Source organism: Vulpes vulpes, chromosome 3 (assembly GCF_048418805.1).
Source record: "Vulpes vulpes isolate BD-2025 chromosome 3, VulVul3, whole genome shotgun sequence".
In the NCBI taxonomy this organism is placed as follows: Eukaryota; Metazoa; Chordata; class Mammalia; order Carnivora; family Canidae; genus Vulpes; species Vulpes vulpes.
This window is the reverse complement of record NC_132782.1, coordinates 83144363-83280968: the sequence shown is the minus strand read 5'-3', so window position 1 is coordinate 83280968 and position 136606 is coordinate 83144363. Positions and strand designations below refer to the sequence as shown.

The 136606-nt window shown below is 52.1% G+C and overlaps 11 protein-coding genes and 1 long non-coding RNA gene across 21 annotated transcripts; 6 read left to right on the top strand and 6 right to left on the bottom strand.

The window, feature by feature from the left end:
- The first annotated feature begins 5783 nt into the window (after window positions 1-5783).
- On the top strand, window positions 5784-6680 carry LOC112935777 (large ribosomal subunit protein eL8). The gene has a single exon (XM_072752966.1). It carries the CDS (start codon window positions 5805-5807, stop codon window positions 6603-6605), a length of 801 nt encoding a protein of 266 aa, XP_072609067.1. The 5' UTR covers window positions 5784-5804; the 3' UTR covers window positions 6606-6680.
- A 14008-nt stretch (window positions 6681-20688) lies between these two features.
- TRIM56 (tripartite motif containing 56) lies at window positions 20689-28918 on the top strand. 2 transcript variants are annotated; one of them, XM_026019675.2, is made up of 3 exons: window positions 20689-21015; window positions 21889-22021; window positions 22133-28918. In XM_026019675.2, the coding sequence occupies exon 3, from the start codon at window positions 22134-22136 to the stop codon at window positions 24447-24449; it is 2316 nt and encodes a 771-aa protein (XP_025875460.1). In that variant the 5' UTR covers window positions 20689-21015; window positions 21889-22021; window position 22133; the 3' UTR covers window positions 24450-28918. The 2 variants fall into 2 exon arrangements, with proteins under 2 accessions (XP_025875460.1, XP_025875459.1); XM_026019674.2 differs by having other exon boundaries at window positions 20719-21030.
- Window positions 28919-46631: 17713 nt separating this feature from the next.
- Window positions 46632-54211, top strand: SERPINE1 (serpin family E member 1). Of its 2 annotated transcripts, none has more exons than XM_026019695.2 (9): window positions 46632-46777; window positions 47593-47864; window positions 48514-48747; window positions 49303-49497; window positions 50092-50290; window positions 51248-51348; window positions 51466-51552; window positions 52087-52170; window positions 52509-54211. In XM_026019695.2, the coding sequence occupies exons 2-9, from the start codon at window positions 47594-47596 to the stop codon at window positions 52544-52546; spliced, it is 1209 nt and encodes a 402-aa protein (XP_025875480.2). In that variant the 5' UTR covers window positions 46632-46777; window position 47593; the 3' UTR covers window positions 52547-54211. The 2 variants fall into 2 exon arrangements, with proteins under 2 accessions (XP_025875480.2, XP_072609070.1); XM_072752969.1 differs by having other exon boundaries at window positions 46680-46777; window positions 47556-47864; window positions 52509-52652.
- Window positions 54212-62274: 8063 nt separating this feature from the next.
- AP1S1 (adaptor related protein complex 1 subunit sigma 1) lies at window positions 62275-68259 on the top strand. The gene is made up of 5 exons (XM_026019598.2): window positions 62275-62381; window positions 64150-64328; window positions 64977-65085; window positions 66098-66235; window positions 67496-68259. Exons 1-5 carry the CDS (start codon window positions 62379-62381, stop codon window positions 67541-67543), a joined length of 477 nt encoding a protein of 158 aa, XP_025875383.1. The 5' UTR covers window positions 62275-62378; the 3' UTR covers window positions 67544-68259.
- Window positions 68260-69167: 908 nt separating this feature from the next.
- VGF (VGF nerve growth factor inducible) lies at window positions 69168-72259 on the bottom strand. 2 transcript variants are annotated; one of them, XM_072752967.1, is made up of 2 exons: window positions 72064-72259; window positions 69168-71560 (listed from the first exon to the last, which is right to left on the bottom strand). In XM_072752967.1, exon 2 carries the CDS (start codon window positions 71538-71540, stop codon window positions 69681-69683), a length of 1860 nt encoding a protein of 619 aa, XP_072609068.1. In that variant the 5' UTR covers window positions 71541-71560; window positions 72064-72259; the 3' UTR covers window positions 69168-69680. The 2 variants fall into 2 exon arrangements, with proteins under 2 accessions (XP_072609068.1, XP_025875435.2); XM_026019650.2 differs by lacking the exon at window positions 72064-72259 and adding an exon at window positions 71687-71821.
- Window positions 72260-78599: 6340 nt separating this feature from the next.
- NAT16 (N-acetyltransferase 16 (putative)) lies at window positions 78600-80604 on the bottom strand. Its single transcript, XM_072751276.1, is given in 5 exon segments — window positions 78600-79238; window positions 79241-79323; window positions 79325-79461; window positions 80261-80429; window positions 80489-80604. Coding segments are annotated over 5 exon segments (747 nt in total). The 3' UTR covers window positions 78600-78996.
- Window positions 80605-93085: 12481 nt separating this feature from the next.
- On the bottom strand, window positions 93086-99989 carry MOGAT3 (monoacylglycerol O-acyltransferase 3). Its single transcript, XM_026019663.2, has 8 exons — window positions 98538-99989; window positions 97347-97472; window positions 96957-97064; window positions 96800-96870; window positions 96315-96519; window positions 95835-96009; window positions 94259-94461; window positions 93086-94166 (listed from the first exon to the last, which is right to left on the bottom strand). Exons 2-8 carry the CDS (start codon window positions 97417-97419, stop codon window positions 94012-94014), a joined length of 990 nt encoding a protein of 329 aa, XP_025875448.1. The 5' UTR covers window positions 97420-97472; window positions 98538-99989; the 3' UTR covers window positions 93086-94011.
- A 1271-nt stretch (window positions 99990-101260) lies between these two features.
- Window positions 101261-109385, bottom strand: PLOD3 (procollagen-lysine,2-oxoglutarate 5-dioxygenase 3). 5 transcript variants are annotated; one of them, XR_003238208.2, is made up of 19 exons: window positions 108386-109385; window positions 107921-108012; window positions 107647-107783; window positions 107371-107534; window positions 107099-107211; window positions 106894-106957; window positions 106483-106580; window positions 106165-106266; window positions 105852-105977; window positions 105541-105662; window positions 105138-105242; window positions 104917-105042; window positions 104461-104602; window positions 104266-104379; window positions 103994-104062; window positions 103109-103213; window positions 102435-102597; window positions 102030-102155; window positions 101261-101699 (listed from the first exon to the last, which is right to left on the bottom strand). XR_003238208.2 is itself a non-coding variant. In XM_026019532.2 (19 exons), exons 1-19 carry the CDS (start codon window positions 108495-108497, stop codon window positions 101544-101546), a joined length of 2220 nt encoding a protein of 739 aa, XP_025875317.1. In that variant the 5' UTR covers window positions 108498-109385; the 3' UTR covers window positions 101261-101543. The 5 variants fall into 5 exon arrangements, 3 of the variants coding, with proteins under 3 accessions (XP_025875317.1, XP_072609063.1, XP_025875316.1); XR_012000526.1 differs by having other exon boundaries at window positions 102522-102597; XM_026019532.2 differs by having other exon boundaries at window positions 102435-102581.
- A 70-nt stretch (window positions 109386-109455) lies between these two features.
- Window positions 109456-114455, top strand: ZNHIT1 (zinc finger HIT-type containing 1). Of its 2 annotated transcripts, XM_026019533.2 has the most exons (5): window positions 109457-109554; window positions 112744-112914; window positions 113715-113794; window positions 113927-114096; window positions 114200-114455. In XM_026019533.2, exons 1-5 carry the CDS (start codon window positions 109533-109535, stop codon window positions 114219-114221), a joined length of 465 nt encoding a protein of 154 aa, XP_025875318.1. In that variant the 5' UTR covers window positions 109457-109532; the 3' UTR covers window positions 114222-114455. The 2 variants fall into 2 exon arrangements, with proteins under 2 accessions (XP_072609066.1, XP_025875318.1); XM_072752965.1 differs by lacking the exon at window positions 113927-114096 and having other exon boundaries at window positions 109456-109554.
- A 5305-nt stretch (window positions 114456-119760) lies between these two features.
- CLDN15 (claudin 15) lies at window positions 119761-124902 on the bottom strand. Of its 2 annotated transcripts, none has more exons than XM_026019666.2 (5): window positions 124686-124902; window positions 121830-121994; window positions 120775-120856; window positions 120566-120682; window positions 119761-120177 (listed from the first exon to the last, which is right to left on the bottom strand). In XM_026019666.2, the coding sequence occupies exons 1-5, from the start codon at window positions 124900-124902 to the stop codon at window positions 120057-120059; spliced, it is 702 nt and encodes a 233-aa protein (XP_025875451.2). In that variant the 3' UTR covers window positions 119761-120056. The 2 variants fall into 2 exon arrangements, with proteins under 2 accessions (XP_025875451.2, XP_072609065.1); XM_072752964.1 differs by having other exon boundaries at window positions 121830-121925.
- Window positions 121224-124718, top strand: LOC112935770 (uncharacterized). Its single transcript, XR_012000527.1, has 4 exons — window positions 121224-121328; window positions 121910-121989; window positions 123235-123471; window positions 124642-124718. It is a non-coding gene; the product is annotated as an uncharacterized lncRNA (long non-coding RNA).
- A 2190-nt stretch (window positions 124903-127092) lies between the features above and the next one.
- On the bottom strand, window positions 127093-133990 carry FIS1 (fission, mitochondrial 1). Its single transcript, XM_026019629.2, has 6 exons — window positions 133505-133990; window positions 130771-131184; window positions 129743-129875; window positions 128264-128340; window positions 127715-127820; window positions 127093-127398 (listed from the first exon to the last, which is right to left on the bottom strand). Exons 2-6 carry the CDS (start codon window positions 130813-130815, stop codon window positions 127301-127303), a joined length of 459 nt encoding a protein of 152 aa, XP_025875414.1. The 5' UTR covers window positions 130816-131184; window positions 133505-133990; the 3' UTR covers window positions 127093-127300.
- Window positions 133991-136606: the final 2616 nt, after the last annotated feature.

The following is a 136606-nucleotide window of genomic DNA, read 5'->3' as shown; positions in this document are numbered from 1 at the left end:
ATCATTCACCATGACTAAGTGGGATTTATCCCTGGGATACAAGGCTGGTTCAACACTCATAAAACAATCAATGTGATGGATCACATCAACAAGAGAAAAAAACAAGAACCATATGATCCAGTCAATAGATGCAGAGAAAGCATTTGACAAAATACAGCATCCATTCCTGATCAAAACTCTTCAGAGTGTAGGGATAGAGGGAACGTTCCTCAGCATCTTAAAAGCCATCTACGAAAAGCCCACAGCAAATATCATTCTCAATGGGGAAGCACTGGGAGCCTTTCCCCTAAGATCAGGAACACAATAGAGATGCCCACTCTCACCACTGCTATTCAACATAGTACTAGAAGTCCTAGCCTCAACAATCAGGCAATGAAAAGAAATAAAAGGCATTCAAATTGGCAAAGAATAAGTCAAACTCTCCCTCTTTGCAGATGACATGATACTGTATGTAGAAAACCCAGAAGACTCTACCCCAAGATTGCTAGAACTCATACAACAGTTTGACAGTGTGGCAGGATACAAAATCAATGCCCAGAAATCAATGGCATTTCTATACAGTAACAATGAGACTGAAAAGAGAAATTAAGGAGTCAATCCCATTTACAATTGCACCCAAAAGCATAAGATACCTAGGAATAAACCTAACCAAAGAGGTAAAGGATCTATACCCTAAAAACTACATAACACTTCTGAAAGAAATTGAGGAAGACACAAAGAGATGGAAAAATATTCCATGCTCATAGATTGGAAGAATTAATATTGTGAAAATGTCAATGCCATCCAGGGCAATTTACACATTTAATGCAATCCCTATCAAAATACCCTGGACTTTCTCCAGAGATTTGGAACAAATAACCTTAAGATTTGTGCGGAATCAGAAAAGACCCTGAATAGCCAGGGGAATTTTAAAGAAGAAAACCATATCTGGGGGCATCACAATGCCAGATTTCAGGTTGTACTACAAAGCTGTGGTCATCAAGACAGTGTGGTACTGGCACAAAGACAGACACATAGATCAATCGAACAGAATAGAGAACCCAGAAATGGGCCCTCAACTTTATGGTCAACTAATATTCGACAAAGCAGGAAAGCCTATCCACTGGAAAAAGGACAGTCTCTTCAATAAATGGTGCTGGGAAAATTGGACAGCCATGCGCAGAAGAATGAAACTAGACCATTCTCTTACACCATACACAAAGATAAACTAAAAATGGATGAAAAATCTAAATGTGAGACAAGATTCCATCAAAATCCTAGAGGAGAACACAGGCAACACCCTTTTTGAACTTGGCCACAGTAACTTCTTGCAAGATACATCCATGAAGGCAAGGGAAACAAAAGCAAAAATGAACTATTGGGACTTAATCAAGATAAAAAGCTTCTGCACAGCAAAATAAACAGTCAACAAAACTCAAAGACAACCTACAGAATGGGAGAAGATATTTGCAAATGATGTATCAGATAAAGGGCTAGTATCCAAGATCTATAAAGAACTTATTAAACTCAACAGCAAAGAAACAAACAATCCAATCATGAAATGGGTAAAAGACATGAACAGAAATTCACCGAGGAAGACACAGACATGGCCAACAAGCACATGAGAAAATGCTTCGCATCACTTGCCATCAGGGAAATACAAATCAAAACCACAATGAGAAACCACCTCACACCAGTGAGAATGGGGAAAACTAACAAGGCAGGAAACAACAAATGTTGGAGAGGATGCGGAGAAAGGGGAACCCTCTTGCACTGTTGGTGGGAATGTGAACTGGTGCAGCCACTCTGGAAAACTGTGTGGAGGTTCCTCAAAGAGTTAAAAATAGACCTGCCCTAGGACCCAGCAATTGCACTGCTGTGGATTTACCCCAAAGATACAGATGCAATGAAACGCCGGGACACCTGCACCCGATGTTTCTAGCAGCAATGTCCACAATAGCCAAACTGTGTAAGGAGCCTCGGTGTCCATCAAGAGATGAGTGGATAAAGAAGATGTGGTCCATATATACAAGGGAATATTACTCAGCCATTAGAAACGACAAATACCAACCATTTGCTTCAACGTGGATGGAACTGGAGGGTATCATGCTGAGTGAAGTAAGTCAATTGGAGAAGGACAAACATTATATGGTCTCATTCATTCGGGGAATATAAAAAATAGTGAAAGGGATTATAGGGGATAGGAGAGAAAATGAGTGGATAAAATCAGAGAGGGAGACAGAACATGAGAGACTCCAAACTCTGGGAAATGAACAAGGGGTGGTGGAAAGGGAGGTGGGCGGGGGGATGGGGTGACTGGGTGACAGGTACTGAGGGGGCACTTGACAGGATGAGCACTGGGTGTTATGCCATATGTTGGTAAATTGAACTCAATAAGAAAAATAATTTAAAAAAAGAAACAAAACAGAAGATCAATGGGGAAGAGAGAAAAAATAAAACAAGGCAAAATCAGAGAGGGAGACAAACCATAAGAGACCCTTAATCGTAGGAAACAAAACTGCTGGAGGGGAGGATGTGGGGTGTCGGGGTTACTGGGTGATGAACACTGAGGAGGGTATATAATGTTATGAACACTGGGTGTTATATAAGACTAATAAATCACTGACCTTTACCTCTGAAATCAATAATACATTATATGTTCATTAATTGAATTTAAATAAAATTTAGAAAACAAATAAAATGTTGTGTGCCACAAAAATAACCAAATTTCCTTGTCAATTCCACTATAACAAGCTCTCATCAGATCTTTAGTAGTAGGTATTTTTTGTCTTTTGCCATTTAGAGATAGTTATTGTTTTACTCAGGTGCTTTTGCAACAATGTTCCTCCTAAAGTGCGTCATGTACAAGGAGAGTCATAAAAAGGACAAGTTTATGTCCTTAAGTCTATGTCCTTAGTCTTAAGTACAAGTTTATGATAACTTTAAGATAATAAAACTGAACTGGATAAGAATAGCTACTGGAAAAAATTGGATTCAAGCAAAACATTAATCACATGGAACTGAATGAACTAGGGAGGATAACTGTATGACTTTCTGTTTGAAACATTGCTTGTTTTTGGATGTTGTGTTTTCTAATATATAAGAAACCTTTTCTTAAGCTATCTATGACCTACAGCAATTTAGTCAAGTATACCTTTCTAACAAAGATGAAATATTTGCCTTCTTTCCCTGTTCAATTCCTCCAGAATTCAGAAAATCTTGAGTATTCTTTTCATAGCAATATAATTAGTTATTTGCATAAGTTCAATAAAAACTTGTTCTCCTTGACAGGACACAACTGGAGACATTGGCTATATTGCCAAGGCTTTGACTGGAATGTGTTATTGGAGAGAGATGTGTATAGACTCATATATGACCAGATAGCTTTCAGGAACTGCTTGGAAAGATCAGCCTAGTATCTTGCTTATAGGGTTCCCAGTGACCTTACCAGGTGAGTAAAGAAAGTCACTCCCTAGCAGGTCCACAAATAACTCAGGATATTTGGGGGGACCTCAAGAAGAGTGGAATTGACCCAAACTATAGTATTACAGGTAAAATCTAATAGTGAGTCCTTGGCTTAGCTTCCTGTCCTCAGAGGCTTTTAAGAGTTTGATCTGAGATATCTTATGACAATTTCCAGCAAAGTAGTCTTAAAGAGTTTATAGGTCAATCACTACTCTTGCTGCACTTAGGTAAATAAACAATCAGGCCAAGTTTAATGCAAACAAGCTAGCTTTGCTGTGATTATCCATGGTAAAACAAAGAATGGGGCTAATTATAGAAAGAAAAATTATGCTTGCACTTTTGTAGAGTGTAGATTTTAATCTTGTTGTCTTTGAGGTTTTACAATATACCTGTAAACTGGACTGGATTCTGAATTCTTCTGGTTCTCAAACATCTTGCTATGACTCTCCAAACTAATATTTCCAGTTTTTCCTCACCCTTCTGATTTGGGATCAATTAAAAGAAGGGCTGTCCTTGAATCTCCTTGAAAGGGACTAGAGGAGGTCTTCCTCACTGCCCAGATGGCAGCCAGGCTTTAGGGACCCAAGGTTTGGCTACACATCTCACAGCCAAAGAAGGCTCCTCCTGACACCTGGTCCTATACAGATGCTGGAGAGCCTCTGAATCAAATGACTAGGAAGAGAAGTAGCTGACATCAATGTGGAGTTTCCATCAAAGATGCCAGATCAAGACTTGTTACTTTAACTAAACATAAAACCCTTTCATCTTTTCTTTGTTTCCTTTACTCTGCATTGGCCTGATAACTATGTAGTAGTTATCAAACTACATCCCAGACAAATAAAATTTATCTGTTAGTTAGCTTTTTCTTTTAAGATTTTATTTATTTATTCATGAGAGACACAGAGAGGGGGAGGGGCAGAGACCCAGGCAGAGGGAGAAGCAGGCTCCATGCAGGGAGCCTGATGTGAGACTCAATCCTGGGTCCCAGGATTACGCCCTGGGCTGAAGGCAGGCGCTAAACCGCTGAGCCACCCAGGGATCCCCTGTTAGTTAGCTTTTGCTCTTAAAGTTATTCACCGTAACCAGAAACCACAGTCACCATCATGCAGAGCCATTGGAATCTGCCAAACTTCCTTTGTAACTTAGTGCACCATCAATGTCTGTGAATGCCCCATATGCGCTCTCAAATATAGATAGTTTCTACTTCTTGGCATAAAGATAATCTCAAATACATTAATATGTATAACAAATTGTCATTGGATCATGTTTAACAATGGTTTATTCAAACATTCCATTTCAGGTTTAGGCTGAAGATAGGTATTTTCTTAGGAGAAAGATATGAAAGAGGAACTGAGAACTCAAAAACCAAAAAAGACTTTAAGGCAGAAAGCATTATAATATAAAGTCTTAGTTGATGTTAGCATGTGATATCATAACAATGGTAAAAATGATCAGTTGACTGGAAATATATAATAATTCTAAATGAGTATAGATTTAATATAGCTTAAAACATAAATCAACTGACAGAAATATGAAAAGGAATGGACAGTTTCATAGCCTTAGCGAGATATTTATAAGAGCATGTGTTGGTGATTAATATCTCAGACAGATAAAACCATTGCATGAAGAATATAGAGGAGTTGAACAGAACAGTTATAAGCTTGTTGTAATGGACATAAAATAAAATTCTGGTCCCAGAAATTTAAAGAACATACATACAGTTTTCTCAAACACACATGAGGCATTTATAAAACCTATGACACACTAGCACATCCTTGCAAATATCAAAGAGAGGCAAGAATGAAAGCAGGAGGCTAGTGAGGAGGTTATTGCAGCAATTCAGGCAGGAAGTAGGGAGAAGAGGCTGGATTCAGGGTAAACTTTGAAGGTAAAGCTGACAAAGTTTGCTAATGGACTGGATGCACAATGCAACAGAAAAAGAAGAATCAAGATGGTGACTATACTTAACAATACTGTGTCATATATTTGAAAGTGGCTAAGAGAATAAATCTGGAAAGTTCTTATCACAAGAAAAAAATTGTAGCTATGTAAAGTGATGGATATTAACTAAGCCTATTGTGATAATCATTTCACAATATATACATGTATCAAATCATTATGTTGTACATTATCAGAAATAAGACCCAGGCCCAAAATGAAGTCTAAGCCCCATGGCACCAAATCAAGACTTAATTATTAAACAGTTTTGGTTGTCACAGAAATAGGACCTTAAACCAGTCATTCAGGAATCACCTGATCAGCACCAGTTAGGTCATCTGCCTGATAGACCCCTGCCATCTACTAAAGGAAAGTAACCTTGAAATAGCCAACCAGCTTTCTCTCCTCTCCGGCAAGCCAAGATGCCGAAAGGGAAGAAGGCGAAGGGGAAGAAGGTGGCCCCGGCCCCTGCCGTGGTGAAGAAGCAGGAGGCCAAGAAGGTGGTCAACCCCCTGTTCGAGAAGAGGCCTAAGAACTTCGGCATCGGACAGGACATCCAGCCCAAGAGGGACCTCACCCGCTTTGTCAAGTGGCCGCGCTACATCCGGCTGCAGCGCCAGAGGGCCATCCTGTATAAACGTCTCAAGGTGCCTCCCGCCATTAACCAGTTCACCCAGGCCTTGGACCGCCAAACAGCTACACAACTGCTTAAGCTGGCGCACAAGTACAGACCAGAGACTAAGCAAGAGAAGAAGCAGAGGCTGTTGGCCCGGGCCGAGAAGAAAGCTGCGGGCAAAGGGGATGTCCCCACTAAGAGGCCGCCTGTCCTTCGAGCTGGGGTTAACACTGTCACCACCTTGGTGGAAAACAAGAAGGCTCAGCTGGTAGTGATAGCCCATGATGTGGATCCCATTGAGCTGGTTGTCTTCCTGCCTGCCCTGTGTCGTAAGATGGGGGTTCCTTACTGCATTATCAAGGGGAAGGCCAGGCTGGGGCGTCTGGTCCACAGGAAGACCTGCACCACTGTCGCCTTCACACAGGTTAACTCGGAAGACAAGGGAGCTCTGGCTAAGCTGGTAGAAGCCATCAGGACCAATTACAATGACAGATATGATGAGATCCGCCGCCACTGGGGAGGCAACGTCCTGGGTCCGAAGTCAGTGGCTCGCATCGCCAAGCTGGAAAAAGCAAAGGCTAAAGAACTGGCCACCAAGCTGGGCTGAGTGGACGCTGTTGAACTTTCTGTACATAAAAGTAATAAAAGGTTCTCTTAAAAAAAAAAAAAAAAAAAAAAGAAATAGCCAACCATGTTTTTTAAAAGATTTTATTTATTTATTCATGAGAGTCAGAGAGAGGAACAGAGACATAGGCAGAGGGAGAAGCAGGCTCCCCGTAGCGAGCCCAATATGGGATTTGATCCCAGGACCCCAGATCACTACCTGAGCCAAATGTAGATGCTTAACCACTGAGCCACCCAGGTGCCCCAGTCAACCTACTTTTCTGCCCTAATATAACTTCCTTGTTCCCACCCTCTTCTGGCTATAAAAATCCTTCATTTTGTTTTATACGCTAGACTGGATGCTGCCCAATGCATAAGTCATAGAACAAAGTCAATAAAATCCTTGAAATCTACTCAGTTGAATTCTTTTTTTGAGGGGAGGGGCAGAGGGAGAAGGAGAGAGAGAATCTTAATGAGGTTCTAGACCCAGCATGGCGCACTCAAGGGGCTCAAATCATGACTCTGTGATTGTGACCAGAACCGAAGTCAGACACTTAAACAATTGAGCCACCTGGGCACCCCTGAATTTTGTTTTTTAGCAACACCTAAAATTAATACAATGTTTTATCTCAATTGTATCTCAATTTAAAAAATAAAAAGAATAAGAAAAGGAAAGGAAAAAGGAATCAAAGATGATTGCAAGGTGCTTGGCCTCAACAACTAGAAGACAGAATTCTATTACAGAGATGGAGATGCCTGGGATGGAGGCAGCAGGCTGGGATGGGGGAGCATGTCAAGAACTGAGTCTTTGACTTACAAGTGGAATGTCCAGGGGAACAATCAGGCATGAGTCTGGAAGTGAGGAGAAAGGGTGGATCTAGGGATGAGATTTGGAAATCACCATCCTATCAAGGATATAAGATCATTTGGAGCCATGGAACTGGGTGAAATTACCTCGGGAAGGAGTGTGGACAGAGCAGAGGTCTCAATGCACTCTGATGGTTAGGATCCAGAAAGATAGGAGAACCCAGGGAAGACGTAGGCAGGGAGATAGGAAGAGAACCGGGAGAGCTAGGAGACCAAGCTGCCAAGAGGAAAGAGTTTCAGGGAGAGGTTGATCTCCTCTGCCAAATCCTCCTCCAAATGAGAGGAGCACCAATAAGGTGCAGGTCAACTCGGTGACCTTGGCCAGAACAGCTTCCAGGGGGTGTTGGGAACAAAAGCCTGATTGTAGTCAGTTCAAGAGAAAAAGGAAAACAAAGCAGAGAATGATAGGGCATATGAGGTCAGGCAGAGGACTGTTTTTCTTTTGTTTTAAGACAGGAAATATGCTAAAGAAGGATCTAGGAAAAAAAAAAAATAAAGAAGGATCTAGGGGAGAGAGGAATAGGTGATTTTGCAGGACAGAAGCAAATACAGAAGAAAAGTCCTTGAGTAGGTGGTAGGGAGTGAACCGCAGCAGGGGAGGGCTGAGCCATATTGAAGCCAGAGGCCAAAGGAAAAATCAGTAATTCTGATTTAGTCCTTACTTAAAAATTGGATATTGGGATCCCTGGGTGGCTCAGCGGTTTGGCACCTGCTTTTGGCCCAGGGCCTGATCCTGGAGACCCGGGATCGAGTCCCATTTCGGGCTTCCTGCATGGAGCCTGCTTCTCCCTCTGCCTGTGTCTCTGCCTCTCTCTGTGTCTCTCATGAATAAATAAAATCTTTATTAAAATTTTTTAAAAAAATAAAAATAGGATATTTTGCTCATTATGGATTTTTTGCATTGATTTTTTAAAATTTATTTATTCATGAGAGACACAGAGAGAGGCAGATACATAGGCAGAGGGAGAAGCAGGCTCCATGCAGGGAGCCCAATGTGGGACTCTATCCCAGAACCCCGGGATCACGACCTGAGCCATAGGCAGATGCTCAACCACTGAGCTACTCAAGTGCCCCTGACTTTTATTTTAAATATTGCATTAAAATATCATTTATGTCTATTACTGTGGGGTTGTTTTGGTGCTTTTTAGATTTTGCACCTGAAGCCCTGTAGAGGGGAATCTTTGGGAGAGATTCCTAGGGATTCCTCCCTAGTACAAGAGGGAAGTGGAGTGGGGGCGGGTGTATCTGAATAGAGGGCACAGGGCCTCTTATGATTGGCAGGAGCAGCCTGCAGGCTGACAGGCATCCCCCAAAGCCCAGAAACAAGGATAGGTGGTTTGTGTGGGCTGCTTGGTGATGGATCACAACAGACTAGACAGTTAGATTCAGCGGGGACAGAGCTCCCTCTGGTGGGCCTGGGTGGCAATGACAGCTCAGAGCGGATGGTGCTGGTGGGTCTGGGGTGTGCAGGGGCGCGGCTAACCGGGAAGCGGGCAGAGAAAGAGAAGCTCTGGAGCAGACCAGAGTGGTCAGAGAAGAAGGCTAGGCCTGTGTTAAAGGAGTGCATTTTGAAAAGGGAGTGACCCACGGTGTCAAATGTCGCGGGGGACACATTTAATGCTGGCCAGGTTATTTGTACAGGTGCTGCAAAGGGTGTAAATCAACACACGTAAACCTCTTAAGGCATACAATATTTTCCAAACTAAGATGAAAGAATTACCTTCTGTGTGGAAATGTTCCAAAGGAGTTAATGCTTGAATTTTTATTTTTATATTTGTAAAAGATTTTATTTATTTAGGGACACCTGGGCTCAGTGGTTGAGCATCTCTCATAGACTCTAGGCGGAGGGAGAAGCAGGCTCCCTCTAGGGAGCGCGATGTGGGACTCAATCCCCGGACCCTGGATCACGCCCTGAGCCACCAAGGCGTCCCAAGGCTTGGATCTTTAAAAGCCTCTATTACTGTTCTTCTATCCTGAGTGTAGAACCAAGGCCAAGAAACGCCTTTCATGAAATTTCACCTGCTGTGCCTGTAAGTCAATTGAAATCTTATCTCAGGGATATTCCTGACCTTTTTAAGTTTCTAACTATTAAGAAGTGACCTTCCTTACCACTGTGAGGCTGAGACCTTAAAAAATAATAAACAAAATGTCAGAAAGGTTAGGGGTTGTAAAAGGTAAAAAGAAAAGAAAAAGAAGGGATTGCTGAAGGTACATTTGTGATGACAGTTGCCCCTCAAAAAGATACTTGTCTTTTTGAAGAGGAAGAAGAAGAAGAAGAAGAAGAAGAAGAAGAAGAAGAAGAAGAAGAAGAAGAAGAAGAAGAAGCTAGTGTCAACCCTGAGTTGCAAGGCAGGTGTTTCTGTCACTGGGCATCTGATCATGGGGTCTTTGGCATTGGGCCACAAGGGCTGACCAGGGACAGGATGGATTTTTGAGTGACTCGAAGTGAACCAACTTTGGTTCCTATAACCCTGACTGAATTCCAGCTTCATGCCGACAACAAATATCAGGACTGAGTTTGCCAGCTCTAATATCTAGAAGGTGAGCTGGAAGTTGGACACCAGTCTCATGGTGACAGCCAGAGGAGGGAATGATTTCTTTGCAGCAGGAGCTATGTCTCAGTCATGCTTCTCATCAGATGTGAACACATCCAGCCTGAAGGGTTTATGATAGTCACAGGCTTAAGCAGACATCAAACCCACATTGTCTGCTCTGCTGGATGGCAGAAGCACCAAAACCAGGACCGCAGGCAGGGTCTAGCACTATAATTTTGCTTTTAAGTGAATGTTACACAATAATTTCATTTTAAACTGTTTAGCGGCATCACTACCTTTAGAATTTAATGTTTCTTTTTTTTAAAAAAAGATTTTATTTATTTATTTGAGAGAGTGAATGCGCCAGAGAGAGCATGAGCAGGGAAGAGAGACAGAGGGGGAGAGAGAAGCAGACTCTCTGCTGAGGAGGGAGCCCAACTCAGGGCTCCATCCGAGGACCCTGGGATCATGACCTGAGCTAAAGGCAGATGCTTAGCTGATTGAACCACCCAGGCACCACTTTAATGGTTCTTTTTAATGATACTTGTCTGGGATCTAAGTATTGCTGAGGATCCCGTGATACCAGCATGTTGGTTTCCTCCAGGAAACTGAGGCAGCCCAGCACAATATAAAAGTGGAGGGAGACATAAGGATAGCTGAACCCCAAACATGCTCCCCAGCCTACACTCTGGGAATTTGGCAGAAGGTGGAAGCCTTACGGGGTCCAGGTACGTGAGCACAACCTCTGCCCAAATCACTGACTGACCGGCAACTAAACTCTGCAGACACCAGGAGATCCCAAAGTTAGACTAGAATAAATGAGAACAGAAGAACCAGAGTAGAGATACCAATGACCACACACATCTGGGAGTCCAGTTTATGTCTTATGTTAAGTTGCTAAGCAACAGCAGCATCAGCAACAACCCTCAGCATCAAATGCTCCAAGATGCACAAAGAAATAGGAAAGTGTGACCCATACTCAGGAGAAAAGAGTAGGCAACAGAAACCAATTCTGCGTGGGCCCAGATGTGGCATTTAGCAGACACTTCAAAGCAGCTATTATGAATATTTGCAAAGAATTCAAGGGATTGCACTGATGAGAGTGAGTCAAAAAATAGAAAATCTCAGCAGGGAAACAGAAACTACTTAAAAAAAAAAAAAGAACCAGATGAAAATTCTATGGTTAAAAAGTAAAATAACTGGAATGAAAATTTCATTAGAAGCATTCAACAGCCAATTTGAGACGGCAGAAGCAAGAATCTGTCAATTCAAAGACAAGGGGATTAAAATTATCCAATCCAAAGAATAGAGAGGAAAAAGATTGAAGAAAAATGTACAGAGCCTCAGAGCCTGAGGAACAATGACAAGTGTACTAACATATGTGTAACAAGGAACCCAGGAGGAGAAGCGATCATTTAACTCTCATTTTTATATTCCAATAAGTTGTTAGCTCTTGCTGTTTAACAAAAACAATAACAAAAATATTCCCGCATATTTTGGGGGCACCTGACTAGCTCAGTCGGTGGAGTATGTGACTCTTGATCTCCAGGTCATGAGTTAGATCCCATGTTGAGTGTAGAGATTATTTAAAAATAAAATCTTAAAAAAAATCCTGTATATCTTGTTAAGAGAAGTTCAATGGTTTTTGTCCTTGTAAAATCAAAGACAAATTTAAAACTTTTTTCTATGTAGCTGTATTACACATATGGCAATGTCTTTAAGTAGTGACAAATTAGTTTTATTTATTTATTTTTGGTAAAAAATGTCTATTTACTTATTTATTTTTATTTTTTTAAAGATTTTATTTCTTTATTCATGAGAAAGAGAGAGAGAGAGAGAGAGAGAGGCAGAGACACAGGCAGTCAGGCAGTGAGAAAAGCAGGCCCCATGCAGAGAGCCTGATGTGGGACTTGATCCTGGGTCTCCAGGATCATGCCCTGGGCCAAAGGCAGGTGCTAAACCACTCAGGCACCCAGGGATCCCTACTTATTTATTTTTAAAATTCCAGTATAATTGGGATGCCTGGGTGGCTCAGTTGGTTAAACCTCTGACTTCAGCTCAGGTCATGATTTGGGGGTCCTGGGATCGAGCGCCAAGTTGGGCTCCATGCTCAGCTGGGAGTCTGCTTCTTCCTTTCCATCTGCCTTCCGCCTGTCCATGCTCTCTCTCTCTCTCTCTCTCAAATAAATAAATTAAAATTAAAAAAAAATTTTCAGTATAATTGACGTACAAGGTTATACTGGTTTCAGGTGTACAATATAGTGATTCAACAGTTCTATACATTACTCAGTGCTGATCAGGATACATGTACTCTTAATCCCCTTCACTTATTTAACCCATCCCCCAATCTACCTACCCTTTGGTAACCACCAGTTTGTTCTCTATATTTCAGATGCTGGGGTTTTTTGGTGGTTTGTCTCTTTTTCCCTTTGTTCATTTGTTTTGTTTCTTAAATTCAACATATGGGAGTGTTTGTCTTTCTCTGACATATCTCACTTAGAATTATACTCTCTACATGCATTCATCTTGCAAATGGCAAAATCCCATTCATTTTTTATAGCTGAGTAATATTCCAGTGTGTGTGTGTGTGTGTGTGTGTGTGTGTGTATCATAGTACTAAATTACTTTTAAAGGATCTGAGGTAGTTTTCTCTTCAAGTCAATTATATTGTTGTTTAAATCAATTTCTTATTAAGTTTTTTAAACTAAAACAAAAATAAAGACAAAGAAGAACATTTCACAATGATAACAAGAAGACACAAAACTTATGAATGTATAGGTATCTAATAACAGAGCCCCCAAATTCATAAAGCAAAACTGACAGAACTGAATAGACAATTTAACCACTAAAGTTTGAGATTTCGATACTCTGTCATAAATTATCAAAACAACTAAACAGAAAATAAATAAGAATATAGAAGACTTGAACAACACTATCAGCCAATTTGATCTAACAAATATATACACACAACACTCCACCCAGCAACAGAAGAGCATCTGTTCTTTTCAAGCATGCATGAAACATTTTCTGAGATAAACTGCATGCTAGGCCATAAATCAAGTCTGAGTAAATTTAAAAGGGTTAAAATCATACAAAGCATTTTCTCTAACAACAGAATTAAATTAGTAATCTACAAGAGGAAGAAATCTGGGAATTTCCAAATATTTGGAAATTAAACAATGCACTTCTAACTAACGGCAGGTCAGAGAAGATATCACAAGGGAAATGAGAAAATATCTGGAATTAGGTGAAAAGACAAATACAAATATCAAAATTGATAAGATACAGAAAGTGGTGTACTGGAGCCAGCTGGCAGCTCCAGTTGTGCATGTCCCTCCCCAATTGCGTGTTCAGTGGCCTCACACTGATAGCCTGAAATCAATCATGGTGGGAGTATTTTTTTTAAGATTATATTTATTTATTTGAGAGAGACAGAGCATAAGCAAAGGGAGGGGCAGAGGGAGAGGAAAAAGCAGACTCCCAGCAAAGCAGGGAGCCTCACTTGGGGCTTGATCCCAGGACCCTGAAAGCAAGATCTGAGTTAAAGGCAGAGCTTAACCAACTGAGCCTCCCAGGTGCCCCCTCTGGTGAATGCAAGAGAAATTGGCAAATGATGTAAAATAAGGCTCCCCCACCCATCCCCCACCTGGACCTAGTCATTAAACATTTACTAGAATACCCACTAATTGCAGCAGCTAAGGCAATGCTTAAAGGGGAATGTATAGCTTTAAATATGTATGTTAAAAAAAAGAAAAAAAAGACAGAAGCACCTGGGTGGCTCAGTTGGTTAACTGCCTTTGGCTCTGGTCATGATTCCAGGATTCTGGGATTGAGCCCCATGTTGGGCTCCGTGCTCAGTGGGGAATCTGCTTTTCTCTCTGTCTCTCCCTTGGCTTGTGCTCTCTCTCTCTCTCTCTCGCTCTCTCTCTCTCTCTCTCTCAAATAAATAAATTTTTTAAAATAAAATAAATAATAAATAAATAAATAAGACAGCTCTAAGAGTAATAATGTAAGTTTCCATCTCAAGAAGCTGGAAAAAGAAGAGCACATCAAACCCAAACTAAGTAGAAGAAAATAAATAATAAAAATCAGAGTGGAATCAATGAAATAGAACACAGAAAAGCAATAGAGAAAAATCAACGAGACAAAAATTGGTTCTTTGAGAACATCAACAAATAGCAAGACTGACCAAGAACAGACCAAGGTCTGTTACTACAGACCCTAAATAATCAAAAGCATTATAGAGGTCATTATGAAAAGTTTTATGTAAACAAATTAGGCAACATAGATGAAATGAACAAATTCCTATTAACACACCAATTACCATAACTGTCTCTATTAAGAAAATCTGAATTGACCAATAGCCTGGAAAAAAAAATGAGTGAATAATTTTAAAACCTTCCCACACAGAAAAGTCGAGGCCTAACATTGCTTCACTGAAGAATCTATCAAACTTTCAGGGAAAAAATAATACCAATTCTATACAAACCCTTTCAGTAAACAGGAGAAAAGAACACTTCCCAACCTTTTATAAGGTTCATATTACCCTGATATCAAAGCCAGACAAAGACATGACAAGAAAATAAAATAATAAACCAATATGACTCATGAACTCACTTTTTTGTCTTTATTGATTTATTTTTAGTAATCTCTACACACAATGTGGGACTTGAACTCATGACCCGCGATCAAGAGTTTCATGTTCTGACTGAGCCAGCCAGGTGTGCCTGGACACAAAAATTTTTAACAAAAAAAATTTTTTTGAAGATTTTATTTATTTATTCATGAGAGACCCAGAGACAGGCAGAGACATAGGCAGAGGGAAACTGCCTGGGACTCAGTGGGACTCAGTCCCAGGACTCCAGGATCACACCCTGAGCCAAAGGCAGCTGCTCAACCACTGAGTCACCCAGGTGTCCCAACAGAATATTGTCAAAGTGTACCCAACAACACATAAACAGGATTATACACTATGACTAAATGGAGTTTATTCTAGGAATGCCACGTTGCTTGAACTCTAAAAATAATATATCACATTAATAGAACAAAGGAAAAATGCATGATTTTCTCAACTGATGCAGAAAAAGAATTTGAAAAATTCAATTCTCATTATGATTTTTAAAAGCTTCAAGACTCTCAACAAAGCAGGAATAGAGGGGATTTCCTCAATCTGATAAAAGACATCTGCCAAAAACATACAGCTAACATCATACCTAATGATGAAAGACTGACTGCGTTTCCCCTATGACCAAGAACAAGACAAGAACATCTGCTCTTACCACTATTATTCAACATTTTTTGTGGATGCCAGCCAGTACAAAAAGGAAAGAAAAATATTAAAGGTATACGGATTACTTTTAAAGAAATGGATCCTTGGAAGAAATTAAACTGTCTTTATTCATAAATTGCATGGCCTTGTACATAGAATATCCTAAGGAACTGATGAAAAGAAGAAAAAAATCTATTAGAACTAATAAGTGAATTTAGCAAGGCCATAGATCCTAGATCAAAATATAAAAATCAGTTATAGTTCCATAAACTAGCAATAAACAAAAATGAGATTTTTCTCTCTCTCTTCCTCTGCCCCTCCTCCCCTCCCCTCTGTCTCTCTCCCTCTCTAATAATAATAATAATAATAATAATAATAATAATAATAATATTCTAATTAAAAAACTGGCAAAAGATGGGGAATCCCTGGGTGGCTCAGCGGTTTAGCACCTGCCTTCGGCCCAGGGCGTGACCCTGGAGTCCCCGGATCGAGTCCCACGTCGGGCTCCTTGCATGGAGCCTGCTTCTCCCTCTGCCTGCCTATGTCTCTGCCTCTCTTTCTCTCTCTCTCTCTCTCTCTCTGCGTTTCTCAGAAATAAGTAAATAAAATCTTTTTTAAAAATTGGCAAAAGAACAGACATTTCACAGAAGATGATATATGGATGGTTAAATCAGCATGTGAAAAGATAGTCAACGTCATTAGCCATTAGGAAAATGCAAATTAAAACCATGATGAGATGTCACACCTATTAGAACTAAAACAAAGAAATCTGACAAAACTAAATGCTGGTGATGATGTAGAAAAACTGAATCTCTCATACATTCCTGATGAGAAGGTAAAATGGTACAATCACTCTGGAAAATCCTGGGGCCGTTTCTTTTAAAATTAAACCAATGCTTATCACACAACTGAGAAGTCTTACTTCTAAGCCTCTATCCCAGAGACTTGAAAACTTAAACACAAAACCAGTAGAGAAATTATTATAGTAGCTATATTTGTAGTAGCACAAACTGGAAACAATTTGAATGTGTTCCAAGAGGAGAATGGATACACAAACTGAGGAGTTCCCAAACAATGTAATATTATCCTGTAAGAAAAGGAATGAACCACTGACATGTATATAATAACTTGGGTGGATCTCCAAAGGTTTCAAGCTTTATGACTTTATTTATGTAACATTCCTGAAATGGCAAAATTATAGAGGTGGGCAACAGCTCACTGGCTGGCTGCCAGGAGTTAGGGATGGGGGAAGGGAGTTTCTTTGTGTTGATGGGGTAGTTCTGCATGTTGATTATGGTGGTGATTACATGCATCTGCACTTTTAATAAAGCTGCATAGAACTATACACGACACATACACACACAGTGAAAAATGAATAAAGTCTACAATCTAGTTAACAATTTGGTCCCAAAGTCAATTTCCTTATTTTTATATTGTACCGTATATGATTGTGTTGGTAATGAGTAACGATATGCATTTGTCAAAACTCACAGAACCATATACTTAAATAGGTGATTTTAACTGTGTGTAAATTCTACCTCAGAATGCTAATTTTAAAATATAAAATAAATTGTACATTCACCGAAAAAGAGAGGAAGGGAGGAAGGGAGGGAGGGAGGAAAAGGTGAAGGAAGGAAGGGAAGAAGAAACAGCTACTTGGGAGTAAACAGAAACCACCCAAAGTAAAGGAAACACACACACACACACACACACACCACATTCATGTCCTCAGAAAGGGAGTATTATTTTTGTATTATTACAAAAAAATTATAATAAAAATAGGATACTCATTAATTAAAACTGTGACAGCAAAATAAAATAAAATAAAATAAAATAAAATAAAACTGTGACAGCAGATTTGAAAAACACAATAGTTAGAGGCTTAAGTTGCAGAAATCTTCCAGAAAGTAGTACAAAAAGACAGAAATGAAAAATGGAAGAAAACACAAAATTGGAGGACCCATCTGGGAGGTCCTGCATCTGAATAGCGGAAGTTCCAGAGAGGGAAATGGAGGAGAAATCGGAGAAACCAAGGGCAGAGAATCCTCAACAACACAGGAGAATTTCCCAGACCTGAAGGAAAATGTGCTTTGAGACCGAAAGAGCCCAATAAATGCTCAGCATGACACTACTTGCTGCTAAATGCAGAATACTGGGGACAAAGAGAAGATTCTAAAAGCTTCCAAGATGACTGGCTCCTGAAAGCTCATTGTTAAATTTTAGGAATTTTGCAGCCAGTTGTTAAATGATTGGGAGCATGAAATCAGCCCTACTGGGAATATTTACACCATTATTTACATCATGGAAACTGCTAAGAGGGAAAGCTGGCTTAACAGCATATTGCTAAACAGTTAAGTACATTACAGCATATAATTTATGCAGCTGTTAACAGTAATAACTATGAAGAATGTACAGAAACACCAAAAATGTTGAGGCACCTGAGTGGCTCAGTCGGTTAAGTGTTAGACTCTCAATTTCAGCTCAGGTCATGATCTCACAGTCCTGGGATTGAACCCCAAATTGTAGGTTTCCAAGCTCGGCGGCGGGGAGTCTGCTTAAGACTCTCTCTCTCTCTCCCTCTGCCCCTATCCCTCTCTAAAATAAATAAGTAAATAGCAAAAAAATCCCACAGAAAATGTTGACATAACATTGTTAGGTAAGTAAACAAAAAGTATAAGCACGCTATAAATATAATTACAGTAAAATATATTCATAGGAACAGAGACCAAAGGAAATAAACACAGGAAAAAAGTTATTTTGTTACAATGATGATAGGAGTGTTTTAAAGTTTACATGATCCTTATTATTGATATAAATTAAGATTAAACATGTTTGCTCAGCTCACCCTCCCCAAGTACCTACATCACAAATCTCAAACTTTCTTAATGAAAATCCTATAAATGGTGACTCACTGCTTTAAGGCTTTCTAGGATTCTAGACAGGTAATTTTATTTTTTTAAAGATTTTATTTATTTATTCCTGAGAGACACACAGAGAGAGAGAGAGAGAGAGAGGTGGGGGGGGCAGAGACACAGGCAGAGGGAGAAGTAGGCTCCATGCAGGGACCCCGATGTGGGACTCAATCCCGGGTCTCCAGGATCAGACCCTGGGCGGAAGGCAGGTGCTAAACCGCTGAGCCATCCGGGCTGCCCTAGGCAGGTAATTTTAAATTTTGTTCTGCCTCCCCAGCCCCATCTCCTACCACTTCCCTCCAGCCTCTTGCTCTCCAGTCCTATCAGACCAACTGCCACCGTGAAAGGCCTTCCTTCCCCCCCGGGGTTATCTTGAGGAACCCCCAGCATCCAGGGAGAATCTGCACACCCCACTCTCATGTGTGTCTCTGTGGTAATGCTTATCATTATGCTGGAGGTGAGTTATGCCTTTGCTTAGGAGTCTGTTCTCTGCGGAAGAAACTGTCTTCTTGGAGCCCGGCTGTACACCGTAGGTGCTGTAAGCAATTATTCAGGGTTTGGGGAGGCAGGGTAGGAGGCTGTTGTAATGCCACCTCTTCCATGAAGCCCTCCTGATTCCCACACTACCACCACCCTTCTGGGAGAAACCACTCTCCCTCTCTCATATTGGCATGGCACTTGATGTGACCTTGGGTGATGGACTTACTCTCTCCGTAACTTAGCTTCCTCATCTGTAAAGCGGAGGCAATAACCGTACCTATGTCAGCAGATTATCATGATGATTAAACCAGGTTGTGGGGACCGCTGGCTCAGGGGTTGAGCATCTGCCTTGGGCTCAGGTCATGATCCCGGCGTCCTGGGATCGAGTTCCACATCGGGCTCCCTGCAGGGAGCCTGCCTCTCCCTCTGCTTATGTCTCTGCCTCTTTCTCTGTGTCTCACATGAATAAATAAAGAAAATATTTTAAAAATTAAAAAAGAAATAAATAAACCAGGTTGTGTTTTCAACACCCGTGCCATGCTCACAGTAAATACCCAATAAAAAGAAGCCACTGAGATGATGATTTTGACATTTGCCTTGCTCTCTCATATTGCGATATGTAAAAATTCTCACCTCTCCTATTAGATTGAAAACTCTTGAGTGGGGAACATATCCTGTTTATCTCTGTATGGTCCACAGTGCACGGCAAGCGGTCTGGCCACAGTAGACGTCTGACGGATTGTTCCTGGTGTTCATAAAGAAGCACACACAGAGGCCATACACACATGCAGGTGTGTGCATATGCTTGTAGACACACATGTACTGATATGTCCATCTGTTGGCTAGACTGGCTGGTCTGCAGCAGTTGACCACCTCCGTCTTCTGGAAGTGGGGCTCCTGCAATCTTCTCTCTCTTAGGGTTCCCACCTGCTTCTCTGGCCACTACTTCTCACCTTCCTTCACGCCCCCACCCCCACCCTGGCTTGCCCTGAAATGTCTGGTCCCCATGGTGCCGTCTCAGCCCTGCTCTTCTCGCTCTGGGATGCACTATTGCAGGACTTCATAAAAACCACAGAAGAGTATAGAAAGGTCACAAGCCTCGGTGTCCTCAGCCTTACCCTCCCTTCTGACCTCCAGACCTCAAAGCCTGCCTCCTTCCTTCACCTTCCTTCCCCAGCACCTGTCACCAGCGCCGGGGCTTCGTTGCCTTCAACAATAGCGGCCTTATAAGGATCCCATCCTCCACCCTCTTCTCTGTCCTATGGCCACCATCTCGGCTCCAGATCCTTCCACGTTTTACCTGGACCCTGCTGCCAGAATGAGCTTTCCTTGGGTCAATGTCCTGCTGAAATTCTGCCACTGTGAACAGAGGGAGGTACACACTGATAGACAACATAATACATCAATGGTCGTTTCTTAACTGTAGAATCTAAGTGGTACGTATATGAGTGTTTGTGGCAATTCCTTCAACATTTTCTGTGCTTTAAATTTTTCATAAGATATGGGGGGAAATATCCTTCAATGGTTTCTTTTGACTTTTTGGATAAAACACAGACTCCATCACGGAGAATAGAAGATCCTCTATGATCTGGCCACTGCCTCCCTCCATAACCTCACCTGATGCCGCTCACATGTCCCCTTCCCCGTAAACCATCCCAAATTACTTGGAGCCACTGGGAAGAGTTGAGGGTATTTCATTCCTCCGTACCCACGGGCTTGCTGTGCTCGATTCCCAGAATGTTCTTCCCTGTGTTCTTCCCAAAATCCTACGTGCCCTTCAAGCTCAACTCAAGTGATGCTTCTTCCAGGAAGCCTTCGCTGACTGCTCAGCTCCAAAGCTCCTCATCTGGTTCCCATGCCTCTGTCCTGGCTCTGCAAAAGTCTGTGGCACGAAGGCCATACCTAGGACTGAATTTACAGCTATGCTGCCTCACTGGAGACCTGGTCCTAGGACTGGGCTCTAGTTACTGCTTCTGTATCACGGAGGATCTCTAATTTCTCCCCTCAGAGGACTCGTCCTCAGGCAGTTCCTCTGCGTGTGCCACAAATACACTTAGCTGGCTGAGCTGGATCCAGAGGCTAGACGGGGCAGGCCCACCTGGGGAGGCCCATCCAGCCCCCCGGGCCTGCAGGAGGAGCCTGGCGGCCAGGGTAAAGGCCCCCCTCCTGAGGAAGAGATCCTGGCTGGGGTAGGGAAGAAGGCGGGGCCTGAAGCCGTGCAAGTCGGTGTCCCGGGCTGGGGACGGAAGTTGCAGAAGTACCATTAGTTTCAGTTTTGTTTCTCCCTCAGGCACCCAGCCACAGCAGCGTCCTGGCCTGGGGGGCTCCCCACTCCCCATCCTGGAGCCCAAGGTCAGCTCAGGCCCGGTAAGGAGGGCCGGGAGGGCAGAGGAAGGAGGAGCTGAGCTGGAGGGAATGGGGGGAAGGGAGCGGGAGGAAGAGGAAGGGGGAGGGGAGGGGCCCGGAAGGCGGGAGGAGAAGGGAGGGGGTGCGGCACACCCCAGATCGCCCTACTCTGGAACCAGAGGCCTGATGCTTACCTGGGAGATCCCCTTTGTCCCTCTGTTGGCCTCTTTTCCCGGCCCCCACTCCCCAGAAGTTTGGGGGACACTCCCTCACCGCAGTCTCCTCCTGGGGGATTTTTCCACTGTGCTGGCATCTGGGGAGTCACGGACCCACACAGCTCCCCCTTCCAGAGGCTTCTAGGAAAGCAGAAGCCCCTTGCAGGAGGCAGGCAGAAAGGCCTCTAGCAGATGAGGCACAGGCTCTGGTGGCCCCGAGGTTTAGCAGCTAGAAGGACAGCAGGACAGCCCTTCCCCATAGCCTGCCTTCCTTCTGCTTTAGAACCCCTACCAAGGAAGTCCAGCAGGAAGGAGGGCCCCCACCAGGTGCTGCTTCCAGGGTCTAGTGTATGTGGGATGCAGGAACTGGGCCCCCGTATCCTGCTCCAGCTTCCCGCTGGACCCTCCCCTGTGTCCTCTCTGCCAGCCCCAGCTCCCCACTGGACCCTCCCCTGTGTCCGCTCTGCCTGCCCCAGCTCCCCCCTGGACCCTACCCTGTGTCCTCTCTACCTGCCCCCACCCCAGCACCTGCCCCTAGCAGTACCTCAGGACCACTCACACAGGGCTAGCATCACACTAGCTATAGGCCTGTCACCCTGGGGTGCTAATCATTTCACTCTTAACTCCCTAAGGCTGGACTTCTTGGTCTTATCATTTCTCACAGCCCTAGGCACAAGGCAAGCAGTGTTTGCTTTTGCACTTTTGTTGAATGTATGTACGGAGCGGGGGAGCTCCCTAGCTCAAGAGCAAGTGGCCACAAGCTCTGCCAGATCAGAAGAAGATTCCTGGCCATTCAGGTGAGACCCCAGAACCTGGTGGGGCTTGAGGATGGGGGGAGAGGCAGGCTGGCAGGCTGGAGATACTGTGGAGGTACCCTCTGCCCTCTGACCCTGACCCCTCGCTTGCAGCATGGTTTCCCAGGGATCCTCGCCCTCCCTACTGGAAGCCCTGAGCAGCGATTTCCTGGCCTGTAAAATATGTCTGGAGCAGCTTCGGGCACCCAAAACGTTGCCCTGCCTGCACACCTACTGCCAGGACTGCCTGGCCCAGCTGGCCGAGGGCGGCCACCTCCGATGCCCCGAGTGCCGGGAGACAGTGCCTGTGCCACCAGCAGGCGTGGCCGCCTTCAAGACCAACTTCTTTGTCAACGGGCTGCTGGATTTGGTGAGGGCCCGGGCTGGTGGAGACTTGCGCGCGGGGAAGCCAGCCTGTGCACTGTGTCCCCTAATGGGGGGGGCCGGCACAGGAGGGCCAGCCACGGCCCGGTGCCTGGACTGTGCGGATGACCTGTGCCAGGCCTGTGCTGATGGGCACCGCTGCACCCGGCAGACCCACACCCACCGGGTGGTGGACCTGGTGGGCTACCGGGCAGGCTGGTACGACGAGGAGGCCCGGGAGCGCCAGGCGGCCCAGTGTCCCCAGCACCCCGGGGAGGCTCTGCGCTTCCTGTGCCAGCCCTGCTCTCAGCTGCTGTGCCGCGAGTGCCGCCTGGACCCCCACTTGGACCACCCCTGCCTCCCACTGGCTGAGGCTGTGCGCGCCCGGAGGCCAGGCCTGGAGGAGCTGCTGGCAGGTGTGGACAACAACCTGGCTGAGCTCGAGTCCGCCCGGATGGTGGAAAAGGAAGCCTTGGCCCGTCTGCGGGAGCAAGCGGCTAAGGTGGGGACACAGGTGGAGGAGGTGGCTGAGGGGGTCCTCCGGGCCCTCCTGGCCCAGAAGCAGGAGGTGCTGGGGCAGCTACGGGCCCATGTGGAGGCTGCCGAGGAGGCTGCTCGGGAGAGACTGGGGGAGCTGGAGAGCCGGGAGCAAGTGGCCAGGGCTGCGGCTGCCTTCGCCCGTCGGGTGCTCAGCCTGGGCCGCGAGGCTGAGATACTCTCGCTGGAAGGGGCGATTGCCCAGAGGCTCCGGCAGCTGCAGGGTTGTCCCTGGATGCCTGGGTCAGCCCCCTGCCTGCTGCCCCAGCTGGAGCTCCATCCTGGGCTCCTGGACAAGAACTGCCGCCTGCTACGGCTCTCCTTTGAGGAGCAGCAGCCCCAGAAAGACAGTGGGAAGGATGAAGCTGAAAGCCAGGGAGGGGATGAAACTCAGAGCTGGAGAGAGGATGGAGCCAAGTCAGAGAGACAAGGTGCAGTCCAGCCCCAGAGCAGGGATGGAGCTTATGCCCCAAAGGAGAACAGAGCCCAGACACCCCAGGAAGATGGAGCCCAGACCCCAAAGGAGGACAGAGCCAAGACACCCCAGGAAGATGGAGCCCAGACCCCAAAAGAGGGCAGAGCCCAGACACCCCTAGAAGATGAAGGAGCCCAGACCCCAAGGGGTGGCAGATCCAACAAAAAGAGGAAGTTCAAAGGCAGGCTCAAGTCAATTTCCCGGGAGCCCAGCCCAGCACCCGGGCTGAACTTGGAGGGCTCTGGCCTCCTCCCCAGGCCCATTTTTTCCTGCAGCTTCCCCACACGGATGCCTGGAGACAAGCGGTCTCCTCGGATCACAGGGCTCTGTCCCTTTGGCCCCCGGGAGATCCTGGTGGCCGATGAGCAGAACAGGGCACTGAAGCGCTTCTCCCTCAGCGGTGACTACAGGGGCGCGGTACCCGTCCCTGAGGGCTGCTCCCCGTGCAGCGTGGCCGCCCTGCAGGGGGCAGTGGCCTTCTCGGCTGGTGCAAGGCTCTACCTCATCAGCCCTGATGGCGAAGTGCAGTGGCGCCGGGCCCTGAGCCTCTCCCAGGCCAGCCACGCTGTGGCTGCGATGCCAAGTGGGGACCGGGTGGCCGTCAGCGTGTCAGGCCACGTGGAGGTGTACAACATGGAAGGCAGCCTGGCCACCCGGTTTATCCCGGGGGGCAAGGCTAACAGGGGCCTGCGGGCACTGGTGTTCCTGACCACCAGCCCTCAGGGCAACTTTGTTGGCTCCGACTGGCAGCAGAATAGTGTGGTGGTCTGTGATGGGCTGGGCCAGGTGATTGGGGAGTACCGGGGGCCAGGCCTGCACGGCTGCCAGCCAGGCTCTGTGTCTGTAGATAAGAAAGGCTACATCTTTCTGACCCTTCGCGAGGTCAACAAGGTGGTGATCCTAGATCCTAAGGGGTCACTGCTGGGCGACTTCCTGACAGCTTATCACGGCCTGGAAAAGCCCAGAGTGACCACCATGGTGGACGGCAGGCATCTGGTCGTGTCTCTCAGTAACGGGACCATCCATGTCTTTCGGGTCCGCTCTCCTGATAGTTAAAGGGCTAGGACTGGGGAGGGTCTGGGGGAGGGGTGGGGGCTGTAGGGAGGGACGAGGGAGGCAAGGCTGCCATGGGATGTGGTGGCTGAGGGCATTTCCCGGAGGGCAGGGGCTGGCAACCTTTCAATGTGAAGTGCCAAACTGCCAACCCCTCTTCGGTGTGCAGGGATGGGACCAAGGGCCGTGGTATGACCACGGCTCTCAGAAACGGGAGGAGGGTGCCAGGGGCTACCTAGGCCTCCTGCTTTTTATGGGTGACTGTCTGCCTCTGCTGATGCCCTTATAGATTAGGTTTCTGAAATTCGTAACCCTGTGCCAATTTGCGTTCTTCGAAACCATTCCCCAATGCAGTGGCTCAGGGAGGGTTGGTAGAAGGAATCCTCTAAGCCAAGCAGGGCTCAGGGTATGTCAGGTGTGTGCCTTCTGGAAGAGAGTTGAGAACCCAGCTTCCCCTCAGGGGCACGCCAAGTCATAAGAGGCATAGGATTTTGAAATGGCTGCAGCCAGGAAGTAGAGGCTCCTCTGGTCATGGTGTCCCCCAGTGAAGGACAGAAAATCTGGCCTTCGTTTGGCTGAACTGAAGGGTGACGGGATTTGCCCTCAGGTAGGCTGTTATTGCTGAGGGAAATAACCTAGTCCTAGCCCCGAGGGCTAGGTGTGGGGCCATGGGGCCAAACCAGCTGGAAAACCTGAGAAGTCAGTAGTGGGTCTGGGCCGGGAGGAGGAATGAAATCTACAGGGAAGGATTCCGTTGGAGGTGAGCTGTGACCACTGGTCTCTTGCATGGGCAGTGACAGAGCCAGAACCGAGGTGGACATGTTGAGCCAGGGGCTGTCTTGAGACGACCAAAGGGAATTTAATGTAGGGATTGTGAATGATGGAATGTTCATGGGAACCAGAGGGATTTTGGACAAGTCCAGAGGGAAAGCGCAGGGCATTAGGAGTGGGGAGAAGAAGCCCCTTTTCTGGAGAGGTCATTGCTCATTCATTGAAGCAATAGGGAAAATCATCAATGTCAAGCAGATAAATTCAATTATATAAGAACTTCAGACATTTGCACAGCAAAGAATACTGAAAGATGAAAGGAAAACCAGTTAAGGGGAGGAAGCTATGTAGAATTGGTCCGAATAAGGACCATGAGCCTCTAGTAGAAGCAGTGACCAAGAGATCTACTTGGTTTAGAAGACCAAACAGGCTGGCCCCCGGGAGGTAACTCACACAGGCCAGCGTTAGGAAACAATCAAATAAAGTCAACCCCTTGCATCCATCAGAAATACATTTTAAAAATATGTCGTGGAGAAATAGACTCCCGACACCAGGGAGTCATGCTTTTTTGGAGAGCAGTTTGGCAATACTTGACAAAGGTAGAAAGAAATGACTGTAAGACTAAGTTATCTCACTTTGGGGAATACATTCTGGGAAAATAATTCAAAAGAAAGAAAGTATTTGCACAGAGATATTTGTGGCCACCTCTATATCACAGTCATCAATTGGAAACTGCTTGGCTGTGGGGGACAGCCGAGTAGATTGTGGTCTATTAAGACGATGAGCTATTGCCTTCACATATGACAACTATGAGAACTATTTTGAAAAATATGATGCTATGTGATGCAATCACAGCAAAAAAAAAGAGAGAAAGGGAGAGAGAGAATTTGGAATGATGATCACATAATGATAGCAACAAGGTAAAAGTATTTCTGAATAGTTATCGAGTGGAAATAGGTTCAACATTTGTAAATAGTGATTTGGGAGACTGGGTTCTGGTCTTTTCGTGCTGTTACTCATATATACACATTCCTACTCCAGTTATTATTGACCATTACATAACATATATGCTTGAATATTTGCATCAAAAAAATAAACCTCTATAAATTATATTCGAGAATAGCTATTGGATTTGCAAATGAATGTGTCAGTTAGCACAAATGAGACTGTCCGGTTGAAGGAGAGGCAGGAGTTGGGGGAGAATCCCAACTGGCCAGGGCCCCGCAGGGAAGAAGAGCCTGTCTGGTGAATGACCATGAAACCTGCCCTGGGGACGTATGCAGAGGTCACAGAGTCCTCTGGGGTGATCAGACCATTGTGGAGTGTCCACAAGGCAGGGGAAGGTCTTGCTGAGCTCACCAACTAATTCAGACCAATTGGAAGCCAAGTGGTGTTTCTACGGAACCAATTTTGTAGGGTGAGTTGTACGGGGATGGGGATGGGGACAATGTTTTCTCTTCTTTGCAGCTCTACTTGCAGAGAGCACAGCAATGGCTCATAGTAGGTGCTCAATGAACATTTGTGAAATGAATTAATGCCTAGAAAAAGGACACTTCAGATGTCTCAGCCCCAGCCGACCAAGTTGTCTAAAATCTTGGCTGGTGGTAAATCTCTGGTAGGGGGCACTGTGGACACAGTCCACCTAAACTTCCCAGGGGGTGGCCCAGCTCTGGGTCACACAAGAGATGAGATTGGGGTGCCTTGCTTGTGTGTGAAGGGGGACCTGGTGGGTCATAGGCTCTGGGGGATCATATACCTTCTAGAGCTGCAGGGACCACATGACTTTCCTGGAAGCTGTAGGAATCCTGGGAAGGTGGGCATTGGAAGAATGATGAAAGTACTAACTTTTCCTCATTAAGGGACAGGGGTAGGAAGGCACAACACACTGACAAAATGTGAGGGAAGGGAAATGCAGCATTGAGCATAATTTGGGGGCAAAACTGTAACCATGACCTAGGACCACTCAGCACCACGAGAAAGTTCTTGGTTAAACTACAGATGTTTGAAACCAGGAACATCCTGAAAGATACAGCACCTACCCCATACATACACACACACACACACACACACACACACACACACACACACACACACACCCTGCATTGGACTCTGACCATTAACTTGATCAATCATCCCATTTCGTGTCTGGAACTTTCGAGGTTGTGGATATACCGGTGAAAGAAGCATGTGGTTTGGGTAGAGAGAGAGGGGAGTAGAAAACTTCTCCCATAGTCTTTGTGTCTCATAAAGGGAAGGGAATGAGACAGCAGAGACCTGGCTTGAGTGCCGGCTTCTCTATGAAATAGCTGTGTGATCTGGGCTAGCTTCCTAACTTCTCTGAACCTCAGTTGGTATAGCAGTAAAATGAGGATCACATTAGGCACCACACCCACCTCACAGGGTTGTTTGTGAGTCCTGGGTGAGGAGCACAGGGAAGTGCTTTGTGTACCATACGGCTTAAATCTGAGGTATGGGTTAGGAGCAAGCTCAGCCAACCCATACTGACCTAACTTAGACTCTTCTAACACGGAAGCCTTGTGGGGATGTTATGTGAACGTATTGTGAGGTCAAAGCCCAAGAAGGTCCAGGTAGAGTTATGACCTGTTTTTCCTTTGGAGGAGGTGTTTTGTTTTGCTTTGTAGCAGCTATTTGAAAAAGCCATATGTAAGACACAGCAGTAACTATAGGAGCAGAAGGGACCAATGGCTCGCTTGCTAAGAGTGCTGTTCCTAAAAACCAGCAGAGAACCAGACTGCCAACAAAGGACTGATAACCGTAGGCTCTTAGGAAAAGTTCAAAATGGCAGGCGTGGCCCAATCTTTTGATAGTTTAGAGGTAATATAATTTGGGTGGGGCTAGCTCTCCTGCCATCGTAATCTTATTATTGCTGTATCTATAAAGCCATGTCATTCTTATACATGCTATAGAGATAGAATTCCAGAGGGGCGGAGGTCTGAGAGGGAAGGCAGAAATCTTCCGAGGACATTGGTGCGGCCAGTGATCTGGGCTGGGCAGGATTCAATAGGTGGGTGCCAAGAGCAGGTGTTGGACCATCTCTCCGTGGCAGGGCAGCTGACGATCGCAGATACCCTGCAAATGAAGTGGAGATTGAACAGGTCTGCCTCGGGGGTGGGCTGGGGAGGGTAGCGGTTTGGGACTAGCCGGGGCAGAGGGCTGCCGGAGCGCACTCGAGAAGACGATCGAGCCGGAGAAAGATCAAGTTCAGTGGCAGGCTTAGGAAAATAGGTGATTTGACTCAAACTAGCAGAACCAGCCTGCCCAACTGGTTCTCAAATATAGTTTAATTAAATGGATCAGGATAGGAGCAAAAATAGGTTTTTCTGGGGACCATGGATGCCTTTTACAGGAGTGGAGTAGGTACAGTGGGGTCGGGCAGGACCTCACCTGAAGCCCCAGGTGAGGAACCTTCAGGACCAGGTAGAGAAGGGCCTATATATAAGGAGGTGATTAGGAAGGGGTTTTGGGAACATAACCTGACTTGTCTTGGGAGAAAGTTTGAACTGGTTGGCTTGGCAGCCAAGAGAGATGAGGCTGAAAACAGAATCGGGACCTCAGTACCCATGGTGTCAGCCCAGTGAATTTTTCTTAGTTGCTGTGGGCCGAAGGATCTGCGCGGTAAGCTTTCCTTCCTTTGTATACTTCATATCATTCTTCTATTTCTTAATAAATTGGAAAATCATGAACCTTTTCTTAGATGGATTCATGACTATGGGGAACTGTCAACACCAAAGCTCAGAGAGCAAAGGGCACCAGATGTCATGACCACCCCTGCTGTAGCTCCAAAGATGCCAACACACAGCCCTTGGAGGACACTGTAGGAGCGGAGTGACTGGCACAGACACTACATGTGCCCTCCCCAGTCCCTCCACTCCCACTTATAGACAGAGGGGGCCTCTGGGCAGAGATGTGAATCTTCCACCTTGGCGGAAGCCAGCAGGTGACCTGGTTCTGTAAGACTGCATGTGGGCACAGTCATGTGGGGTACAATTGCATGAAGGTGTTGGGGGTTGGGGGAGGCAGGCCAGAGGCCCCAGTCAGGGTGCCTGTGCCCACCACTGGTCTCCGCTTGTTTTTTGGTTTGAAGGAACCAAACAAGGATCTGTGGGCACCTTCCAGCATGCACAGTGGGCCCTGCAGGGCTGGGAGGTATCAGGGTTCTAGGAAGATCTGCCTGCTAACCAACCCTGCCCGCTCTGACTAGTCTCCAGAACCCCTCAAGGAGCTCCTGCAAACACACACACACCACCACCACCACCACCACCACCACCTCACCCCCCGCCACTGGCTGTGCTGAGCCAGAGGGGAAGGAGCTCAGGTGTTGTTTCTAACTCACACAACCTCTGGCTTCCTTGTCCAACACAGAATCGCAGTTACTGAGAGCCTGCCTACCTGTGCTTCCTACCCCTCGGCTTCCAGAAGCCTCCACCTACAAAGTAGGAATCATTAACATGATTTGACAGAGAGGGACACCAAGGTGGTGAGGCTTGCTCGTGATAAGTAGATTTAAATTCTGACCCCAGCCAACTCTGAATCCCGAGACTGAGTCGCTCTTCCTCTGTTCATCAGTGACAGCTGAATGGAAAGAGATCGGAGGTTCTTTCCTAAGCTCACAGACCAGGTCCTTGTCCCTATAATAAGTCTGGAATCTAGACACAGGAAGGGAAACTCAGAGATACTTCTGACCATCCCACTGTCTAGCGCTCACTGGTGGGGGCGGGGTGGGAGGCGGGTGGGGGCTTGGTGAGCAAAATGGAGAAGAAAAGACAGCGGAGGAGAGAATGTTTTGAGTGGCTTGGTGGGGAAGCAGGGGGTGGGGGGTCAGGGCCCACCACTGCTGCGGTGACAGCCTGAATAAGAATTCCACAATTCATCATCGGATGACTCAGCCGGGCTTTGGACCGGCGCCTCTGTGAACCCTGGGGAGCATGACTCAGCAGCGGAGGGGGCCGGGCGCAGGAGACACAGCCAGCCGTGGTCCATGTGAGCGGTAACTGCGGGCAGAACGGCCTGTTCCCAGCTCCAGACCCCAAGGCGGAGCATCTGCCTCTGTGGTCAGACGCACACGGCCTGGGGTTCCTGGCCATGTGGCCAAACCTCCTCCCTCAGATCTGGGTCTCTCCTCCTCTGTGGTTGAGAAGGCAGCCCCAGAGACAGTGGGGCTGCTCCTTTCCCCCTCAGCCTTGGGGTCTGCAGCAGGGTGCCATGGCCACAGACTCTAGGGGCCTCTCTCCCCTTCACTGCGTGGCCAGGGTGAGGCCAGCCTCCTTATAAGGGCTTCACTGTAGGGTCGGGGAGGTGGGCACATGTCATGGGCTGGGCACACTACTGGGCAGATGGTCACAGCATCCCTCCTCTACTGCTGAGGGCAAGGGAATGGGGCTCTCTGGTTGATTTTGTTCAAAGGTCTCAGAAAATGTCTCTTCCCCCTCAGACATAAAGAATTGTCTCCCCTTAACACTAAGATAGGGACAGTCCATCAATACCAGCAGAAAACAGCCACCGAATCCGGGGGAGGGAGAGACACAGAGGTTGTAGGTCATCATGCAGGGCACACAGATCTGCTTGTCCCCGCCAGTGACCCCAGTCATTTTCTCACCTAGATTATTCACACACAGTCCCCTCCTCCCCAGAACAAGAACTTCTCATTCACATGGAGCATCCCACAATCAGGTGTTCTGTAAATATTTGTTGGCTGAAAGAACAAATGAGTGAATTCGTGCTAAAACCTAGTCAGCAGAGGGAGGAACAGGCTACTCCATGGCCTGGGCAGGCCCTGGGGCAAAAGGGGTTTATCCCTCCTCCTTAGAAAGGAGGCATGAATAAGAGTGAAGTTATCCAAAAACTGTAATCCCACTCTGCTGTCCCTCCCACCCCAGTCCTTCAAACTTCCACTTCTACTATTTTATTTAATTATTTGTCCTGTTTATGTATTGTTTACCATTTTCTTCTTCTCCAGTTGCCACCCTGGGAAGGATACATGCCCCAGAAGGACAGGGCTTTTTGCCTGGTTTGTGCACTGATCTATCCTATACCCATAGAATAATGCCTGGGATATAGTAGATAATGAATGAATGAATGAATGAATGAATGAATGATATCCATTGAGCATTTCCTCTGAGCCAGGCCCCTTCCTACCTGCTTTGCACTTTACATGTATTATCTCATTTAGTGCCCTCAACGGCTCTAGAAGGTAACTATTACTATCATCCCTGGTTTAAAGATGAGGAAGGTGAAGTTGGAGATTATGCACCAAGAACAAGATCTCCGGGATCTGGGCAAGGGGCTGGGCAGAGGCCAAGGCCAGCTGTGGTCTGTCTGGGGCCAGCTCTCCATCACTCCCCCAGGAGGCGCTGTTCACGAGGCCTTCCAGGGAAGCCACATCCTGCTCATCCAACCCTTCTGGTCGATGTTGTTCTTTATCACTCTTCCTACCAACTTCCCACATCAACCCATCCCACCCCCAAAAGATATTTCTGCCCTGAAATGCAGCTCTCCAGCTTCCAGACTTTTCCTGGTAGAACCACAGAGACTTTGAGGGCAGAGAAGGGGACTAGGGAGCCCAGGCCCAGCTCTTGTCCTCAGGGCCCTGCACAGCTGGGGCAGGGCTATTCTGTGGCCCACTCCCTAACACCTCCTTTCCTGCTGTGCCCCAGACTATGTGCGGGACTGAGCCCCAAGCTGAAGGAAGGCAGAACTGCCTCCCTCCCAGATCACTTTTCTGTGGGTTTCCTACTTCTGGGAACTCAGCTAGAACTCAGGGACCCCCTGCCTATGCCAGGGCACCAGCACTCCCAGACACGGTCTCCTCATCCAGGCGGCTCTGCAGAGCGCCAGGCAGGGGGAACTGAGTCCATCACCCCCTGCTTTACCCCCCAGTCCCCTTCTCTGCCTCCAAGGCTCTGTGGTTCTCCCGCCAGGAAGACTCTGGGAGCTGAGGAGATGCTGTGCTTCAAGGAAGAGATATCTTTTGGGGGTAGGACTGAGTCATGTGGGAAGTTGGTAGGAAGAGTGATAAAGAAAACCATCAACCAAAAGGAATGGAGGAACTGGGGTGGGCTTCCCTGGAAGGCCTCCTGGGCAGCACCTCCCCGGGGGAGGGATGGAGAGCTGGCTGTATGCAGGACACAGCTGGTGCTGGCCTCCGCCCAGCCCCTTGCTCCCAAGTGATCTCTGGAGAAAAGAATGGAGGCCCAGGAACTTCAGGAATGGAGAGAAGCCTGCAGAGCCCTGAGGGCACACACATCCCTGCTCAGGGAGACATAGCGCCTCTGTCTCTATCTAAGGGCTCAGGGAGGCAGCCAGAGAGGAAAGGAAGGAGGCTGGGATGTCTAAGCAACATCTGGAAGTGGGTCGTCAGAGGAGGCGGAAGCCGGATTGGAGGTTGCCAGGGAGAATCTGAGTCCACATGTTGGAGAAGCTGTACCACACCTCCCATATGGGTTTCTGGATGTGGCTGGACCCAAGCATCCTCACTGGTGTTTGTATGAGAGAGGGGGTATATCTCTGTGGTCTTGTAAACATGTGGGGGGAGGCATGTTGGTAGGGTGTTCCCGGGCAGGGCGCCATGCCAGCTTGCGCCTCATCAAAGAATCAAGACTGGAATTTCCCTGAAGCTCATTTCCTATCATTTAATCCTCAGTCGAGTACCACAGCTGCCAAGTCTGCCCACCACTCCAGGACAAGTGCTGGGGAGCAGGGCAAGGAGCAGAGGCACTCCTGGGGGAGTGCCTCCGTGCCCTGCCCACCTCTCTATCCAGCAGCCCCCTCTCCTACCACAGAAGGTTATATGCCTTCCCTCTGGGGTCCCTCCTCCTTTCCTCCAAGAAAGGGATTCAGGATGAGGAGGGATTCAGGATGAGGAGAGCCACATTTTTTTCCAGCTCCATCATTCATTAATGAGTGACCCCTGAATAGGTTTTCTTTCTTTCTTTCTTTCTTTCTTTCTTTCTTTCTTTCTTTCTTTCTTTTTCTTTCTTTCTTTCTTTCTTTTCTTTCTTTCTTTCTTTCTTTCTTTCTTTCTTCTTTCTTTCTTTCTTCTTTCTTTTCTTTCTTTCTTTCTTTCTTTCTTTCTTTCTTCTTTCAGATTCCATTCATTCATTTGAGAGAGTGTGTGTGAAAGCGAGCAAACATGGGGGTGGGTAGGGAAGGACAGAGGGGAAAGGAGAAGCAGACTCCCCATTGAGCAGGGAGCCCAGCTACAACTTGACTTAGGGCTCAATCCCAGGACTGGGATATCATGACCTGAGTCGAAGGCAGACACTTAATCAGCTGAGCCATCAGCATCCCCCCACCCCGCATAGGTTTCTTAACCTCTCTGGACCCTGTTTCCTTGTCTGTATAATGGAGGCAGTGAGATATCCTGTGGGGCCCCCAAATGAAGAAATCAAAACCACAATGAGATACCACCTCACACCAGTGAGAATGGTGAAAATTAACAAGACAGGAAACAACAAATGTTGGAGAGGATGTGGAGAAAGGGGAACCTTCCTCTTGCACTGTTGGTGGGAATGTGAACTGGTACAGCCACTCTGGAAAACTGTGTGGGGGTTCCTCAAAGAGTTAAAAATAGAACTGCCCTACAACGCAGCAATTGCACTGCTGGGGATTTACCCCAAAGATACAGATGCAGTGAAACGGCAGGACACATGCACCCCAATGTTTATAGCAGCAGTGTCCACAATAGCCAAACTGTGGAAGGAGCCTCGGTGTCCATCGAAAGATGAATGGATAAAGAAGATGTGGTCTATGTATACAATGGAATATTCCTCAGCCATTAGAAACGACAAATACCCACCATTTGCTTCAACGTGGATGGAACTGGAGGGTATTATGCTGAGTGAAGTAAGTCAATCAGAGAAGGACAAACATTATATGGTCTCATTCATTTGGGGAATATAAAAAATAGTGAAAGGGAATAAAGGGGAAAGGAGAGAAAATGAGTGGGAAATATCAGTGAGGGAGACAGAACATGAGAGACTCCTAACTCTGGGAAACGAACAAGGGGTGGTGGAAGGGGAGGTTGGTGAGGGGTTGGGGTGACTGGGTGATGGGCACTGAGGGGGGCACTTGACGGGATGAGCACTGGGTGTTATGCTATATGTTGGCAAATTGAACTCAAATAAAAAAATATACAAAAGAAAGAAAGAAAGAAAGAAAGAAAGAAAGAAAGAAAGAAAGAAAGAAAGAAAGAAAGGAGAATGTAGATGCACCAGCCAGTGCCTGGCACACAGGAGATGTCCAGTCAGAAGTCATCATTCCAAAAAAAAAAAAAAAAGAGGTCATCATTGCTTCCTCCTCTCACCCCTTGGGACCATGTGCCTTTTCCTCACACCTTCTGAGGACAGAGACCCAGGCTGAGCTGTTTACCTCCCACTCCATGCACAAATCAGTCAGTCCACCATACAGAAGGCATTTCCTGGGCCCTGCCTCTAAGGGACTGATGCAAACAGCAAGTGCAAACATGTCGAGGGAAGATATGGCCAGTTGTGGAAAGCGGCAGGTCACCCAAATGAAGTGACTTTACTGTGCACTTTCATCACAGCCCCACCTGGCTCCCTACTAACGTTTTGCACACCATAGACAAACCTATCTCGGGGTCAACTGACAGCAACTGGACCCACAAAGAGTAGGGCTGGCAACCAAATGCCAACTTGTTAATTTGCTGACAGAGCCACGATCCCCAGGCACCTGGACACACCTCTTCGGGTGGCTTCAGAATCGAATGGCTGAGTATGGGATCAGAACGAGGCCAGGGCATTGGATGGTTTCAATGGTTGGATGATATAGGCCAAGGCATCCATACCACCTCAGGACAACCCAGTCCCACGACCTGACCCCTGAGGTTTTCAGGACAGGGCACTCACTGTCTGGCACAGCCTAAGACCCAGACCCCAGGTGGGTCTCCTGGAAGCTCCATTCATAATGAGGCGGGGACTCTCCCCTCTCTGTTGGCATCTTTCCCCAGGCAGAAGACAACATGGTTAGGTCCCTAAAATGCATTTGCAATCTTATCTGTCCTTCTGAGATTTCACCCAGGTCTCCTTAATTGAATTTGGGATATTTACAGACAGACAGTCTCCTAGGTAATTTCTACAGAGGGCTAATATCCTCTCCTAAACTGTGTTTCTTCCTAATTGAATTTTCAGAAGGCAATGTTAACTTCAAGGTACTTGGCTGTCAGGCCTGAGGTCCTGCCCACGTGGGGTGGTATGAAGGCACAGAGGAAAGCGAACACCCAGACAGTTCCTACCTCTAAATGGCACGTAGCCTGGCATAGAAAACAAATCAGCACGTGTGGTACACTTGAACAACCATCCAGTCCTGAGTGGTGTGGCTGACCACGTGGGTCTGATCACAAGAGTGCTCAAGTTCACAGGAGAGATAGCTTAGGGTAGCCTGGAGGAAGCTAGAAGGGCTTTGGAGAAAAGGTAGGATCCAAGGCCCCTTGGGAGGCTCTGGGATGGGCTGATTTACATAAGAACAGCAGGGGAGATGGGTGGGAAAACCGGAAGTCAGGAGGCAGAGAAGAGGAGACACTTAAGGAAGAACATTCTGTCCCCATCAGGAATGCCTTCCTACTTTCCCTCTTTCACCCATTGTTTCTGCTGATACAGGAGTTGGGTTTGTGGAGAAGCCCAGGAAGCTTAGGGAGGCCCTGCGACGAACACAGACCAAGCAGGTGCCCAGCACTCCAGCCCCACTGCCACCCCGGCCACACCACACACACACACACACACACACACACACACCCGCTCAGGCTCAGCCACAGAGCTAGTGTCCACCAGCAGCAAAGCCCTGTCACAGAGGCAGGGCAGGGAGCCTCTGCCCCAGACCAGAAGTGACAGCCTTGCGCCTTCCACCTGCTGCACTGACTCTGTGCCTGATTCAGCCGGGAAACCAGCCCAGAGTACCGGACACAACAGCACCTCTTCCCCTTACCTACAGTCCCTTGGGGTTTGCAGAAGTGACAACAGGAAGTTCCGAGTTGGGGGCTTTCCATCTGGGATCAGTGGCTGCCTCCCACCTCAGCACATTTCCCTGAGTGAGCCACTGCTACAGAGTGCGTGGGATGCCACTTCCTGAAAGGATAAACCCTTGAGGATGTAGGTCCCCCAAGCCTGTCCTAAGGGTGTAGGTCTACTTGATACATCCAGAGCAGAATGGGCCTGTCAGCAGCAATCAGCTCAGAATAAGAAGCACCCCCACACTCAATTTCCTCGACCCCAAAGCTCTCCTGTTGGTCTCTCTATAATTTCACTGGTGTCCCCTCTGAAGGGAACCTTGGAAATAAGACAATTGCCCTTCTGCTTCTCTAGACCACTTGATCCTTTGACAGAGCCAGCCAGGGCAGGGCAGAAGGCTCAGGAGGAGGGTGAGGTCCCCACCTGCAGGGTACCTGCACCCCACCCCCAGCTCCTACCGACCCTGGCATGACCCACACAAGTCGTCTGGGTCTGGGGCCAGCCCTATTGGGTGGTGAGTTGGCAGGCTGGGCTGCACTCTGGGAAAGAGGGAGTGTGCCTGAGGGAGCCAGTTGTCGGTCCAGGCTGTGAATAACGGGGGCCTCATCACCACCTGGAGCTGCAGGGGCAGGAGTACCAGCACCAGGGCTGACTAAGAAGAAAGCAGGTCAGGGCGGGTGCATGACGGGCAGGGAGCAGGGAGGCTCCACCAGGCACCTACACCCAGGGCAAATCCCCTGACCTGCTCTTGGTGCTCTTCCTTCCCATACTCTTCTCCCCACTCGACTCTGCTTCCACAGACTGACACGTCCTCCCCATCCTCTCCACCATGCCCCTCTGCCTTGTCCCAAAGGTCAGGTCTCCAGACCCTTTGTTGCCTGCCCCAGGCCACAGACATTCCTTGGCTGGATGCCTGGGCTCATGTGTCACTCAAGAGGCATTTGGCACGCTCTTCCTTGGAACTCCTTGTCTTTATAATTGCCTTTTTCTCCAGAACTGGGCCCTCAGTCCTTCCAGGGCCAGAGCCCAGTCTCCAGCCCCAGACCCTTTACATGTTCCATGGGCAGAAAGGGCAATAAAAGCAGCTCTCTGCCAAAGCTTGCAGATGGCAGTTATGATAATGACCATCTTGCAGATCCAGCTCATGGGCTGGCTCTCACAGGGGCTTTCCTGAGCATTCTGTGTGTCACTCTTCTAAGGCACTCGAGGCCCATCCTGGCTTCTCTGGCTCTGAAGGTTAAGACAGTCCCTCCATGCTGTGGACCAGCTTTTCATCTCCTCTCTGCCTGCTCCACCCATCTCAAAGTCTGGCGCGAAGTCCGAGGTCAACAGAGTAAACAGCCCACAAACATGACTGGGACCGGGAAAGTTCTGAGTAGATGGGTCAAAGGGCAGGGTGGCATGTCTCCCTCCACAGCCCCTTCCAGAGGCTACGGCTGCCTGTCACCATGCAACGCAGGTCAAGGCCTCGGGGAAGACTGTCAGGTAGATTCTTTCTAGTGCGTTGAGGTCCCCACCTCTCAAAGCCACCAGGGGCCCCAAAGGTCTGAAATTGCACACCACTTGCTGGGGTGGTCTTAGATTATACTCAGTCTCTGGGTGGAGCCAGTAAAGACGAAACCAAACCAAACCAGCATCCCCAGGATTCTGATTCAAGATTCAAATAATCAGAGGTGGGCCTGGCTCTCAGAACTTTCAAATGTTCCTGGGTAAGCCTTGGGTAAAGCTGGGACAGAGAGCCACTGGACTGAGACACAGAATGTCACAATTTCCAAGCAAGTATGGCCAGGTAGAGTGGGAAATCATTGTGGCTTGAGCTGGAACCAGTTCCTTGCTCAGCAACTGCTCTGGGGGGCAGGAAGAAGTCAGCGGTGGGAAGGGGAACCCTGAGGCATAGTGAGGGAGGAACCTGGGCCTATGCTGGGTCAGGGGTTGGGGGTGAGGGCAACAGGTATGCAGGGGCAGCCAAGGCAATGAAAAAAAGAAGGGAGGCTAGTTAAGAGCTGGGGGTGCTGGAGCCAGTTCTTCTCATTAGCTGAGTGATCTTGAGTAAGAGATCCAACTCTCCTGTGAGTCTCCTCTGTCCCTGAAACTCTAAAGAAAAGGCATGCAGACCCCAGCATCCTCGGAATGAATGGAACTGCAGATCAAAAACTACCTGAATAGATCAAAAGGGACAGCCACGAATCCACCTGTCTGAGTTTTCAGACACTCAGCATTCTCCTTCCTCCAGCCTCACCAGCATGGGAGGCTGGGATGCATCTTGGGGGTTCTGTGGTCCTCTTGGGTTGTCTTTTTCTGGCTCTTCCAGATAGAAGCTTCTTCTAGGCTCTGAAAGAGGAAGGAACCTTGCCCTCTGGCCCTGCACACAGTGGGAGACCTGGCCTGGCCTCCTGTATCCCAAACGGAGCTCTCACAGGCTCTGACCTCCGCAAATCCTGCTCTAGAACCTAGAGTTATCTTACTTGGTTTCCAGCAGCTGACTGGCCATTTGGGGCTGGGGCTATCCCAGCCTTCGCATAGCTGGGCTTCTCTGCCAAGTGCCCCTTCAGTTCTGCCTTTGGCCCCCCTTTGATCCTCCTAACCTTGGCAGGAGATCCTGTCCCCTCCACCTATCCTGCCACAGATGACTGCCTTAGAAGGCCAGAAAAGGTACAGGGGACCATTTCTCCCAGTTGTCCCAAAGCAGGTCCCAGATCTCTAGCTTTCTACACCAGCATCCATACCTGGAAGACAGTTCATGTTGGGGCTTCCCCAGGCTGGAAGTTGTTTACCTGCTCAGGGCAGGAAGGCCCTATCCCCTTCCTTGCCCCCTTGTTCTCTGGAGTGTGACTCTGTCTCCCATGTATTGTTTTCTTTCCGGTGGAATTTTGCTCTTGAGGACTCAGTGTTCTGTGTTACTACTCCTGCTGCCACCACCGCCAGTCCTCACATCCTGGTTTCCTCCTGTCCAGACAGTGCTGGCCACTGGCCAGGACCTCAATCATTCGTGGTGAGGACAGGGGTCGAGAACAGCAAAGGGGTTAGCAGGAAGTGGGAAGTTGACATTCCTCCTTGGTCAGGGTCTTGGGCCTCTACTGTGGGGCCTGCGGTATGTCCACTGTGGGTGGCGGGTCCACTGTGGGTGGGCGAGCCCTCCCTTGCGGTGGGCAGTGTGAACCCAAGGAGCATGGGGTGGATACATGAGGAGGTTTCACACAGATGCCCCCCCTCCGCTCCCCAACAATGTGGGACTTTGAAATCCCCAATCGGTTTCTTCTTAGATTGGTGCAAGACCTCCCTGCTCTAAGGAAGTCAAGGGGACCGAATCCACAGGCCAAGGCTAAGGCCACAGGGCAGGGGGTGGAAGGTGGAGGTGATAGGCAAGACTGCCCAACCTGTGCCAACTCCCTTGCCCACAGCACTTCCTGTGGGGTTGCACAAGGTCAGGAGAAGGGGCAGATATGGGTATGGGTAACTCATGCCTCCTCTTTCCTGCCCTAGACTTTGGCCCATAAGGCGGCTCCAGGGAAGAGCCCAGGTCCGATTCCTGGGGTGTTAAATGCACCCCAGGTCAGTCTCTCTGCCAGCCCCAGAGCCCTTGTCAAGCCTGAACCACTTCACCTTGCCACCTTGGCCCCCCTCACCCCCACAGCCATGGCTCCTTCCCCCAGCACCCCCAACCCCAAGACAGAGCTACAATGTGAATAGGTTACTCATTCTACCTGTATTGGCCTTTACCCCCAGTACTGCTACTTCCTGACACACTTGGGAGGGGGGATGCACAGCAAGGCCCCCCAGATAAAGGACCCAGGAGGAGGGCATATTCTAATTCTGGGTCCTGGATGAGGAGGGACAGCAGGCGCTGCCAACCTTGAGCACCTGCTTCAGATCCAAGTTCTTAACATGGTGACAGTGCTTTCATCAGACACTCATAGGAAACCTGGTCCTCTCCTGCCAGAGCCAGACATGGGCCTGACCCCTTGGTGGACCCTCCTTGCCCAGGGCGGGGCTTGTCCAGTCACACTTGCTGAGCTGCTGGGGTTCCTTACCTGAGGGCCTGATTAGCTGACCCCCTGTAACACAGGAGTCCCAGTCTCCCCTTGGGAATCAAAGGGCCCAAGAGAGGACACAAGAGAGAAAGAGAGAGAAAAATTAAGAATACACATTTTTTTCCATTTGTTTTTTGAACCCAATGCAGGGCTCAAACTCATGACCCTGAGATCAAGACCTGAGCTAAGATCAAGAGTCGATACCTTCTGTAGAGAGAGAAAGCATCTCTTTCCGAGCCTCGGTGTCCATCTTAGGAAGATGGAGGCCCTAGGAGGAAGAGTGATAACCAGAGCCAGGACTGTCTGGTTGCCCTGATGACCATCAGGGAATCCTGTGTTGAAAGTGAGCACACTGCACTCATCCTCCCTGACCCTGTTGCAAATCCTGGGAAGGTTATGGGAAGGCTTCTGGGCCCTTGTATATCCAAGCATGCCAGAAGCTCTAATGCATTATTGCTCAGGGAGCCAGCTGCTCACCAAGTAGCCCAGGGTGACTCAGATGGAAAGACATGCCGAGAGAGCCTGCTTCCATATGGCAAGGAAGTGAGGGAGAAGGAATGATCAGTGACTCGAGAGGCCCCTGACTCTCCAGTGGCAAATTCCATCTGTGCTACATCACCCAGGCTGCTCCATCCCCGGCACCTCTGCCACCCACAGATCCCCCACTGACCCAGGGTCACTGTCTCTCTGGGCATTTGTTCAGTAAAATAGTGGTGTCCAGAGCCAGGAACCAGACTAGAATGAGAACATCTATTTCAAGGAGCTAGAAGGTGGGTACAGAAAGAGCAGAGGCCTGCAACAGTAGGGAGCCTCCTAGAGAGAGCAAGAGACAAGAAGCCTCAGGCAGAAGAGAAAAAATTGCTCCCTGGAGATGAAAGCGTGGAGAGAGGAGGATGGACACATTTTCTTCCCTTTCCCAAAGTGGCTCTGTGCCTCCCGGGCCCACCCCATCCATACAGACCTCCCTGCTTCTCTTCCAAGACCACACTGCCTCTCCCTCATAACCCAGCACCAGTCCCTCTGCCTCTAGGGAGCCTTCCCCCCACATTCGAGCCTGCGCCCTGACAGCCTGGCTCACAACCTGGCACACAGATGGTTTTATGCTTTAATCTAATTATCACGAGAATATTAGTCTTCTGCCCCAGGAAGTGTGTACGTTCCTTCAGGGATGGAGAAGTGTATATTCCTCTAAATCACACCAACAGGCCACCTGGGTGGCTCCATTTGTTAAGCATCTGCCTTCAGCTCAGGTCATGATCCCAGGGTCCTGGGATCGAGCCCCACATTGGGCTCCCTGCTCATCAGGAAACCTGCTTTGCCCTTCCCCTCTGCTGCTCCCCTCACTCATGCTCTCTCTCATTCTCCCTCACTCTTTCTTTCTCAAATAAATAAATAGGGACTCCTGGATGGCTCAGTGGCTAAGCTCTGCTTTCAGCCCAGCGCATGATCCTGGAGTTCAGGGATCAAGTCCCACATCGGGCTCCCTGCATGTAGCCTACTTCTCCCTCTATGTCTCTGCCTCTCTCTCTCTCTCTCTCTCTCTCTCTCTCTCTCTGTGTGTGTGTGTCTCTCATGAATAAATAAATAAAATCTTAAATAAATAAAATCTTTAAAAAAAAATAAATCACACCAGCAAGCATTCACCATCAATAAATATTGGGCTGTCTTAGAGAAGCCAAGATTCACACAACAGCCACAGTAAAATAAAACAGGATGTGTCTAGAGAAAGTTACAAAGGGAGTTTCAGGAATTTAGAGAACGAGGAACAAGTTCTGGTAAAGATGAAAGAAGTGAATCAGAGTTGGACAATCCACATACGTGAGTAAAGAGAAATGGAAGGGGGCCCTGGGGTATCCCTGGGGTGCCCCACAGGCTTGTGATGCCTTGTTCTGGCTGACACCAGCAGACTGTGGTCACAGCTACTCCAAAAATTGCACACCCCACCATTCCCTGATCATCAGACTTCCCCTTGTGGCCCCACTGAGCCCCATTCATTCCCTCTGCCTCTTTTCCCCTACCTGGGGGCGTGGGGGTCTTGGTGCTCATTGAATAGTGACATTAGGAGAGAGCCCCCAAGGGGATACTGCCCCTCATGCTCCCCAGGACATAAACATACATGAGACATGGCGACAGTTCAGTAAATGTGATAAGTTCAGACGTGACTGTGAGACAGGGGAAGTGTGTGCAACGGGTGAAGCATAGGGGGACTCCACAAGAGATAGGGGACGTGGGTGGCAGAGAAGGGGCCAAGAGGGCCAGGACTAGAAGAGTAGATCAAGCTCAGTTTGGTTTTTATGTTACTAAAACAAACTCCCTTCCTTCCCAGGGCACGCTCGAGTGATCAGGACAAGTGTCAAATGTCAGGTATGTCAGTGAGGTCCACACGTGATTCCACAGTCGAGAGAGCAATCTGTTCCTAAGATCTAAACTCTATAAAATCAGCCAGGGGAGTCCATCAGGCCTAGGGGTGCAGAAGTGTAAAGATCTGGCCTGGAGTGGATGAGACGGGCTGGCAGCCATTCTCAGGTAACCAGTGCCCCGGGCTCTGGGCATTTGATGCCAACAACCGCCCTTGGGTCAGAGGAAGTGAACAAGAACATCTACGTGTATCAAAATTAACAGCTCGAGCCCTCTGGGTTCCTGTGCTGGCCAGCCAAGAGTGGCTGCCACTTAGTGAGAGCCTAGAACATGCCATGCACTTGCAGACAGGATTTCATTGGATCCCGACAACCTCGAAAGGTGGGCATCATTGTCAACCTCTCTGTAAGTTGTCATCTACAGACCTGTCTACAGACAAGAAAACTAAGGTACCGATGGTTAAGTTTTGCCTAAAGACACATAACCAGCAAAGATGTCAGATCTGTGGCCACATGGGTCTGCCTGCTGCAGTGACTGCTCTTCTCCCCCTTGGGACTAAATGGTTCTCAGGTGCTCCCCTGCTCTGAAATGCTAGGCTACAATTGTAGGGGGAAAAAAGCAGCCTTGGACAAGCAGGGCCAGGGTAGGAAATGAACTGGGGCTGCCTCTCTGCCTTCTTCAGGCCGCAGGTTGGTAGGAGTTTAAGGAAAGACAACTAGCAGTGGCCAGAGAAGGGAGAGGGGGTCATGGAGGCAGAGGAGAGGACATCCAGCATGGCACCAGTGTGAGGAGGGACCCCGGACAAGCCAAGGTGGCCTGTGTCCGTCGGGGTCCCAGGGTCATGATCTTAAATGAGGGGAGCCAAGGAGACAGGGCACTCACTCCAGCTCATGAGTGGAGAGGGACAGAGCCAGGCAGCCCAAACACAGGCTATTTTTAGTATTGTGTTGTTTGGAGGACAACCAGGCCAGAAATAGTGCTGTGAGTTAGTAGGACCCTGTCCTGCTCCCACCCCCGGCTCTCCCAGTGAAATCACCAGGAATGAGGAGATAGGCTCCAACATTCCAGGGAGCCTGTGTAAGGGATAGGGGGCAGCGCTTTCCTCCCCACAGGGAGACTTGGAGCAGAGCGTTTGACTGTAAAAGGGCTTCTGCAAGAGGAGAAGCCAGAGAGGGGGACTGAGTCAGAGAGAGCGGAAGGGAGAGAGGGAAAGTGGGAGACATCTCCCATGGATGAGACCGAGGCTAGGGGTGTACACCCGTTGACCAAGGGTTGGACAGGAAAGTCACTAAGAGGGAGTCCCCGAGAGAGAGAGAAAGGGAAAGTGAAAAAGCCAGTGGGCGGTGGTGTTGGGAGAGCAAAGTACAAGCAAAGGGGAAGAGAGGAGAGCTGGCCAGAGGGCAGCCAGAAGGCAGGAGGTGAAGGGTTTGCTGGGGAAGACCCGCTGCCCTGAGGCCAGAAGCGAACCAGGGCTGCTGGGGCCTGTGGGCGTGGGTGGGGTAGGGGCCAGTCATGGAAAGTGTGAGTCTGGTCTAATCATGAACCACCTGTTGGTGGACAGACAGCCGGCAACATCTTTCCCAATTGGCTGGAACTGAAACTTCCCCAGAAAATCCATACTCTTGTAACTCACCCTCTTATCTCTGACCCTCTGGGAATCAGAGATGGAGCAGTTTCAAAAGCAGGGACTTTTCTCTTTCTGTTTGGCCCCTTACAAAGGAGCCACAGCTTGAGCTAGGTGATACGGCTTGGGCTTCAGGAAAAGGAGGGAAACAGATGGCCCCTTGAGTCAGGATGGATTCTGAGAAGTGGGTTGTGTGGAAGTCCTCCGGGGGGCAGCGGGCGATCGGGCTGCACTGTGATGTGTGGAAGGTCTCCAGAGGCCAGACAGGGTAGAAGCAAGACCTTCCTGCCCAGAGGAGTGACGGGGACCGCGGTCAAGTATGGGTTTAGATCATCTAGTGGCTGTAGCTCTTTGGAGAGTCAAAGGAAGAGTCAGAAACTCCAGCATGGGACCCAGTTACATTGGGCCTTGCCTCTGTTTCTAATTCACACCCACCAGGTATCCATGAGTTCCCTCCAGTTTGGGAAAAACTCTTTATCAAGTCAGCCCTTTGTGTTTCCAACGTAAATCATGTTGCCGCTTGGCCCAGCAGGACATAGAGTTGCTCCCTTCCATGCCTGGGAACAGAGTGTCTTTTCTGGAATGGCATCAGGATCATCCATCAGGTCCAGGAGTAGGGATGGTACTGGTCACTGCCCTGGCAGGACCCAGACTCTGCACAGCAGGGGCTTTTACAGCTAAGGTTGGCAGGACAAGGGACAATAGCCCCCGCTATGGCCATTGGAAGAAAGGAAGGAGGCTCCGCTGAAGTGGCTGGAGAGGATGGGCAGTGGGGTGCCTCCAGGGACCCCCTTCCAGCCACCTCTCCACCCATTGCTCTTCTAGCTTGGGGCTTCACACTTCTGACCCTGACAACCACGTCCCCGTCCCACTCAAGCCCCCGGGTGGAGGGCAGGGCACTGGGAGCATTTCCGAGGGTAAGGGATGGGTTGAGGGCTGCACTTCTGTCTTCTCTCCTTGAGAGAGATCAGGGGTAACCACCTCCTCATGCTTAACCACTCTCTCAGGGACTCCAAGCCAGACCAGCACACGAAAAGGACATAAACAAGAAGTTACATGGGAACGGTCCTGTACTGGTGGGTGATCCTAACTTTCCAACCGAGGTTTGTCCTGCTTTCCCTGCCACCCCATCCCCACCTGACTCCCAGGGGCAACGGAGAAAACAAACGGAGGTGGAGGCAGAGTAAAAGTGGGAAAAGCCGTCCAGCTGTGGTTGCCCTTGGCATCTGCTTACTGAAAAAATCCAAAACAAATATCCCGATGCTTCCACCCACTTAAACTTCCTGTGATTCTGCTATCGGCTGTCTCTGTGGATACTCCCAACTGAACCCCACCACCTGCACAAAGCAAGACAGTGTGTGGACTGGCAGGTCAAAAGGCATCATCTCCCCACCCAGCCACCCCTCTGCCCCTGACAGCCTGGGCATGTGGCCTGACTCCGCCAAGGCCCCAGTCCCACACACCAGCTTCTGGCCAATTCCCACTCTCTTTAGAATCATTCAGTCACTCCTCCACCTCCAAGCCCCATGTCCTAGAGGCACACCCCACAAACCCGCCACGGATCGACTCTCTCACCCGCTGCTCCAGCCCTAGGTGTGTCTGCGTCTCGAGGGAAGGATAAAAGGTGTAATTCTCTCCCCAGGAGCTGCTCACAGCTACTAGAAATGAAACACATTCCTTGCCAGGGCTTCACCCCGTTAACCCCTGGGCCCTTTCATCCCCCATCACCCCACCCAGCACACTCAAAACCCCTCCAAACACAGCTGTTGGCACAAAAGAGAGCCCCGGGGGCGCCACGAGAGTCTGGACACGTGGGAGAGTCAGCTGTGTATCATCGACGGGCTGGCGGCACTCAGCAGGGAAGAGGGAAAAAACGGAAAGGAGTCCTCTGTGTGCTCATGTCCTAGACAGTCAAAACCCAGACAATCACATGGCACGCTCCATGCCCTCTGGCTGCTGGGATGAGGCCAGGAGGAGGGAGGGGTGTTTCTTCTAGGCTGGCCGGCTCATACAGACTGGATAAAAATTCACAGCTTCTTTGGTCACTATGTGGCAACCCATTTCTCCCAAAGAAAAGGAAGAAGTGTACACTGTTTCTCCTCAGCTGAGCACTGGGGAAGGTAATCCCCAGCACTGGGTGTTGGGGGCCATCTGGCACTGCCAGGGCTCAAGTTGGCAGATCATCCAAAAAGAGAGGGTAGCAAGTCCAGGGAGACCCTTGGGCCAAGGCAAGCAGGGTTTGCTCAATTGTTCCTGACCCCTCTCACACATGTACACACACAGAGCAGCACGCACACATGTCTCAGCAAGTTTGGCAGAGGGAGGTGCGGAGGGGGCCTGGCCAGGCTTCCAGAGCCAGAAAGTGGGTGGAGCTGAACCATGAGTTCATCTATTTCCTGCCCACTTTTGTATAAAGGGAGGTAGCAGGCTCCCTAGGAACACAGCTGCGGCTGGCTTTGGGGCGGAGAGGACTATCAAGAGAGCCACACCCCCTCTGGGAAACAGAACTGCCACAGTCAGCGGCAGCAGGACAGACCGCCAGTCACAAGGCACCTTTGAGACCTTCAGGTAAGAAAAAAAGAAAACCCTCTGTGGCCCTCCCTCGGGTTAAGGCAAAAGAACACCCCTCCGTGAAATGTCCTCCGTCCATGATCCCCATTTTAACTTCTCTCTCCCTGCTGGAGACCTGCAGCCCTGAGTCCATGGAAGGGGGCCAGGCCCCACAACAATCCCACCACTCAGAAACAAGGGCCTGGGGCCTCCATCCTTGTCCATCAGGACACTCCAGCCACCTCTGGAAAGGGGCTTTTCATGCCTGCCAACTTGAATGAGTTCATGGTTGTGAAAGCATTAGAAGGGAATTAACAGCATTGGGGCACCTGGGTGGCTCAGTCGGTTAAGCTTCTACCTTTGGCTCAGGTCCTGATCTCAAGGTCCTGGGATTGAGCGCGCCTCATCAGGTTCCCTGCTCAGCGGGGAATCTGCTTCTCCCTCTGCCCCTCCCACTGCTTGTGCTCTCTCTCTCTGTCAAATAAATAAATAAAATCTTTTTAAAAAAGAGAATTAACAGCATTATGCAAGTCAACGGTCTTGTTATAATTTAGCCTTTTGGGCCCCCTAGGAGAGAAGGGAGAGACTGCAGGGAACTGCCAGGGGTTTGGGAGAGTTCTGCAGGTAGAACTGCACCTAAGACTCCCTGGGGCTGAGACGGAGGGGAAAGGCTCAGAATCAGCGCCCTTCTGTGTTTATTAAGGACTCCTGCCCTTCTGTTCACTTATCACCTGCCCATGGCAAACACAGCCATGGCTGAGGGGCCATCTCCCCTCCCCATCCTTCGGTCTTCCAGAACTTTCCCCCACTGGATCCTTTCCTGCTTGCTCTAGGATGCAGATGTCTCCAGTCTCTGCCTGCCTTGCCCTGGGCCTGGCCCTTGTCTTTGGTGAAGCATCAGCCTCCTATTCCTACCAAACTCGGGCAGCAGGACTGGCCACAGACTTCGGAGTGAAGGTGTTTCAGGAGGTGGCACGGGCCTCCAAGGACCGCAACATGGTTTTCTCTCCCTATGGGGTGGCCTCAGTCCTGGCCATGTTGCAGCTGACAACAGCAGGAGAGACTCGTCGGCAGATCCAAGAGGCCATGCAATTCCAGATTGATGGTGAGAAATAAGTCAGAGTGGGGAGGGAGGGCAGGCACTCATCCCATCTTCTCGGGACAGGGGCATAACCAACCAGAAGCAGAGGGAAGGCCAGCTGAACTGAGCCACCTCCTGTGGTGGCATGTCATAGGGACCGCCCACCTTTCCAGCATACCCTGCATGTCATACTGTCATCAGTATGAAGTGTACAGGCCTGGGGATGTGATGTAAAACAGATCTGTCTTTATTGTCCACTTATTAACTGCGGGACCTTAATGCACCTGGACCCGTTTTGTCATCTGCAAAATGGGGACAATAAAATTACCTACCACACACAGGTGCTGTAATGCTTAAATAGAATTATGCATGTGAAGTACTTCTCATTGCTATTATTCTGATAAGAAAAAATTTAGGGCTCATAACTTAGAAGCAGAGAAAAAATATTCTAACCCATCAAAGGGTTAGGACCTGAGATTTTGGAGGAAAAGAGGGAGATGCAGAAAAGATTAAGGTTTGGAAGGAAATCTCTCTCTAGGGACCCCCTCAAGGGAGGGGAACAGATGAGCCCCATCCCATAGGGGCAGGATTGGGCCTCTCATAGGGGAAGTTGGCCCAACTGGGGGCCCTGAGCTCAACATAAGCTAATGTGTCCTTTCTGCCCTGGGCACAGAGAAGGGCATGGCCCCTGCCCTCCGCCAACTATATAAGGAACTCATGGGGCCGTGGAACAAGGATGAGATCAGCACTGCCGATGCCATCTTCGTCCAGCGGGATCTGAAGCTGGTTCACGGCTTCATGCCCCACTTCTTCAGGCTGTTCCAGACCACAGTCAAACAGGTGGACTTTTCAGAGGTGGAGAGAGCCAGGTTCATCGTCAACGACTGGGTGAAGAGACACACAAAAGGTGAGCAGGCAGGGAGAGGAAGCCAGTCCCAGGGGCCTACTGAGGAAGGATCTGGAAACAAATCCCTGGTATGCCAATCTCTCCCTGTCAGCATGCTCTCCTCTGTAGATAGGTCAGGCGCTTTAAGAATCAGAGCATCTTTGTGTTCATAAGTAGGCCCTCTCGCAAACTATCTCTTAGGGCAGCCCTAGAAAGTGCTGTGAGATGTCATAAGAATGGTACAGCTGTGAGAAACGTACACAGCTCTTCCAGACTGCAGCTTAGGGAGCAAAGGCAGGGAAAACTCAAAGTAAGGGAAGATTTAAGTCTCTGTGTCTGATCCCAGACAGGATCCCAGGGCCAGAGCATGTGCCGAGTGGGAGTCTTCCCGAGACTCCTCCTAGAAAGATTTAACCGGTTGCACACAGCTAGACTGGCTCACTTATACCCCCAGTCTGCCTCCTGACTGGATCCCCTCAAAGACACACATCCAATCTGAGGACTGAAGGGAAACATCTAAAAGGATTAAAAAATATCTAGCCCCTTTACCCCCCAGCTCACCTGGCTTTCTCATAGGCATGATTGGAAACTTACTGGGCAGAGGGGCCGTGGACCAGCTGACGCGTCTGATGCTGGTAAATGCCCTCTACTTCAACGGCCAGTGGAAGACGCCCTTCCCAGAGTCAGGCACCCACCACCGCCTCTTCCACAAATCTGACGGTAGCACTGTCTCTGTGCCCATGATGGCTCAGACCAACAAGTTCAACTACAGTAAGTTCAAGACTTCTTCCAAAAGTCCCACAACTACTGCACCCCATCCCCTCGGGTATTCCCCTCTCAGGGAGGAGAAGCCTTTGAATGTAGCCCAGCTTTGCCAGAGCCTCCCCAGACAGGAGCTACTGGGATGACAGGAGCAGCAGAAAGTAGCTTCATCTCATGCAAGCCAAAGCTGACATCCAGAAAGTCCCTCCAGCCTACATATGGCCAGATGACCTCTGTCTCTGGTCCCCAAGTGTTTCTAGTGTAAATATGGGGGCCTCACAAGTGCAACTGGGGGGCGGGGGAAGGCTAGTGTGGAAATTGAGATGAAGAGGAAAGGATCAGAATGAATTCCTGGCTGCGTATGAGGGCGGGGAAGTAAAGGCAGAGAAGGCCATGAGGAGACAGAGTAACCAGGAGACACTGAATTGGCAGAAGAGAAGGGAAATAGGGATAAAACCACTGACTAGGGGAGCCGGCAAACCAGGGTACAAAGTTGGCTTCCAGAAAGAGTGGAGGAGACAGAATTAGTTGGAAACTTATTGGTGGGTGCAAATTAAAGAGACCTGAAGCCATTTTCAGGATGCCAATCTGGTGTCTTCGCAGCCGAGTTTTCTACCCCCAGTGGCCATTACTATGACATCCTGGAATTGCCCTACCATGGGGACACTCTCAGCATGTTCATCGCTGCTCCCTATGAAAAAGAGGTGCCTCTCTCTGCCCTCACCAACATCCTGGATGCCCAGCTCATCAGCCAGTGGAAAGGGAATATGACCAGGCAGCTCCGCCTCCTGGTTCTGCCTAAGTAAGCCACCCCTTGCTCTTGCCACACCTGCCAATGCCCTAATTGCCTCTATCTGTCTCCTCCCCTCTCCCAGGCTTCCCTGAAAGGACCACCCCTAGGTTGAGTTTCCCAAATGTGACATTTGCAGAACAGGGACATGTGTGGGAAGCTGATGGGAAACACTCCAGCCTGGGTTTGATTAAGATTCCTCCCATCATCCCTCCTCCTGCTTCCACTGGAGGGCAGCGGGGAGTTTTGCTAGACCATGCCCCAACACTCACCACCCTCAGACTACCTGGCAAGAGCCAGCCAAAGAGCCAGAGAAATGATGGAGGTGGGGGGATAGATAGCCCTTGGAAAGACACCCCCCCACCCCCATCTGCCCAAGTCAACATCCAAACAATGAAGACAAAAGGAGCCCGAGCAGTTTCTAGCTGGCTTCCAACAAAGTAGATTTTAAAAATCCTTCTGCAGAAGCACAGAGGGTGGAGAAGGCTGAGGCTGGGTCATTCCAGAATTATAGGGAAGCCTCCCACCACACTTACCCCAAATTTCCCGATGCTGTAATGCCAGGCTTGGGGAAAGAGAATTTAGTTGGTGAGCCTGTGCTCTTGCACTCCCCTCCCCCCCAACACCCATCCTTAGATCCCTAGAAAGCGAAACCCAAGGTCATAAGAGCCCAGATGATGGGAAGCAGAGGGAGCCCAAAGCTTCTCTGCTGGAGTCATTTTCAGATTCAGCTCCCAGAAACATGATCTAGAGACCAGGTTCCAGGGGGCAGGGAGATGACAGAGAATGTTCATTTATATTAGACCTTACACAGATTTGAAACAACTAGCCTCCCTCCTCCACTTTCATATCAGTCCTCACCCTGTGGGCTACCAGCCAGCTGGGAGGGGGATATGTGGTCAGGGACTGGGGGAGGCGAGGCAGCTGGGCGATGGCCTGAGCTAGAGCCTTTCCTGCTCCTGTTCACAGGTTCTCCCTGGAGACCGAAGTCAACCTGCGGAGGCCCCTGGAGAATTTGGGCATGACCGACATGTTTAGGCCAAACCTGGCGGACTTCTCAAGTCTTTCAAGTAAGAGATTTTTCTTTCACTTTCCTACACTGGTGGACTGTGGGGCCCCTGAGAAACCAAAGGAGTGTGTCTCCGAGAACCCCAGCTGATCTACCCTCGGATCCACTCCTGTTTCAGATCAAGAGGTGCTGTATGTGTCGCGGGCACTGCAAAAAGTAAAGATTGAAGTGAATGAGAGTGGCACAGTGGCGTCCTCCTCTACTGGTGAGTCTGGCCCAGGTGTTCTCAGTCTCAGTCCAGGACTTCCAGGAGGGGCCCACATCTGGGATGACTCCCGCGGCTCTGCTTTACCGGGCTCTCCCCTCTGTGCCGAGGGCAGCACCCTGACCCCACCAGTGTCTCTTAGCCTAGAAGGTGGGCCCACTAGGCCTGGGAGCCCAGCCCCTCACTCGACGGCTCCTGAGGTCCCCTCAAGGTGAAAAGGCCCCTCCAAAGGAAGCCTGACTTCTCACAGTGGCTAGTCAGCTTAAGGAGCTTACTTACTCTGAGACGCTCTAGAAGGGTTTACATAAATGGCTATTTGTGAAGAGCGGGTAGGTCTGTACAAAATTCCTGGAGGAAGGCAGGCCTCAGAGGACTTCCCTCAACTGTTCAGGTGCTTGGTCAGGAGAACCACCAAGCTTCCTAGCGACCCTCCAGAGCTGCCATCGGAAAGCTGATGTCAGTAGATCTCTCATGATCGACCCAGGCACCAGGGCCCGGTCCCTCTATTCTAGATCATTGTTCCTTCTCTCTTAGCCATTATCGTCTCAGCCCGAATGGCCCCGGAGGAGATCATCATGGACAGACCCTTCCTTTTTGTGGTGCGGCACAACCCCACAGGTGAGCCGGGGCTGCGATGCTCCACTGTCCCCTCCTTGGCCCTGTCTTCTCGCCTCAGGCACCAGTCTAGACACCAGTGTAGACACTACCTCCCCCGACCCCAAGAGAACTCCAGACAGAGAATCCTGAACTCTGCTCCACCTCTTCCATTCAAGGATGATGCTCTGTCACAAACAGAGCACCGTGCCAGGACCCCAGCCCTAGCTTAATCACTACAGCAGCTGTGACTCCCAACAGCCCACTCAAGCTCTCACATCTCAGCTCATCCATAAACATGGGGCTGGGTGAGCCATGCTGTTTCTTCCCACTCTCATCTCTCATGATTCTTCCATCCTCAGGAACAGTCCTTTTCATGGGCCAAGTGATGGAACCCTGACCATGAGAAGAGCAGCCTTCATCTGGGACAACACTGGAGATGTATCCGAGAAGAAGGAGCAACAAAGAGAACATTTTTTATTTTAATTAATTTTTCTGGAGAAAAAGAAGGCATTTGCCTTTTAAAGGAAAAAAAAAGGTAAATCTTTTGAATCTGCCTCCCAGACCTCAGCCTCTCCCAGGAGCAGGGAAGAGGACTTTGCCATAAACCTCCCTGTGGAGCCCCCAGGAGAGACCTCCGGAGCTCAGCTGGGTCTCCACGCCAGACCGTAAAACTCATACAACCACTTGTGCAGCTGCTTCTGCCTATTGCTCTGCCCATTCGGGTCTTCAGACTTGGACCCCACTGAGACCCTGGCAGGATGGCACCACAAGGCTTCTGGGAGCTTTTGTGTGCTTGGTAGAAACTATTTGCGTTCCGGTCACGTTGCTGTCACTTTTGCACTGTCTGCCACTGCTGAGGAGGCTGGCGGCCAGCCAAAGAAGGCCAGTGGAAGAGGCACCCTTTCCTTTCGAGGTCTGCACTGCCCCGGCTCAAGAGGTCCTGCAGACTGGCAATGCACCTGCCCACCCTGGTGCAGAGATGCACCCTGACCTGGTCGTCTCCCTCCCCAGAAACAGTGTGCATATATTATTTTGGAGTGTAGGTGACTTGTTTACTCATAGGAGCAGGTTTCTGCTTCCCACTAACTTTATTTTGTAGGAATGGAGGAAGAAAAGTAAGGTGTGTGCCTGGTTCTTGGCTCTAATCTCCTGATGGGGAAGGTGGGATGCCAAGGGTGTGCTTGAGTATTTATCACATCCTTGTCCTTGTGTGCTTGTTAGAGAGAAAGAGGGCTACCAAGAAAAACGTATTATATGAATTTGCTTGTACTGTTCCTTGGTGGTCTGCATCTTGCATCTCAGGGTCTGGCCACTAGACTGGCTACCCCTCTGGGCGGCCAGCGTAGTGGGGCCCACACTGCCACCTTGTGGCTTCCCAAGCCCCATGGCTCCTGTCTCTTCCTTGCTCTTCCACTGGATGGCTAAGACCCCCACCAAGATTATTTAACTTTAGGGACCAAAAGGATGTGGTGGGTCAGGGAGACTACAGCGAGGACACAGTGGTTTCAAAATTTTCCAATATATTTAGGAACAGGAGAGCAAGGGGCTGCGCGACCTAGCAGGACAGAACTTTCCCCAATTACAGGGTGATTCACAGCCGCATTGGTGACTCACTTGGATGTGTCATTTCCGGCTGCTGTGTGCGAGCAGTGGACACGTGAGAGAGGGGGAGAGAGACTGAGAAAGAGAGGAAAATGAGAGAGACCATGAGTTCCGACTTAACTACCCTAGCTAGATAATCCTTCTGAACGCCAACAAGCTAGGGGGCATGGCATAAAGACCGATTTATTGAAGAATTACACATAGATGTCGAATGAATGAATGTAATCCAAATAGGACCCTAATAATGCCCCCCTCCCCGTGCTTTTCAGTGAAAAAAATATTTGTTCGTTTGTTTCTCATAATGCACTGGACAGTAACAGCCACACATAGTACCCATAGGGATACCCAAAATGTGGGGTCCAACATTCTTGAAGTTGTGTTGAATCATATGCTTTTTCACTTTTGATATATAAACAAGTAAAATATTATTTAAAAATAATAAAATAAATAAATAAAAATATCTTCCAGAGAGTCCCTTGTCTTTACTGTCCACATTTCGCTCAGTACAAAATCAGAACCCCATCAGCTCAGAGACATCTCCAGTAAGGGGGAATCTTTGTGAAACATGTACCCACAAACCCAAAGCATGAAGACCCGCCACAGGCAAGTTCACAGGGCTGGCCACTGGGCCTCTGCAAGAAGGCCCAGGGGACATGTTGTGTAGGGTGTAGTTCTCCCCTTGGGTCCCCCAAACACCTTCCACCTGCCCTGACGCCTGCTTGTGCACACTGTCCCTGTGGAGTCCATCTCTGCTCCTGCCATTTGTTTCCCAACCAAATACCACCCACCCTGCTCCCCACTTCTCAAAGCCCAAACCAAGTCGGCTTCTTCAACCTCGCGTTCCCCATGGGTCCAGTCCACACCATCACTCTCTAGTTGGCATTTACCAAGATTTCTTCTTCCTGGTGTATAACAGTGCTCGTATTCATGTGTGCTCTTTGAGTGTGGGTTACCCTCACCATCCCCGTGTACAGATCAGGTTCCTTTGAAAACAAGGCTCTTTTGTTATATAGACTCTTAATATCCTCCTTAAAAACGACATCCTGAAAAGTCTTTTATTCTCTTCCTCTAGTCTCCTGAAGGCTCTTGTCAGAGGACATACCTTCCCCAATTATTTTCCATTCTATCTTCAAAAAAGTCACCTTTTAAACTGGAAAAAAAAAAAAAAACCCAAGAACTAGCTGTCAAAATTGTATGCTGTCCAGCTCCAGAATCCTAAAGATAGGATTGATAGATCCAGCCTCCTGGAAAGCTAGGTCATCTCTTTTTTTAAAAAAAAAAAATTCTTTATTTATTTTAAGGAATCTCTATGCCTAACATGGGGCTCAAACTCATGAACTCATGATCAAGAGTTGGATGCTCTTCCGACTGACCCAGCCAGGTGTCCCTAAGTCTTGTCTTAATAGGAATTAATTACCATCTGGGAACTCTTGGTCAAAATGCTGTCTGAGTGTTATTAGGTAGTGAGCTCTCCATCACCGGAAGTGTTCTTGGTGGCGTTGCTTCCACAGTCAGGCTATACTTTTTGAAGTATCTATTTTAGCCCGTATTGATTGATTGATTGATTGATTGATTGATTTTTACTTATTTATTCATAAGAGACACAGAGAGAGAGCCAGAGACAGGCAGAGGGAGAAGCAGGCTCCCTGTGGGGAACCTGGTGCAGGACTCGATTCCAGGTCCCCAGGATCACGAACTGAGCCAAAGGCAGACGCTCAACCACTGAGCCACCCAGGTGCCCCTTTAATTCAAATTTAATTTTAAATATGAGGTGACTTGTTTAAGTGATAACCGAACACATGCTTATAATAAGTTATTCAGTTTGAAAGGTAAAAGTGGTCACTTAATTGGTCCACAGTTTCTTCAGTGTTTAGAACTTCAATAAGCGGGATCAAGCCCCACGTCAGGCTCCCTGCATGGAGCTGCTTCTCTCTCTGCCTGTGTCTCTGCCTCTCTCTCTCTCTGTCTCTCATGAATAAATAAATAAAATCTTTTTAAAAAGAACTTCAATAAGCATTTATATGCATATTTAAAATATTCTGCACGTTCACACAAATTAGGCAATTTCATATATATATATATGCATATATATATATATATATATAATGCATACACACACACACAGTGCTCTGTAGCTTGCTTTATTTACCTAATGATGCATCCAACGCACCTGCCCCTCGTTCTCTGTACCAGTTGCATCTATAGATGCACTCTAATTCCTTAACCACCACTGATGGATTTTGGTGGTTTCATGGCTTTTTTGTTGTTGTTACCAACAATGCTGAGACGGACATTCTTGCATGTTTATCCCAGTGCACGTGGGCTCCTGTATCCATGGGGTAACTTCTAGCAGCAGGGCTAAGGAGCTATCAAGAATCTCAATCCTGCAGTCATGTGACTCTAATAATATAGACATTTTCAAAAGGCACAAAACAGTCAAAAGTGATCATTCTGCCTGGTTAGAATCATACCTCTTCCCAAGCTTAAATAAGGCTTCACAACTTTTCTAAATAAGCCCTCTGCTATGAATAAAGATAGATTTTAGGCCTCTAACTAAAAGAACCTTCACATTATAATTTTCTCTAATTGTGTTAAGCTTCCTTGGAGCAAGTTTAAATTATGAGGTAAATCCAGAAAGGGCGTTCATTCACCTACTCGCTCCCCAGCCATTCAACATTTGCTAAAGGCAATCTCCCTGACTCTGTCATTCCTGTTTCATTCCCTGGGGACAGTTAGGGACCCTTTGGGGGTACCTCCAACATAGTGCACTAAGTTGTTCAAAAGGGATGCAGTTGTTTGGCATCTTCTCCTTATGGATTCCTCTCTTTGGATTCATCAGGCTTTCTCTTCTCCCTTGAGGGTCCATATAGTTAGAAAGCCCTCAAAACCCAATAAAACCTGGAAGGAAGGTCTTCCTCTTCCCTTAGAAAGCCAATGGATTAACTCTGCTGGAATTAAAATGTAAACTCAGGAAGGGAGGAAGGGAGGAAGGGAGGAAGGAAGGAAGGAAGGAAGGAAGGAAGGAAGGAAGGAAGGAAGGAAATGTGGGAAGGATAGGGGTAGGGAGAAGGATGGAGGAAGTGGGTAAGGATGGGAGTTAAGTGGTAGAAGGATAAGGGGAAGGGCAGAGAAGGATAAGGGACCAGAATGCATAGCCCACTGAAGCTACTTCGAACTTTAGAAAGGTGCTCTCAACTTCAGTGAGTGTGTCCTCTTTCGTTTTCAATTCTCTGGCAAGCTCTGTGGGACCAAGATAGAATTAGAACTCACCACAGAACCAGAGAAAGGGGCCCTTAGAAGCCACTTGGCCTGCTTCTAGCTGACTCAGAGCAGAAATGCCCACACCAGACACGGCCTGATCCAGTTCACAAGATCACTGAGATTTGTAGCCAAAGCTTCAGCTGGTGCTAAAGTATTCCTCTTCCTGTGCAATCATTCCTTCTTCTTGTACAGATCTCCCTTTGGGCTCATAGTGGATAGCTGGAGTCATGAGAGCAACGGCTTAAGAATTCAGGGGTACAGGGACCCAGAGAGATCTTCTGTTCTCCTTACACCCTGAAAAATATGACCAATTCCAGGCACTGGGCTAGTTGGTGAGAATATATCCCTCTGTAACAGATTTGCTTAGAAACTGAAAGAGTCTCAAAAAGCAGAACAGGTTAGCCCAATTCAACAGTGTATAGTTCAAAAGACCATCCATACATGCTGAGAAGTCTCAGAAGAGAAGGGTTCATCAGAAGGCCTCACCCCCGCAGAGAAAGAGTTTGCTCTGGGAAGTGCCCTATTTAACTGTGCCCTCTGCTTTTCTCAGATATTTTGGGGACAGAGATGATGATACAACTTCACAGGACAAAGCCTGCCCTGCCTGGCTTCACCCGGTGCCCCCCCTCCTCACCCTTCCAGATCTCGCCTCCTCCAACTCTTTAGAAATGAAAAACCAACAAGATCTACTTCCAGCCATCATTACTGCACATTTCTTATAAACCTCACACAGTGGAATTATTTATCTGCCCACGCGTGGGCAATGAGTATGACTCATTCTGTAAATCCCTCCATGGTAAAAATATTCCATCAGAATGAAGCTTGTCAAGGAGACACCATCTGTTTTCCAAGCCACTTTTTTTTTTTTTAGGTGGCTCCTCATGTAAGTTTCGTTGTAATAGTACCAAATACTTATGTAGAGATGAGGAACCAGGCAGAGAGGGGTTGAGAAACTTGTTACTGTTGTTGTTGTTGTTGTTATTATCATTATTATTATTATTACTATTATTACCAAACAGCCCAGGTGCCCCTGTGCTCCTTGTTACACTGTGCTTCCCCTCTGTGTGACATTTGTGAACACAGGTGTCCCTGCCCCCACGTGCCAGCCACCAGCCCATCCTTACACCTCTGCCTTCAGCCTGCACGCCTACCACCACATAGCCTTTTCCTTTATTCCCTAGCCACCAGATGTCGCTTTGATTCCAGTGGAAAGCTTTTCTTGAAGCAAAGCAGCTGTACCCTCAGCCAAAATCTTGCCAAGTTTGAACCCCATACAATTTAACAAGTATTTATTTAAAAGCTTAACTTGATCCCAGATGCTGCGAAGCCCTCTTAAAAGGCACAAGTGATCTTTCTCACTATCAAGTACCTAGGGAGACTAGATGCCAAAAAGCTGAAATGTTATGTGAGTCACTGCAAAAGACGGTGGAGGGGAGCATGGTCAAAATGATCGCCAAGGTCTACACTAGAGTGTCAGGCTCATCAGGAGTGGGTGCTTGCTGGAAACTTCCAGGTTGGATAAGGTGGATTTGGGTCTGTAGGGCAGGAATGGTAGGGCATTTCAGAAAACAGTGTGAACAAAATGACAAAGGAATAATATTGGCAAGTCATGTTCAAGGCACACACCTGAGAAGGAAGTCCCAAGTCACCAGGTTGGCCTTCAGAGCCAGTCAACTCTCCCCCGCTTCCAAACACCCTCTCCTGATCTGGTTAGGCACATCTGGCCCATGTCTCTTGAGTCAGCCTTGCTTTCTTGTTTATCCTTCATGTCCCAGGATTATAGTCTGCAAGCCTAGGAAAAGGCGGTGACACTGACTACAATGGGAAACCAAGAGAGGGGATGGTTTCAGGGGAAGGTGAAGGAAACAACTCAATGAAGTTTAAGAGGACAATGGAATTTTCAAACAGGGGACCCAGTGTACACTTGTTGAACCAATGTTGGATATCTCCGGCTGTATGTTAGGCACGTGCCAGGCACAGCAGAAACAGCAAAAGAAGACAGTTGATCCTCTAGTAGAAATAATAGATACCGAACATGCTACCACTATTTGCAATATTAGAATACAGCATATTCTGTATTAGAAGATTTAAATATCTAGATTTGATAATCATGGATACCAATCATATCCATGATAATCCATGGATTATTAGTCATGGATCCATGACTAATCAACAAGCAATCTACTGAAGGATGCTGTGAAGAAATAAAAGACAAACAAGATACCATCCCTGGAAGGAGCTTCCAATCCAGTGGAAGAAACAAGGCGACTTACACGCACAGCCGGCAGACAAGATGGCATGCTTACCGAGTTTACCACTCAGGGCTTTTGAAAAGAGAAACCAACTCTAGCTAAGGGAAGCACCAAAGGAAACTGGGGAGCTTGGGGAATTGCCAGGAGGGCCAGAGAACCAGAGGGAGGTCTTGGCCTAGATACCACACCCCAAAATCACATCAGTGCCCCCACCCTAACTTTCAATGGGCACAGGACATTGCCATTGGTACTGCTGCATCGGTACCCTAAATTTTGATCCTCTGGCCCTCTGCCAGAGTCTTACCTCCCCCTCATCACCTCATTCCTTCCCAGACCAAAGTCTGGGCAGATGCACGGACTGGCAGACATGCCAATGTTGTGGACACAATGAAGGCTGCAAAAGCGAATGTCAGGAAACTTCACATGCTTCCCTGGGAGGTTGTCCTATCTCCCCTTAGACTCTTAAGGTGGGATTCCTGAACCCTAGAAGGAGGGGTTAAAGCCTGGGAGGTAAAAGAGAATAGCAAATACCTACCACGGAAGGTATTCTAACTATCCAGACTATTAGGAACAGCACATGGTAAGGTCTCAATTGTTCAGTTAAAAAACAAAACAAAATAAACATGGCTACTAATGACATAATCAGGGAACTATGAACTACTTAAAAAATGTGCAAAAAATAGGTGCAGAGGCATGTGGGTGGCTCAGTTGGTTAAGTGTCTGGCTCTTGATTTTGGCTCTGGTCATGATCTCAGGGTCTTGGGATGGGACCCTTTTTAAAAAAAATGGATGCAAAGAGCATCACAAGAGGGAGAAACACAGACCGTAAAATCATAGGGATGAAAGGTTTCAGGCCATCCCTCCAACCACTGCAGGAACCACTGCTACAACCAGATAAGAAATGGCCCGGGGAGGTTTCAGCATGGTTTGTAGGGTGACAATACAGATGCCATCTGCACCTATAAAAGTGAATCTCCCCTCTAACCCTCCAGACTTATCTTTGACTCTTCCTTCTCATTTACTTAGATGAGTTATCAACGTCAGTTGATTGGCCCATTACAGGCATCTCTCCAACTTGTCCCTCTCCATTTCATCTTTGTGCCTAGATTCCCAAAGATGATCTTCCTGCCTTCCATTTATCCTTTCAAATTGTCCCCTCATTGCTATAAGATTAACTTTCTTAAAACTGCTCTCATCAAGTTATTCACCAGCTCCTGCAACCGTAATGACTCCCAACTGCCCTGTGCCTGAACTCTGAACTCCTCCTCTGCAGACACAAGCCAAGTGGGATCCACTAACTCAGAGATTCGCTACATTCATCAGTTGCTAACAGTGAAGAGATCTGGTCCACGGACTTCAAACTAGTATGAACCACTTGAAGTCTAGGACTCCACATGAGCAAAACCTGCATTTCTAACAATTCTCTCATGAATCTTCTCTTTTCTGCAGCGAGGCATACCACGTTGAGACAAGGAATTCTAGAAAGTATCAGCTTTCCAAGGAGTGTAGGAGTTCACATCTCTAGAGCTTCCAAATTTCCATGCGCTGTTGCTCAGCTCTCTGCTTTAGGTCTCTGCCTCACGGCTCATTACTTCCTTACCTACAAGCTCCTCTCCCCTCCCGTAGCACATCTCTTTTCATCCCTTTTGCCTTCTGCCCCTTCTACATACCTCCTTTCCTTCTTTTCACTCAGTAATGATTTATCCTTCCTAGCTCCAACAGCGGGCTCTATTGATCTTATTCTTGACCTAAAAAAAGAAAAATACCAAGATAGTTCAGCCAACCTCTAAGTCACCAGCAAGCTGAAGGTATAGACAGAGGAGAAAGGAGACTGATGAAGAAAAAAGAAAAAGTAGAAGTAAGAAGCTGAGAAAGGGAGAAAGTGAACAGCGATATCATCGAGTGTTGACTATCCAGGATACTTTCTATACATCCTCAAAACAGCCCTGCAAGGCAGATATGGCCATCCTCAGTTTTCTAATAAGGAAACTGAGAGCTAAATGACTCACCTGAGGCCAAGCATCTATTAAGGGTCAGAGGCCACACTGCATCCCAGGCAAATTAGGCCCCCTGTCTTGCAAGGATAGCATATTACTTCAATACTTAAGAGTAAGAAAAAAAATACTATAAAATGGAGACAAGGTGAGGCCTTACCAACAATTCCTTCAAGTGCTACTCAAAAGCAATACCGTCATTTTCAACATGAAAAAATGGAAGATTTTCTCTTATCTCGACGTGCCAACCACTTTACTTGACCGCGAGGAAACACACACACGCGCACAGGCGTGCGTGCTCACATGTGCACGAAAAGTCCATGTTGCAATTCACAGCCTCATTTTTACACTTGTGTCCAGGTGACACCTGCCTCTTTTCAGTTTCGACCGGTGCTACCGGAACATCTCAAAGAGACTCTTTTCGGCTCATGCGTGCTCCTCCCCACCTTTTCCTCTCATCACTTTCATGTCAGCCCCTCCTTTTCTTTTCTTTCCCATCTCCTTCATTACCTACACATTTCTCTTACATCAGGCGAGTGCCGCATCTAGCAGGTTCTCAGTGCGTATCTATCTATTTTGGACTCCATACTTATGTCACGTCAGCCTCCCCCACCCCCCATCACCACCACGCTTTGTCTAGTCCTCCTCAAGTCAGGGCTCTCTCCCCACATCCAGTTCCCACTCTGAGCCCTTTCCATCGCCCCCGCCCTCCATCAGTCTTCCCTACTGCCTCATAAACTCCAATGGTCGTCCCCTCCACCTCTCATTCCTTTTCCCGCCTTTTTCCCCCCAAGGTTCCGAAGCGCGAGGACCTCATTGTCCTCCTCCCCCATCCTCCAACCTGCCCACCAGACGGCCTTGTTACCATGACGACAGAGCTACTCAAAGCTGAAGTCGAGGACCTGGTTGCCATGGCTTCCGCTTCTCCGCCTCCAGCCCCGCCCGCGCGCCCCGGAGCGCTGGCGCCTGCGCAGTACGCCCCTCGAAGGGCCTCCGAGCCGGGGCGGGATGGGGCGGGGCTTCAGGCAAGAGGGAGGGAAGGAGGAGAAAGGAGAAGAAAGGGAGTGGAGCTGGCGCGTACGGTGGCCGAAGAGGGTCGCGCCGAGCCGGAGGCTGCAGGATGGTAGGCTGTGCGGAGAGGGAGGGGAGGGGGAACCGAGGGGCGTGGGCTGCACCTGCGGGGGTCCTCGGGGGCCGCCCTCTCTTCCTCCGGTCCTCGGAGGCCCCACTTACCCGGGCGGGTGGGCCAGCCGGCCTCGGAAGGAACAGCAGCTGGAAATGGCTTTAGGGAGAAGGGGCGGGGAGGAGGCGCATTTGTGGGGCGAGAGGGGGCTGACTAGGGGCGGCGGGACCGTCCCGAGCCTGGGGGAGCGCGCGGGTGGCGGTCCGAGGGGTCCCGACCACTCACTCCCGCAGGGAAGTCCGCCCGAGGAAGAGGGGCGCCGGGGCCTGCCGGCGGAGGGGGCGGCGGGGTTGGCGGGTCACAAGACCCTCTGTTCGGGTGCAGCCCAGAGCAGAGGCTGTGTGGGAGGGGAGAGTTTCCGCGTCCGAGGAGTGGACGTCCTGCCTCGGTTTATCGCCCTGCTCGTCCACAGGCTGAGGTGAGGTGGGAAAGCCAAATGGACTCGAGGTCTTGCTCTCCAGGACCCAGGCTTCGGATCCCCAGACCCCGTGCTCTTGGCTCTCCGTCCCCCGCCCCATTCTCTTTCCGGAGCCCAGGCCTTCCGTCTTCCTGCTGGCTTCCCGCTTCCCCGCCCCCCAGTCTCAGACACGCAGGGCTCCCAAGCGCCCCTCTGTTGCCCTCCCGTCACGCTAGCAGCGTGTCCCCTTCCCCACCACCCCAAACCCTTGATTTCTGATCTAGCCTCCTAAGCAAGTACTGTGTCAGACACCCACGGATTCCAGCCCTGGTAATGTCCAGGGAGGAGCTAACTCCAGGATGTAGCCTGGACCCCCTGGAACTGAAAGCTGGGGGTGCACGGGGTAGTGACGGCTCTGCACTCCTCCCCACTCTACTCAGCGTGCAGTTTGTTTCACAAAGCTTCGGGAACCACCCTGGGTGATGGTGTCCTTAACCAAGGAACTGAAAGAGAAATTGGTCACCTGGTATCTGAAGAGGAGTGGGGGCATAGCAAGAGGCACCCTAGAAGGAAAAAAAGAGAGGACTGTCAGTGGCCAGAGGCCTGGATGGCTGAGGAGAGAAGAGGGTGGAATCTACCCCTGGGCATATGACTAGCACTGGAGGGCAGTGTACTGGGGATATCCACAAGGGTGTATGGCCAGGATGGGGTGGAGAATTGAAGTAGCTTCTGGAGAGACAAAACCCTTCATTTCGGCATGGTGGTGGATAGAAAGAAGGACCACAGAAGAAAGCAGACATCTCTTTGACTTCATCTATGAGCTGCTTGTCACTGTACTGGGCATTTGACTGACCTTTGGAAGGCAGAGGTAGGAAACAAGAGATGAAGGCATGATAATAGTGACACCTATTGTGTTCCAATGCCTACCACGTGACAGGCACAATTGCATATATCAACTCATTTAATCCCTCCAAACAGGTAGGTACTTATATTACATCCATCATACAGACCAGGAAAATGAGGCCCTGAGAGGTAAAATAATTGCCCAAGGCAAATTTCTCAACTCCTGGAGCCAGGAGGATTTGAACCCAAATGACAGACTCCAAAGCTCAAACATGCCCCCAGAAGTAAAGGCACCTGCTGGTGGGGATACCCAGAGTTGACCAGCAAGGGCTGATTTTTGAAGCCAGTGGGAGCCGTGAATGGACAGGGGTTAGCTGCACTTGTAGGACGCATGTATGACTGTGTTTATGGAGTAAACAAAACCAGGGAACAGAATCTCTGACCCTCAGCTCTGCCCCTGCCCCCTAGATGCGATTCATGCTGCTGTTCAGCCGGCAGGGAAAGCTGCGGCTGCAGAAATGGTACCTGGCCACATCAGACAAGGAGCGAAAGAAAATGGTCCGGGAGCTTATGCAGGTTGTTCTGGCTCGCAAGCCCAAGATGTGCAGCTTCTTGGAGTGGAGGGATCTCAAAGTCGTCTATAAGAGGTGATTTGCCGCCTACTTTCACAGCTATCTGGATCCTGCTTGGTGGGGGTCTGGCAGTGGTTCAGATGGCTGAGAAATAAGGTCAGGGAGAACAGGGAGCTAAGGACATCTGGAGGTCAGTGATGGACTCCAGCTTCCTTCAATTTCCAAACTTACCTTGAAGAAATTCTTTGTTTTGCTCCCCGTTTGTTTTGCTCATGCCTGACACCTACTTTACGCACATACCTCTGTCACCAAGGCCCTATCCTGTCCATCGTACGTGTCCCTTGCAGCCTCATTCAACAGTGATAGATCCTGCACCACCTTTCCCCAAACACGCACACGCACACGCACGCACACACAGACACACTCTGTCCAGTTCCTTCTCTGAGCAGGTGGATTACTTGGCTCAGGTTTTTGCTGAGTCAAACTGAACAGGTCAGAGAGCAAAAGGGAAAGAGCTTGTGTGTTAGCCTCCGTTTGTGAGAGTCACCAAGAGACAGAGTGAGTTGTTACTATTTGCATACCCTGGGGCCACCCCGCCTATGTCCAATGGACACCAGACCCTGCGCTGGGAATGAGGAATGGGAGGTTTGGGTGCAAGAAGCCTGGATCCTGAAGCAGGTGCAGCAGCCCCTCCAGCTACTCCACGTGTGCCCCTGTCCTCAGATATGCCAGCCTCTACTTCTGCTGTGCCATTGAGGGCCAAGACAATGAGCTCATCACGCTGGAGCTGATCCACCGGTATGTGGAGCTCCTGGACAAATACTTCGGCAGTGTAAGTTTCCCCACCCACCCTGTTCGTACCCAGCAGTCCCCTCTTTCTACCAAACCCCGGGACCCTTCTAGTCTCTGCCTGGAAGATTTAGAAGAGGCAAAGTTGGAGTAGTGAGAACAGTAATTAATTCCCCTCTTTAAACCATAAGCCTATTAGCCATATCCCTTAATCAGCCCAGGGGAGGGGTGTGCACCAGAATCAGTCCTTCTAGAGCTCAGCTCAGAAGTCTCAAAAGGACGAAGACCACATTCAGATTTTATCACTGGCTCCTGACTTGACTTTGCATTGGAATATTCTGGAGTGTTGGGGGTTTTTCTTGGTTTTTGTTTTTTAATCAGTGACACCTGGGTCCCATGCCCAGCAATTCTGGGTTAACTGAACTGGGGTATAGCCTGGGCATTGATAGTCAGCTCAGATCTTAGATGGGGAAGAGTAATAACTCCATCACATATACCCCACTTAACAGTTTACAAAGTGCTTTCAGGTTCTTGTGTCTGCTCCTCGTTTAATACTGTGAGTAGGTGTTGTTATCTCAATTTTCAGATGAGAAAACAAACTCAGAAAAATGAAACGACATGTCCATCTAGCTGCGTAGTGGCAGAGCCCTGCTTGGAACTCAAGTCTTTCTGCCCATGATCTAGAATCTCTTCCTTCCCTGCGCTGTAGTGCCCAGGGAGAGAGGCTAGCCTGGCCCCTATGGGAACAGTGTCACAGATTTTGGGGGGAAAAGCAGCAGGAACCACAGTCAAGGGTAGATTAGGGCAAGTAATATTTCATGTTCACAGAGAAAAAGGCAAGAGGAGAGAAGGAAAAGTCAAGGTACTAAGGCCTAGGGATTGGTGGTGGTGGCGGAGGGAGGGGGTTGATCATAGACCTGGGGCAAGAGCAGGAGGTGGGAGAAGTTGTCAAGAAGAACGGGGAGCCATGATAAGGAAAGAGGCAGGCGGCTAGGGTGCAGGTGGGATGCAAATGCCCCTTGACACTCAACTCTGCCTTCTCTCTGTCCTCCCAGGTGTGCGAGCTGGACATCATCTTCAACTTTGAGAAGGCCTATTTCATCCTGGATGAGTTCCTGATGGGGGGTGATGTCCAGGACACCTCCAAGAAGAGTGTGCTGAAGGCCATTGAGCAGGCTGACCTGCTGCAGGAGGTACGGGCCCAGGACAGTGAGGAGGAGGAAGCATACCCTCCCTTCCCTGGACACCTTGCCTGCCATCCATGGCTGCCCCCTTCCAGCCGCCAAGGGGGCCCCCCTCCCTGTGGTGTCCCGCCCCCACGGCGCCCAGTTGGCCAGCTTGCCCTCAAGCACTGACTGCTCAGCATGGGAGGTCCTGGTGGCAGGTAGCCCGCCTGTGCCAGCTCTCCCTCCTTCCCCCAAGACCCAGGGTGTTCATCCCAGCCAAATCCCCTGTGTCCCATCCTTCTCTGGGCATTTAGGACTGCTCAGGGAATTGGAGAGGGGCACTTGAGAGATAATTTTTTTTTCCCTGGTGTCTCCCCCACCCCCTTTTTAAACACACAAGGACACGTACACTCAAAAGCCTCTGCTCCACAGAAGCAAAGGGCTGCGGGGGTTTGGGGGTTGGGGTTGAGGGTGCCTGGCTGTTGGTTCTCCCGCTATCCGACACCCCCGCCCTCACCCCATTACTGCCTGCCCCCTCTCTGCTGTGCCACTGCTGAGACTTGGTGCAGGGAGATGAGTCACCGGAATCTGCAATGACAAGCAAGCTGGCCTGAGCTGGCTCTGAGGAGGGGGAGAGATGGGGGCTCATCTCTGCAGAAGGAGAAAGGGCAGAATTGAACTTGCCACTTCACTGGTCCAACTTCCCCTTCACACACACACACACACACACACATACACATGCACACACACACAGTGCCTGGCACATACACCTACCCCTGTTACTAGAGCTCTGCTCAGACCCTAATGACTCATTTCTCTGCAGTATGGTTCACTTTCCCTCAGGGATTTGATGCCAATTTATTACTCCCTGCCCCCACTCTGAATACAAGGACCTGGCCATCTGGCACCTGGCACCCCCAATCTACAGAAAGCAGGCTTCCCACCCCTCAGCCCCAGCTTCATTCCCTTTCCCCCTCAGAGACCAAGAATTAGCCCCCTGCTCCCCAAGCTTCTGGTTTTAGGTTTTCTGGGTGGTGGTGGACTCAACCAGAACCCCCTCCTTACCACAGTTGGCTCTAGAGGGTAGTCCCTGGAGACTGGGCAGCTCCCCTGAAGGGTCCCTAACTGTTCTAGCCTTGAGCTCACTTTGGCTTTTCTCTCCCCTCCGTGTCTCTCTGTACTACCTCCCCCCCCCCCCCCCCCCACTCGTGTGACTGTCGTTGTCTTGCCCACATTCCTTGTCTGCCTGTCCTGGTGTCTCTGCGTCACTCTCTGTCCCTGCCTCAGGAGGATGAGTCGCCTCGCAGTGTGCTGGAGGAGATGGGTCTGGCATAGCCCCACCCCCCGCCTGGGCCTCGTGGAGCTGTGGGGAGCTGGTGGAGAGGCAGGGCACGAGTGCCCCTTTTCTTGGTGGGACCCAGCTGCCCCTCCTCTGCTGCCTCACCTTCTTTCAGAGTGAGCTGTGGGCTTGGGACCCTCAAACATTCCTTCCCTCCACCTGTATCTCCTCTTTCCCCTCTCCCCAATGAAGGTTTTAGGAGGTAGGAAAATGTGACCAAAATGGGGGTGCTATTTGGCTTTCATTCCCTGCCTTTGAAGAACTAATGTTACCTAAAACTTGTTCCCCTCCCTTCTAACTGTAAATATATAAATACGTCAGGTTAAAGGGAAAAGGTTTTCAGGGCTCTTCTCTTCTCCCTTACCCCATAACCTACCTCCACCCTGCCCCAGTAGCCAGCCAGGGCAGCTTCTCTGCCTGGGGTGCAGGTGGGGGGGATTTCTGAGTACTGAGAGTCCTCATCTACCCTTTTCGTCCTCGGTCCTCGGCCGCAGTGGGGACTCTGTCCAGTGCCAGGGGAGGAACAACATGGTTAATTTTTTTCTAACCTTGCCACTTGAGGGAAGTGAGGGTTGGGGGAAGGGCAGGCTTTATGGGAGACTGTTCCTCCTTCACTCCATGTTCTGGGTGAGGCAGGAGCTAAGGGGTGGGGTGTGGGAAGCGTCTGACTTTATTTCCTTTCTTCTGAAATAAAAGGAAAAGCATTTCTGGACTTTGCCTGCTTAGGTTCTGTGAAGGAAGGAAAGGACTCATGGGATCAGCACTCATGGGAACACTGCCCATTTACCTCCTCCGAAATAGGATTGCCAGAGTTAGAGAAACACACACAACACACACACGCACACACACATATAGAGGACACCTCATTCAATTAGAATAATAATGAATATTTTTAGGATAAGGGTATCCTATACAAATAGATTCCTTGTTTATCAAAAGTGAAAATTTAACTGAGCTTCCTGTAATTTATTTGGCACCCCTATTCCAAAAGGATTTGTCAGCTCATGGCCTCTCTTGAACATGGTACCTCCAGCTACCCAGCTGCCTTCGGCCAGGGTGGAACAGCTCCTGGGGACATGGTTTCACTCCTGGGAGGTTTCTTTGTGGAAGAGTTCATTCAACTGGTTTAGTTGTATTTGGAGAGAGAAACCAGGGGTTCAAGGGCATATCCAACCCTGTACGTTTACCAAAGTGTTTAGAAGTGGTGAAAAGCGGGGCGCCTCTGTGGCTGGAGGTTCCTCCTCCCTGTTGTAAAGTGCCCAGGACCAGGGGGTATAGGGGGCAGTTAAGGGAGGTGACAGGATGAGGTGGGACAGGGACTGTGAGGAGCCACCAGTACTAAGTGGCTGGAGGATCATGGATAGAACAGCTTTCTAAGTGCCCTGGAGCTGCCCCTCTCTGGGAACCAATGACTACTTCCACCACCTCCAAGCTAGAAGTGGAATTTAGGCTTTCTTAATAGGTACAGGCCATACTCTGCTCTGAAATACGGTTGAAAGTGGTTCCACCACCCTCGCTTTTGAACAGAAGGAGTTGGTTGTTGTGGCTGGCGCTTCCCTCACCGCCCCTTGGGAAGGACCACGGAGGCCCAAGGGGACGGGTGAATAACGGAGAACAAAGTCCTAATAAAATAGTCACTTTTATTTCTTAGCAAAACTATTTCCTCCGTGAGGGGTATTTACAACAGAGAAGGGAAAGAATAGGTAAATTCACAGCGATCTGGAGAGGGCGGAGAGGCTCCTGGGAGGCCCAAAGGGCGGGAGACAGACACTTCTTCACACAATTAACTGGAACAGCTTTTTCCGGTTTCGGACGGGGACGTCCCTAGAGGGACTAGGTAGGGACAGAGGCCCGTAGTGGGGGAGGGAATTCGCTCAAACCACCCGCCCGTCTGGGGTGGCCCTGGGGGCCTCCTCGAGGGAGTTTGGGGAGTTCGGGCTTCGAATCCAGGAAGCGGTCTGACGGGTCCCAGAGCAGCCCGGGGGCGGGGCGACCCAAGGGCGGGGGCGGGGCCGGGAGGAGGCCGGGGGCGGGGCTGGGGGAAGCATGCAAACATCGAGAGGGGAGGGGCGTAACACGGAGGGGGGTGGCAGCTCGCGCTGCAGCGGCGCGCGGGGGCGGGACCGGGGCAGGTCACGGGCGCCGGAGCAGCACGTGCTCGATATAATTCTCCAGCTCCTCCTGCTCCTGCATCCGGCGCTCCTCCGCCTCCGCCTCCGCCTCCTCCTGCGCACGCCGCGCCTGGGCCTCCCGGCCTGGATAGTGATGCGAAGGCGGCAGGGCGTGGTGGTAGTGGCGGCGGCGCGAGGTGGCGGGCGGCTGCAGTGTCCGCGGCCGGATGTAGTTGGGAAAAGGGTGGTAGGGCCCGGGGGGAAACAGCTCGTCCTCCTGGCGATCCCAGGGTGGGAGCACCTCGTTCCAGTCGGGCAGCTCCTCTCGGCCGGGGGCGGGGGCAGGGGGCGGGGGCTGCGGGGAACGGGCGTGGGTGGGGGCGGGGGCGGCCCGGGGGTGCGGCACGGGCTCGGGAGGGGCGTTCTTCTTCCGCTTCCGCTTCTCCTCCACCTCCTCGATGATGCTGACCACGTCGTCTGCGGGCAGGTGGAGTTTGGTGGACAGCTCGATGAGGCTGTCGATGGTCTGAGGGTCCATCTCTTCGTCGTCGTCCTCCTCCTCCCCGCCCTCCTCTGCCCCCTCAGCCTCCTTACGACGGTGGCCGGGCATCTCTTCCTGGGAGCGCTTGTCCTCGGCTCCGGCTTCTCCGTCCTCCTCCTCTGCGAACAGCAGCGCGTTCTGCCGCGCCCTCTCCGCCTCCTCCGCCTCTGCCTCCGCCTCCGCCGCCTCCTCATCCTCTTCCCCCACCCTCTCCGCCCCGCCGCGTCGCTCCTGCTCCGCCTCCGCATCCTCCCTCACGCTCTCTCGCTCCTCCTCCTTCTCCTGCAGCCCCCGACCCCCAAGGCCGCGCTGCCGGGCCCCGCCCTGCAGCAAATACTGGAGCAGCAGGTCGGAGGCGAGGTCCGCCAGCCGCTCTTCCTGCGCCGCGGCCTGCCGTGTGGCCTCCGCCTGCCGCCGCCCGGCCTCTACCTGCGCCAGCCCTTGCTGTAGAAGGCGTTCCCCCGCTTCAGAGCCGCCCAGGAGTGAGCTCTCCGGACGGCGCGCCTTGGGGAAAGGGGCGCCCAGGCTTTGGTACGCCTTGGAGAGGGGTGCCAGTGCCTCACCTAGATGTGTTTTGGGGGAAGACACTCCTTCCCCCAACTGGTGGGCTTCAGGAAGGGGCCCACTCTCGGGCATACGCGCCTGGAACTGCGGGGGAGCTGGGGGTGGCAGGGGCGCGCGCTCCGGGACGCGCGCCTGGAACTCTCCCCAGGAAGCGCGCCACACTCGCTCCGGCCCGGGGCTCTCCAGGTTGACTCGGGTCAGCGTGTGCGTGCGAGTTTCCGTCTCTGCTGCCGCTGTCTCTTGCTGGCGCTTGGCGCTGCTCGGACTGAAATCTCGCAGTTCCTGGAGCAGGGAAGCTAGCGCCTCGAGCTCCTCGGAAGGGTCGCCAGCCTCGGGACCGTTCTCCTGAGTCTGAGGGCGAGGCGGGGCCACAGGTGCCCGGGTCTCTGGCGCCGGGAGGCTGTGGGTCTGGCTGCGCACCGTCTCAGTCAGCAGAGCTTCTGCTGCTTCTTCCTTTGGCCCCTGCTGGGAGCCACCGGGCGCGGGAGGCGAGGCGGGGCGGTCAAGTGCCTGCAGCAGCACCGCGGCCAGCGCCCGGGGATCCACGCCCTGGAAAAGCTCTCCCTCATCCTGAGGCTCAGAATTTCGAGCCGTTCGGACCTCTGGGGCGCTAACATCCTTCGGCCCCGGCACTGAGTCCCCAGCTACCGGCTCTTTATGTTCAGAGCTGAGGGGAGGTGGCTGCGCCTCAGGGTGCCCCGGGGGCGCTGCTCCCAACCCCTTGATCAGTAGAAGGAAGCAGAAGAGGGTGGAAGCCGGCAACCTGAGCGATTTCATGACCAAAGGACTGCCGGAGACTGAAAAATAGAAGGGACCAAAGAAAGAGAGGGTTTCTGTAAGAATTTTCCGCTCTCTGATTCTATATCCCCTTCCCCCACCTTTAATCAGGAAATCCAGGGCTTCCCTCATCCCCCTAACCTTACCCAGAAGAGGGACGTTTAGGAGCAAAGGAGGAAGATGTTGTGCCGCTCTCTGGAGTCGTGTAAACGGGAAAACGTCCGCAACCCGCGCTCCCCCCAGTGCCTCCTCGCCCCCTTGCCTAAGCCATCTCACTGCCAGCGCCCACGTACTAAGCAGCTAAGATAAGGGGGGGAAATCTCTGCTCCCTCCCCACAGGACTCCCCGGATGGTGCGTGGGCGACTTCAGCAGCAAGAGAAAAGCGGCGACTCCCCCATTTACCAGGGACCCTTACCGGGGGCTCCCCGCTGTGTTTTTAACACCCCCATCCGGGAGGAGAGAGAACCCTCCCTCACGCCCACGGCTGCCGAGGGTTTGAGGGATGGACAGCGGAGTATTTACCAGCTGGTGTCACGATGCGGGAGGTGGAGAAGAGGGTCGGGGCAGGGTGGGGACAGGGGAAGATCGGGACGCGTCCGCCTCGGCTCCGAGCAGTGGCTGGGATAGGAGCGACGGTCGAGTTCTGGCGTCCAGTGGGTTGGGCTCAGCTGGGTCCGCGCGGCTCTGGGCGACTCGCTCGCTCCGGCTTCAGCACGCTGGACAGCGCCCGCGCCGCTGCCGCCTTATAAAGGGGAGAGCGCAGGGTCACGTGGGCTTGCCCCGCCCCATTGACGTCAATGTTCATTCATGGGGAAGCGGGCGGGCGCCTCGAGGTGGGGGGCAGCCCGGTGATTGGAGAATGTGTTCCTCTCCCGGCCCGCGCCTGCGCGCCGGGAGCCTCGGCTGGAGGGGCGTGCGCTAGCCGAGCACCGGGGAAATGAATGAATGAATGAATGAATGAAATCGCTGAGGCGGGCGGGGCAGGGGGCTATGAATGAATGAAGGAGGGACGAGGAGAAAAGGATGAATGAATGAATGGGAGAGTGAATGGAAGGGTGGATGCAGAGACGTTGCAAGGCGGGAGGGTGGGTTACAGAGCAACTTGCAGCTGCGGGAGCCCGCGTCGCTGAGCCGAATATGATGGGGGCACTCCCAGAGTCTGACTGGGCATCAGTAGGAGATCCATACTGGGGAGGGGGAGGATAAGGATTCCAAAGCCGAGGAAGGGGCTGGACTCCCCATTCCCCGACCGCACGCACGGTCCATGGGGAACACACCCAAGGACGGCGTGAACCCGAGAGAGGAGGGACTGATCTGCGCGCCTGCGGGCGCTGTTCGCGGACCTGCGGTGCGGGGTTCCGGCCCTGGGCCGGGGCAGATGGGTGAATCTTGCGGTTTTGGTAATCCCGTTGGAAAGGGTCCGAGTCGGAAGAAAGGGGAAAGGCTGAGGATGTGTATGCCTCTATGTCGTGTCTGTTCACAGTCGGTGCGTGTTTGGAGAAAAAGGTGTGTCTGTCCTTCTGTCCAGCTCACTGTAGCTTATGTTGGTGCCCCGGCTTGCTCCTTGTCAGCCCACCTCTCTGCACCCTCCTCCTGCTTCTTTCCCTCCCTCTGCTTCCCCCCAAAGGACGTTTGGAGGGCGAGAGCAGACCAGGTGGGGAGGGGGTTGCGCAGGTTGGGGGGGGTGACTCAACTCCAGCTCTCTCCACTGCTTAAAGGGAAGGTTTGAACGCGTTGCGGAGGGGTGGGGGTGGGTGTGCAGCGTCAGAGATAGCCCCTCTCTACCACCAGACCCCTTGTCCGTATCTCCTGCCAGAGGCGTTGGGGTTGGGGGCTTGGACAGCTGGGGGGGGGGCGATGACGCACAGATTGCGCAAAGAGAATCCATCAGCGAGCCGGGTCCAGTGAAGGGAGACCAGCCCGTGGGCGGGGGTGGGGGGGAGGACGGAAATGGGGAGGGGTCAGGGGAGCAGCCACTGCAGGAATGAAGGGGAGGAGGGAGGCTGGAGGGGGCTGCGGTGCAGGCAGAGAGCTGTGCGGGGGCGTGGGCAGGGAAAGGGGGGAGTGACAATGACACATGCCAGACACACAAGAACTGCGGACACAGGGGTGCCTGTGGGCACACGCAGGGCACCCGCACCCTAAGATTCTGGAAACCGAGATAAGGGCTGTCTGTCAGGGGTGCAGGGACTCTTTCAGAACCAGTCCTCAACCCCCTCCTCATCACTTCCTAGCACTGACCCTCCTTTGCTCTCTTTCTCTCGCGCGCGCTCTCTCTCTCTCTGTCACACACACACACACACACACACACACACTCACTCACTCACTCACGTGCTTTCCCTCTATAGCCAGCAGTGGCTTCTCGGTTCCATCAGTGGCTCGACTTTCCCAGAAGAAAGCCCATCAGCTCTGCAGGGAAAGAGGTGGGGAGGAGTAGAGAGAGAGGAAAGAGAAGAGATGGGAGCAGGAGAGGGAGGGAGGAAGGAAGAAATCTGGAACAGGTAGAAGGAACAGGCTAAAGGAGGAGGAAAAAAACAACAACAACAACAACACAGCACTGAGAATCAAGGTGACTGTGGAAATAGCAAAGAAAGCAGAGAGAGGAGGGGGCAGCCGACCCCAAGGCTGTGCCTCTCCCGGCACCTTCAACACGCACACAACTATCTAGGACCACTCCTTAACCTGGGGGCTCCTCTCATTCCTCTTTCTCCTCCTCTTCTTTTCCCCTTTATCTTCCCAGCTTGGTTACAGTGAGCAGTAGGATGGGGAGGGGGTCACGTTACCTTCCCGAGGAGGATGAATCAGAGAGATGGCTCAGACATCTGGAGGGGGGAAGGGAAGCCATCCAAGAGAGAAGGAAGAGAGGAGGGAAAGAGCCAAGGGGGGCAGACTGAGAGGCTGATGGGGTTCACAACTAAGTGTGAGATGAAGGGAGACAGGCACCTGGAAAAACGGTTTGTGTTCCTGTAGGCTTTTGTACATGCATGAGCACCTATGTGTGCATGTACATATATATGCATGTGCGTGTGTGCACATGTGCAGAGTTCAATGAAACATATGGGGGGGAGAAAGGGAACTGGAAGACCAAGTGTGTATTTAATCAGATAGATTGGATGGGCATGATAGTGTTCCACTTTAAATATAAAATCTTCTCTTGCAATCTGTGTGGCCATGTTTTTGCCTATTTCCAGATGTCTTTGTATGAGTGTCTGGGGTTTCCGGTACTTCTGAGTGTCTATATACCTGTGTGGTTGGGAGACTTTGAGTGCATCCAGTCTGGGAATCTGCTGATGTCTGAAAAATGAGCCTGGCTTTATGTGTCAATAGTGTGTGTGTACGTGTGGGTGTGTGTGTGTACACACATGTGTCTTTGTGCATTTCTCTGGATCCTTCCATGCTTTTTGATTTATGTTAGAAGTTATGTGCATGTCTCCATGTCTTTGATCTTGGCTGCCCCTCCCCCACATTCACTATCTCTAGATTGCTGTGCAGTAAAGCCACTCATCTGCAGCCCCCAAGTTCCAGTCCTTGCCCCCCTGTTTTCAGAGTGTTCCTCCTTCCATCCTTCCCCAACTCTTCACCCCTTGCTTCCTCCTCTCAGCCCAGAAGCTCAGGGGAGCTTCTCAGATGCTGACATCCCAAGAATCTCAGTCAGCATGGAGTGGGGGACGGGGGCAGCAAGATGGATCCCGAGGCACTCAGGGCAATAGCCTTGGTGATTCCACAATCTGGGTCATGTCCGCATGGACTCTGAATCTCTGAGTCTGTTTCTGCCTCACTTTATCTCAGTTCCCTACCTGGGTCTGCTCATTCACACACACCCCACCTCCCAGAGATGTGCTGTGCCCTTCATACCCTGCTGCCTCTAGGGGTTTCTGGAACTGGGGACAGTTGCCTGGAATTGGTAGGGGAGGGAGATGGCAGGAAAGATAAAGAATGGAGAGCCAGTGCTAGTAAAGGCAATGCTGAGATGGAGACCTGGAGGGGATGCCTGATGTTTGCTTTGAGTTATTTGTATAAATCTTTCTCTCTGTCTTTGTTTCTGAATCTCTCATACTCTCCAAGAGGGCAGCAGGAAAAGATGGGGTCCAGTGGAGTAGTGATCCAAACTGAAGATTTGGAAAGCCAGGGGAGGGGGGGAGAAAGAGCATTGTCTTTTCCCTGAGAAGCTTTGGAAGAGAAAAAGAGGGCAGGGACTTGGGGACCCCGCAGCTCACCGTCCCCCCATCTTTCCCTTCCCCCCACCGGTGACTCACCTCTGCAGCCTTTCATTGCGTCAGCCATTGGGGGACAGGCAGGGAGGGGGGCACTTTATGAGAGGGGCAGGGGTCTCCACTTTGACCTGAAAGAAGGTACTGAAGGTCCCCCTGAAAATGGCCCAATTAAAAAGCGTCATTGCCCTATTGCCTGCCCAGCCCAATTCAGTAGAGTGGGGAGGGGACTGAGAGGGGCTGGGGGCCACTGATGGGTCTGGGAATGATAAGTAATAATAAGAGGGCACTCACCCTGATTTTCAGTTCCGGGGTCCCATTCTCTCTTGCCCCCACCCACTCCTGAGTGGGGGATGGGAGACCCAGCAAGCCGGGGGAGGGCAAAGCCGCAGAGATGCAGAGATGAGTCACCAAGAGAATGAGAGAGAGAGAGAAAGAGACAGAGATGAGATGAGGGGAGACACAGAGATAGTTTCTGGAGAGATTGAGAAGGAAAACACACACGCCATGAAGGTGATAGCCACAAACTAACCAGAGAAAGCAAATTATGTACTTTCATAATCCTGAACCAGCCTCCTCCAGACCCACCTGTCACACACAAACATACTATTATTCAGAGTTACACTGATATTCTGAGACACACCCACTTACACAAACACAATATCACACCTAGCCTGGCAGTGTCATTCGGACACATGCTGAAGATGTGACCAGGGTAATGGAGATTTGCGTTGAGAGCCCTCGTTCCTTTCACATGGGATGGTGGGAGGGGGTAAAAACCCTGAGGGAATGTGACTTCAAAAATCCAAGATGCGGTTTCAGGGACTCAAAGGCTACGCCTTGCACACACGACGATACACAGTTGTCCTACCTCCCCATCCACACATACAGAGTAACATATCAAGCAACGTCCTCATCAAAAAGCCCCTTGGAGTACCTGATTCTGGGGTACACCAGGCACGTTGTCCCGAATACATCCCACCCGGACACCCTGGGACTCGTACACACATGTACAGAAACGCAGACACACAAAGACGCCCATGGACACACTCACACGGACGGTAACCACCTTGCGCTGCCTCGCCTGCGTCCGTGAGTCCTGGCGCCCCCGCGTGTTACTTTTCGGAATCGCAGTCTCCGGCGCTCCGGAGCTTGGCTCCGGGGGCGGGGGGGGGGGGGGGCGGTGCCCATGCTTCCTCCACCTCCTCCCTCTTCTGCGCGGTGCCCACCCAGGAATCCGGAAAGCGGGCGCGCTGGCTGAGAAAGCCCGAGAGCTGGGAGTTAGACGCCTGGATTGTGGGGCTGGGGGAGGCCGGTCCTGGATGCCAAGGGCAACTTGGGAGAGAAGCCCATAGAATTTGGGTAGCCCCAGGCTCCCAGGTGCAGTGGAAAGCGAGACCCAGGCTTGTCAGGGCGCCGCGCAGCTGCCCGCCTCGCTTCTGAGCAACTGCTTCTTTCTGCCGCCTGGCTGGGGTGGGGGTGGGGGCGCGCAGCGGCCAGCAGCCCTCTCCAGCTCCAGGAAGTCATTAGCCCCATTGCCACAGGGCTTAGAGATCCTCTCTAATACAGGCTGCTGGGGGAGGGGGGGAGGATAATGCGTCTCATCCCTCCCCCACTGAGAAGTGAAACAGACACAGAGGGTGGGCTAAGGGTCCGTTTTATTGCAATACAGCCTCGGTTGAAGTGACAGGGAGGGTGGCAGCATGGCCAGGCGCCGAAGGCAGCCAAGCAAGGCAGTGCAGCACAGCAGCAAAACCGGAACTGGGGGAAGTGATGAAGCAGCCGCGGGCCTCTTTGCCCACCTTCTTTCACCTCCAGATGCCCTGCTCTGCCCGTGTCTTCAATTCCATCCCCAGCGCCCCCTGTGCTTGCTGTCAACAAATCCCCACCAATTGTGCATCACCCAACAAGAAGTCCAAGCACTCATGGTCACAGAGTGGGGATCTGAGGCATGCCCGGGGCTTGGGACACCTGAATTCTAGTCCCTGCCAGGCTCCCAGCTACTTTGAATGACTTGGGAGTCACTTTGATCTTTGTGAGCCTCTGTGTCCTCCCTCGGTGGTAAATGTGAGGATCCAGTGTAGGAGACAGCGCTGTGCAATTGCAGCTGTTACTACTTGCATTCAAATAGAAAACTGCCAAAGTCCAAGAAGCATAAAGGAACCAGAGAAAGGGAGGCACGTCCAAAAATATCTGGAGGTGGGGGTTCCAGTGGCGCTAGAAGGCAGCCTGGTTAGAACTGGAAGACAGCCCCATACTGGGCTGTGGGACCTGCCCACCTCACACCAAACTCTCCAGCCCGACCTCCCTGGTCCATGGCCTGGTTCAGGCCACTGGTTGGGGGCATGGGAAGGGGGCTTTAAAATAGCAACAGGAGGGATCCCTGGGTGGCGCAGCGGTTTGGCGCCTGCCTTTGGCCCACGGCGCGATCCTGGAGATCCGGGATCAAATCCCACGTCGGGCTCCCGGTGCATGGAGCCTGCTTCTCCCTCTGCCTGTGTCTCTGCCTCTCTCTCTCACTGTGTTCCTATCATAAATAAATAAAAATTTAAAAAAAAATAAAATAAAATAGCAACAGGGAACAAAGTTGGAGGAAACCCGTCCGAGGGAGCAGGCTTGGAAAAATGCGTTAGGGGAAGGTCAACAGGACATTATAATTCTAGTTCATTTACAGGTGCTCTCTCTCCCTATTGCACACAGGGCGGATGATGAAGGGGTCATGGGGAAGAGGAATGGAGAAGCAGACAAATGGGCCATGAGGAGCTAAGTGTCTGGGAGGTCCAGGGAGGAGGATAGGAGCACAGAAAGAAGGAGGGAGAGGATGCAGAGGCACGGGAGTCTGAGAGGGAGGCAAGGAGCGGAATGCAGAGCAAGCTCTGAGAGCTTGAGAAGGGAGGGAGGAAGAAAAGTAATACGTGTTGGGCAGCTGGGTGTAGCACATCCCTCTGCCCCCTTTCGCCCCTGAGGGGGCAGAAGGGAGAAGTCAGGAAGGCAGAGTTCACTGTTAGGCAAGGGCGGACCGACCAGGAAAGGCTCATGAGCCTGGGAAGGAACCCATTCTTTGCCCGGTTAGGGGGGGAAAGGTGGACAATAGCAACGCAAGGGCCTCCCCCAAACCCAGCGGTTCGGATCAAGGCGTGGGCAGAAACACAGACGCAGGGTTTGGACGCGCTAGAGTCCAGATGGCAGACAGAAAGGTAGAGTAAACGTTTAGGGAGGGCGCTCCTCCGGGTCAGGGTAGTCTTCAGAGCCAGCAGCCGAGCGCCGGGTGGAGGGGGCGGAGCTTGCAAACGGTGGAGGGCAGGGCTTGCTGGAGATCAGTCCAAGAGGGCAGATCTAAAGTGCTTCTTCTCTCCCCTCGGATAGGAGCGGCCCTAGTTGTCGGCCTGCAGAAGTCAGTCAGCTGCGACCATAACTGGGGCGCTAGGAAAACCTGGCACATGACGTTGAGGCCGGCGAGACGCGGGGCCTAGCGGTGCAGGTGTCAGAAAGCTGGCTCTGCACCTGCGCGCCATGGCTGCCAAAGGCGTCGATGTGGCGGTAGCGCCACGTGCCGTCACCGCCCTGAGGATGGAGAAGGGGGCGTGCACAGCGTGAGCACTTGCGGGTATGCGCGGCTGTCCACGTGCCACTCCAGGCCCTCAGCCGCCAGCAGGCGCAGGTTGCTCGGCCAGTCCTGGGTGATAGCCCCGACCGGAAGCAGGTCGCGCTGCGGGAAAGGAAGGCGAGAGCAGGAGGTGTGCCACGTCGCCACCAGCCTCCAACATGGCCTCGGTGGGCAGCCTCGAGAAGGTGCCCGAGGCCCACACTCACACGCCCAGCCCAGCCAGTGGGGTTGAGATCTAAGGATGTCCTGCGGGGGTCAAGGGTGAGCACGGGGTGGACAGCGGGAGGCCTGGAGAGCCCAGTGCCTCTTGGCATCTTCACTCCCACATTAACATCCACGGGATCCCGGTAGGGCCCCCTCAGGAGGACCGACAGTGCCAGGCCAGGTGGCATGGGGTATGTGAAAGCCTGTGCCCACCCTCACCTCACCACCCCCCGAGGGTAGCATGGAGGAACCAGTTGCAAGGCCTCAGAATATGTACCTGTTCCCCAAGGATGGGGTCAGAGCCAGGGAGCCAGAGACGGGGGCGGGGGGGGGGGGGCGGTGCTGGGTCTCCGAGGGGAGTGGAAGGGAAGGGAAGAGATTAGTCCGTAGGATAGGGGAGACGCAGAGGAAGGAGAAAGGCTCAGGTTAGGATCTTTGGGTCCCTGGGGGAAGGCAGGATCGATAGAGGGGAGGCAGGTAACGGTCCAGCCATCTGGAGTAAGGACTGACGGTTTGACACCTCGGAGTCTGGGGGCTTTTTGACACCCCCTGGACAGAAGGGCCTGGAAAAGGACTGGGAGTGCGGGGGCAGGGCTCACGGGCGCCCCCACTCGGCAGAGCCAGCAGAGACAGCAAGCCGGCGACTGGGTGAGGAGGGGAGGACGCCTGGCTCTCTGAGCTCCCCAGTCCTTCTCACCTGTTTGGGGATAAGGCGGTATTTCTCCAGCTCCCGGAAGCCCAGCTGGTCATCCCGGATGAGCTGTGCCACCTTGATCCCCGGGTGCTGTGGCTGGACTAGCTGGGAGCGGAAGCGCTGCAGCAGCCGCGCCACACCCTTGCCATCGCGATCTGTGGACCCTGGCGGTTAGGGGGCCCTCCGCCCCTGCCAGGGCTCTGGGCTCACAGGGCTTTCTTCTTCCCCCACGTTGAGCGCTCCGTCGTCACAACCCCGGGCGCCAGGCCAGACCGGGGCCTGCCCAGGGAGATATCCTCAGCACTCAGGTCTCGAATTCCAGAGCCTGCAGAAAGACCATTCGTCATCTCGAGATGATCGAGATGGTCGGGTTTGGCTGGCACCCGGTCCCTGAGCATCGCCACGCCCCCTTTCCTTGGCTCCACCCCAGGAGCTTGCTACTAGTCCCTAGTCCCTGCTACTAGTCTCCTTAACTCCGTCTAGACCCCGTCCCCTGCTCACCGCGTCCGGATGTTCTCCATGCTCAGTCTACTCAGAGGTCCTGACCCCACTCTTGCTCTCACCTCTGGTCTACCCTCTCTTGACTGCTCTCTTCTTTTTGCGCTCCTGCCCCCAGAAACTCCTCAAAGGAATCCTCAAATACAGAAGCTCTCACCAGCCCCTCCCTCCGCTCCTCGGAGTTCCGTGTGTCCTCCATCCTACTCAGTTGCCCAGGCCCCTGGATCCGGACGCCAGACTCTGGTTCTAAAGTGGACTGGCTCCTCTTTAGAGCCCTCTAGACGAGGGCTAGGGGAGAGATTTGCCTCTTCTCCTTCCTAAGATCTATACTCACCCAAACGTGGTTCCCCCTCTTTTCCCCTGGGCCCTGCCGGTTCACCACTCCTCCGTTGCATGTGGCCAGCACCATGCTGGGATTGGGATCCGGAGCCAGCTGTGGTAGCGACTGGGAAGGTAGTTGAGGCCACTGTAGATGTTCCCTGAGATGGCCAGCACCTCCTCAAACTTCTGTTTCTACCATGAAGTCCAACGGCTCAGCCTTAGCCTCAGGCCATGATCTGGACCTGGGGTTGGCCCTCCAGGACTTGGCCTTGGCCTCAGACCCTGACTTAACCCCCAAGGTCTCAGTCTCAACCTCAGGCCCAGATTCATCTGGACTTGGCGGGATGTCTGAGTGTGACTCCACATCTGGATCAGCCTCTTTCTGGCTTAGGGACCTCTGAGCTGGCTGTGCCATAACTGGTTTCCAGCTTCATTATTCTGCAGAAAAGAGACAACCCGGTATTGTGGTTAGAGTCCCTGTTTCTACATGTGGCCCCTAAACACTCAGTCCCCCACAGCCCTTTCCTACACAAATACTCCTTCTCTTCTGCTCTCCACAGGGACCCTGGGAATACAGGGCCTCCAGCTCTGATCAGCTCCCAGAGCTCCCAATCCTACCCTGCTCTACCCAGAATACTCCTCAACAGTCACAACTCATGAACCCCATGAGCTCCTCAGAGACTTGCCTGAGATCTTTACCTCCACTTGCCCCCACGGACTCAGACAAGGGGCAGAAGGCCCTTGGAAGGGTAAAAAATTGAAAGACATCCCTACAGGGGATGTCTTAGGTGTCACCTTTCTAAGACCTCTGCAGGAACATGAGAAACCATCATCTCCACTCTCCTACAAAAGAGTTCCCTGGGAAAAACAGAGGGTTCAGTCCTTCCCCTTCCTACCACTACCAGTCACAATCCCAGGGCAAAGGGAGGGGGAGTAGACTCCAGATTTCCCCTCATTGCCCCCCCCCCCAGTACCCTCTGACGCATACATTCATACATAAGCCGCATACATTCATACATAAGCCGGAAGAGTAAAGAGATGGACAGCTCCATTAGAAAATTTAAAGTCCTTCCTCCCAGGCTAATCAAACCTGCCTTTCTCTTACTCCTGCTGGATTTTGTTCCCTCCTTCTCCATAGGGAGACCCGGCTCCACCTGAGGGCTAGATGATCATTTGGGAAAGGGCTCTGTGGGAGCTCTTGCAAACAAAATGTCCACAAAGATCACCCATGCCCCTCTCTCCTATTTACCTTCCCTCCAGAGAGTCTCTCTGTTCTCTCTCTCCATCTATTCTTCTTTCTAATTTCTTCCTATAATTCTTGCCCTATCTTCTACTCAAGACTTTCTGTGTCCTTCCTATTCACATTTTTTGGGTCAACTCCTATGGATCTGGCACCCTTTGGCCTCCAGCCCTTCTGTTTTCCCTGCCAGAGGCAGGGCCAAGAGAAAACCCCCTACCCATGTCCTAATGACTCCTCATTTCCAGACGGCTCTCCTCCAGACCAACCAAATCCACCAATTAAACCACTCTCTTCTTATTCAGCCAGTTATAATTTTCCCTTCACATAACCTACCTTAAGCCTCAGTAACCAACATCCCAGGAAATAAATATACCAGCTACTATCTGGGGGATGATATTGGTTTGGTTGGATTTTTGTTTTTGTTTTGTTAACAAGAACATGAGCTAGGTTTGGGAGAGGAGACAATCAATGACACCAATGAATTTAGGGATGGTCTTAGCTTCCATGCCACAAACACAGCCCGCATAAACATGGTGTGCTTGTTATACAGACATGGCTTCAAAACAGGAGTCCCATCTCCCTCTTTCTTTTCCACCTGATGCTGATGTCTAAGGCTTTCCCAGGTAATCCTTACCTGGACGAGGTAAGACAGCACCAGACCATCAGAGAGCAGGGAAGGACAGGCCCAGAGCATCTTAGAGATCACTAGAGACCATCAGATTCAAACCACTTCTTTCATGATGAGGAAACAGGCACCGAAGGAGGCTAAGACCTTGCCTAAGGTGACTCAGCTTGGGCAGAGCCAGGCTAAAAGTTAAGTTATCCTGGCTCCAGATTCCTTGTGGCAGGGTCTGGGAATGATGGGTCTCAGAGATGAGCAAGTTGGCTTGTGGCTCCTATCTACATTTCTAGGCAACCTCACCAGCTGATCACAGGACCCCCAAAAATACTAGCTGGTAGTTCTGTATAGACCCCAGCAATTCCCTGATGCCCCAAAAGGGGACAGAACATAAGCAACTTGTAGACAAGGACACATCCAACTAATTTAAGACATTAGGCTTCAGTTACTGTCCTTTGCTTTCCAGATTGAGGAGACTGTTTCCAAAGGGTGTGTCTACATCTTAGATAAGATTGTTTGTAAGGGGGTCATAGGAAAGAAAGAAGAGCTTGCAAATTCATCTCTCCCATTTTCTTCCTGGGCACTCCTCCACACCTCTTCCATTTGTGGGTGGTGGTGGTGGGGGGTGCATCGAGACAAAAGTTCTAAGTTCCTCAAATCCTGGGGATGGTGGGTGCTGGGAACAAAGCAGACTAGGGGTTCTAGGCCAAGCCAAAGCTGCTGGCTGGCCCTACAACCCTGGTTCCTCACTCCAATCTCTTCCTAACCTTCAGAACAGCGTCCTCCTTGAACTATCATTCCCATAAGGTGTCTAGGCAGAGGCAGCCCTGTGCCTCCAGGGCACTGTGGGAGATGTAGTTCAGGCATCTCCGGGACCCAACTCCAAGAAGAGGGGCAGCGTTTCCCTTACCCTCCACATTCTCGCATCCTTGGTTCCATTCTTTCAATCTTATAAATATGAATGACCACTCTTGGGAGGGGATGATTATTGTCCTTGCTGGGCATGCTGGGAGCCCCCCACTCCACCTCCACCGCACCCCACACACCTGAAATATTGATGCCCTTGAGGTCGACAGCTTCTCGGAGCTGGAAGAGGGAGGAGAGGGAGCAGAGGGAGCATTGAGCGGAGAGGCGGAGACAAAGAGACAGCAGCTACACAAAGCGCCCAAAGAAGAGAGCCGAAAAGACAGGAAGGAGACAAAGGCGGACAGGGTGATGCTGGGCAGGAGAGGATGGGAGAGGAGAGTGGGAGGAGGCACGGACAGAAACACAGACATGACACCTCGTGACTCAGGACACAGCGGATGCCAAAAAAGTCCTAGCGCTGCACCCCCTCCCCAGGGAGACCAGAAATAGAAAGCAGCGACACATCACCTTCTCCCCACGGTGTGCGATGGGGGGAAGGGGTCAAGGGGAGGAGAGAGCCAGAAAAAGAGTCTGGAAGAGAACAGAGACCTTGGAAACAGAGACAGGGGAAACAAGATGAAATGGGGCAGAGCCAGGGGATGCGAAAGATAGACGAAGGAGAGGTGGGGGAGTGCCCCAGAGCCACAGCCATGGATTAGGGGGCTGCACTGGAGAGTCTTTCCCAGTCTTCCCTCTTCACCTTTCCAGGAGTGGGGAGTGGGGGCGGCAAGCGGGAGGGAGATTCTGAAGGAAGCTGTCTACTTGGCAGGGGACCCCCTGGGCGCCAGGCTCTGGGGACAGGTGGGAGCTCAATGGCGACGGGGTGGGGGAAGGATGACGGACGGGAAAGTGCCTCCGAACATCTAGGCAAAGTCCCTGTCCCCGTTATCTAGGTCACCGGACCGGAGGGGTTGGGCTCTAGGGGGCGCAGCGGCTGTCTTCCCCTGGGGGGCCGGTGGCCTTCTGCTGCCCCCATTCCGCAGAGGAGGGGCACGCCAGCCCCCAGCCCCCAGGCCCGCGGCCCCCTACCTCGCCGGAGCCGGAGCCTGGGCAGGGATGCCGCGACTGCGGACAGCGAACTGGGCCGGGAGAGGGGTCACTTCGGAGCCCCGAGGGTCGAGTTCGGGTGACGCGCGGGGACCGGAGCAGCCCCGACTCGGAGTCCGAGTGCGGCTGTGGGGTCTGCCGCGGCTCAGTCCCTCAAGCGAGCGCCCGCGGGGAGCTTCGGGGTCCGGCGCTGCGGGCGCCTCCCGCTGCGTTGCTCTGCTGGGCCGGGCGGCGGCTCCGAGGGGCGGAGACCCCAGCGACACGGGGGAAACCCGGCCCGGATCTGGAGTGGACTCGGGGCGGCCTGGGGGCGGGCGGGTGGAGAGCGGGGGCGGGGGGGCGCGTCGGGGCCCGGGGGCCTGCGCAGCTGAGTGGCCTCAAGTGGGGCGGACGAGACTCCGCCCCTTGTCCCGTCCGGGGAGCAGGACCGAGGGTGGGAGGTGCCTTGGGTTTTGGCGGAGGGGGTACTGCTGGCTAAGTTACCGCCCCACGGCCCCCGCATCTCTAGCTCTGTCCCGGAACCTCCTCTCCTCCCCTTGCCGCACAGCTCCCCCTCCTCCAGAGGTCACCCTCTTGACCTAATCGCGTTCCCCCGACCTCCCGCTGCTAGATAAATCCGAGCGACTGGAAAGGGCACGCAAAGCCCCAGGGACCTGGTCGGAGAAACTGATAGAGGAAATTGGAAACCCTTGCAGATGAGGGTGCGAGGAGACCCTGGGAGACAGAAGCAGAGAGGCTAAAGGGAGCAGAGCAAGGCCCAGACCGCTCAGAAGGGCCACCACTCCCCGGGGGCGCAGAGTAGCCTCTTTCCGCGGGTGCACGGGCCGGGGAGGTGCACGGGGCCAGCTCACACTCAGCCTCTGGCCGCCAGGCAACAAGGCACCCCGCAGGGCAGCACGCAGAAAGACTCCAGGTACACCCACGAACCCATCTCCCGCCCCCAGCGCACGAACACAGACCTCTGCACGCACTCACGTCCTGGGGATCTGCGCACACGGCTCAGCATCCAGTGTTACGCCAGGTGGGTGGAGGAAGGGTGGGAGGAACAAGTGTGGACTTGGAGCACTACCCCCACCCCAATGAGCTGGTGGCCCAGGCTCTTAACTCCTGAGCACTAACAGCCCCCCCCCAAGTGAGATAAAAACCACTTGCAGTTCTACCCTGTAAGGAACCAGGTTAATGATGGATGTGAAAGTCCTATAGTAACCGTAAAGTGCTACAGGGAGTATTAAGGTCTGTTGGGGATGAGAGCCCGTCCCCCTGCCCCTCCCTCCAGGGTCTGACCGGCTCCCTTTCCCACCAAAATTGATTTCCTACCTATCTTATTCCACTTTTTTTTTTTAAACCCTTTCCAAGGTGATAGCTCCATTACCTGGTAAACTGATCCAGCGTGCTGTGCTAATGTGATCAGGCGAAGGTTCATGTCAAGTTCCTGGGCTCCCACCCACACGGCCACACCAAGGGTGAACTGATGAGAGTCCTCCCTAGAATTCTAGGCCCAGGTAGACCAATAAGTAACTGACAAGTCACTTAACCTTCTCTTCCTCTTTCTATTTTTTTTTAAGTTTTTATTTATGTAATCTCCACACCCAACATGGGGCTTGAACTCAGGACCCCGAGATCAAAGCCCGCTAGGTGCCCCTCTTCCCTTTTTTTTTTTTCTTAAAAGGACTTCCTCCCATTTCTGATTTTTAAAACTAATACACTGCACCTCTCACAAAGCCTCAGTTAATGTGGAATATGCTCAATTGTGGGATAGCACCTCAAGAAGCTACATGTGTTGGAGGAAAAAGTCACTAGTTTCGGGAGAGATGCAATGCCCTAATCCCTCCCTTTGCTCCAGAAGCCCCGCCCTCCGCCACCAGAAACTCTTGGATTGGTCCAATGTTCACCACTTCCAGTTCCCTCAGCCAATGAGAATATAAAGTTTCCCGAAGTTGAAGTTGCTAACGCTTTGTGTCTGAGCCACTCAAAAGGAAGAAGTCACTGCTCATTGGTCCAGTCAAAAACCATGTGGTTCCAAAATTACCAGGCTCAGACTTCTGTCCTGACTCTCCTGGGAGGTTATGGAGGCGGTGGTGGTAAGAGGTGGGAGGATGACTCATCTCCTGGCTGCCCCTCCCAGCAAGAGAGAACAAGAAGCTTTCAGCATCCTTAAGTGCTTTGAGGATGCCGGGAGGTGGGCCATCACTTTGTGCTAGTGTGTTTTAAAATAGGCCAAGGTTAAGATGGTTGAGGATGGAAAAGTGACCTGCTTGCTGGTAGAGAGGTGAGAGTCCTGGCTTCACAGGTGTGGGTTCCAGGGCCACCCTGTACCCCTCCTGGTGGTGAGCCACAGAACCACCCAGAATGTTTGCACAGCCCTTTGGTTTAATTCTTACAACGCTGTAGGATGGGTGAGGCTTGTTTAGTCACCTTACAAATGAAGAAAGCGAATTCTGAGAAGTCCCATGATGTGAGCTAGGTCCCATAGCTGGCAAGGGATGCTATGAGGGGCTTTCACTTCAAACTCCGACCCCACCACCCACTCACCCCTCAGAGGTCAGATGCATTTTGTGAAAGTGCTTTGCAAACTGTAAAGTGTGAAGCAAGTGTCAGTTCTGTTAAGGATGGAGATTTCCCTAAGTTACTCTGAATTTTGTAAATACTGTCTCATACCTTAGGATCCATATGGGTTTTGACCCTCATGCTGGGCTTGTTTATTGATGAAGTCTATTTGTCTTCTCTCTGGGAGGGTGCGCCTTACTGTCAGGAGGGTAGTACTGTTGCTTCTTGTCATTTCTCCAGGGCCTGATCTCTGCTGCAGGGCTCTCCCTATCACCACCATCCTCTCTCACCCCTCCCTTTCAACAGACCACCTTGGGTCTTCTTCCCTGGCTTCTGAACACCTCCCATCCTGGGATTCTGAGGACCAGGACTTCTTCCTCCAGAATTTTGGTTTTTGAGTGTTCTCACTGACTCCTTTTTTCACTCTGACTCTCTAGCTGAGACCCTCTGACTCACCAAGGCTAAGACCCCTGCCCTCTCCCTGATCCAGTGACCCCTCTATCTGGGCAATTCCCCAATCTATGAGTCAGGTCTATCTGCGGGACATCTGCATTTTGCTGATGGCAGAGAAATAAAAGATGCTTTACAGGTATGGAGCCAGGCACCTCATGTCCTTTTTGTTGTATAGGCAGATGACCAGGTTATTTGTAGATAAGGAAGGAGACCAAAGATCAAAGGGTTAAGTAATTCATCTTAAGTCACAGAGCCGGGGAATGCATAACAGTCTTACTCAGGATTATGGCACTGAAGAGAATCTTCTAGATCACCTCAGAAGGCAAGGTATCACAGATGCCACATACTCACTGGTGACTCACGGTTTCCTCATCTGTAAGGAGGGCAGAGCACCTAACTTCCAGTAAGGATCAAATAAGATAACTTAAGAACAGTGCCTGGCATAGCACAGAGATGTGATTAAAGGTAGGTATTACGATCTAGCCAACTGGAACAGCAATTCTCCCATGCAATGCATTGCAGCTTGTGCACTGAAATTCAGACATAAGCAGAAGGCTGCCATGTTCATTTTTCCTTTGGGATGCTCAGATTCTAGGAACTTCGTGAATCATGAGATAGAAAGCTGGGAAGCCATTGAGCTTGACTCTGAACTCTTAGAACAGGATTGATGTTACAGCTATCTTTTTTTTTTTTTTTTAAGATTTTATTTATTTGAGAGGGAGAAAGAGAACATGAGTGGTGGTGGGCAGAGAGAGAAGCAGACTCTCCACTGAGCAGAGAGCCTGATTCAGGGCTTGATCCCTAGACCCCAGATGATGAACTGAGCCGAAGGCAGATACTTAACCAACTCAGCCACCCAGGCACCCTGATGTTAAAGATATTTCTATAGTTCTGGTGCTTCATTCAGGTGTTGGTGCATAGTAAGTGCTTAATAAGTATATTGTGAAAAAAATGGATGGCTTCAACCTAGTTTTAGGTTGGGGTATCAAAGGAGACCACCTTTGATCATTTTTCAAAAGTCACCCACCGGGTTGAGATAAAACCAGACTCCTGGTGTTCTAACCCCGAGCCAATGCACAACCAGATCTCACAGGATTTTCTAAAGGTTTAGTATGAAGGTTTGTGCCCTGAATTTCCATCATCTTCTCTCCCCACCAAGCACCAGGTTCCCCTCTCTGGTCCACATGAATCAACATTCGCTGTAATGTCTTGTGAGGAGGCAGAGAGAAGGTGGCTGTCTACAGGCCGGAAGAGAGCTCTCACCAGAAAGTGAATCTGCCAGCACCTTGATCATGGACTTACAAGCTTCCAGACCCATGAGAAATAAATTTCTGGGGGCACCTGGGTGGATCAGTGGGTTAAGTGTCTGCCTTCAGCTCGGGTCATGATCCCGGGGTCCTGGTACTGAGAGCAAGGTGGCGGGTTTCCTGCTCAGAGGGGAGCCTGCTTTTCCCTCTCCCCACCCCGACTCATGTTCTCTCTCTCTATGTCTCTCTCTCAGATAAATAAATGAAATCTTAAAAAACAAAAAAGAAATAAATGTCTGAAAAAAAAAAGAAATAAATATCTGCTGCTTATGCCTAGTCTGTGATGTTTTGTTATGGTGGCCCAAGGTGACTAAACACACACCTAAAATATTTCCTCTCTCCTCCTCTCTCCTTCTCTCTCTCCTCTCTCTCTCTCTCTCTCTCTCTCTCTCTCTCTCTCTTTCTCTCTCCCTTTCTGCACTCACTCTAGGGGAAGCCAGCTATCTTGTCTTGAGAAACTCAGATAGGCCTATGAGGAGCTCAGTAGCCTCAATCCCACCACCAGGAACTGAGACCTGTCAACAACCATGTGAGTGAACTTGGAAGTAGATCCCTCACCCCCAGGGGAGCCTTGAGATGTTGCAGTGTTGCAGTCCTGGTGGACAGCTTGACTGCAGCCTGAGGATTCTAGGCCAGAATATCCCAGCCAAGCCCCGCCCTCTGAAACAATGTGATAATAAATGCTTGTTCTTTTAAGCTGGTTAAGTTTGGGGGTAATTTGCCCTACAGGAACAGAGAACTGATAAAGTTGATATATCTTCTAAATGTGTTTTAATCTATAGATTTCCCCTCCATCTCTCTCTTTTTGCAACTATTTGTTGAAGAAACAAGGTTGGCTGCCTCCTGTAAATGTCCTCACCATCTGGATTCTGCTGATTACACCTCCATGGTGGTGTTTACCATATTCCTCTCTCCTGTTTGTCCTGTAGACTGAGAATTAAATCTCCGTGCCCTGGGCAATAAGGTAGCCATTAACCATGTGTTGCTATTAGGTAACTGAAATGTGGTTGGCACCACTGAGGGACTGAACTTTTTTTTTTTTTTTTTTGGTATTTATTTTTATTTATTTATTTTTTTTTAATTAATTTTTATTGGTGTTCAATTTACCAACATACAGAAAAACACCCAGTGCTCATCCCGTCAAGTGTCCACCTGAGTGCCCGTCACCCATTCCCCTCCAACACCCGCCCTCCTCCCCTTCCACCACCCCTAGTTCATTTCCCAGAGTTAGGAGTCTTTATGTTCTGTCTCCCTTCCTGATATTTCCCACACATTTCTTCTCCCTTCCTTTATATTCCCTTTCACTATTATTTATATTCCCCAAATGAATGAGAACATACACTGTTTGTCCTTCTCCGATTGACTTATTTCACTCAGCATAATACCCTCCAGTTCCATCCACGAAGAAGCAAATGGTGGGTATTTGTCGTTTCTAATGGCTGAGTAATATTCCATTGTATACATAAAGCACATCTTCTTTATCCATTCATCTTTCGATGGACACCGAGGCTCCTTCCAAGGACTGTGTTCTTCCATCAAAACCTCAGATGTAGTTGTCTTGTTGGAATCTTACCGGGCACTGATGCTCAAGACTGAAATCCAACCAAGGGCACCTGGGTGGTTCAGTTGGTTAAAATTCCCTCCAGAGGATAAAGAAGGGCCAGGTCCTACCAGCAGCAGTGGACAGCCTGAGCAAAGCCCAAAGCAACAGCCAGCTTCACAAGAACAAGCAGTTCTGGGTTGTACTCATCTTGTAGGCAGGGGCTGGCCAGCTGGGAAGGGGTTTAAGCCCCAGTGACACTCTGCCTTGTGAGTAGAGACAGCCCTCTGGTGGCCATAGGGAGAATGAAAGGGGAGGAAAAAGCTAGAAGAGGCAGTAATCTGAATTCCTAAGGCTTCTTCAGTTCATATATTCATAAGATAGACTCATCCAGATCAGGAGGAGAAATCCCACTGTTGGGGCTTATCATTAAGCTACATGGAGGAGGAATGGCATGGTGATGCTCATTAATGGTTCTGGGGCCCAGGCCTCTTGAAAATACAATAGACCCTTCCGGACCGTCTAGAGATCCCTGTTATTCTATTTGTGCACCTGCCATATGTGCTCTCCCAAGAATATATCCCATGGCAAATGCTCGCCACCACCCAATATAATTTGCACAGAAGACCATCTCTGGGTGGGTGCAGAGAGGACTCTTTGTGCATTTTTAAAAGGCACCTGTTGAGGGTTGAATTGTGCCCCCCGCCCCTGCCTCAGAAAGATGGGACGCTGACGGGTGACAGTTTTGCTCAACCTCAACACAAAGACATCTGTGCAGCTGTCCTGTGAGTTTGGATGCATCTCATTCGCTTCCCAGAAAAGCCCTGTGTCTGTTCAGTTGGTGAAAATTTGAGCTATGCCCTTACGATTTGTGTGCTTGTCTGTGTGGTATTTCAATAGAAAGTTTTAAAACCCCACAACTCTGAAGTAGGTAGTCCAATGTTACCAGGAGGAACTGAGGCTTGGAAAGATTCAGCGGCTTGACCAAGGTCATGATCGGTAGCTGGCAGAGCTGGACTCAAAGCCAAGTATGTGGTTCAGTGTTGGGTGCCAATCAGCAGACTCATCCCTGCTGCTCCCGTACAGTTCAGAAATGCCTCTTGCACCACCTTGGGCCTCAAATTCAGGTTCTGTGTCAAGCTTCCCCTTGAAATATTTGCCTTCCAACTCTGTCCTATTCCTGTTTCCAATAAATGGCCATCATCACCCTGTCAGCAGTGTGACATATTTCTCTGCGAGGACCTAGGACCTGGAGTCTAGAACTGGAAGGGACCAGCCCCTTGGTCTGAGGCTTAAGCACAATCCCAAGAAAATAATCTAGAGAAAAACACACGTGTCCCCCGGCCCCAAGTTTGGGCTGAGGCATGAAGTTCCAACAAGCAGGTCCCGCATTCCAAAAGGGGCCTGACCAGACCACATGCAACAAGCAAAACCACATTTTCCAAGCAAATGATTAAGAAGTGGCTCTCAGGTCCCTGACTCTCAACAAGGATCACAGTTTGGACACATAGGAGAGTGGTGGGGGCGGGCGTAGGCCTTCAGGTCTCTGCGAGTCCTACCCCCGGAGGGCAAGGCTTATTACCTCCACAAGATCAGTGACAAAGGTCGCAAGACTCAAAGAGTTTGGTATGCTCCAGCATTTGGGGGATGTACCCACCAGAGAAATCTCATTAGACCAGACGGTAGCTGACTAGAAGCTCCCATCCAGGAAAGAAGGAAGGACAAGTAGCTGCATTGAGCCCCGGCTAAACTCTGGTGGTATCCAAGCTAAGAATGTTCCAGGCTGGGGCTGGGTTTTTCCATCCCTCTCTCTACTTCCAGCCTAGAAAAGCAATGGGAATTCCTAAGGAGAAATCCTATGTCAAGTGTATGGGCAGAAAACCAGGGATAGATGGTGAGACAGAAGAACTTAAAAGGGAATCCAGGAGAGCCCCCATGAAAAAATGGAATCAGCTTGGGAGGTCTGGAGGTGCAGGGAACATGAAGCTATCTTACCGATAATATCATCAAGAACATTTGGGATCATTTTTCCCCTCCTTTGCCCCACACTCCAATCCTGAGGGGTTCAGTCACAGCAGCTAGTAAGGGAGGGGGAGGAAATAGGTCAACCCCACCCCCTTTCTGCTCCCCCCCCCACTTCCTCCCTCCCCCACCTCCCACCTCTTCTGGTCAAGCGGGCAGCTCACTTGCTACCCTGGCTGGAGATGGAAGATTCCTACCCTTGGATGAAGACCAGAGTGTGGATTACTACCCAAGCTACAAGTCTATGTACCAACCTGGGTGAATGAATAACATGCCACCTAAGCAGTCACAGGACTGCTCAGATTTTCATCCAGGAACAAGAAAGAAATTCTTCCATGGAATATATTTGAGAAGACAGTGGGAGACTAGTATAGTTGCATTCCAATTACATTTCAACAAGTTGTTCTGAAGTCCTGGATACAGATGCAAGTCCAGTCAGTACATAGGACTGATGTAGTCAGGGGGACGATATGACCCACATGAGGACACTTAGACTGTCCAGTTTTACCCTCTCGTTGGACAGACACCATGTCTGTGATGAGGATGACAATATTTTGCCAATCTGTGCTCTAAACCCTTAAATATTAATTCCGCAATCATCACAAGAGTCCCATGCTTACTGAGCAGATAGATTAATGTTGACCTGATGCTGGGTTTGCAGTAGGGCTTACTGCTGTTCCAATGGGTCCCTGTTTCATTCATCTTCCAGCCACAAGGGGACATAAAGGATGGAGATGGGGTGCAGTAGTAAGCTATGGACTAATACTATCTTTTCTACTATCAAAGATCATTCCACTCCCCATACAGCCAGGGATCCTTGAGCAAGCTCAGCTATCTTCTCCAGCTTACCCTGCAGACCTACCCCTCTGCAGAGCCGACCTCCTCAACTCAATCCTGAGGCCCTACAGCGCTTAGGGAAGCAGATGCCTTCGTTCACAGAGGGAGAAAGGGCTCAGCAAGGAAAAGAGACTTATGCAAGGTAATGCAGCAGAATTAAGGCTTGCTGGGAGGAGGTTGTTGGAGTCAGGATTCTGATTCCCAGTCCAAAGCAGCAGCTTTGCAGTGCAGGAAGATGAGGGCAGAGTATGCCTGGGCCTGCTTACCCCCAGAGCAGGAGCTGGAGCTCCACAGGCATCTGACTCTACAAAGTAGTGGGGAGAGAGAAGGAGCTTTTATTGGAGCACTGACGCCTGGCAGTGGGTGCTCTGACAGCCCCCTCAGGGCCTCAGGGCTGGGGGAATGGCAAAGCCAGGGCTATTTAAAGATGAGGTGAGTAGAGGCTGGGACACCACAGCTTTCCTTGTGTTCCTCAAACAGTTGCTCTAGAGCTTCCATGTAGAGCATGTGATAGTGGTCCACTTCCTCCTCAGTGGGGTTGAGGCGCTGTGGCACAGGGATGGGGCGGCCCACTGCAGGGAGAAGGGAGATAGAGGTGAGGGGGGTGGGGAGGGCTGTGCTGCCCGCACAGCTGACAGCAGCTTTCTTCCCTGGAGATACTCACCCACAGTGGTGATAGGCTTGGCGAAGGGCAGTAAACCCCAGGAGTCAGCTGAGAAGAGTCCGCGGCCCCAGAAGATGCAAGGAGAAAACTTCATGATCTTCTTGATGGTGATCTGGCACAGATACTGCCAGGAGTTTGTGGGAAAAGCCTTAAAATTGAAGATATCATTCTCCCCAAAGGAGTACACAGGTACCAGGGAAGCTCTGGGAAGAGACAATGAGAGAGAAGGATGGTCAGGCCAGCGGCTTGTGCAGCGCCCCAAGACGGACTGCAAATCCCTCCCCACACCTACAGATTCCTCTTCCCAAGGTCTTGTTTTCAAGCAAATGACAAAGAAAGATGAAAAGACTCACAATGCTTCTTCTTCTTCTTTTTTTTTAAGATTTTATTTATTTATTTGAGAGAGAGAGAGCACGGAGCAGTGGGGAAGGGGCAGAGCGAGAGGGAGAAACAGACTCCCCACTGAGCAGGGAGCCTGATGTGGGGCTTGATCCCAGGACCCCAGGATCATGACCTGAGCCAAAACAAAGGCAGATGCCAAACCAACTGAGACACCCAGGCGCCCCTGGACTCACAATTTTTTTTTTTTTTAAGATTTTACTTATGAGAGACACAGAGAGAAAGAGAGAGAGAGAGAGAGAGAGAGAGAGGCAAAGACACAGGCTCCATGCAGGGAGCCTGATGTGGGATTCAATCCTGGGCCTCTAGGATCATGCCCTGAGCCATAGACAGATGGTCAACCACTGAGCCACGCAGGCGTCCCAAATTATTTTAATTAAATTAAAATCTTAAAAAGAAGGAAGAAAGAAAGAAAGAAATAAAAGAAGGAAGAAAGGAAAAAAGAAAGAAAATCATCAGGGGACACCAGGGTGGCTTGGTTGACCAAGGACCCAATTGTTGATTTTGGCTCAGGTCATGATCTCAGGTTTGAGGAACTGAGCCCCAAGCTGGACTCTGTGCTCAGTGCAGAGTCGGCCTGAGATTCTTTGCCCCTCCCCCTGCTCACACATGCACTCTCTCTCTCTAAAATAAGTAAATCAATAAAATATTTTTTAAATAGTAGAAAGGAAATCATCAGGAAGAGAAAATATATTTAAAGTCTATACTGTAAAAAAAAAAAAAAATCCCTGTATAAGGGACCTGTGTAGTTCAAACCAGTGTTGCTCAAGGAACAACTGTATATATTTTCTCATCTGGCCTTTGCAACTGCAACATCATAGCATAGTGTTAGTCTTGTCTCACAGATAAAAAAACATGTCCAAGGTCTTGCCTTTGAGGTGGCATCAGAAATCCCCAGGGCTTCTGAGCATAAGGTCCTGCTACTTGCACTATGCTCCTGCCTCTTTCAGAGAGGGAAGAAGCCTGGCAAAAGTGGGCCCGGTGCTTGGTGCAGAGAAAGCACTCAAGTGTTGACATGAGGGCCCTGTGGATACAGGGCACAGTGTGGGCTCTGGGGACATAGGGGCCCAGCTACAGGAACCTGCATGTGCAGGGACAAAGAATGTGGACCCCTAGACACAATGTGAAGTTCTGATCATCCACAGCAGCCCCAGGCTGGGCACCACACCCCACTCACCCGTGCCTCAGTGCCAGGCGCACGAAGCCTTTGCGGTTCCGGAGAACGAGGCAGTGCATCCCTGGGATCGCAAACAGGGACTCCTGGGCACCCCCAACTACGATGACTACCGCCTGCCCGGGCTGGGGCTGGGACAAAATAAAGTCCAGGCTCCGGCGGTTCACAGAACACAGTCCTGCGTACATGAGGAGGTAGGGAGCAGTCACCACTCCCTCCTGGGCTGCCTAGTCCCTCACCTGCCATTCAGGGGGATCCACACCCCATTCCTCCCACACCTGTTCCCCATGCCACCGGCAGTGTGACCTCTAGTGCCTTTCCCAACAAGGATGCAGGACACTCGCTCCAAAGCCATGCACTGATGCCCACTGTGAGCCAGGCCAATGTTCAGGCCAGGTCCCTGTGTTGGGTGGGTGGGAGGCAGTCTGGTGTGTGTGTGGGGGGGTAGGAACGGGCCCTCCTCCCACTCAGCTTGAGGCTTACCAAAGGACATGAGGTAGTCACGATAGACTGGGAGGTGCAAGAGAGGGGCCAGTGTTACGGGTGACATCTGAATCCCCGGGAACTGCTTGGAGAAGTTGTTGACCTCCGTGAAGAAATTGCAGAAGACTCCCACGCACATGATCCCATGTGGGTGAGAACCCACAACATAGTTCCGGTCAGGGGGCAGCTCTGCTGTCTTCACCAGCTTCAGGGTGTTGGGCAGGATGAAGGGAAAGAGGTATGGAAGGCAGGACACCAGCTGAAAAGAGTTGCCCTCCACCCCAACCGACTTCAGAGTTCAAGGTCCTCAAATAGGGTCAACAACAGCACAGAGGGCCTACTCTGGAACACCACTCCACCCCTGTCCAGTGTGTATTCTTGTCGGAGTTTAGCCCCCCCCCCCACTGCAAGGGCAGGGGTGAGCAGGGGTGGGGGGCTGGGGAGAGAGAGGGGACAGAGAGTCTCTGTGGAGGGTGACCTGTCACCTTAATAGGATAATAATCCTTCATGTGTTTCCAAATGGTACAGCTCCTGGTGCACTCAAAGCGCCTCCCACCTTGGGGCAGAGAGATGGGTGGAAGAATCTCTGGAGGCCCCAGGCCCCCATCTCTGCTCCCTGGGTGCATGTCTAGCCACGCTCACCTTGGTTGGGTGTGTCCCAGTCCAGGAAGAGCCACACCAAGTAGAGAACAGAGATGGACCAGAATGAAGTGAAGAGGAGGAAGAGGACAAGAAGGGAGAAGAAAGGGCCTGGGTGAAAGATGAGAAAGCAAAACGCATGAGTTTTTGAAGCTGGGTCATTCCAACCGGCACCACCTTGTGCCACCCCCACCCCCCTCCCCCTACCTTACCCCCCTCCCCGCCCCTCCCATTGCTGGTATGCATCCTGTCGGCTCCAGCCTGACCTCTGGCCCTCTGCTGCTCTCCTGCTCCCTTAGCCCTCCCCTATACAGGCAAGTGAGGCCCCAGCCCAGCCTGCATCCCCGCAGTCCCTGCTCCCCAGACGGACCCTCGGCGCACCAGGCGTCTCACCCATGAAGAGGAAAGCGAGCACGTAATAGTAGGCGCCTAAGACTTCTAGCCACTGTTTCTGCGTGGTTTTCATGGTGCGGCCGCGAGGCGGGCTGTCGCTCCCCTCCGCCAGCGGGGTTCCGGGGCCTGGAGTGCAAACGACGAAGGTTTGGGCACGGAGTGAAGGCTTTCTTGCTGGAGCGACCAAACGCTCCAGGCCTCCGGGGGCTGCAGGTGTGTTGCCTCAGTGTGGATAGGGAGGTGGATAGGGAGGTCCTTGGATCTGGGGCCCTAGAAAGATCTTTGAACTGCCTGCGTCAGTCCGTTTGGGCTGGTCGCTGGGCGGAGCTGGGAGGCGGCAGGGTGTGTGTGAGGGGTGTGGGGCATCGGTGGCCCAGAAACCGATGTGGAGGGGGCCTCAGAAGAAGCAGGAGCGCCCGCCAGCCGGGTCCCAGCTGAGACCACGGCATACCCAGCGTGGCCGGGCAGGCCCCTGGTGCGCGCCCCGGCTCCGTGTGCAGGTCCCCGGGAGTGTCGGCACCTCAGGGACACGGCTGCGCACAAACACGCACACGCTGCCGGCTCTGGTCCCACGTTTAATTTCCCTGTCCGCCCCCAGTCGCCGCGGCGGAGGGAGGATCCGGGCTGTGCCCCGCGTACGGAGGAGGTGCGGGTGGCCCCGGAGGCCGGAGCGCGCCTTGCGCTCCCGGAACAGCCGCGGGAGCCGCCCCACTTAGAGCAGCTTCGCGGGGGTGGGGGCCTCACTGCGCGCAGAACGGGATCCCCGGCCCCGCCCGGCCCCTTCCTGCCCGAAGGCGCGACCGTCTCGGACAGAGTTCAGGCCCTGGGAGGTTGTCAAAGAGGGTGAGGCCGGTGTGGCCGGGCGTGGCCAGCAGCCACCGACCTTCACCGCCCGGCGCGGGGAGCGCGCTGGCCCGAGCGCTGGGAGCTGCTGCGCGCAGGGGAGCCGAGGGGGCAGAGGCTGGGACTCCCGGACAGTGTGGATGGGCGCGCCCGGAAGGGCGGAAGGAGGCCCAAGGGTCCGGAGGGTTCGGGAAGGCTGGAAGAGCTCGCTCCTCCCGAAAGAGAAGACAGGCACCAGGGAGGCCCTGGGGAAGCAGGGGCGCGCCTGATTCCAGGTTCCTGGGGCGGGCCGCGCCCCTCCCCAAGTTAGGCCAAGCCGGTGCGAGCCGGACACGGCGGCTTCCTCACCCGTGTCCCGGTGCCAGCTTGACAAAGCTCTTCTGATTCCGGATCCGCAAAACAGCGCGCCGGGTTTTGCTTCCAGCGCTTCCAGGGGCCCTCCCAGGGCCAGCAGGGCCACCTGGCCGCCCCCAGGCCGGGACAGGAGAGAGGCAGCACAGTCCCTGTCAGAGGACAATAAACCTGGGGGGAGAGAGGGAGGTGGAACCAACAAGGCCGGTGAGACCAGAGGCCAGGGAAGAGGCTGGAGAAGCCTGTGGCCTCAGTGCAGAAGTTGCCAAAGATGACCAGGACCCCGTGAGGGTGGAAGCCAAAGAGGTAGTTGCAGGAAGTATCCAGTTCTGCGATTTTAACCAGCTGGGGGCAGAGGGAACCTCCCCCACTCTGGCGGTGAGATTACTTTTGAGGGTGACAAGAGAAGTCTCTTCCAAAGCCTTGCCCCGACTCAGCACACCATTCCGGGTGCCCTCACCAAGACAGAGAAGTAATCTCAGAAACATCTCCAGATGGCCTAGCTGTGGCCCCAGGCAGAGTGGCAGCCTCCTGCCCTCCGCGTGTCCTTGTCTCTGTAGAGCCAGACTAAGTAGAGGACCGCAAGGAGCAAGCTCGCCTGGCTTAGAAGTGCCAGCACACCTGGGCTGGAGGTGGACAGGAGAAGACTCGGGACCCAGGCATTCCATCCCCCAGTTATCCCCCTCTGCTGCTCCCTCTTCCCTGTTCCATGGCTTCAGGCCCTCCTGTCCCAGCTAATTCCTTCTTATTTCCTCAGGAGCCTCCAGAGATCCCTGTCCTGCTTCCCTCCTGGCAGTTGGGAAGTAGAGTGCCAGGAGCTGGGCCTTACCTAGCCTCAAGGAGAAGACCCATTGCAGGACAGCAACCACTTGAAGACCCCAGTGGAGGCAGCTGGAGGAGGCCAGCATACTGTGGAGGGGTCCACAGGGGTCACCCACAGAGGTCACCATGGGCTCTTGAGTACACTCATTGTGGTCCAATCCGCTGGCCCTGACTCTTGGCCCTGGTTCTGCTCCTGTGTCCTCCCCCTTTGCTGATCTGAACACCCTGTACCCTTGTGAGCCCCAGCAAAGAAGGGTTAACCACTGCTGGAACTCAAGGGGCTGTGACACACAGGACCAAACAGAAATGCCCAGGGTTGTGGCCAGGAGCCTGGGAGTGAGGCAGGTGGTTGTACCATGTGGAAGTCAGGACCTCCAAGTAGCCAAGTAGCCAGCTGGCAGAGATCTGGGAAGGTGGGGTGTTGCCAGCATGGTGTGTACTATGAATGGCAGGGCCCCCCCCCATGAGTGAGAACAGCTAGAACCCTTTAGCTGCTCTGGTCTGGCCCCTAAGGAGTAGCTTAGGTCTCTGTGGGGACAGTCCAGAAGGAGGGGCTTTTGGAGAATGGTCAGGGATTGGTGAGCCCAAAAGAGGATACCCTTCGAGTAAGCTGGGGTTGGTCCTCCCATCACCACGGCCCTCCTGACACTGGCCAGAGCTGTGAAGCCAGTACCGTCTCGGGGTCAGGGAACATCATTTCTCTAGGTATGACTGACACACACCCCATTAGGTGCCTCGGTCACATGCTCTCCTGGCATAAAATACTTTCCCTCCTTCATGGCAATTTTCTGGCCCAGCTGTGAGCAATGAGAAGACAGCTGTTGCTCTCATAAGCAGAGCCCCTGTGACAGATGCCCAGCAGCTAGGAGCACTCAGTAAATGAATGGTTCCTTCATTTACTCCTCCTCCTGGAGACAGGAGGAGCTCCAGGAGACAGGAGGAGCCAGCGTCCAGTGCTGCTCAGGCTGGCACCCCCTTTCTATCCCTGTCTCCCGCTTCACTCTCATGTGGGTTGCCACCCCCCAAGGAGGTATTTTCTCCTGTCCCTGATCAGCCCACTTCCACCTGCAGGGAGACCCAGGTGAGACACACAGGCCAGAGAGATGCCCAGTCTACAGTCTATGAAGGAAGGCTTCATAGAGGAGGTTTTCCTGGGAGTCCAAGCAGTAGGGAGGAAGGTGTGGATGGTAAGTTAGGTGTCGGAGGCGAGAAGTGCCCTGGGATCCAGGAACAGGCCATTTGGTTTTGAAAAGGCTTCTGCAAGGGACCAGTTGGGAGAGAAACCAGCAAGGTAGGCTGGAAAAGGAACTGGAAAGGACCAAGCTAAAGGAACATGGCCTGCAGTCCCCAGGGCACCTGTTTGCAGAGGCTGGAGGCCACATCAGCTCTCAGGAGGTCTAGCCTCTTTTTCAAGGATGCTTCACATTCTCCTCTTCCAGGAAGCTTTCTTGGGATGACTCTCTAGGGCTTTCCTGATCCTCCCTAACCAAAAGCTGGAGTCCTAGAAGCCTCCTGTGTCCCCTTAGAACACATGCTTCCAGGGGGCCTTCCTTCCCTTTGCACTGGCCCCAGAGCCCCGCACAGGGCTCTGACATCCCACAGATGCCCTCAAGTGACAAGAGAGTCAGGGAGAAGAGGCTGAGTCTGGTGGGAGAGTGGGGGTAGGCTTCCACCTAAATCTAGGTGAAGTCCTTGGGGCCTGGCCCTTCTCAGGCTCCCCATGCTACCCCTACCTCCAGAAATGGGACCCAGGGAAGCTTCCAAGTTCCCACACTGCTCTACCATCTGCTTCTGCCTTCTCCCCTCTGTTCTTTTTCTGTGGGGTAACTCCCTCCGCTCTGGTGGCAGGAGGGATTCAGGCTCAGTGGGGAGGTGAAAGACATACACAGACTCAAGAGTTACAAATCCTCCTTTATGGGAGGGAGGCTGAGAAACAATAATTTATTGTATGGGGAGCCCCCAGAAGCCTTCTCCCCAGGAACCTTTGGGGACCATGGGGAGGGGCATGGGGGCTCCAGGAGCTTCCTGAGAGGGCCGTGTGTTGGGGTGGGGAGGCGACACATTCAGTCCCAGGCACACTGAACATCTGCTCAGGAAGGGAGGCGCCAGACAGACCCCCTTCCAAGGAGGGGGGTGCAGGAAGGCACAGCGGCAGCAAAGGTTTGACAGAGTGGTTGAGTGTCAGGGGTCGACAAAGGACACCATGATGTAGCGAGTGCCCCGAGTAGTGGGCAGCCCCTCGTGGTAGTGGGTGAGACGGCCAGGGTGCAGGAGCCCCCAGCCCTTCCGTGGGGATGAGACTATGCAGTCATAGCGCAAGAAGCGACAGCCACCTCCCTGGAAGAGACGGAGGAATGGAAGTGGGCAAATCAGTAGATGGGGGGCGGGGGGCACAGGGGGGTGAGAGGCTGGATGGGGGGCTTGGGGTGTCAGCATACAAGAGAGGCACTGGGGTGGGCTGGGGTGGGGGGTGGTGGCAAGGCACATAGCCTGAAAGAGGTCAGGGAGGTGGTGCAGGCGAAGTAACTGGAACCAAGAAGAGGACAGGCCAGGGGCAGGTGCCTGAGGTGTGTAGGGGTTGTCAGGAGGCCAAGGGCTCAAGTGTGTATGTGCGTGTGTGGAGAGGCCCTGCTGGTGCCCTGACGGGGGAGGGCACTCGGGGCTCACCTCATAATCCAGGCCCTTGTGGTTGAGGGCCACGTTGAGAGTGAAGGTAGATGAGTCGTGATGGGGCCGCAAAGAGGGCTGCTCATCTGGCCGGTAGCGGACTACAAAGTTCATCACTGCCCGGGTCTGTGGGGGGCACGAGAGAAGAGGTGGGAGGGATGGCCGTGAGGTCACAGGGTGGGCAGGGGCGCTTCTGAGGAAGTGAAGCCTCAACCCAGTGGGAGGAGGGGAGGAGGGCTGCAGAGATCTTGGCCCTTCGGGGGTATCCTGCGAACTCCCCGGGGGGCTGCCGTCCTGGGGTATCCCTTCCCTCAGGACTCCGGATGCTACAGGAGCTGAAGGGGCACCATGTGCAGACTTCCAGCCAGGACTGGGGTGTGGGAGGAGGCAGGGGTGGCAGCCCACCTTGGTGTGGTAGCCTGGGAACAGGCTCTCTGTCATGGGGCCCACGTACGTCCTCAATAGCTGCAGCCACTGGTCTTCATAGCCCACCTGCTTCATATGGATGTCCACAGTAGGCACATTCTCGTAGCCTCCAGCCAGCCTTGAGTCCTGTGGGCAGTGGGCACTGAGCCCAAATAGGGCCATGCCAGCCGCTCCCCCCTGCTCTGAGGCCCGAAAGCTTGTGTGACGTGCATTTAGGAGCCTCGACCACTCTACCTGACTCTCTCTAACTCGCCCTGAAGATGGTACCTCTTCTGGGAAGCCCCTTGGTCACCCCCCACATCCAGGCCAAGGGCCCCTCCTGTGACTCCTAGAGCATCTGGGCTGCCCATCACAACCTTCAGGAGTAGGGCTCCTGCTATTGCCTATAGCAGGTGAGGTGCAGGAAGGAGGGCAGGGCTCAAGCAGGTGCTCAGTACACCAGAGCGCCCAGTTCACTGGTGGGCGTCGCAGACCTGCCTGCCTGGTAAGGAGTTTCTGAATGAATGCATGCATGCAGTTGTGCCCCCTCTGGGTCCCCAGCACTCTGGGGGCCCCACCCTGCTCCGACTCTCATGATTCCATTTCCCTTCATCACAGCTGCACCTTCCTTGCCCCAGGGGGTGGGGAGTCCTCCCTGCCCCAGCCCCTCTCACCTCATGCCGGCCTCCTGACCACTGGCCATAGTGCTCCATTTCCTCCACCAGTTCGTCACACATCTGGTCGGACAGCAGGGGGAACCAGTACACATCTGGGCACGGCTGAGGACAGACAGGGCAAGAACAGGGCCAGGGGAGATTCTTGCAGACCTCTTGGGGAGCAAAGCAGCCAACCGACGGGAGTAAAGGCAGGGAGCAGGGATGCCTGGGTGGCTCAGCAGTTGAGTGTCTGCCTTCAGCTCAGGTCGTGATCCCGGGGTTCCGGGATTGAGTCCCACATTGGGCTCCCCACAGGAATCCTGCTTCTTTCTCTGCCTATGTCTCTGCCTCTCTCTCTTTCTATGTCTCTCATAAATAAAATAAAATAAAATAAGATAAAATAAATAAAATAACAAAATAAAATAACAAAATAAAATAATAAATAAATAAAATATTAAATAAGTAAGTAAGCAAATAAAATAAATAAATAAATAAATAAATAAATAAATAAATAAATAAATAAGCAAGCAAGCAAGCAAGCAAGCAGGGAACAGAAAAGGAAGCCAGGAGATGGGAGAAGCTCGGGGATTGGGACTCTGAGCATGGGGGCTAGCCAGGAAAGGTTGGGCCATGGAAGGCAGGTGTGGCACCGGAAAAAGTACAAATGGCAGATGGCTGCTGGGGCTTTACAAAACTGTCATGCCACCCATAATACCAATAGGCCCAACAACAAGAGAGGATTGCTCTGATCAGTGGCAGGGTGGGGAGCCGAAGGCCTATCTGCTGGGCCTCCACCTTTATCTGCCTGAGCAGAAAACCCTCAGACACCCAAGAGAAGTCGGTTTGAAAATGACTAATCCAGGCAGGGGACTCAGGGGGTCAGGGGTCCTACATGGGGCTCACCTGTTCCACGAGCCCCTCCCCTTCAAGGGCCCGGCTGTAGTTCTCATGAATGTACTGCTCCTTCCAATCCTGGGGGAGAGGGAGGGGTACACACCTCCATGGGTGCCCTCTTCACTCCCTCAGCTCCCACTCAGGAAGCCCCAGTACCACAACCACCTCTCCCCACACAGTTGCTGAACTTGGGAGCAAGCGCTTGTACATGTGTGCAGATGCCTGCATCCTCCCAGAGTGGAGGGCATGTCCCGTTCTCTGAGCAAGCAGTTGGCTCTCACCAGGGGGTTGTCGAAGATCTGCCAGAGGTCCGGGTGCAGATGGTCTGTGTCATACCGGGAAGTGGCCAGGAGGCGGCCAAACTCATGCTGATTACTAAGGTGGAGGAAGATGCCCTGGGGTGGAGGGGAGGGTGTGAGGAGACATGGATGGCTGCTTCTCTGCACCCCAGCTTTAGGCGCCCAGGCACCACTCACCTTATCCCGCAGGCTCTTACAGAAGGCCATGTCTGGGTCTGTGTCACTGCCTGAGAACACCTCCCTCTGGGGCAGCTCTGTCCTTAGGGTCTCACCACGGATCACGTATGCCTGGGATATATAGGGCACATTCCACACGCCCCTGGAGGCACCCACGCTGGGGTCAGATCAGTGGGTGGCCCTCTCCCCCAAATTCTGCCCGGTTCAACCCAGGAACCCCTTCCTTCAGGCCACCCCACCCTCCAGGGCAAAAGGTCCAGTCGCTTCCCTGCTAAGCACTGCTAGTCACAACACCTCTGTCTGCTCCATAGTCAGCCCCAACTCTGCAGGGGTGGCACTTCTGACTGGTGGCCACTCTGGACCCCCGAGAGCAGGGAAACAGGGGAGCATGCAGGTGTTTATGGTCTCCTCCCCCAGGCCAGACAAAAGGGGTTGCAGCCCTCTGGCAGGACTCACACTCGCTTCCGCTGTACCAGCTCCACATAGTCCTCCGAGCGAGCGTAGTACTCATCGGGGCTCAGGGCTCCCCAGAAGTTGGACCACAGCTTCCCGTGGCGGGACAGCATGGGCGCTATCACCTTCCTGTGGACAGGCAGAGGTGAGCCCTGGGCCCGGGAAGGAGGTGGAGGCTCCCAGGAGACTATTTGGGGGCCCTCGGGCTGAGCGGGGCAAGTGACCTGTTCTCTTCAATGAGGATGCGCAGTGTCTGCGGGTTGGTGATGACGGCATCAGCGTCCAGGCTGAAGTAGAATTCACACTCTGGGTCCTGCCGACAACTGTCCCTGGAGGTGATAGATCAACGAACACTTGAGCTGAAACGGGAGCAGGTGGGGGAAGGAAGGGACTGTGTGGTAAGTGGAAGAACTCCCCCACCTGTCGAGGAGAGCAAGAAAGTGGGTAGAAGCACCAGCAAGAGGAGAAGAGGAAGGCTGGGAGTGCTGGGGGGTGCTGTGCTTGCTTCCCCAGGACCCCAGGTTCTCCTGGCTGGGAGGGCGCCCCTGTGGAGGCCGAGCATAGGCTCCATGCTGCACGGAGCACCCCTTCACCCTTGCCCATCCTCCCCACCCAGTGCTCACTCACATGGCCATGTCCCTGGCCTCGCCTGGTGTCAGGGCCTCCTCTGGTCCCACCAGCTTCACAGCTGAGAAGTGGTCCTGGAGCTGGGGCCAGGAGTCTGCGATGTGGGGCTCATGGTACACCTCCTGGAGATGGGAGAGAGGGGTTAGAGAGGGTAAGAAAAATGGTGCCTGAGGGACAGGAAGGGGAAGGAGGTGGATGGGAAGGATGTAAGGAAGGAGTCTGGGTGGGGGTGGGGGGTGGGAGTTCCAGACCAGGTAGGGGCAGAGTTCCTTGGGAGGGTGTACAAGGGAGAGGCTGTCAGAGTGTCTCACGTTGTTATGCAGGAACAGGGTGACCCTGTCAGGGGGGTAGTCCAGGAGCAGCAGCCGCTGCAGGAAGCGGGGCAGGAATGGGGTAGGTTGTTCTACAAACACAGCCAGAAGCACCCGGGGGGGAGGCTGGAAGATACAACATGACGACATGATCGGGCTCAGAGGAGCCCAGGCCCCCAGACCAGTGTGTCCTCTACCACCCTGGCAGGTTGGGAATCCCCAGGAGCTCCCCACGCACTGGCTGCCCAGCAGGCTCTCCCTGTGCCCTCTGCCTTGATGCCTGGTCCTGCAGCACCCTGGCACCCCTCCTCACCTGCCCCCCCGGGAGTGTCCTCCGGTCCCGGCCACAGAACCCACAGCCTCCCTGAGGAGTCCAGCCATTAGGAACATAGTTTCCCAAGTAATTCAGCTGGAGCTGTTGGGAGAGGCAGTAAGAGGTAGAAGCCAAGGAGTCCAGCAGCAGAGGTGAGGGAGGTCAGGTGGACAGGCAGGGGACAGGGCAGGAAGGGGAGAGATGGACACTTAGCACCTCTCCCAGCACCTCTGCTGCTGGTGGGGTTAGGGAGGACGGGCTTGGAAGGGCTAGAGGTAGGCAGGGGGCAAGGGTGGAGGGTATAAGCCATTGGAGCACCTTAGTAGGACCATTCCCGTGGACCACAACAGGAAGTGTGTCGTAGGCCACATTCCGGATCCGCACACGATTCCGATCAAACTTTAAAACCACCTCATCTGGGGAAGAAAGGCCCTGCTTTACACTCCTTTCCTCTCAAAGCTGCCAAGCAATGATGCTTCTAAGTATGGGATGCGGTTGGGTGGGGGAACCTGGGAGGGCTTCTCTAGAGGATGAAGGACTGTGGCTCTAGGGTAGGGTTCTGTCTCTCTCCCGAGAGTTCTGACCAGGCTCTGGCCACCCTGGGGGGAGTTCCTGGGTAAGTCACCAGTCCCTCAGAGAGGCACTTTCCTCCCTGTAACAGGTGGTAAGCCCAGACCTTCCCTTTGAAGGGTTAAATAAAATGACAGAAGTAGAGCCCTTTGTTCTCACCTAAAGCCCCATTGAGGTTCTGAAAGATCCGAGATTTATGATCCAGATTGAGGCTGAGTTTTTCCTAGATGGGATGAGATGGGGCAGGTCACTATGGAGGGAGGTAGGCCAGCACTTACCACTCCTTTTACATTCTCCCAAAAGCCCTACCCTCTCCTCTCCCCTTCAGCTCGAGGCTGGACAGCCCCCCTCCAGCCTTCCCTACCCTCAGCCCTGGGTCCAGGTAGAGCCGAGTATAGAACAGCTGGTCGTCATCGTCATCCTTGTACTTCCACTGGCGGACCACTTTGTGGATGGTGGGGGCAAAGCCAATGAATCCTGCAGGGGATGGGTGGGCAGGTGCTGACTCCAGGATTCTCAAGGCCCCAGGGCCCAGTCCCACTCCCTCTCTGGCCCTCAGCACCTGGAATGCTCTATATGCCCCTCTATATGCCCCACCACCTCTTTTCCCTCTGCCTCGGGTGCTCTGCCACTCACCACCAGAGTTGAGGAAGCGCTTCCCTGTGCCCACCTCAGGGTACTGCTCGGCCAGCCCCCACTCGGGCCAGCAGAAGCCCTCAGCGGAGAAGAGCAGGCGACTGCCACTCTGAACGAACTTCTTCAGCAGCTCTGCGGGGCTGCCAGCCAGAATCACATCGTAGCTGGGCGAGGAAGAGGGCACGACAGGACAGCAGGAACCTCAGTATCCTGACCCCCGCCCTCTGCCTCCTGCCTGCCCCTTCCTCCCCTCCCCTTCAGCAGCCCCTTCTTCACCTGTCCACGAACATGATGACCATATCCTCCCGGTCTGCATATTTCTCCATCTCCTTCTTTAGCCACCTGACCTTCTGTCCTCCACCAACCGTTCGGGCCACATCACCCCCTCGCCACTCCTCTCCCAGGCCCAGGGTCTGTGGGGGAGACCCGCCATGCCAGGGAGGGGCTCAGTCGGCCAGCTGGGTCCTCCCGACCAGGCTCACCGTGGGGCCCCGGACATCCAGTCCTCTGCCCACCCCTGGGGTGGGGGGAAGGAGGGCATTCCTCTCACCCGCACAGTGTAGTTGAAGAACTCCGCCGACCACAGGAAACGCCGGTATCCTTCGGTTTCGGCTGTGGCCACCGTGATCACCAGCAGCTTCTCTGTCACCAGCCGGAATTGGTGCTCAGAACCCACTCACCCAGCTCACCGCCCACCCCCTTCGCCTCCCTACGACTCTGCTCCAGTCCTTCGCTTTTTTCCAATTCCTTCTTAAACTCGGCCCAACCAGGGGAACTTGGGCCCCAGCTGAGAGCGGATGGGAATGACACCCAGGAATTCGGGGTCCGTTCACGTGGGGAGGCTGGAAATCCCGGCTCAGGGTGGGGAGTGGGCGAGGGGCCGCGGGATTGGCCGAGTGGAGGGCGCAGGGCGTGGAAGAGGCCGGCACCCCCTCCAGACCTCGACCCCCACCCCGGCCCCGCGGGCGGGCACGCAGACTTGGCACCACCCACTCGGCGTTCCCGGGGCTCTCACCTGGGTTGACCGGGTCGCCGCCCCGGGGACGGTCGGAGGCCGAGGTAGGCGGCGGCGGCAGCAGCAGTAGGAGCCCCAGGAGGAGCCGGAGTCCGGGGCCGGAGGAGGCCATGGCGGGGAGCCGGCGCAGACGGCACACAGGCCCGCGGGGCGCTGGGGCTGTGCGCGCGGATCCCAACTCTGGGGAGGGGTTCTGGGCAGCGCGGCCGGGGCCGCAGGGCGGCCAGCCCCGAGGAGGAGCGGGGCTTGGGCGCCGCCCTGGAAAAAAAGGCGTAGCCCGAGGCTACTGAAAACTCGAGAGCCGGCGCCGCAGACAAGGCTCGGATTGTCCCCGGGCGTGAGCGCGCCGGCTGCGCGGAGCCCGCGGAGGGGGTGCCCGGCGGGAGGCGGCGGAGGGGCGGCGGCTCGGGCCGGCTATCCCGAGCCGAGGACTCTGGCCAGAGCCAGCCGGGCCCAGCGCCGCCTGACACGCGAGGAAGCTGAAATCCGGAGAGGGGAAGTGACCCCCTGCAGGCCGGGCGGGATGCGGAGGCGGGTCTTTGCCACAGCCCTGCCCGGAGCGGCGGAACGGAAGGCGGGGAGAGCACGGCGGTGCGGGGGGGGGGGGGGGGGGGGCGCGGGGAGCGGGGACGAGTGCAGGAGCGGGCGGCCAGAGGGGCGAAGGCCGAGGAGTCTGCGGCCCCAGCGGCGCTGGGGGGCGAGGTTTCCGCAGACGGTCCCCGGGGCCTCTCGGCTTGCCCACTCGAGCCTGCCCACTTTCTTTGAAGTCCAGCCCCTCGCCTCAGCCGCCCCGGGGAGAAGCTCCAGGGGCAGCCTTTGTGATGATGGCATCTTCAGAAGGACGAAAGGAAAATGACATTTCTCAAAGGACCACCGGCACCACCTCTTTAAGGTGATCCATTTCAAGGGGTCCCACAAAATACACAACCACACTCAGGCCGGAAGTGGTTTTGCCCCTATAAAATATGGCGGAAAGCTTTCTCGTCTCCTAGGCAACACCACGTAACGCGTGGGCGCAGCGGCATGCCCTCTGGATCGTTCTGCGCACGCGCAAACAGCACGCGCTACCGGAAGTGATGCCATCCCCTTCCACGGGATAGTGTAGCGCGCGTGCGCAGTAAGCTCTTCCGTCAGGTGTGTTGTGGAAATGGTGGAGAAGAAAACTTCGGGTATGTGAGCCCCCGGCGGTTGGCCTCCTACCTCTTCCCAGACCGTGGCCTCTGATGTTCGCACTCGTTATTAGTCTCAAAGCCCTTCCCCGGTCCTCGGGTCCTGGCGTCGGGGTGGCCCCTCAGACCTGGCATGCTCCGTGCCAGTGCCGGGGATGGAAAGAGGAAAAAGTTCTCTATCATCGTCGAGGAGCTGGCTCTCGGGGACGGGGACAGACGTGCAGGCCCACCGCTGCATTTCAGGGCGATATGTGCGGCGGCAGAGGGGTGCACAGCTTCCTGGGCGCGGGGAGGAGTGGCACCTAACCCTGCTCCTGGGACGGAGGGGACCGGGAAGGCTTGGAGGGAGAAAAAAGCTTGAGCTGAATCCTAAAAGTCGAGTCACGGTTTCGCTCAGTACGGGCGCGCGGAGACTCATTCCCGGCAGCGTGAACCTCCAGTGCAAAGGCAGGAAAGCGAGAAAAAGCAAGTCGCTCAGGAAGCCAAGTGCACATTTGGGGGCTTGCGGGGGAATAGTGAGCGTCTCGAGGCTGCGGAAAGGTGCACTTGAAGGGCATTCTGTACACCGCTGGAGAGTTTGAATTCTATGGAGAGGGCAGTGGAGAACCATCAACAGGTCCTTTTAAGGCAAAGGCGTGACCGAAACAGATTTATCTTTTATTTTATATTCTTAAAAGATTTTGTTTATTTATTCATGAGAGACACAGAGAGAAGCAGAGACACAGGCAGAGGGAGAAGCAGGCTCCATGCACCGGGAGCCCGACGTGGGATTCGATCCGGGGTCTCCAGGATCGCGCCCTGGGCCAAAGGCAGGCGCTAAACCTCTGCTCCACCCAGGGATCCCGTGGCTACCTTATTGTACCGGGCAGGTGTAGAGGCTGGAAGGCCAGTTAGGGAGCGATGGCGTTGTAGACACAAAGAGGTATGTGGGTGGAACACCCTGCCAGATTGACTGCAGTCGATCCAATCATGTCAGTCCTTTCTTAAAACTCTTTGCCAGATTTCCATTATTCACACTGTAAATCCCCAAATCCGGGGATCTTTGGGTGGCTCAGCGGTTTGGTGCTTGCCTTCCGCACAGTGCATGACCCTGGAGCCGGCAAATTGAGTCCCACCTTGGGCTCCCTGCATGGAGCCTGCTTCTCCCTCTGCCTGTGTCTCTGCCTCTCTCTCTCTCTCTCTCTCTGTGTGTGTGTGTCTCATGAATAAATAAATAAAATATTTTTTAAAAATGTAAATCCCCAAATCCAAATTCCTTTAGATACTTAAAGGTAAGACTTAATGGTCAGCCTGACTTTATATACGCACAGTACCCCCACCCCCACCCAATATACTTTAGATAGCAGCCCTACTTGAACTTTTTACAATTTATTGAAGGCACCTCCGTCTCCCATCCCATCTCCCTTTCTCTCGTGCTGGTACGAAGACCTGACATACCTTTCCACCTCCCCCAACCAAGCTAACTTCTATTCTTCTAACTTCTATTCTTCTTCTAGGTCAGATCTCAACCTAATCTTTACTCTGGAGAATCTTGACTACCCCAAGGCCAAGTTAGGTGTTTCTGACATGTGCTCTGTCGTACTTTGTACTTCCTTGTGCTAGCATATTCTGTGCTGTACTCTGCTTGTTTGTTTGGTCATTGGCTTTCCCCACCTGACTGTAAGCTCATGTGTTCCCAGAGCCTAGGGCACTGCTGGGCACTTGGAAAAGAGGCAATATGCAGAGATCCAGAGCTGAGCAGTTCTGGGTTTGAATTCTGACCAAGCTATGTGAGCTTTGGACATGCTTCTTAGCCTTTGAACTTAAGTGATCTGGGGATGATAATGATATCTCTCTCTTAAGGTTGATAAAGGGTTAAAGCTCTTATACAAAGTGCTTAGCGTGGGGCCTGTCTTGTAGTATATGCCCAGTAAGCGTTAGCCACTGGTGCTGATGCTATTATTATGGTTACAGGCACTCAATAAATATTTGTTGAGTGAATAAAGAGATATTTAATGTAGAATGATCAGACCCTGATAAAGAGAGAGAGAGATCTGAAATAACTCCTAGGTTTCTTGTTTAGGATGTCTGTGTCGATGGTTCCACTTAAACAGTGCACAGCGGGAGAAGCAGACTTGGATGGGAAGATTCTATTTTGAGCTACAGTATCAGCGGAGCCATCTCTGGCTACTCTTCTAAGCCTCTCATGTGGCCTACTGTCACCCCCCTAAGGAGAGGGCTGTCCCCATCTCTGTCTCAATCTTTTCACTCTTCCTGGGATTTCGAACCCAAACACAGGGCTCTCTCACCCAGATGCAAATGACTCCAAAAGTGGTTCTCTTAATCCTGAACTTTCTCCTTAGCTCCACAACTGTTGGATGTTTAGTCGACTGCAGGAAATCACTTGCTGACCTCACCATTTTAAACCCCTCCAGCCGTTCACTGGGGTCTATTAATTCTACACAAAATATCTCTTTCTTTATTAAACACATATTCACTGAGTGCCTATAACCATAAGGAAAACCTGAAGTCATGTCAAGGAAGCAAATGAGGGGATTCTTTCCACCTGAGGGAAACAGTGGACAGAGTCTCAGGGTGTCATAAAAGGCAGATTGCAGAAATACACAGTGAATTTGGCACCAATTGTGAGTGGTTCGCACTGAATGGGAGTCAGTTTGCTGGAGGTTGAGGAGTAGATGGGAGGGGAAGAAATGAAACATCCCATGGACCCTTCTCTCAAAGATGAGTCACAGGGACATAAGGTCAACGTGAGAGTTTGGCAGGTTTTCCAGTGAAGGGAAAGTACCTGTGGGGTTGCAGATGCAGGAGGGAGGAAAGAACTCCAGTGGAGTCGGGGAGAAGTTGGGGGGGGGGGTGTTGTATCCATTTGGAATGGAGGGAAGGCAGGTGCCCATATAATTATGTTTGAGGGTGGGCTGAAAGATGAGCGTCTCTACATGTGGGTGGCCAGTGTCCTTTCTGCAGGAAATGGGATTGCTGAGTATGAAGGTGAGGACATTAAGGTCCACTGAAGGCTGGAAGCCCAGAGTGTACAATGGTCCCCATCTGCACGGTTTTGTGACTTCTGCCAGCAGTGAGAGGTCTCCAGGAGGCATTTCATTGGTTGGGTCTGGGAATTGGGAAGAAAGGCTGGGGACGCCCCAGCTTCTCTCCTGTGCCCCCACGACTCTCTGGCTCTGCTCCATCCAGTTCGCTCCCAGGATCCTGGACAGCGGCGGGTTCTGGACCGGGCTGCGCGACAGCGCCGCATCAACCGGCAGCTGGAGGCCTTGGAGAATGACAACTTCCAGGACGATCCCCACGCAGGACTCCCCCAGCTTGGCAAAAGGCTGCCTCAGTTTGACGATGATGCAGACACGGGTGAGGCGGGTGGAGGAGGAGGTGGGAGGGGGGAAGGGCGGGGCCGGGCCTGGGGATGCAGGGCAGAGGAAAGGGGAGGAGCCTGCCCCGGGGCATTGGGCTGGGGGTTGGGCAGATGACCCAGGAGCCCCACTGGCTCTGCCAGGGAGGGACTGGCTCCTGTGACTGTGAGCCAGCCTCCCTCTCCTCTCTGCCTCCACTGCCTCTAGCAGATTGAGAATACAGAACATGGAGGTGCTGAGCTCCCAGAGCCCCTCCAGCTGGGACACAAAGCCTTAGGGGAGCTTGCAATGCATGTAGGTGCAGGCTGGAGAAGTGAAGGGAGGGACACACTGGGTAGAGAGAGGCCATCTTGGAACCCAGGGGAGCAGGTGGGCAGGGAGTGGACATGTGGGTGTTGGGAACAATGGCACAGAGAAAGATGGTGTCTTTCTTGGCATGTGCCAAGTAGCTGCAGTTCACTTTTAAACAATACAGGTTTGAACTGTATGGGTCCCCCCTTGTTTGTGGGTTTTTTACAGTCCTGTCCTGTAAAGGTGTTTTCTGTCCCTTATGGTTTTCTTAATCGTTGGTTTTCTCTAGCCTTGTTGGAAGAATACAGCGTGTAATACATACAATGTGTAAAATCTGTGTTAACCACCCTTGTGCTATCAGTAGGCTTCTGGTCAACAGTAGACTATCTGAAGTTGTTTTGTAGGGAGTTGAAAGTTAGACACAGATTTTTTGACTGCGTGGAGGAGGTCGGTGCCCCTAACGCCCTTGGCATTCAAGGGTAAACTGGAATTGCCCATCCTCCGTAGGAAAGAAGAAGAAGAAAACTCGAGGTGATCATTTTAAACTTCGCTTCCGAAAGAACTTTCAGGCCTTGCTGGAGGAGCAGGTGAGGGGGGCTGGCCCAGGGCCTGGGAGGGCCCCACAAGGAGGGAATGAGCCCACAGTGGTCCTTGTCCTGAGCAGGTGTCTGTTATGTGGGTGGGTGAGGAGTTCTGGAGCCCTCCCCTTGTCTCTGCAGAACCTGAGTGTGGCCGAGGGCCCCAACTACCTGACAGCCTGTGCGGGACCCCCCTCCCGGCCCCAGCGCCCCTTCTGTGCTGTCTGCGGCTTCCCCTCCCCGTATACGTGCGTCAGCTGTGGTGCTCGGTACTGCACTGTGCGCTGTCTGGGCACCCACCAGGAGACCAGGTGAACTCAGAACCTTCCCCGGGCCCCTGGGAGACATCGTCTCCCTTACATCTTCTCAGGCCTTCCAGAACCTTGCCTCATCCTGGGCTTCCTCTACCTGCAGGTGCCTGAAGTGGACTGTGTGAGTCTGGGGGTCCCCAGAGGAGAAGGCCTTTCGTGCATCAATCACCCCAGCCTCAGAGAGGGCTTGGCCAAAGGGAGAGGTACTCTCATGGACCAAGAGAGGAGCCGTTCCCACGCCCAATGAAGCTGTGTCCTACGTACCAAGGAAGACCAGTCTTACTCCCAGGGACTGTTTGCAGGGAAGTGGGCTGGGCCCTCAGTGTGCTGTTGTAATAAAAGGTTTCATGCGAGGAGGAGCCTGCCTATTTGGTCACATGTGTTTTGGGGCTGAGGGTCATAGGTCTCCTGTCCTCACTGCCCTGTGGCTTTTCCTTCTATATGTCAGTCACCCCTCCCACTGTCTGCCTGTCTGAGTTCCCTGACCAAGGAAGATTTTGGTCCCATTCACCTACCACACCCATGTCTCTGCATTTCTTGGCTGCTGCTTGATGTCATTTTTTGGCGATTGATTGATTGAGTGCATTTAATTTTGTTTTTTGTTTCTCTAGTTCTTCTGAGTTGATATCATCTGAGGATAGCCAGGACTGGGTGACAGAGAAGTGGAGTGAGCTTTGGGGACAAGGTGCAGAATGCTATTGTGGAGGGAGCCACCCCTGCCTTCGTCCTCTGGAGCTTAACCCAAGGGAGAGGTCATCCCTTGTCCTTGGTGCTGCCAGGCTAAGGAGCAGCTGTTCCAATGAGGCTGTAATGGGCTGTGGTGTGTGAAATTATTAGTAGCAGAGAAAACCCAGAAATTTCTGGGAAGCATGAGGGAATTCATGATATAGAGGCCTCTATTCTAGGTGGGTCTGGGTGCTGTAATTCTTTTTTTTTTTTTTTTTTAAGATTTTATTTATCTGAGAGAGAGCAAGCACAAGTGGGGGTGGGGGACAGAGGGACAGGGAGAAGCAGGCTTCCCGCTGAGCAAGGGACCTGATGTGGGACTCAATGCCAGGACCCTGAGATCATGACCCATGCAAAAGACGCTTAACCGACTGAGCCACCCAGGGGCCCCCAGATGCTGTAATTCTCATGTGGTGGTAAAGCTTCTTAGACCCATGTCTGCTCTAAATTGATTGCAAGTTATGAGCTCATAAGCTCCTTGGAGTTGTTGTCTTGAGAGCCTTACCCCCTTGGAATATAGCAAAGCAGATGCTGAGGAAATATTTGTTGAACAAAATGACCTCAGTAAGATATTAATGGGATCCAGCAAATTTGGTGGTAGGCACCTTCATAGGCTCTTCTCCCCCTTTTGGTACTTTACAACAGTTGGCCCAAATGTTCCCAGTGTCTTCTTGGCCTTTCTCTGGAGACTTGAGGCTGGGTCAGTGGTGTTGTGGACAGCTCCAAGTTGCATGGTGGTGAGGACACAGTTTGGGGACAGTCCCAAGTATGGTGGTTTCAAAAGATGGTGTACATTTTCTGACTATCCTTTCATCGAAAAATAGGGTCTTTGCCCCCTTCCCCTGGGATCAGGGCAGAGTCATGCCTGCTTCAACCAGCAGAGAGTAGCAGAAGTGAGATCATGTGACATCCAAGGATAGGTAGTAAAAGGCCAAGAAGCTTCTGTCTTGTCACCTGGGACACTTGTTATTTTGGGTCCCTCCATCACCATGTGAGGAATCCAACCATCCTGAAGCCGCCGTGCTATGAGGAACCAGGCCCCACGGGTAGGCCACACGTGGTGCCCCCACTGGCGGACCCTGCCGAGTCCAACCTCCAGGCCACCCCAGCGGCTTCTGTCATGGGACTGAAGACACCTACAGATGATTCTGGCCGCCAGGCATCAAATCGCCCTTAGCCATCTGAGGCTTCCCGGCTGTGTCTGCAACATCATGGAGCAGACACAAGCTGTCCCTGCTATGCCCCAGATTGCTAACCTACAGAAGCCATGTGTATAATCAAAGCTTTGTGCCGCTGAGTCTCAGGATGGTTGTTACCGCAGCGGTAGTAACTGGGACACTAAAGAGTCTGGCGTGCTGGCTTCTGACTTCTGGCCTAAATTTATTGTGTCTCCCAGGAAGGGAAACTTTTGTGGGTCCTAACCTTTCCATCTTCTGCTCTATCATGAAATACATTTGAGAAAGAAAAAGAGAAAAAAAAAAAAAAGAAAAAAGAGGGAAGAAGAAAAGAAGGGATGGAAGGGAAGAAATGAAGGAAAAAGAATAAAAGACTATGTCCCCTGGCTGAGAAATGCCATCAGCGCTCCGCTGTGATCACCTGCATTGGACTTCCTGTCAGATTTGCACCGAGTCAACACAGTCTCCTTGGTTTATTTCCTAAATTCTCTGGCTTTGTTTCATATTTTGCTGTTACAAAAAGAACCATGAAGGTATTGCCTGGTGTGAGATTTGTCTATTCAGTGACACACAGCCTTCCCAGCTGACCTTGATCGGACGGAGCCAAGCCCAAGGGCTCCACATGGCTCTCATGCTAGGTGGCTCCAGGAGTCGGGTCACATTCTCTAGGAAGGATCTATGGACAGCCAACCCCCTGAAACCATACTCCCTAAGGAAAGCCTTGAGCAGTTTTTGCCGGCTTCCTGTGTGCTGAGGAGATTGGTCTCTACTTTGGGAGACCCGGGTCTTTGGGAAATCTAAACTGTGCCAAAAACTTGTAGAAGCTGCGAGGCAGCAGCACAGCCTCCTCCCGGGCACAATGAGACTGGAAGGCTAGAGCCTGGGGGCTCACTCCTACAGCCCTCAATGAGAATTAAATGTAGTTGACATGAATTAGTTTGGAAAGCCAAGAATCCTGAGAAGCAGGCCAGTTGCGTTTTCAGTCTTGGACAAATCCTGGTCCTACTGTCTACTAACTGCATAGCTTGGACAGGTCACTTACAGGTCACTCTGACTCCCTTATAACCACCGCCCCGACAGTGGGAAGATGAAATGAGATGGCATGCCCAGCCCAGTACCTGGCATCTGGAAAGTTCTCAGTCAGTGATAGCTGTTGACATGATTAACCAAGGCCTCCAGCAATTCGTTGTTGAGCTTTGTCACAGCTGGTTCCTCCAAAGACTGGACATTCCTCGCAGTAGCCTTAGCACCTTGCCCACTGCACAGCAACCAGCTGCTTACATTTCTCTTTGCTCCTGGTTTGTGAGTTCTTTGAGGCCAGAGGCCATGTCTTGGTGCCACACTAACTTATGGCAAAGAAGAAAATCAGTATTGTTTAAAAGGGTAAGCGTGTCGATAGCTCTTAATAGACATGTGACTATGCATGCATAAAGAAGAAGTCAAAACTTAACCTAGTGCCCATGTTAAGGTACCTACTTAGATGCTCAAGTGTGAAGTCTGACTTGTATTAGTTTTCCTGAAAGTGGGAAGGGGTGAGAAGAGGCAGGCTGGGGTCTGAGAAAGGAGGTAGAAGCTGTGGGGCAGGGGGCAGAGTGGAAGTTTGTGTCTGACATGTCCAGGTGGCGTCAGGAGATGTAATTAGCTTTTTTTTTTTTTAAGGTTTTATTTATTTATTCATGAGAGGCACAGAGAGAGATGCAGAGACACAGGCAGAGGGAAAAGTAGGTCCCATGCAGGGAGCCTGACATGGGACCTGATCCCGGGACTCCAGGATCACACCCTGGGCCAAAGGCAGGCGTTGAACTGCTGAGCCACCCAGGGATCCCAGCTTTTTTAAAAAAAAAAAGATTTTATTTATTCATGAGAGAGACAGAGACATAGGCGGAGGGAGAAGCAGGCTCCCTGCGGGGAGCCCCATCTGGAACTCAATCCCAGGACCCCGGGATCACGACCTGAGCCAAAGGCAGGCACTCAACCATTGAGCCACCTAGGCGTCCCTATAATTAGCTTTTGTCCTTCATTGGATGTGTGTAGGGAGGTAGGTACAGGCATCCTGAGGAACTCTGATGGCTTCTCAGAACTGTGAGATCCTTCTTAAGGTGTTGGTCACATGTCTGAGAGAGAAACGCACTATGGGTTTGCTAACAAAGCGAACCTCACAGGGCCAATGCTTGGCACAGTAGATGGGTAGTTGTGACACTAGGGGCCACCGTGAAACAAGCTTTCCAGCACCCACTCTCTTGTGCAGTCCCTTCCATGATGACTCTTGACTTGGCCACGTAACTGGCTTGGCCAACAGGACATCCCCAACTATGGAAGCAAAGAGTGAGGGGGGCATAGGATATACAGACTCAGCAAATTTCTTACCAGGAAACCTCTTCACAGCTGAAAAAGCACTGGTGCTTCTAGGTAGACCCTTAGGAAACCCCAAGCCAGTGTGTGTCCAAGGCCAGTGAGCAAACAGGTTTGCTAGGAGAGCAGGATTGTATGGAGGAAGAGTAGGGACTGGGGACAGCAGGTGGGCTAGGACCAGGCAGTGTGTTAATGGTCTTGGGCTTTTTTCCTGAGGCACGAGGGAGCTGCCAGGGCAGCACAAAGCATGGTGCTCTGTGACAGGAATGTGGACAGGATTAGAAAGAGAAGCTCAGTTAGGGAAATCCTTTCCTGAGCAAGGGAGAATGAGGGCCTGACCCAGTGAAGGGAGCAAAGTAAGTGGATGTGAAAAACACTGAGGCAGGGGGGAATCCATAGACTCTGGGGGACATGGCGGAGGGGAAGTGAAGAGAAAGCCTGAGATGACTGAGGTCAAGTTGTGCGACTTAGGAGTCAGCTATGCTGGTCACAGGAATGACGGGAAGTGGCAGCGATGAATTTGATGACTTTGCCCAGCCTGGGGAAAACACATGGGGCGGGGGGAGGGGGCAGGGAGTGTATGCACTTCTGAGGCTCAGGAGAGAGGGCCCAGTTAGAATGCAGATGTGGGGGTCTCTACATCCTGGGGGACAGTCCGTTCAGGTGAGTGGATAGGATGAAAGAGAAAGAAGGGGCGAGATTGGAACCCAGGCCACTTCCCAGTGACTGGTCACCAGGTCAGCGCTGCTGGGGCTAGGGTACGGTCCTAGCCCCCCTTCCTCCAGCAGGCGCCAGGCCTCTTTTTTTTTTTTTTAAATTTTTTTTTCCAGGCCTTTCTCTTGTGGCCTCGTTCTCCTGTCTCCAAGCCTGTCCGTGACCCAGTGCAGAGTCTGAGTTGGACACCACGGAGTCACCATGCACACAGCACCGATACGCAAGCCTCTGTGGAGAGACATTCAGAGCCTTTCTGGAAGTCCTCATTGAATTTTCCCCAGGAAATCTGCCTGCACCAGACCTGGCTGATTTGACACACAATTTCAAAGGGTTTGTCAATTTGTGATGTCCACTCTTAGACACAGCTAAAGGGACTCTGCTCAGGGTCAGCTGTCTCCTTGAGGAAGGTCGAGAGTAGAGAATGACTTGTTATCTCAGGCTGGCCAGGGGAAATCTCTGCCGCTTCCAGCTTCCTAGAGCTGTGTCTTCCTCGGTCTGCTCCTTGGGGACTCTCGTCAGTAATTCGGAGTGCCCCACTCTTGAAATCACTTGCAACCGCTCCTCTTTTTCAGATGAGACAGTCCAGAAGTGACAGAGGGACAGGTGCCAGCCTGGGGTCCAGAAACTGAGACGACCCTGGGGGCCACCCCAGTCACCCATTGCTTGGCCAGCCACTTCATGTCACTCTCCATCCCTGGACAGTTCATAGTACAAATTTATTTAAGCATGTATTTATACAGAATACAAACCGTCGGGGACGCCTCCGCCCCCTCAGCCAACCAGCGCCCAGACCCAGAAGGTCCCGCCCCAGGAGTCTGAGCTGAGTTCTCAGGAGGCGGGATCTTCGCCAGGCGGAGGAGGCGTGGCCGCGGCGGGAGGAGCTGGGCGTGGCTTCCGGGCGCGGGGCGGAGTCGGGGCGTGGCCCGCAGCCCGCGGTTAGCGGGACCTCTCTCCGCTCGGGGCAAGGCGAAGGCAAAGGGGTCCACCGGCGTCCTACACGTAAGCGTTCTTCCCGTATTTGCCAAAGGTGCTGTCGCCTTCTTCGTCCGAGGCCGCGGGGCGCAGGCGGTCAACGAGGCCGGGGGACCGCACCGCGGAGGCATCGTAGGGGAGCCTGGGTCAGCCGGGCCTGGGTGAGCGGAGGCGCGCCCCCCATCCCGGCCGCCCCCGCCCCCGCCCCCCCCCATCCCGGCCACCCCCGCCCCCCATCCCGGCCGCCGCCGCCCCCGCCGCCCCCCATCCCGGCCGCCCCCGCCCCCCATCCCGGCCACCCCCGCCCCCCATCCCGGCCGCCCCCGCCCCCGCCCCCCCAATCCCGGCCGCCCCCGCCCCCGCCCCCCCCATCCCGGCCGCCCCCGCCCCCCATCCCGGCCGCCCCCGCCCCCGCCCCCCCAATCCCGGCCGCCCCCGCCCCCCCATCCCGGCCGCCGCCCCCGCCCCCCCATCCCGGCCGCCGTCCCCGCCGCCCCCCATCCCGGCCGCCCCCGCCGTCCCGCCCTTACCTGGGGGCCGGGGTCGCGTCGGGAGCTCGGCAGCAGCCGGAGCCGAGGCAGACGCCGCCCAGGATGGCCAGAAGGGAGGCGCTCCAGCCCAGGTAGAGGGCGGGGCCCAGCTCGTACCTGGGGACAGGGACGGTGCGCGGCGGCGCTGGCTCGGGCCCGGCCGCGTCCCACCCACCCAAGGACCCCCAGGGCGGGGCTCCCATACTCACTTGGTCCCCGGATACAAGGGGTCGAAGAATTCCCGGGTGATGTTGAAGGCGTACCAGGAGATGGCCACCATCCCGCAGAATCCTGGGGAAGGAGAGGAGGGCCACGCTCGAGCCCCAGGCCCGAGCCCCAGGCCCGGCAGAGGGGGGCGGGGGGGGGGGGGGCGGCGCAAGTCCAAAGGCAAGTTGCCGTCCCTCCCTAGGTCCTGGCCCTTCTGTCTCCTAGGGTCCCAAGCGCAGCCCCTCTTTCATGTCTAGTCTCCCAGGCTCTGCCCTCGGTCCGTTCTTTATCCCCAACCTGCCTAGCATCTTGATCAGAGTTGACTCACGTGGAATCTGCCCCATCCAAATCCTACCCATCCTGGAAAGTCCAGCTGCCCCAGCAATTGTCCGCGAAGCTTGCCCTGATGATGCCTGTTGCTTTGGCCTCCCCAACCCCCCACACCCTCCAGCCTGGGACAGGCCTTTGCCACTCAGAGCAGTGAAGGCGTGAGGCCAATGAGACCCCTGGACTACTGTGAGACCTCCAGCCTTGGCCCTCTCCGGGGGCTCCTCCAGTAAGTCACCTGGGCTTTCTGAGCCTGTTTCCACAGCCGGAGAGGAGGCCACGCCCACCCTACTTCACGGGCTTCTTGTGAGGCCTTGCATGCAGGTGTTTTACAGACTGAAAAGATGGCCAGTCCTACAGTATCGTTCCTCTTTGCTGCGGGTTTGCACGTACACCCCTGACTCTGACCTTCCCAGGCTGGCTGTAAGCTCTGGGGGCAGATGCTCACTCACCTTTGGGGTCCCTCTCACACCTCACTCATACCTGGCTCCTAGTTGGTGCTCAATAAACGTTGCTGATGGATTGATTTGTAGCCAAGAGAGTTGGTGAGCATGAGTGAGGCTGGTGTAAGCAGGGGAAGAGGGAAGACTGGGAAGGGAGGGCAGGTGTCTATGCCACCGGGAAGGTGAGACACGCACTGGGAGTGGCAAGCTGGAGAGGACAGGGAATCCCGGGAAGCCCCCCCACACACACACAATGCAGGGCACACCCACCACCTTCCCCCAGTTACCAGCCAGTATGTGTAGGACCCCTGCGGTGGCCGCCAGCTTGGCCTTCCTGGAGAGCTCCATGCCCCCAATGTTTATGCAGCGCAGCCCCACCATGCCTAGGAAGAGGCCCAGGAAGCCCAGGAAGATGGCGGTGATCATGAGCGCCCGGCAGGCCTGGAGGTACCCTGGGGAGGTGGGGCGCAGCCATGGGTCCCTAAGCTGGCCCCTTCCCCCTCCACCACTAAACCAGCCCCTTACATACAGCCAGCCCCTGTTTGGGTCTTAGCCCATAAAGGCCCTCAAGTCCTCTCCTTCCCCTTCAGGCCCTATTTGGCTGATGGGGTCTCCTTCCCAGGAACTCACCTCAGCCTCAAGGAATCTCAACCCCTGCTCCCCCTGCACCTGGCTTTGGGGCACTTCATGATGGGTTTTCTCCCTGACACTGCTGACACTTTGGCCAGATGATGCTGTGTTCTGGGGGGTCATCTGTGCATTGTGGGACGTTCAGCAGCATCCCTGGCTTCTATTCATGAGGTGTCAGCAACAATCTGCCCCAAGAGGGACAATCAAAAAATGCTTAGACACTATCAAATGATCCCTGAGGGACAAAATAACCCCCAGCTGAGAACACTGCTCTGTTAGGTCGCCACCACGCTCTGTTGTGAATTACAGAAATTGCACTCAAGCGCCCCAGCCCCTTGCCCACATCTGCTTCTCTCCGGGGTCCCACCTGGTGCCTGGCACAGCCCTGGGCAGCCTGAACTGAGCTTTCTCCCGAAGCAACCAGTAGGGGGCAGCACTGGCCCATGAGTCTCAGGATGAAGGCCATTTCTGATCTGCAAAGTGGGATACCTGGGCACAGGAACAATCCAAGCCCGTCTAGTTCATGTTATGTTTGGTGCCTCAGATTCCCCTTTGTCAAAGCTGAAGGAAACAGCCAGCTTCGTTCCTGGTCCCCTTCCCCCTTCTCTGTTTTTGATAGTTGCCAAGCACTCCAAGGACCTTGCTCCCCTTCCCGGGTGGGGCCCGCCATGGTGCTAAAGGAGAGGCTGGGTCCCTGCCAGGAAGATGTGAAGTGGCCCGGGGCTGGCGGTTGGGAGGAGGGACAAAGTTCCCTGGAGCGCGTTCTCACTCCCAGCCACTCCCTCTGGAGTTCCCGCCCCCTCCCCTGCCTCTACACACACATTCATCCACGAGACTCTACCCGGGGCTGACCAGCTCTGGGTCCCCAGGCAGCCAGGGTAGACAAGGGAGAGATTATTGATGGGCCCCCAGGGAGCAAGGGCTGGGCGTGATTAAATAAGTGAGAGTCAGGACCCCCTTCAGGACCAGAGTCACCCTGGAAGTGTCGGCTCCCTGGGTTCCAGCCCCCCTACCACCTGTGGGACTCTGGGCGGGTTAACGCTCATCCTTGCGGCTTTCCAGTAAGAAGAGGCCGGCTTTCCAGTAAGAAGAGGCCGCTAACCCCGGCACAAGCAGGCTATCGTAGACAGCACTGAGGGAGGAACCCAGCACCATGGCTGGGACCCGGATGACCCCCCCATACAGGGCAGCATCCCCCCCTTCGCCTCAAGAATGCTCCTACTGCTCCATCAGCAGTTCCAAGCGGGGCCCTTCTCTGGCGGACAGGCTCACAGCAAAGGCCCCTCCTCAAACCACGGGGTAGGTGAGGGTGGGTGAGGGTGGGTGAGGGTGGGTGAGGCGGGAAGGGCTGTGGCTGCTGGGCTGGCTGCCTCCAAGGCCCCCTCTGGCCACCCAGCCTTCTGTGCTTCTGGCCTAGATGGTACTCAGCTTTATAGGGAGCTTTGGGGGGCACCTGCCTTAAGTCCTGGGAAGAGGGATGAAGGCATGACGCCCCCACTGCTGTCTCAGGAGATTCTGGGAACAGTGGGGGCCTAGAGACCCACACAGATCCCCTAACTTCTCAGAGCATCTCTGGCATTCCTGGGGGATTTCCTGGGGGATTTCCAAACCCAGTGTTGGCATTAGTTCTGTCCATACCCCGCACCTGCAGTACGGGACAAGAGCAAGATGGTTCTGATCTTCCCCTCTCGCTGTGGGGCTTGGGGTGGAAGGGGGACCCCCCTGGGGCATGCTGGCGGCTACTCCTAGGGTGAGCGGGAAGCAGGAAGATGCTACCACCACCAGGGGGAACCTTTCTGGGCCAAAAGAGCTGTAGGCTCCAGCCGCTTCAAAATACTACAAAAATACACTGCCTGAGAACACCAAACACACGCACAGCACACACCCCTACCTGCTTCCAGTGGATGCTGAGCTGCAGGGAGACTCCCTTTAAAAGGGTCCTTTAGAACTCACCATGGCAGTGGGACGGGTGCCCCCGCCAGAGCCTGAGGCTCTTAAGTGTCTCAACCCCAAGAACCCAAGACAGGGCACCCTCTGCATCCCACAAACCCCTGCATTCCCACCCCAGCGCTAAGATGCTGAAATCAGTCGTGTTTGTACTAGGCTAACACAACATGCTAACGTTCCGTATGCTTTATCCCAACACATAACCGTCCCCTGAGCCAGTGCTATTACTCGGATTCTACAGGTGGGAAAAATGAAGCTCATTTTATCACCTGCCTGGGGCACAGAGCTAGCAAAGTGCACCCGTCAGGCTGACCCTGGTGCCTGCACTTGTAACCACTAGGTGTGTCACATTAGGGCAGGGGGACACGTGGGATGAGGTCCCTACTGCAGTTCCAGAAAGGGGGCTGCCCCCAGCACTCCCAAGCACCTCCCAGCTTGATCTAGGCCTCCCTTACTAGTACAGTGCCCAAAGCCCGACCATGGGCAGCACCCACCATCCCCAGGGGTCTCTCCCTCCCCCAGCCTCCTGCCACCCTCTACCCCCTGGAGCTCTCCCCATCCCATACCAGAGAGAGCCAGCAAGGACGGAAACTCCCGGCAGCTGTAGACTCCTAGGGAGTCGGTGGCACAGCTAAACCAGAGGTTCTCGAAGATGGTGTTGGTGGTGATGACGCTCCCGTGCACGGTGGACACTCGCCAGTAGCTGTTTGGCAGGGTCACCCCCAGCATCAGCAACCCCAGGGCTGCCATGAAGAAGCCGAAGGTCTCCACAGCCACCGACATGGTGGGATGCAGGGCCCTGGGGGCGGCTGGGGCCCCAGAGAAGGGGAGGGGCTGAGCCCCAGGGGAACTTGAGAAGCTTCGGCTAAGCTGGACTACTCAGGCAAGCTGGAGAGAGAGAAAGGGGGGCCAGCGGCAGTCTGGGCTTCAGGTCTATCTCTTGGTTTCTGGCCCCGGCCCTCTCTCTGGCTCTTTGCTTCCCGGAAGGTCCGGGCAGAGGAATGAGCCTAGAGCACCAGGCAGCTGTTGACGAAGAGATGGAGGGAATAAACGAAACGGGCCAAAAGTCCACCCCCTCCCCCAGCCTCTGGGCTGCTCTGGGCTCCCCGCCCCAGGAGGGGGGCGGAGAGGACTTCTGGGAGTGACTAACGGATACGGCCAAGGAGGGGCCCCCATGGGAGGCGGTGGGAGCCAAGGGGAAGCATGTCTGACTCAGCTTTCGTGGGGGGGCCAGAACATGGGAGAAGAGGGTGACAGAGAGGCAGAGACAGAGTGCCCACAGACAGACCTCTGGTAGGGCAGCAGCTGAGGAGCAGAGCCACCCTCCCAGATGTTGGTGAGAAGAGTTTAAGAAATGCAAAAGATGGGGACACCTGGGTGGCTCAGCGATTGAGCGTCTGCCTTCAGCTCAGGGCATGATCCTGGGGTCCCACATCGGGCTCCCTGCATGGAGCCAGCTTCTCCCTCTGCCTATGTCTCTGCCTCTCTCTTTCATGAATAAATAAAATCTAAAAAGAAAAAAGAAACACAAAAGACCCAGGGTTTCCTTCCTCCAAGGATGATGATGGTTGGATAAGGGAACAGGGTATCTGGGAGAAACCCACTGCCCTGGAGTCCAACCAACCCAGAATCAAACCAGACCCAAAATTTACCAGGGACCCAGGCGTGCAGTCAGCCCTGTGCTGAGATTGTTTCTGCTTCTGTGAGCTAGAACCAGCTTCCTCACCTCATGGGGTGTATTAAGAACTGTGACCCCAGATCAAAAGCTCCCGCAAGTGTGAAACACTCCCTCCCCGGTGACCACCCTGGGTCTGGGTACTGCAGGCCTGGGCTGAGGCCACCAGTGGGTTGCTTCCCCCCTTGTTGTGCTGATCTTTGACTCTCGGCACGGAGCTTGATCTTACTGCCAAGGGCCACTGAGGAGGATAAACCACAAGCCCAGAATGTGATCCTGTGGGTAATCTAAGCTGCTCGGTTATCAGAACTGTCATCAGCTCTATTAATTATGATGGATTCAAAACCTCCGGGTCCCCACCCCAAGCCAAGGCTGAGCACCTGTCCGGGTGTGGACAGTATTTCCTACCCCTAGGCCAAGCCAGGGCAGCTCTGCTCTCCTGCAAGGACAGCAGAGGCTCAGTCTCCAGGGACGGGGACAAAGGCTACCCCCAGGCAGCACCACATCACTCGGCCAAGTGTATTCCCCCACCCCATGGCCCCCCTCTCGGTGTCAGGCTCCCCTGAGCTCCCCTCAGGTGCCTCCTCAATCCCTCCAGGCTAGGCTGGCTTGGCTGTGGAACGAGAGGTATGCAGTGAAGCAAGACAGGCCCACGCTGAGCCTGGCACCAGGCGGGTGTGGGGCCAAGCAGGCTGGGTGGGGACTGGGTCCCGACCTTCCATCTCTGAGCCTACAGCTGGGATGTCCTAAGTTCGTAAACTTTTCTCCAGAACTCTTGATGACCCCATGCCAAATGCCTATTCCTGCCTCTGGGCAGCAGCCCCTCCCCTAAGGGGATGGGGGTGGGGGTGGGGTGGGGTGGGAGTTGGGTCATGGGGAGGATAGAGGGGGGACAGGGAGGGGGCCACAGGAAGACAAAAGGAGGGAAGGGCGGAGGTTTTGGCGGAAACGGAGTGGGGGGGCCCCCCTGGTGTGGAAAAGTCCACGTGCTGAGATGCAGCTGTGTGGGTCAAAGGAGATGGACACATAAATCCTGGCCTGTCCCCTCCACTCTGCCCTCCCGCCTCCACTCACTGCTCTTTCCTGGGATTCAAGCACCATTCGAGGCCTCGTCCCTGTCTCGGTGCTGCCAGCTTTGGAGGTGGGGGGCGGGAAGAGGAAGGAAGGGTGTGGGGTCTGGGCAGCTTGGCAGACAAAGACGAAACCCACACCAGCCACAGCAGGCAAGAAAGGACCCCGGGGGACCCCCACCCTTAGGCCCAGTGGAGCCCGCCCCTTCTTCAACACGGAAACAGCAGTTCCCAAGCCAAGGCCCAGTTTTATTTACACTCATTCCGGAGCACATGGTTTGGGGCTGTTGGATAAGTCTCTGGGGAAAGAAGAATGAAGGCCGGTGGGCAGTGACGGGGTATGGAAGGGACAGCAAGGATGGACGGGTCCCCCCTCTTCGACTGTCCTCTACAGTCTCCAACATATCCCTGGGCAGAGGTGGAGGTGCGGTCTCATTCAGGATTTGGACTTGGATACAGCAAGTCCGATGAGTCCAGCCAGGCCCGCCACGCCCAGGGCCATGCCTCCGACAATGGCCATGCCCACTAGTCCATCTAGGAAGGGAAACGGGAGACTGTCAGGAGCTCAGCACCCCCAGGAACCCTACCTGATGCTCCTCAACAGATGTCATGAGGTGAGGGGATCCAAGGCTTGGAGGGACCAAGGGGGAAGTGCTTGGGCGGGGGGCGGGGGGGAGGGGCAGGGGTAGGGGGCTCATCTCAAGGGAAACCAGAGAAACCAGAGAGCCCAGGCCTGGGGGAAGGACTCAGACTTAACCAAGAGCCCAGCGGCACCCGGGGGTGATGACGGGGCCCAGCAGACAGGAGTAGGAAGTGTAGGAAGTAGAGGGGGCAGAGAGGAAGGGTTCACCTTTCTTCATGGCCTTGTCAATGAGCCGTTCCAGTTCCTTGGCCTGGTTGTTCTGGGGCTCTGTCTGCAGCAGCCCCCGCACATACTTTAGTGCCTTCTCATATTCCTGCACTCAGGGAAAACACACAGACACACACCCCCTCAGTATTCTAGCTCTCCTCCTGCCCAACCAAGTGGCCTTCCTTTCGCTGGCCCTGGGGGCTCCTCCCTCTCTACCTCCTCCTGTAGTCCAGCCCCACCCAACGGAGTAGAGTCCACAAACAACCCCAACTGTGTGGGGGTGATAAGATGGGGGAGATAACAACCCAAGGCTTGGGGCTGCACCCCAACCTGAGGTCACCTTGCTCCCCACACCCTTGGCAGTTGGATCCTTTGGCTCTCACTTTCCCTCAGTGACCTGGCCTGCCATCACCCTGCACCTCTGTACCCCCTGCCCATGGCCCTCTTCGGCCTTCCCAATGGCCAGGGCTCTCCCCTGGTGGAGAAATGAGAGGATGCCGGTGGCCCACCCAAGTAGGGAGGGGTAGGAAGAGGGGCAATCTGCCTTACCTTGAGCCGGTAATTCCCCACAGCCAGGTAGAAGACATAATCCCGCTGCTCCTCTTTACTCCCCTTGGGCAGCAGTTCTAGGGAAGGTGGGAAGGGAAGAGGGTGAAAACTACTTCTCACCTTTCCTAGTGCTTGTGTGTCAGGCACCCCTTCTACTCTCTGACTCCCTGTATGATCCGGGGAGAAAGTCACTGTCCTGAGCTTCCGTTTCAGTTCCAGTGACTCTCGACTTCCCAGTCGGACCTCTCAGGCAGCGTGGACCCAGGCTGCTGGACACCCGGGTGATCAACACCCTGATCTCAATACTGCCGTCAGCTCTGGTTCATCTCAGTGAACTGAGAGGAAATCAAGGCACTGGAGAAGCCAAAGGCATCTCGACTCACTTTGGCACCTGCTGTGCATTCTCACTGCCCTTGTTTGCTGCCCAGATTAGTGTTCAAGTAAGTCTGCACTCCCACCCCCTTTAAAAAAAGCAACTTGAAAATCATCTTCAAAAAAAAAAAAAAAAGAAAGAAAGAAACTCATCTTCAATTAGCATTCCCTGAATGATGCAATGATTCATCAATGATGAATGATGAGAGAGACCTGACTCTCTCCTAATTCAGGGGCTTCTCAGGGGCTTATGTGCTCAGTTGTATGCTGTGCAATGGGATCTGTGTGGCTAAGTAGTTTGGCAAGTGTTGACAAATCTTCCCAAGTGTCTGTCCTGTATCCTCAACAGGACTGGCAGTGCTTAGGAGACCACACCTACAGCTGTGCACTGCTCTGCAGGAAACCTGACAAATCTGAATGAGCGAAAGGGGCAAACATAGGTGGAAGTGATTTGCATCAGAAAAGATTCTTGTTTTCATAGATTTACCATGGCCATCTTTTGGCTGTACACCATTTTAGTACATGATTACTGACCAAGAGAAAGGGGATGCAGGGCACAGAGAAATTTAAAGCTCATGTGCTGCGGACCTCTGACAAATGGTGACCCATCCCAAACCAAGGGGAAGTAGGATTCCAATCAAAAAAGGACCATCTGCTCACAGGTTTTGGGGACTGTCTTCTGCACTTCTTCCACGCCACCCTCGTGAAAAATTTTCAACAGCTGCTGAATAAGCAACATGGTGGGGGCAAAGAGCAAGGGACTGGGACACACAAGACAGGAGCTTCTAGTCTTAATTCAGCCACTAATTCATTAGCTGTGTGACCTCTAACAAGTTCCTTATGGTCAGACTACCAGATCACCTAAGTCCTGCTGGGACTGTCCTGCTCTGACTGGCTAAACAGGGATGAGGTGGTAATTAGCCAAAAGCACACTGGGAGAAGGCAGGCTAAGGGGCAGCCCTTTGTTGCAGGTGTTTATGGGAAAGTAACTGTGAGGTGACTCCTCTAGGGTCCCATGTTGAAAGAGGATCCCAGCACTTTAGATGGAAGGAGTGAACGAGGCCATGGCAGCAGAGAAGGGGAGAGTCGCTTGGCCTAGCACCTCACCCTCCAGCAGTGCGATGCCTTTACGGATGTCGTCGTTGTACTTGCTGCGCACCAGGCACCAGGCATACTCAAACTGCGTGCTCTTGGACACGGAGCCTGCTGCCTTCTCAGATTGAAATTTCTTTTCAAACTTCTGCCATAGGAGAGGAGAGGAGTCATTTAGAAATGAAGAGGCACGCCATTCTCTACCAGGCCCTGCGTGTCCATTTCCCAGTCACACCCCATCTTCCACAGTCTCTGCCACATTTCCCTCGCGGATCTTGGCATCTGGCCTCCCAGGTTCTGCTAGCTTCATCCCTTGGACCCAGACCCAGGCATCCTGCTTCTTAGCGGCGGGCTGTCTCCTTGGACAGTACCCCCGTCCGTGTCCCTCCCCCTAGTGGTACTGAGCGGAAGGGCCACCTGGTGGCGGCTCCAGGCACCGCTCTGGAACCAGCTGACCGCGAGCGGCTAAACAGTAAACATACTGTCAGAACTGCTCAACAACAGCCCACGCGATCCCTCGTCGGTGGCTGCTTCCCCCAACCAGCCCCCTGGTCGGGCCTGGACCTTTTCTTATCTTCAAAATGGGAATTAAAACAGTGCCCACCTCCTAGAGCTACAAAAATTGAGATACGACCTCAATTCCGAATGCATTTAGCACCGTGCCGAATTATATGAAACTTCAAGGTAGTCTCTATATTCTCCCGACACTAAAGGAATAGTGGGGGGGGGGGGGGGGGGGGGGAGAAGGTGTCCGCACTCTGACCTAACTCCTGCACGAGCCCAGAACCTGTCAGCCTTTCCACGCCAGACAAGCAGGCCCTGAGTCTGGGGCGTGGTGGCCCGGGAAACTACAATTCCCATTAGGGTACGGGACAAAGTAGAACCACTGGACAGGGGCCGGGCGCTGCAGAGGATGCCGGGAGCCGTAGTTCGGCTTCTCTAGGCTAAACTGATGCTGGGTAGAGGGTCTGGCCCCAACCGGACTCTCCTCGGGACCCACCCGTCCGAAGGTTCCCTTTCCCTCCCTCGGGGCCAGGCCTCACCAGCAGGTCGTCCACAGACACCAGCTCGTTCAGTACGGCCTCCATGGCCGCCGCCCCTGCAATCCTCACACCTAAGTCGCTACTGTGCCACCGTCTCCATGGCCTACTGGCAGGGCTTGAGAGCCACTTCCGTCGTCCGGCGGAAGTAGGCCCCCTCCCCAGCGCAGAGCCAATCACCTCACGCAGCTGATGCCAAGCCCGCCCACTGCCGGTGGCGCCCCGCCCCTTCCTCCCAGCGCCATCAGCGCACACCTTGGGCACTAATACGCACGCTCGGACCGGACCACCTTGTTCCCCCACCTGCAGACAGCTCGAAGTCCCACGTTTGTCCTCGCGGGTGCCGTGCGTGTGCCCTCCTCCACCGAGGCTGCCTTAATAGAGTTTGGGCCTATGTCTTGGTGGTTAGCCCTTGGGCTGGAAAAACAGCAGAAAAAGGATGGTGGAGAACCTGGCATGATCTTGAAGTTTGGGGGATCACTTCCCCTCCGGCCCCACCCCCTCTAAGTCTAGGAAATTGGAGGCTACGTTACATTTAGGTGACTGTCACAAAACCATAACCTGGTACCAAGGTTTTTAGGGCCTCTGCTGACTTACGAGAGGATTGACAACTGGACCTGTTAACCATACACCCAGAGACTGGAATACATATGAATAGGGGATACTATGGAAATCTTAAAATGTAAAAAAAAAAAAAAAAATTTAAATCTTAAAATGTGAATTTAAAGAAAAGCTGTTACCCCATTACTTTCAGAGATGGTCCAATCTTTTAATACTTAGAGCATCCTTTGGGTGTGCCTGAGGGGGAAGATGTGCTGTGGGTCATGGGTAGGAACAATCAAAACATGGGAAAGGTAAATGTTCACTCCTCTGGCACCTGTGCTGTGCAGTGAGGGGACTGGGTAGGTAGTGACTTTCATTCTTTTCACCTTCACCCACAGTGCTCCAGGACACAGTGTAAGTTCCATTTCCATGAGGACAGAGCCTGGATCTTGTTTATCTTTGCATCCCTAGCACCTGGCACAAGATTGAGGCCCAATAAATATTTGTCAAATAGATATGAAATAAAGTGAACATAGTAAAGAGGGGGATGCAAATGCAGGGAATTGTGATCCAAACACCTTTCATGTTTGCAAAGCCCATTTATTTATTTATGTATTTTAATTCTCTTAATAGCCTTGTGAGTTAGGTCAGCAAGGGATATTCTCTACTTAGCTCCAAATGAAATGACTTTGATATGGGGAGTCTGTTAAAGAATGAAGAGGAGAGGATAGGACAAGTTCCTAAGTACACTCTGCTATTCATCTTGAAAAAATTCAGGTGTAAATTTGTAAAATTTTGGTGGTATACAATAGAGGACTTCCCTTAAGCACCAGGGTAAACTAGGAACAACTCAGGTTAATTTGAAACCTAGAAGGAAAAGCAATCCTGAGAAACCATTTGTTTCAAGTACAGTAGGAAGATTAAAAATGAAACCCCACAAACTACCACCAATGCTGCTGAAATTGTAATACTCGTTTCACAGTCTTGGGTAGTGGCCAGTATTTTAAATTCACACTATTTGTCAGTTTGTAATTATACATTTGTGTGATAACTTGATGGATGACCCCTCTCATTTGAGACTAGAAGCTACATGAGAGTAGGGTCTATGTCTCTGTTGCTCCTATGATGCACTTAAGGCCCAGCTCAGGGCTCACCACCAGTAGATACTCAATTTGTAAATGTTGCATAAGTAAATATTTCTGTTGCCATCATTAACTCTTTGGAAAGCAATAAAGGAATATGTAGTAAGAGCTAAAAGATGTAATATCATCTGACTAGTAATCTATTCCTGTAGAAATATTCAACAAAAGCAAAAAAAAAAAAAAAAAAAAAAAAGAAGGAAGGAAGGAAGGAAGGAAAAGCAAGACATGAAGATATTCATTCCTGCATTATCTCTGGAAGTAAACAAACAACAAAAGCACCAGGGAATGGTTTTATTAAATGAGGATACATCAATATAATGAAATAACAAACAGTCTTAAAGGCACAGTCATTTGGATTCTTTGCATGTGGATGATAATCTTCAAAACAAAACAAAAGCATCCACTTCTCAAATTTGGTCCTCTAAGTGGGCAGAAGGGAAACTGACATTTTTTGTTGCTGGGACTAAAAGTTAGAACTGGTACTTGTTAGCACATTCTGGGCCCTGGGCCCCTTCCTTGACTACACTGGTTGCAGGCCTGCTCTAGTCTTTTTGGCCTACAGCATCTTGGTGGGCAGCCCAAACACCCACTAAACAGGGCTCCACTATTTGTGTTCTAGTCTTCGGTGATCGCTTACCTCTACTTCCCACTCTCATTTGCTATCCAATCACTTAAGTCCTATCCACCCTGCACCCATTCATTCATTCATTCATCCACCCACCAAACTAATATTCAGGGCCTACTGTGTGTCACCTACTCTTCTGAATGCTGGGCAAGAGAAATGAACTAAACAGACACAGTCCTTCTCTTATGCAAGTTACATCAACAGAAGAGACAAGATTGCTAATGGTTAAATGAATGTCGGGCCACTACCACCTCCATTCTGTCACCATGCTTTTTTTTCCTCCTCTAACCCAGCCTGGCTGTGTTGTATTTTAAGGGTGAGAATCAGAGCTTGTATGTCCTGCTTAAAAATACTGTCTGGGCTACGCGGAACATTGTTTAAAGGTCTTATCACGCACACGAAGCCCTTCGGGATGGCCCCTGCTTACCTTCCCAGCTTCAACTCCAGGCACCCTCACGTCCTGCACGGCGAGGCCTTTCCTGGCAGCCACCGTTCTCCCACCCGGAACGCTCTCCATTCACCAAACACCGGGGCGCCGACGGGGCAGGCGGCTGCCAGCCCCGGGGCCGTTACCCTCCAGGGCAGCCTTCCTCGATCCGGCGCCGCGCCTCGAGCTCCTCGATGAACTCGAGGTATAGAGTCCATCACCCAGGCCTGCAGTCCTTGGTGTGGACAGGGACCGGGTTTACTCATCTCTCTGCCAAAGGCCCGGCGTCCAAGCATCGTTTGAGGCGTGATTGAAAGAGTAACGACAGGAGATCTCAGCCTGACCCTAAGAACTGCGGAGAGTGTGCCCTTCCGGATAGCGGTTAGTTGGCACCCGAGGAAGCGAGGAGTCGGTGTCTCCCCCCGGGGCTGCCCCAGGGAGAGGGCTCGGTGGGCCGAAGGACCCCGGGAGCCGCCGGCGGGGGCCGGGGGGCGGCGGCGGGTAGGAGCGCGCCGCGAGGGCTTCGGCGCAGCCGCCTCCCGGGGAGGCGGGGCCGAGCGGAGCCCGGGGCGGGGCTCGGGGGAGGGGCGGCCGGGGCGGGGGACTCCGATGGCCGATTAACCGGTTGGGCTCCCGGTGAGGGGCGGGGCGGGCGGCGGCGAGGCCCGGGAGTCTCGAACCTCCCCCCGTCGCCCCTGTGACCCCGGGGTGACCGAGGTGCTTGCTCCCTGCTCACCCAGAGACGCCCTCTGTAAATTAAAAGTTACGTGTTGTCCCCTTTAGGGTCTGTCTCGGTACAGAAGTGTGTGATGGGTGCACAGGAATCACCTGGAATCGTTAAACATACAGTCTGATAGAGCTAGGGTGAAGCTGGAGATGTTTCATTTCTAAGAAGCTCCCAGAGGATGCTGCAGCTGTGCATTCTCTAAGATGCTTTCAGAAGCAAAGGTGTGAAACAGTGGTTCTCAAAGTGCAGTCCCAGGATCAGTGGCATAGACATCACCTGGGAATTGTTTAGAAATGCAGATTATTGGGGCCGCTTGGGGGGTGCTCAGTGATTGAACATGTGCCTTTGGCTCAGGTCGTGATCCTAGGGTCCTGGATCCATTCCCATATGGGGTTCCCCAGCGGGGAGCCTGCCTGTTGCCTATGTCTCTGCCTGTGTCTCTCATGAATAAATTTTTAAAATCATAAAAAAAAAAAAAAAAAAGAAATTCAGATTATTGGAGCCCTCTCCTACACCTGCTGAATCAGGAAATCTGCTGGTGGGGTGGCAGTCGGTGTTTTTGCCAACCCCTGTGGGTAATTTTGATGCACGCTGGAATTTGGGGACCAGTGGATAGTGGAAAAATAAAACAGCCTCCACTGTCTATAGACTTGTGACCATGGTCAGTTTGTCTTAATCCAGTGAAACTTCAGTTTCTTCAACTGAAAAATCAGGGTAAAAATATGCCTTCCTAGTGAATCTATTATAATGAGGGAATGTGAGATGATGAAAGTAAAGAAGCTGGCAACCTAATAACCACCATCCTATGAAAAGGTAAACTGTCATTACCATTCAAACAGACTGCCAAAGGCCAATTTGAAAAGGGATTACCCATCTGGCCTGAGGTGCTAGGAAAGTCTTCAGGGAAGAAATGTGAGTTGACATTCGAACCAGGATTCTAAAGTATAGAAATGTAAGTGGAGAAGGTGAGAAAAGGCATTCTAGGAACACAGAACATCCTAGGTAGTCTTGAAAAAGGGCCAGGTGGGGGAGGGACAGTGTTGTGGGAGCACTAGAGGACACGTGGCTGCAGAAGAAATCAGAGACCTTGTGTGCTACACAGTGATGCTTACACTTCAGTTTTTTAGGCAGAGTAAATGCTTTTATGAGAAGGACATCTGCCATATTTATTAGAATGGCAGATCTTGCAACAGTAGTGGGGAGGCTGTTCTGGGGAGCAGAGAGATGAGTTTGAAAGAGATGGTGATAGGTCAGGCTAGAATCAACAAAGACTTAGGCTAATGCACTGTCAGTGAAAGTAATGAGAAGACACAAGAAGGAGGAAATGTTTCTCTGATAAAATGGACAGAACTTGGCAGTCAAAACGGAAATGGAAGACAAGAGAATGAGAGGACTCCGTGACTACTTACTAGGTTTCTAGCTTGCTGAACCATTAGAGAAGGGTGAACTGTTCTCTAAATATGTAGAAGGAAGAATACCTAGATAGAGATTGTACAAATAGAAGCCAGAACTCCAGGAACCAGAAAACCTTTCAGAAGTAGGTAGAAGAGGGGGGCTGCATGGCTCAGTCAGTTGAGTGTCTGCCTTTGGCTCAGTCCTGGGAGTGAGTCCCATACTGGGCTCCTTGCTCAGTGGGGAGCCTGCTTCTTCCTCTCCCTCTGTCTGCTGCTCCCCCTCCTTGTGCTCTCTCTATATATCAATAAATAAAACTTGTAAGAAGAAGAAGAAGAAAAAGAAAGAAAGAAAAAGAAAAAGAAAGAAAGAAAGAAAGAAAGAAAGAAAGAAAGAAAGAAAGAGAAAGAAAGAGAAAGAAGAAAAGAGAGACAAGGAGTATAAGAAGTGGATACAGGAGCTGTCAAAACCAAGTCCAGGAAAGTTGGTGTCCTGAGAGCCAAGACAGATTTCAGTTGATGCCAGTGGACAAGTTATTTTAAAAGTTACAAAGATGTTAAATAGGACAAGGACCAAAAATAGGCCACTAGATTTAACACCAGTTGGTCATTTGTGGTGAGCTTAGAGAGAGTAATTTCACTAGTGTGATAAGGACACCAAGAGATTTTTTTTTAAGATTTTTTATTTTATGATAGAGAGAGAGAGAGAGAGAGAGAGAGAGGCAGAGACACAGGAGGAGGGAGAAGCAGGCTCCATGCTGGAAGCCCAACTCGGGACTCAATCCCGGGACTCCAGGATCACGCCCTGGGCCAAAGGCAGGTGCCAAAACGCTGAGCCACCCAGGGATCCCCCCAAGAGATTTTTTTAAAGCAGGAGGCATAGGCAGGGGCAGAGGGAGTAAGCGTAAGGAAAAATAACTTTAAACTATTCTTTTGGTCTACTACAGTGGAAAAGACAAGGCTCCAATGGTAGTGATCCCAACA

Excerpts from the sequence above, each read along its gene's own strand:
- LOC112935777 (XM_072752966.1), top strand. The coding sequence starts at position 5,805 with ATGCCGAAAGGGAAGAAGGCGAAGGGGAAGAAGGTGGCCCCGGCCCCT.
- TRIM56 (XM_026019675.2), top strand. The coding sequence starts at position 22,134 with ATGGTTTCCCAGGGATCCTCGCCCTCCCTACTGGAAGCCCTGAGCAGC.
- SERPINE1 (XM_026019695.2), top strand. The coding sequence starts at position 47,594 with ATGCAGATGTCTCCAGTCTCTGCCTGCCTTGCCCTGGGCCTGGCCCTT. Across the intron at positions 48,748-49,302 it reads GGTGAAGAGACACACAAAAG|GCATGATTGGAAACTTACTG; the intron begins GTGAGCAGGCAG and ends GCTTTCTCATAG. Across the intron at positions 52,171-52,508 it reads GGTGCGGCACAACCCCACAG|GAACAGTCCTTTTCATGGGC; the intron begins GTGAGCCGGGGC and ends TTCCATCCTCAG.
- AP1S1 (XM_026019598.2), top strand. Across the intron at positions 64,329-64,976 it reads CTCAAAGTCGTCTATAAGAG|ATATGCCAGCCTCTACTTCT; the intron begins GTGATTTGCCGC and ends CCCTGTCCTCAG. Across the intron at positions 65,086-66,097 it reads TGGACAAATACTTCGGCAGT|GTGTGCGAGCTGGACATCAT; the intron begins GTAAGTTTCCCC and ends CTGTCCTCCCAG.
- VGF (XM_072752967.1), bottom strand. The coding sequence starts at position 71,540 with ATGAAATCGCTCAGGTTGCCGGCTTCCACCCTCTTCTGCTTCCTTCTA.
- MOGAT3 (XM_026019663.2), bottom strand. The coding sequence starts at position 97,419 with ATGAAAACCACGCAGAAACAGTGGCTAGAAGTCTTAGGCGCCTACTAT. Across the intron at positions 96,010-96,314 it reads TGACTACCTCATGTCCTTTG|GACTGTGTTCTGTGAACCGC; the intron begins GTAAGCCTCAAG and ends TCATGTACGCAG. Across the intron at positions 94,462-95,834 it reads CGCCTGGCACTGAGGCACGG|AGCTTCCCTGGTACCTGTGT; the intron begins GTGAGTGGGGTG and ends GTCTCTTCCCAG.
- PLOD3 (XM_026019531.2), bottom strand. The coding sequence starts at position 108,497 with ATGGCCTCCTCCGGCCCCGGACTCCGGCTCCTCCTGGGGCTCCTACTG. Across the intron at positions 102,156-102,434 it reads TCCCAGGCTACCACACCAAG|ACCCGGGCAGTGATGAACTT; the intron begins GTGGGCTGCCAC and ends TGCCCCCCACAG. Across the intron at positions 101,700-102,029 it reads ACAAGGGCCTGGATTATGAG|GGAGGTGGCTGTCGCTTCTT; the intron begins GTGAGCCCCGAG and ends CGTCTCTTCCAG.
- ZNHIT1 (XM_026019533.2), top strand. The coding sequence starts at position 109,533 with ATGGTGGAGAAGAAAACTTCGG. Across the intron at positions 112,915-113,714 it reads TGACGATGATGCAGACACGG|GAAAGAAGAAGAAGAAAACT; the intron begins GTGAGGCGGGTG and ends CATCCTCCGTAG. Across the intron at positions 113,795-113,926 it reads AGGCCTTGCTGGAGGAGCAG|AACCTGAGTGTGGCCGAGGG; the intron begins GTGAGGGGGGCT and ends TTGTCTCTGCAG.
- CLDN15 (XM_026019666.2), bottom strand. The coding sequence starts at position 124,902 with ATGTCGGTGGCTGTGGAGACCTTCGGCTTCTTCATGGCAGCCCTGGGG. Across the intron at positions 121,995-124,685 it reads GTCCTTGCTGGCTCTCTCTG|GGTACCTCCAGGCCTGCCGG; the intron begins GTATGGGATGGG and ends CCACCTCCCCAG. Across the intron at positions 120,178-120,565 it reads GACGCGACCCCGGCCCCCAG|GCTCCCCTACGATGCCTCCG; the intron begins GTAAGGGCGGGA and ends CGGCTGACCCAG.
- FIS1 (XM_026019629.2), bottom strand. The coding sequence starts at position 130,815 with ATGGAGGCCGTACTGAACGAGCTGGTGTCTGTGGACGACCTGCTG. Across the intron at positions 129,876-130,770 it reads TGTCTGTGGACGACCTGCTG|AAGTTTGAAAAGAAATTTCA; the intron begins GTGAGGCCTGGC and ends CTCCTATGGCAG. Across the intron at positions 127,399-127,714 it reads TGACAAGGCCATGAAGAAAG|ATGGACTAGTGGGCATGGCC; the intron begins GTGAACCCTTCC and ends TTCCCTTCCTAG.